The sequence below is a fragment of the Spea bombifrons genome, chromosome 10 (genome assembly GCF_027358695.1).
Source record: "Spea bombifrons isolate aSpeBom1 chromosome 10, aSpeBom1.2.pri, whole genome shotgun sequence".
NCBI lineage: Eukaryota > Metazoa > Chordata > Amphibia > Anura > Pelobatidae > Spea > Spea bombifrons.
The window spans coordinates 25,620,213-25,754,119 of NC_071096.1; the positions used below are offsets into that span (position 1 = coordinate 25,620,213).

Genomic DNA, 133,907 nt, shown 5'->3' on the forward strand with positions numbered 1-133,907 from the left:
GGGTGGGCTTCAGCATCTGTCCATCACACTTTATGTCAAATTCTATTTCTTTTATCCATCCCAGGGTTTATCATGCTTGGTAGGAAAGGTACATTTATTTAATATGATTTCCTTTCCCCATCTTTCTCTACTAACTCCAATCCCTAACACCACTGCTCAAGCCTACATATGTTAAGTCCCAAATGTGCATTTTAATTTACAGTAGAAAAAAAATCCATATTAAAGCATTCCATTGACAGGTTACCCCAACACGGCAAAACTTCCCCTTTACCCCACTCTGTAGATCCATAATAACCTATCAACAATCTAAGGCGAGATTCTTTAGCTGTGCCCTGGTTTGCTTATCTCCAACTTAGAACTATTGCATCCACAATCATTGCCAAATCTACTGATCAAGGCGGAGGGAATGATTTTGCCTTGGCTCATTTCTGCCTACTCGCCATGGACCCCAACTGGTATAGCATATTGACAGTTTCTTATTATACATCACAGAGAAGGCCATATCAAAAGCAACATTGAAAGTTTCCAAATGTATTTCTTCCTCTCTGTACCAGAAGATAGTATAAAAGGATGAAGCTTCATGGAGCTTTTTTCTCACAACAACATTTAATGGGCTTAAGGACAATAGCCACTGCCCTATAGGTCATGCGACCAAAGTAATCTATTGCAGATTCAACATTATTGCCACTCCCTTCATAATTTTGTGATAACTTGAGTTGCTTTCTTTTCCAGCAAACAATTGTGTTATTTGGCATCCTAACCTCTACTACCCATTCCTCTAAATGCAAAATACATATGACTACTGCAGTTTCCTGGAAAGCTATTTATAATGTTGGATCAACAATATCACTTGTACCTCTTGTTCCATATAGACTGGGTAGAGGCCTCTCACACTTGGCACTAAATAATTTTTTTTCAACGTTCCAAGCTTTCTAAGCCCATATTTAAACTGTTGCTTGATGGGACACTCCATATAAAATAGCTGAGAAGTCTCTTTAAAATTATGTGGTGCCCCCTCCCTTTACCCAGTCCCTAGCTACTTTCCACATAAGATATATGTGCCAAGAGGTGTCGGCCAAACACAATTTACTAACCTAGTCAGTTCCACCGCTTCCTCAGCCAACGCTACATGCCAGGGTCTAACAAGACCCTTGTGTGGATGCACAGAAAGGGGTCCCACTGAGTTGTAGCTTGTTCCTAAGGAAAGTATTAGTTTTTTTCAGTATTTACAAAGTACTTTCATATCCATTGAATTTTTAGGAGGGTCCCTGGGACACTGGAGTTCAGAATGAAATTTTATTACACATTTTATTTTTGGCAACCTAACCTTACATTACATATAAGCCTCTGACCATCTAATTTTAGATTATGACTTAATTCTTGTAACACTTCTCTATTTTCTCTTCCTTTGAAATATTCTATTACTTAAAAATAAAAAAAAATCTTATACCCTTCAGGTACATGGCGCATTCTGCCTAATGTAGCTGCTGTGAGATCAGGTGGCCAGCATGTAGAAAAACATTATCCCTGCTAAAATGCAGAGATCAATAATTGTGACTTATAATAGATGCTCATCTTCTTGATTTACAAACTCCCTCCCCATAAAAAAACACTGACACATAGATTCATATAATTTTATTTTATTATTATTACACATTTAATAAAAAAATCTACTAAGCTTTTGTTGACTACAATGATGGTGACAGCATGAGTATAAATGCCATCTGTTTCTTAGCAGGTCTAAAAATTAGGTAAATACAACCTCAGATCAACAACACATGCCATATTAAACTGTGCCATGATTAATTCAACAAAAAGAAAGCCAAAAAGGAGAAGCCATGTGTGAAAAGCACACCCTTGCTGCTTCCATAGGGATTAAGATGCTAAGTAGCAAGACAAGTACTGCAAATCTAATGCCCTTGTTTAATCATCTGCAAGTGTTACCACCTCTATAAAAGTTTTAGCAGTTTGCTGGTCTGAAGCATTCAGGTGTGTGTTAACACATTGTAAAGGATGAAAGACCATCAATCTGGGAAAGGTTCTAAGGCCATTTCTAAACAATTTAAAGTCATCACTTACAGTCAGTAAGATTACTCAAAAGTGGAAAACATTAAAGACAGTTGCCAATTTTCCCAGGAGTGGACGTCCCAGCAAATTCACCCCAAAGTTAGACCATGCAATGCTCAGAGAAATTGCAAAAACCTTAAGAGTTAGATCTCAGACTCTACTGGCATCAGTTAGCATGTTAAATGTTAAAGTTCATCACAGTACAATCAGAAAAAGACTGAACAAGTATAGTTTGTTTGGAAGGGTTGCCAGGAGTCTCTTCTCTCTTAAAAGAACATGGCAGCACAGCTTAGGTTTACAAACATCTGAACAAACCACAAAACTCCTGGAACAATCTTTGGAGAGACAAGACCAAAGTAGAGATGTTTTGCCATAATTTGGTTAAAAACAAACAACGTATCAGCCCAAACTCTTCATACCAACTGTCAAGCAGGGTGGTGGAGGGGTGATGTTTTGGGTTGTTTCGCAGCGACATGACCTGGGAACGTTGTAGTCATTGAGACGACCATGAACTCATTTGTATACCAAAGTATTCAAGAGTCAAATTTGGCCATCTGTGCAACAGCTAAACCTTGGCCAAAATAGGATCATGCAAAAGGACAATGATCCCAAGCCCACCAGAAAATCCACAACAGAATGGCTGAAATCAAGGTGTTGCAATGGCCCAGTCAAAGTCCAGACCTCAACCTGACTGAAATGCTGTGGCGATACTTTAAAAGAGCTGTGCATAAAGAAATGCCTGAAACATCAATGAACTGAAGCAACATTGCAAAGGAGAGTGGGCCAAAATTCATCCATGATGTGAAAGACTAAAAAAGCAAAAAAAAGCAAACAATGACTTCAAGTTATTGTTGCTAATGGTGGTTCTAATATGTCGGATGATTGTTCTTATGTCCTAATATGTAAAACCACATCTATTAAATACCTTTAGTAATGGGATTTGAGTTTAAGGAAAGTAGGTCTTGCCTCTCAGGGAGAAAACTTACACCCCAGGCCTCAAATGGTTTGGGGTCAAAAGCAAAAGCAGATATGGAGTTTTGTTGCCAATCACTCTACAAGAGTTTGATCATGCAAGAAAAAATGCTTTATCTCAATGCAAGAATGTAAATTTCACATCTAACACAGCGATCGCAATGCAACTAAGCAGTGGCTGAGAACACGGATGGCAATGTTTAATAACTCCATCTGGGGGTTTTCTGCTGCAGGGAGAGTTGTGGTTTCTGCTGCATCACTTCACTATTCAGTGTGAAAAGCCAGCACTGACAAGTTTCTCTAGGAAATAGGGCAGCGCTAGCCCTGTATGATTAAATGGGAGAGGAAGAAAAAATAAAATCTCACTAATTTGGTTATACAGGGCCAACCAAGCTCACTGGTATTGGCCTTGTATAGTGCATAGAGGGCTTTCTTCAGCTACCATTTCTTGATCATATAATTTGATTTCCTATAAAAAAAAATGATGAAAAATTCAGAAAAATATTTTACGCATCTAAAAAGCTAATGAAGAAACCTGCTAAATACATTCTACTATTTGTCCTGAGATTAGAAATACCCAATGTTTTATGGTTTTTTTGGAAGCTATAGGGCAATAAGTACAAGCAACGTTTTGCTATTTCAAAACCGTTTCTTTATAAATCTGGTCATTCTGCCCCCATGTGCTATTTCGGGTATTAGCCGGCCAATGCAATTTACCCCATCAAACCATATATTTTTGAAAACAAGATACCGCAAAGTATTTCAGTGCTGGTATTTTAACCCATTCCATGCACTATTTCTACTACCACCCTTTGTCAAACTTTCTGTTAGTAATTTGTGTTTTTGTATGAACAGGTATGCGTGATTGAGGGAATGAATATCTGTGAATGAATGGATATCTGTGAATGAGGGAATTAATAAGTATCTGTAACTGAGTATATGAATGAGTGACTTAATGTTTGAGAATGAGTAAATGAATTAATGTGTGTGATAGCGTGGATGTCTAAGTGGAGGGGGGGCATGGCACAGGGAGGCTGTTTGAGGCTAGGATGCCACAGGCAGGCTGTTTGGGGCAAAGATGGCAAGTCAAATGCTTCCAATCTGTGCTAGGTAGGTCCTGTGGATGCAATCTGCCCTGCAGTATGGGGCAAGTATACACTCATGGAAGGGAACCAATTAGTCAGATACACCATACATCCTCCATACTACAGAGCATCAATACTAAAGCCAGGGGCAGGCTGGGGGCAATACACAAAAAGGGGGGGTCAATGACCTGGTGTGTGTGTTTGGGTGTTGGTGTGGCAGAGCCTGTCTTGGGTGTTGGCCTGGCAGAGCCTATCCTGGTAGGTGTGTGTGTATTTGGGTGTCGGTGCGGCAGAACCTTTCCTGGTGTGTGTGTGTGTGTGTATTTGGGTGTCAGTGTGGCAGAGCCTGTCCTGGTGTGTGTGTATTTTGGTGTCTGTGTGGCAGAGCCTGGTGTGTGTATTTGGGTGTTGCTGTGGCAGAGCCTGTCCTGGTGTGTTTGTATTTGGGTGTCGGTGCGGCAGAACCTTTCCTGGTGTGTGTGTGTGTGTGTGTGTGTGTATTTGGGTGTCAGTGCGGCAGAGCCTGTCCTGGTGTGTGTATTTGTTGTTGGTGTGGTAGAGCCTGGTGTGTGTATTTGGGTGTTGCTGTGTCAGAGCCTGTCCTGGTGTGTGTGTGTGTATTTGTGTGTCAGAGCCTGTCCTGGTGTGTGTGTATGTGGTGTCGGTGTGGCAGAGCCTGTCCTGGTGTGTGTGTATTTTGGTGTCAGTGTGGCAGAGCCTGGTGTGTATTTGGGTGTTGCTGTGGCAGAGCCTGTCCTGGTGTGTGTGTGAGTGTATTTGGATGTCGGTGTGGCAGAGCCTGGTTTGTGTGTATTTGGGTGTCGGTGTGGCAGGGCCTGTCCTGGTGTGTGTGTATTTTGGTGTCGGTGTGGCAGAGCCTGGTGTGTGTATTTGGGTGTTGCTGTGGCAGAGCCTGTCCTGGTGTGTGTGTCGGTGTGGCAGAGCCTATCCTGTAAGTGTGGTTGGGTGTCGGTGTGGCAGAGCCTGTGCTGGTGTGTGTGTATTTGGGTGTTGGTGTGGCAGAGCTTGTCCTGGTGTGTGTGTGTGGGTGTCGGTGTGGCAGAGCCTGTGCTGGTGTGTGTGTATTTGGGTGTCGTTGCGGCAGAGCCTTTCCTGGTGTGTGTGTGTCGGTGTGGCAGAGCCTGTCCTGGTGTGTGTGTGTGGGTGTCGGCGTGGCAGAGCCTGTCCTGGTGTGTGTGTGTGTGTATTTGGGTGTCGGTGTGGCAGCGCCTGTCCTGGTGTGTGTGTATTTGGGTGTCGGTGCGGCAGAACCTTTCCTGGTGTGTGTGTGTATTTGGGTGTCAGTGCGGCAGAGCCTGTCCTTGTGTGTGTGTGTATTTGGGTGTCAGTGCGGCAGAGCCTGTCCTGGTGTGTGTGTATTTTTGTGTCTGTGTGGCAGAGCCTGGTGTGTGTATTTGGGTGTTGCTGTGGCAGAGCCTGTCCTGGTGTGTTTGTATTCGGATTTCAGTGCGGCAGAACCTTTCCTGGTGTATGTGTGTGTGTGTGTGTATTTGGGTGTCAGTGTGGCAGAGCCTGTCCTGGTGTGTGTATTTTGGTGTCGGTGTGGCAGAGCCTGGTGTGTGTATTTAGGTGTTGCTGTGGCAGAGCCTGTCCTGGTGTGTGTGTGTATTTGTGTATAAGAGCCTGTCCTGGTGTGTGTGTATGTGGGTGTCGGTGTGGCAGAGCCTGTCCTGGTGTGTGTGTACTTTGGTGTCGGTGTGGCAGAGCCTGGTGTGTGTATTTGGGTGTTGCTGTGGCAGAGCCTGTCCTGGTGTGTGTGTATATTTGTGTGTCAGAGCCTGTCCTGGTGTGTGTATGTTGGTGTCGGCGTGGCAGAACCTGGTGTGTGTGTTTGGGTGTTGCTGTGGCAGAGCCTTCCTGGTGTGTGTGTGAGTGTATTTGGGTGTCGGTGTGGCAGAGCCTGGTTTGTGTGTATTTGGGTGTCGGTGTAGCAGAGCCTGTCCTGGTGTGTGTGTGTGTACTTGGGTGTCGGTGTGGCAGAGCATGTCCTGGTTTGTGTGTATTTGGATGTCGGTGTGGAAGAGCCTGTCCTGGTTCGTGTGTATTTGGGTGTCGGTGTAGCAGAGCCTGTCTTGGTGTGTGTCTATTTGGGTGTCGGTGTGGCAGAGCCTGTCGTAGTGTGTTTTGGTGTCGCTGTGGCAGAACCTGTCCTGGTGTGTGTATAATTGGGTGTTGGTGTGGCAGAGCCTATCCTGGTAAGTGTGGCATAGCCTGTCCTGGTTTGTGTGTATTTTGGTGTCAGTATGGCAGGGCCTGACCTGGTGTGTGTGTGTGTATTTTGGTGTCGGTGTGGCAGAGCCTTTCCTGGTGTGTGTATTTTGGTGTCAGTATGGCAGAGCCTGCCCTGGTGTGTGTCTATTTGGGTGCCGGTGTGGCAGAGCCTGTCCTGGTAAGTGTATTTGGGTGTTGCTGTGGCAGAGCCTGTCCAGGTGTGTGTGTGTGTGTGTGTGTATTTTGGTGTCAGCGTGGCAGAGCGTGTCCTGGTGTGTGTGTGTATTTTGGTGTTAGTGTGGCAGAGCCTGTCCTGATGTGTGTGTGTTTGGTAATCTGTTTCCTGGAAATTTACTTTCTATAGGAATAAGTTAAACTGTTTCATTTTTACTTATCCAGAGATAAAACGCCCTCCTGAATGTGTAGTCACTTTAGAGGACAAAACTTTTGAAGCCCAGAAATCGGTGAGATGTTTCTTTTTTTTTTAAGTGTACCTTTTAGTCCCATCACATAAGATACTATCCTATATTATGTGCCTCGCATGGATGTCATCTTTATTCAGTAGAGATGGATGCTGACAAGTTAAGACTGTCTATTTTATTTCCATAAAAAGGCCCAAAATCTTCGGCACCAGGCCCATGATGCTCTTTATCTGGCCTTGCCCAAAATATTTAAATTAGTATTTTTTTAGCTTATGTAAAAAATGTGAGAAATAACGTGTATGTATCACACAGTCACTTCATATACACATACCAAATACAATGCATATATAGTTTGAAAAAAAATATGCTTAGAAAAAAGTTTTTCACTATTTGATAATTTTCAAAAAATGTCCCCGTATTTAATTTTAAAAAACTGGTCACCTTAATTTACAGCAAAAACACCAATATGTGTTCAACATCTCCCAGTTGTTGGGTTGTTTGGGAAGGAAAATATTTGGGAAGTGTGCATTTTTTCAACTTTGACATATGGTCCTACTGCCTCCTTGCCCTAAGTGGGTCATATTTGAAGCTGGCTAATTCAATGTATCCCATCAAACCGTACATTTTTGAAAACTAAACACACCAGGGCATTTCAAATGCTGGTATTTTAACCCTTTTCATGAGATTCTTCCACCAGCCTTTGCCAAAGTTTGTGTAATTTTTTTAATATTTTGTTTTACTCAAATTGTACTTCAGATGTGAATTTACAGCTCCTGGTATATATTACTGTCAAACAACATCCCAATGTGTGTCCAGCAACATCTCCCGAGTACAGTGATACCAACCATACATGGGTCTGTCGGTTTGTTTAGGAGGTAAAACGTCACATTTGAGAAATGTGCATTTTTAGACTTGGAACTTCGACATATGGTGCTTCTGTCACCATGTCTTATTTGGGACATCTCTGAAGCCGGTCAGTCCAATTTACCCTATCAAATCATATATTTTTGAAAACTAGATACAGCAGGGTATTTCCAAGGATTCACTAATTTTACCACCTTCCTTTGTCAAAATTTGTGGTGGTATTTTGTGCCCCCCCCCACACACACAGTCTACTTCAGGTATCTGTGCCTGTGTCCTATCTTTCAACCCAGCCCTGCGCACAAAGCAAGTTTGAAAAGTTTGATGTGAAGGAACTCAAGCGAACTGCACACAGCCCCGATCTTAACCTCCGACTGATAACCTTTGGGATAAATTGAAATAATTTGGGAATAATTGGCTGAATAAGCAGAAAATCCCACCCAAAAACTTGTGGAAAGCCTTCCCAAAAGAATGTAGTTTGTTATAACTTCAATGGCTAAAATCAACTGGTATTGGAATACTCATATAGGTGTGATAGGCAGGTGTGCACATACTTTTGGTCATATAGTGTATCTGGATCCTTATTTCTATTGAATTACTTCACAACCTATTTGTAACAGCACTTTGTATAAATAATTTTCTAAGTAATATATAGTTTACTTGCCTTGCCAAGAAAAAAAAATAAAAGAGAAGTTGGTTATTACTAGCAAGGAGCATCTCTGTTATTATAGCATGAGAACGCATACTCCCACGTGAAGCGTGTATAATGTTAAGGGGGTTTTGTTGAACGTATCTCCTGCAAGGCATGCAGCAATTTTGGAAGTATACAAATGAATAGGAGGATCCTCCATAATCCTATCCACTATACATTTGCAAAACTAACACAAGATTTTGAAGAGACCTTGCAGCTATGATATGGATTTAAATACATATCCTGGCTGGACTGTCCCTTTAATGATGACATTGCATTTGCCCACCATGTAAAGATTACACACAAAGGACTCCCCCAATTAAGGTCACCAGATATATATTTTTTTTTTTTTACTGTTTATCATGCATCTTTTTTATCATCACTTTTTATCATGTATCTCTTGTTCTTCGAGAAGGGTTTTTTTTTTGTTTTTTTTTTTTAGCAGAACCCTTAACACAGACCCACGGAAACAAACTTGTTCCCATAGGTATGACATATAGACTCTCAGGAAAAGCAGGAGGAGTTTTAACATCTGCTAGATATTGATGAAAAGTAAGGATTTTACTATGGGGACTGTAGGCTGACAACACCAAGCAGCTGGGTCACTGGGAGCACAGGCATCCTAAAGCTAAGCTTATGGAGGCAAAGAGCATTTGAGGAGCACCATAACACACAGAGAAAATGGCCATCTTGACAAAAATGGGTGATGAAACCTTTTTTTATACAAGTGAAAGGAGAAAATGTAAACAGAATAATTAGACAAAAGACAAATTAATGGAGTTTTACAAATGAGGATAAAACACTAGCCAACTAAAGACTAAGAATAGAAGATTTACAAATAAAGTGCAGCAAGCTTGGATGTAAAAATATTTGACTTGATAAGGCCATGGTTGAGTGACACGAGATGGAAGGCTGTAGTTAATAGGATATATTCAGAGGAAGGACCTGTTACTAAAACGGGCTACATCAGGGATCAGTATTGGGACCCATATATTTTTATCAGTGATATTATAAAAGGACTTAGTAGTAAGGCATGTTTTTATTTTTAAAGATGATACAAATAGAGAAGTAGGCATTCCTGGTAGAATAAGCCAAATAAGTGAAGTTAATCATAAGAATCGCCATTTGGGACATAGTTGAAGCCGATCAGTTCAAGTTTCCCCCACCAAACTACACGTTATCTTAAAAAGACACCCAACGGTATTTCACATGCTAATATGTTAACTACTTCCATGCACTTATTATACCACCAGCCATTATCAAAGTTTGTGGCAGTAATTGTTTTGTGTTTTTTTTCCCACAGGTATGAATGTACTGCTCCTGGTATATGTCATACAACAACCCAATATGTGTTCAGCAACATCTCTTGAGTTTGTTGGCCTGCGTGGGAGCTGAAAGTCCAGATATGGGACATGCATAATTCAGTTTTTTTTACTTTTGTCCCCATGTCCTATTTGGGACATCTTTGAAGACAGTCAAAGTCAGTTTACCCCATCGTGTATTTGAGAAATAGACATCCCAGGGTACTTTGAACACGGGTATTTTAACCCTTTCCATTGACTAATTCTACTACCAGACATGGTCAAAGCTTGTAGTATTTTTGGGGTTTTGTCACAGCTTCTGGTATGTGTCACTCTCAAACACCCAAATACGTATTCAGCAATACCACCCACGCATGTTTTTTTTTTTGTTTTTTTTTTGAAGGGGGGGGATAATAAAAGTTTACATTATTTTATTTAACGCAGTACGTAGTAATTGGTGAATTGAACTCCACCGTTGTGCATCGTTGGCTACAGTACCTGTAAAGTCTAGACCGACTGTCTGGGAATTTCTTTTGAACAGGGGCCACCACCTTGTTAGAAGCAGCGCGTCTCATTCAAGTGGCATTTTAAAACACTCCTAGGAGCGATCAAACAGGGCCCTTGACGCTTTGGTTTTGCTGAATGCCTCTATATTAAGGCAGTACCGCAACACTAGCTAAACGCAGAATGCAAATCGCTGATTGCTTTCTATGCTAGTTTAACCACATAAGGCACCAGGCCCATCTATTATCAGTTACAAAGTACAAGAGGGAAGTTTATTTCTCTAAAACTAGAGAAGCAGACACTTAGATGTAATGTTTGGAAGTTTTTCCTTACCAAGAATGCGGTAGATAAGTGGAACAGCCAATCAGAAATGATAGCGGCTAAGACAGTTAGGGTATTTCAGCAATATGTTTGTGTCTATTTCATTCACAAGGTACACTTGATTCTAACAATGGCCCACTCCAGTGTTGTGGCCGCATTTCAGCTGTAGTTGCCGCCATGAAAAAGAAAAACCTTTAATATGAGATAACACCTGTTGTATACACACACACACTTATTCACTAAAGTTGATGAGAGCTGTGACTTTTAAAGGCCTAACCTCAGTAAGATCCTACTAGTTGAACCCTAATGTATAGTTAAATCACCCCCCCCCCATTCATCCATCCATCGATGCGTGCATTATGCAGACAGCACAGCCCTTACCAATGGATGGATAACTGGCAACTATTGATCCTTTATAATGACTAGTGAAGTGAGGCAGTTACAACCACAACTCTTCTGCCAACTCTCACTTTAGGGAATAAACCCTACTGTAGGGGGACACAAAAAAGTCACCCGAGTCCACAACAACCTTTAGCACCAGTGAACATTCTCCATTGCCCAATTCCACTTATTAAGAGCCAGCATTCAAAGTTCTGAGAAATTAAGAAAAAATGCCATTTCAGAGAAGCAAGCTCAAGCAGATGAGCAAGGGACTAAGGAGGAAGAAAGTTGTGCAGTCACATGAAATGTTTGACCGCAATGGGGGAAAAAATGAATAGTTTTATGTAAGAACAAAATACTGCATTCTTTAATATAAATTTGCTCGAGAAAGCCCTCCAAAATATAATTTCCCCAACTTACAAATCCCAGCTCCAAAGTCATATGCATTATACACCATTTCATCTTAAATTTTAATACATAGCGACAGGCGAGAAAACCACAATCCGGTGGGTAATTAACATTTTTTTGTCTACAAAGTAACATTTTGGTACAGTCTGTATACCTGCAAAGTAGTAAAGAATAGCAAAGTGGTTATTCATGACTGAGCCTGAAGCAGTCTATACTCTGCACGTCATCACGGCAAGTGTGAAGGAATGTATAAAAAGAAAAATATATACATATATATGTAAATCAACCAAGAAACCAAACCAATAAAAAGCATGCTACATTTTTTTAAATTACAAAATCCTGCCTTTCAATGTTTTTACACAAACATTTCAATCAACCAATAACCTCAATTCTACAGTTCCCCTAAAAGCAAACTTTACAAACGACGCTGGTAGCCAGAAGGAAGTTGTGCCGTTCTTAAGTAATCAGAAGAATACTGCGGGTAATTAGTAAAAGAATCCAGTGGGCGTTGATACTCCATCTGAGATTTAGGAGGGGATCGACGATAGGAAGCCTCTGACTCTGCTAAACGGCGGTAATCAGACATTTCAGAAAAATGGCGATCGGAAGCAAACCTGCGATCGAGACATGGAAAACTTTAACGGGGTGTGTGTGTGTGTATGTGTGTGTGAAAAAGGTACATGCAATGAAAATACCAGTAAGTGTGTAGTAAGATTGTATTGTATTGTATGGAGATATAGGTGTGCAGGTGTGACTGCCGATTATCTAAAGCAGTCTGGAACTGTACTATGCAAGCAGTAAGAGGTGTAAAAACACCATTACAAGCCAAAATGATACTCAACAGTGAGCAGGAGGAGTAGAGACTCCAAATTTCCCAGAGGTCAAATCAATAATTCTTAAAATAAACCGTGCAGTACGGATACATTTACTGTACAGACCTCAACTTCAGACACCAGAATATGTTCATAAGCAAGAATGTTGGTATTTTTTGTAAAAAAAAAAAAAAAAAATACACACCCTTATCACCTTGCCTATGCAATGTAGCATGTTCAGCGCGGTTTGAAAGCTTCCTCTCTGTAGCAGTAGTAGTATTTTACAGTCTGATCCCAGCACTCACTGGCAGCGAAAGGGAGCCTTATTACAGAAATCAGAAGACCCACCAGCATAAACATGTCACTCTTGTTATGTACAAGCACTGTGAGATCAAAATCTCTCACAATTAGCCCAGTATTGTCCAGCTGTGTGTACACAGACAGGTTTAAATTTAAAACCCTAATTTTAACTACACATACAAAGCTCACTAAAGCTTCAAAATATCTTACATGTGGTAAAGTTATACAGAATGTATAAATGGTAAGCATTTCAGAATGTATGCCTTCATGGTCTACAATGTAAAGGTTATTAACAAAAGACTTTATTATCACTTGGAACTCAATGAGACTCGTCTACAGACCTTGTTCTTACCCCAGGGGAAATGCCCTTAAAGCCAGCTCCTGCCGCGACAGGTTTCTATAAAACATACCTTTTAAGATTGTCTGGCGTTTTGGTGTAATTGTCGGTAAGAGCACCACTTGGAGGGGAAAGGCGAGTGCGTTCATACACTGTAGCACCAGCCATACCAGGTGGCATATTGGACATTGCAGGTGGTTGACCGAGGTTAGAGAACTGTGCCTCGCAGCCAGAGCTCTGTTGCTGCCGATATGCACTAGCCAGTGCTGCTGACGCCGCAGCATAAGGGGTAGTAGAAGATGGCTGTGAAGCATAAATGTTTGACGAAGTTTGCCCGCTTATGGACGACCCTAGTGATGGCATTTGAGTGCCATAGGCAGACAATGCAGACCCTTGGGCCCCATATGAAGAACCTTGGTTGCCATAAGATGCTTGATCTGACCCATATGGCGTCGATGGTGTTACATATGCAGCGTTCTGGCTCCCATAAGCATTGGACTGGCTCCCATAAGCGGCGGTCTGGCTCCCATAAGCATTGGGCTGGCTTCCATAAGCGGCGGTCTGGCTCCCATAAGCATTGGGCTGGCTCCCATAAGCGGCGGTCTGGCTACCATAAGCGGCGGTCTGGCTACCATAGGCATTGGGTTGGCAACCATAAGCATTGGGCTGGCCCCCATAGGCGGCGGCAGGCTGGCTTCCATAAGCAGAGGCCAATGCTGCAGCGTTTTGGTTCCCATAGGCGGACGCCAGCCCACCTTGGGATCGGTACGCCGATGCTAAGACAGCTGATGCGTCTGCAGCCGTATAGGATTGTCGGGATGGTGATCTCCGCATAGGGCTCCTGTCTCTTGAGTAGTACATTGGGGAAGGGGGGCGGGGGCGGTTTTCATAGGAGCCATAACGAGCCGATTCTGCATGACGCTCGTACGGGGATTTAAGCGCATATGAGGCGTACGCCGCTTCTGTGGCTCTCCTGCGATCGTAAGGATCAGGGCGGCCTTGTGGAGGCTCTCTGGGATCATGCGACCTGCGTGAGCGGTAACCGTGAGAGCTACCATTAGCACTCATAGGCTTCTGGGTTTTGTTGGAAAGTTCCACATTAATCCTTTTGCCTTTAAGCTCTTTCCCATTCAGCTTCTTGATGGCCTCCCTAGCGTCAGTTTCTTTCTCCATGTGAACGAACGCATAGTCTGATGAAGTAACACAGAAGGGAGGAAAGAAAACTGTTATAACGGTTTTTTATGATGACAATAACCATAAACCTTCTCTCCTTATTGTAACAAATCCCTGATGTTTAGATCACAGGGGAAACTACTATAAAATGCGAAGTCTGTTCATATTTGTTGGAAATGTAAATCTGAAGCGGTTTTGCTCAAAATACTAAACGAGCCCTGACCCTTTATTTTTAATATCTACAAACATCAAGCCCCTTCCATTCTTTACATAAATGACGCAGATGCACTTTATTCAGTACAAAGTTTGCATAAATAAATGCAGGCCTAGCCTCCACAGCTCTGTATACAAAGTTTATAATGTTAAATATTGGCTTGTGGGTACTAAGATGATAGATGGTTTTCAGTAAACCACTATGAAAGTCGTTACGAACAGTCCTCGCTGATACACGGACTTAAGTTTACGCAGTTGCTATAGCGACATCGCACACAACAAAGTTAAACCCACGTAAACCGAAAGCCTCCCTTTCGGCCATTTTAATCACTTCAGCGTATGCCTCTAACCCAGGACGGGTAGCCATTTTGTTCACAGCATTATAACCTGACGCACCACATCAACTAATCAAGGCCTCTCACTTGAAGAGCCCAACGATACTCGCAAGTACAAGCCAGCCTCATTACCTTTCACCACGTCGCACTCCACCACCCTCCCGTACGCCTCGAACATTTTGCGGAGCTCGGAAACATCGCAGGCCGTGCTAACGTTTCCCACAAATATCTTGCAAGTGTTGGAAGGCCTGGGTTTGGACAGCTCCACCACCATCTTTTTGCCGTGGAGCTCCCGACCGTTCAGCTCCTCGATAGCCTTCATGGCGTTATCCGTCCCCCGCATGTGGACGAACGCGTATTGCTTCATTACGGCGCAGCTAACCACCGTGCCATATTTCTCGAACAAGGCGCTCAGCTCGTCCTGGGTGGTCCGGTCGTCCACGTTGCCAATGAAAATCTTCATGACTTCCAGGTTGTTCGCGCGCCTTGAGAGGTTAAAATTAAAAGAAGATACGTCACACGAAGCAGAAACATGAACGACCGCAAACAGGCCAAGCCGCTGTAGACGTCGACTAGGCGACTTCGCAAACTCGCGAAACAACTAAAAACGCAAGCGATTCGAAGAAATAAAGCTACCTGGGAAAATGTGGAAACGCCGGAGTGAGTTAGCGCCGCAAGTGACGAAACGCCGTTTAAATCGCGCCTTTTCCCAACAATACCGCTAGAAAAAAATTGACGCTTAGGACGCGAATGAATATATAGTACAATTAACAGTTATTGTAAATATATAAAGCGACGACTATATATCTTCATCCGCCAGCAATGTATACGAGTACTACGAACAGTACGCTTCCAACCCGGGGTATAACGACAATATCCGGCTCTCCTTATTCTTATCTCAACAAAAGACGTTAACGAGGTGTTCGTTACGTCCACACGCCGGAAGTGTGTCATACTACGTACTTTTCCGCATCAGGTTTGACTCCAAGAAAATGGCCGACACGGTGTGTTGTGGATATCAGGAAATTTGGTCTTCGAGGAAATGGCTGCCGTTGCGTCGGATCGGCAATTCTTTTGGCGCGTCATTGGATGAGAGCATTTTTAATATTTTCCCCTTGTGGAACTTTAATGTGTTTCTTAGAATTATGTCGATACTATAAACATATATATTTTGTACATATACACACACACACACACATATTATATATATAATCTTACTTTCAAAATCTATTATTTGGTATGAGAAGTATAAGGAGGGGGTGGTGGTGAGGAAACAAATCTAAAACATACATCTTGTTTTAAATTGGGTGTCATGGAGCGATAAAGGCTCTTCAGCTGTTTTGGGCAATTACATAACAATTATTACTATTATCTTTTATTTATATACACCAACAATTTACGCCGTGCTTCTTACAATACATATATTCAAGGAGTATGACGAGACTAGAGCTGACAGCAGGGGCATAACTAGAAGCCTCAGGGGCCCGGTGCGAGAATCTGTTAAGGCTCCCCACCACCCCCAACCCAATCTACCCGCTTCTCACACCATCTACCCCCTCTCCCTCCCTTCTCACTATCTACCCTCTCCCTACCCCCCCAATTCCGCCACCCGAGACAGACACCTCACGCTCCCACCACTGCAGTCGGGGCAGCGCTGAGGCAGGCGGCAGCAGAGGAGACAGAAGGGCGCCGAGCGGTTGCTGAAAATGACCGCTCGGTACCCCTTGGGCCCCCCTGACTGGCAAAACTCCAGGGCCCGGTCACGGTCGCGACCGCTGCGACCCCGGTAGTCCCGCCACTGGCTGACAGACAAAGCAATACACTAGGTGGAGAGAGCCCTGCTTACAATTTTGAGGGAATGGGGTGACAAACATAAAGCACAGAGAAAGGGTGATAGGTAGTGTGGTGGTTGTATCATGACAGAGAAGTTCTAGCAACTAAGATGGTGCGGCTTCTCTGAAGAAGTGAGTTTTGAGATGTTTCTTGAGGGAGGGTGAATGCTGAAGGTTCGGTATGGAGCAGTCCGAGTGAAGTCTTGTACACGGGGAAATGAAGAGGAAATCCTTAGCCCATGGAAAGAATGTAGAGAACAAGTAGGGGAGTATTTTTATGAGAAATGTATGGAGGAGCAGTGTTATAGCATGGGCCCCAACTGTCCCGATTTGGACAGGACAGTCCCGATTTTGGGACTCTGCCCCGCCTTTCCCTACCTCTGTCCCGCTTTGCAGAGGCAGAGGAAGGGTGAGATGAGAGTGGTACTTACATCGTTTGCAGCTGTGGGGGGGGGGCGCACACCCGATCAGCAGCTGCAGCCTGCAGGACTAGTTGGGAGATCACAATCTCCCTCTAGTCGGCTCAACATTAGGGAGAGCGAGACTCGGCTTTCATGCTCCCTAATTACTACGCGCCAGCAAATGATGCAGAGCGCAGGATATGACGTTGTACCCCGGCACCCTACATCAATAGCCGGCGCATAGTAATGAGGAAGCAGTAAAGCGACAGACCTTGCACTCCCACCACAGGATGGAGGATGAGGTAAGAGATGGGAGAAAGGGGTGTAAGGGCAGTGTACGTGTATATATGTGTGTGTTTGTAAGCTTGTGTGTGTGTGTGTATGGGCAGGTGTGTGTAAATGCAGTATAGGTATTTTTAAGATAGTGTGTAAGGGCAGTGTATGAGTATATGTGTGTGCAAAGGCAGGTGTGTGTAACGGTGTGTGTATATGTGTAAGGGCAGTGAACATGTATGTGTGTAAGGGCAGTGTATGTGTATATGTGTGTGTAAGGGCAGTGTATGTGTATATGTGTGTGTAAAGGCAGTGTATTTGTATATGTGTGTGTAAAGGCAATGCACATGTATACGTGTAAGGGCAGTGTACGTGTATATATGTAAGGGCAGTGCATGAGTGCAGGTGTGTGTAAGGGCAGTGCACGTGTGTATGTGTAAGGGCAGTGTATGTGTATATGTGTGTTTGAGCAGGTGTGTGAGGGCAGTGCACGTGTATATTTGTGTGTGTAAGGGCAGTTTATTTATATGTGTGTGTGTTTATGGGCAGGTGTGTGTAAAGGCAGTGTAAGGGACCTGGGGGGAGGCTAACATACGCATATCTTATACACGGGAACATGCTTAAATCAGTGAGAAAGGAGTCACACATCATTTAATAAGACAACAAAGCACTCTAATGTTATAGATAGAACGGATTAGTCCCAGTTCTTTCAGAAGAGGGGTTAGCAAAGTCAGGATTGTCCAAAACCTTCTGATTTCCATGACCCACCATATTCTAGTTTCCTCTTGTATGCGATAAGGGTTTTCAACATTTAGCAGCATAATGCGTAGTGGGGTTACAAACATGGCTTACTAAGTTAAAATTCTCATATTAAAAAAACAGTATAGGGCTTAGAAGTTGTGCATGCTTTAGTTTTATATAAAGAACCTAGGCCTGCATCCAACAATGATAAAATGTTGGCTACTACTCGATGCCCGTCCTTGCGCAGCTCCTCAGGTGCAACCTACACCCACCTCTTTAGCATCTGTACATTGCCTCCTTATGATGTAATATTCCTCTTAATGACACATGGCTCTGAGTATAGCATGCAATGGCCAGCTCGGCATAGTCCTCCATAGTATAAACGAGAGAGGTCTCCCTTGTAACCGACACATTGAGACAGTATTAGAAGAAAGAAGTGCTTGTGGTGTTTTACAGATCATCAATTGTGTATTTGTGTAATGGCCGACTAGACCTAGAACAGCAAAAACATTTACACACAACCTAGTTCTCTAAAATGACTTCATCCTAAGTGCTGCTCTGGGGATCCAATTCCTGCCCGCATCAATGGGGACAACAAAGGTTATAGAGCCTTCAGAGCTGCACATAACAGAATTTCTCCCTCTGGCTTAAGGCTTGTGAAATCTCATTCATTTGGAGAAATACACTGATCTGGAATATGAACAGTAGAATGTGATCCATATCAAATGCTAACCTATACTAAAAGGAGGATTGTGTGTTGCTGATTTTTTTGCGTGATTGATGATTAGTGAGAAAACCATTAAATCAATCCGGTCTAAAGGATTACAGAGTCTGTGGTATGCAACCCAGGTATATGCGATGACTCTGTTCTTGTGAAGATTACATGTAAATAATCATTGCCATGGTTTTATATTTGTGGTGGTTGTGTAAGGGTATAGTGACCCTTAATTCACAGGAGTTACTATTGCATAGCAAACTGTCACGGAAACCTACATTCCCTGGGCTCCAGGAGGGGCCTGCCATGATTAACTCATGGGATATAGTGTATGCACGGAAGGGTAATCCAGCAGAGGTGATTAGTTCCTTTGTGTTAGCATTCAATGGGTTAATCTAATTTAAATTTAAATTAGTTTCTTTGTACATGCCCTCTGTATCCCTTCTGGCTAGAAGTATCATCTTCCCAGAGGACCCCTGTGGTGATTCATGGCCTAACCTGAGTTATAGGAATTCCATTCCTAGTTTAGGGGGGTTAAGAGGAGTTTTCCATCACCTTTACCCCACCATAACTTATTGGCAGATCAAAGATGGGAATCAATTCTTGGAAAATGTGTCATATAATTGGTCATGTGGCCATAGGGGTGTTTTCTTTGCAAAAGAGTCTGATTTAGGGGCAATACAGGGACCTGGCAAGTAGTCCTGACCATGACTGGGCCTTCCAATAGACCCTGGTCACCGAAGGGGTTCTGTTTTTGGGGAGGTGGGTACAAGGGATCCATTGGGACTACTTCCCCCTGGTACAGAGTGCCAATTATCAGAGACTTTAAAGACTGTGGAGCTCGGACACAGATTTGGGGCACCTACATTTTGGTAGGGGGTTTTTTGCGTGGTGTGTTACTCTCCATCGGGGAGGACTTACAGGGCAGAGACCTCCACGGCCAGTATTTGCACCAAGATCTGATATCCAGCCGGTTTCAGCCAGAAGTCAGGAAACCCCCATGTTTACCAACCTCCCCACAGACTACAATAGTGACCCCCTACTGGGGGGCCAAGTGCAAATACTGAGCCATGTGCAAAGGAGTGCCTGATGGAGAACTATGGGTGGTTTGCTATAGTATGTAAATTACTGTTTGTTTTTTAAAACTGTTTATTGAGAACAGGAAACACAGAGATATGTATACCTCAGATTGCACAAAATAAACAAATCACAGATATACATTGTTTTACAGAAAAGAATAATAAAGAACATAACAGAAAAGATCAACAGTCTCCACCTGGAAGGAACAACAGTGAAGAATACCATCACCACTTTTCAACATTTTCTATTTTCCAATTGCAAAACAATCAACATAAATCGAACAATAACATTAACTTCCCTCCCCATGTATCTCTAAGGTCATAATAAACTACACCACCAGCTCCTAACAGTAATTATAGGTCCAGTAATCGTTCATGTCTCCGATGTCAGGAACTACCAGGCAAACAGTACCAAGCAGTCAATTCAAATGTGCTTTTAAGTTTAGTTTGTATGACAACGTCAAGAGTTGGAATAAAAGGTTTCCACACCTCAAAGAGCCTCTGGGATTTTCCTCTCTTTGTCAAGAGAAGTATCTAACCAGCCCATACGAAAGAAAAAGATAATAACAACGTTGGCCTTGGGCCGAAGTAGCTTGGAGCCTGAGGTGTCTTATTCGAGCACCCAGAGTAGTCCTGGGATGCCTTCACAACCTTGCACTATTGGTGTCGAAGTGCGTGCACGAAGAGCACTAATGGCCCGCTACAGAAGCACCTTTTCACCCCCCGACCCTTACGGGCCTGTGTGTGATAACCAATTTTTTTTAATCGGCCACATGGATATGGCTGGACACTTATTTATCAGACTCACAATTTGCACTATTTTTAGTGCACATGTGACAATTAATTATGCTTGATTTCACAGTTTTACTTGAACACGGCGAGAACACTGGCACCATTTTTTTTGGACACACATTTGAGTTTGACGTTTTGAGCACTGCACCAAAGTGATGCTGAATTACAGTTTTTTGGGGGAGAGGTAGTGAATGCCTTATGGCTCCCTACCTCTTCCTTACAGTGGTCCTCCTCTTCGGCGTTGGACCAAGAAGATCCGGCCCTTCTGCAGGCCTTCTGTCCAAAGAGGGAAGGAAGGCTTGGCACATCCCTTTGGCTAGCCACAGCGCCAACGCAGCTTAGGTGCCCCTTCTCTCTACAACGCTGGTTCTGTCTGGTGCTGGAGGGGTTAACCGCTGGTGTCTCGGCCGAAGGAAGCGCAGCTTGATGGTAGTCCCTAGGCAGGGGTACAGGGAGTCCCATCACACAAACAAAACATGTGAAACTATTTATCAAAGTTATGAAGATACCTGAGGAAAGGTTAGAAATGACTTCAGTTTATTGGGCACCAAAGAATGTTCAAAGGGAGACTATCCCCAGCCCCGCTTTTGTGCTATAAGGGTTATCCTGGGTATATAAACCAGAAAATCTCAATGCACGGAGGATTTTTCTTTCCACCTTCCATATAACCAGTTCAAGTCAATGTTCAAGTACCATGCTTAATAACTACTTTCACTATAAGGTTACAATCTATATACCCAAATAATCACAAATTTAGAATTTAAACACACTTTAATTTATTGTAAAACAACTTTGTACTGAATTATATTATAGATAACAAAATCGTAATAAATTATCGTGACACATTGACATTTCAGCCCCAAAGCATTAATAATCCCATTTTGTACATATATAATTTTACCTTTACTTGTAGAAAATATATTCTTTGGTTACTAAAATGCAGCATGGGGGTCTCGCAGCACTCTTCACACCATTGGAATGTGCCATAGGTGCCAAACGTGCAAGCAATTGAAGCCAACACAGAAAGAAAGATTAGACATGACTAGTGATTATTCTTTCAAAAAAAAAGAAGAGGTGAAAAATCATATTTGGTGGAATTCCAGCTATGGGCACACAATAGCAGCGATTAAAAGCTACAAATACGACCGCTGGCTGGAGCCCTTTCTGCACAGATGAAGACCAGAGGAGACCTGTGTGTATAAATGTAACTCACTATGGAACCCATTGTTGCAGATAGTATAACTTTACATATACATGTTCTAGTTAGCATAATGTATATGGAAGTACATACATACGTGTAGTGGATCATGTCATCAGGGCCAGACTGGGGATCGTGAGGTGGCATTTTAAGGCCATGGGCCACCTAATAACGTTAGTGTCACACTGCAGCAACCCATCTGCTGTGAGTATGGGGTGCTGTTGGCCAGTAGCTCATTGGACCAGGCGTGCCAGATGGCCTGTCTGGACATTCATGTCATCCAAACATTAGAGCAGAGGAAGTCCACTTTAATGTTTCTTTTTTTCCTCTCATCTCTGATTTTCTGCTAGATTACCTGCATTCTCTAAAACGCAATGAATGCATTAAATGGCAGAAAGCTTCGGCACGCAGAGGTCATGTAACGTATCTGAACTTTTCTCAGTTCTAGTTTCTATGAAATGATGTTACACTGATCTCTTTATAGAATAATGTAATGTAATGTAGATGTACATTTCCCGCATGGCATATAGCTGGGGAAAGGGGAAAATGCCTATGGAGGGATTCTGCAGAATCCCTCTATGCACTTGCAAGGGGGACACCATACAAGTGTAAAGGGAACACACATTATAGTGCATATGATGGCACTTTAGCAATGATTTAGGTTGATAAACACACAAAAAATGACCAAATTATTTCTAACTAAAGTAAGAGCACTTATATCGTGTGTGTGTGTGTATGTGTATATATGTATTTTTTTTTTTTGCATGACTGCTCTTCCCCCCATTTCCCTCTTTCCATGTTCTATGTGAAACACTCTGCATGAAGCAAAAGCCCACCGCTTTCATCTTGATGGTCCATTACCCTGGCTAGCATGCCATGAGGGTCAAAGCATTCAATCCTGAGCCCTGCCACTAGCCGATAAAGCATTGGACACAAAGAACGCAGCAGTGCGCAACTAAACAAGCAGTTGCATTGCAAACACATAGATAAAAGGAAAGTCACCGTCCACAGAAGTCGTCTGCAGTAAGTAATTATTAGCTATTTTTTTTTCCGATCGCATTTCTATTAGCAACTGGAATAGTAAAAGGGGATTTCTTTTTGGTTTTCCGCATTGTGTAATTATGCCGTGCTGTGCAGTATTCTGCCTGTTGGAGTCCACAGATAATATAGGCGGAGGAATATTTTCTTAAAGGTTGGCGGAGGGGTTGTGGTGCTTATTTCTGCCGGGTCCAGCTATGGGACAATCTCTCTCCTCCCAGATGGTAACTCCATCACAGGAGCAAATCTGCTTGGCATTTTCAAATAGACCAGCTGATCGGGCAATAATGCCACAGGCCAATCTGGAAAAGATAATTAGCATAGATAGACAAAATAGATGGACACAAAATATATTATTTGAAAGAATTCTGGATAGCTTTGTGCCTATCCCGTGCATGTTTAAACTCCACCACTGTATTAGCCTCTACCATTTCTGATAGGAGGCTGTTCCATGTATCTACCGCTTTCTCAAGTAAAACTAAAACATTACATCCAAACCTCTGGATTCAGATTAAACCTCCCTGATGGTCACACACTGTAGGTGCAATAATCTGTCTCTTGTAAAGAGTTAATATCTTGTTTTCTGTATTCCATTATTAAAGGGTTACTGTATATTGTTTTAGTCATCTACAAGCTTTAGAAAGTTTAACAGTATCCACAATCTGTAGAATGTAGCCGTGTTTAACATGCTTGTTGGCTCCATCCCACAAACCTTATTAAAGATCCAAAGAAGCACCAGACTGAAATGTTGCCCCTGAATAAGCTTCACGGGCTTATGAGAATATGCAGGTTCAGGGCCAGAAGCTGGATCAACAGATCTCTGTTTGTATTATTAGCCTATTTATTACTATTATTTTATTATTATTACCAAGGTTTTCCCATGTTAGTAAACCGAGAAGCACTTCGGTGTTTTAGTCTCAAACCTCTGCTACTGTGTTGCTTACCTTCTGCCAGAGTTTCCGGTTATTTTTGACAGGGGATGATGACCATTTCCCAGGTCATCCTCTCCTTCATCCACCACTAATGAGCGACCGATGATGTCCCATACCTGAAAGTAGACATGTGTGGTCCCTGAGCTGCAGCGATGCACCATGAGGTCGAAAACCTTACGCTTACAGCATTTTATAGAAACTAGTAATATTTATTCGGTCATACCCAGAAACCTATTGTTCCTTAAGATTCCAAGTAAAGACACCACTGATGTCCAGATGCCCATGTGACACCTTTTTTTGTGTGTTGGTCAAATAAAAGGCATTTTCAGTATGCTGGAACGTTGCCTTAATTACGCTCACAGATTCCTAATCTGCCCCATAAAAGCATATTTCTGAAAAGAAGACAAGCTAGGCTATTTCAAAAGGGTCACACTATCGCTTTGCTTGCTGACATTTCCAACCCATGGTGACTAAAACATATTTCCATGTCTACTGGGAGGATATTTTCTCTTTTTCACATTTGTGCTGAAATATGAAAAGAGATCCCCCTCGGGATCTTTCTGGCCACCAAAGATCTCTATTAAATTATATTTTTATTCTCTTTTCACTCTCCCTGACCGATGATCATACACACTGCTTTCCTGATCACACAACATTTAAACGGTCTGCAGAAGGATCTGTAGGGGCCTAATAGGTCCTCATGGGATTAATTGGACACCTTTACAACACAGACAGAAAACAAAGGAATTGTTACCTTCACTCTATCATTCTCCATCCTAAAAGATGCCCGTCCGTTATCAGAGGCCAAGATATTTCCCAGGTCTCCAACATGCTAAAAAAAAACAACAATAAAAAAACAATTAGGGACACAGTTTATATGTTTCTATTCCATGTAGCGAACATAAAATATATAGTAAAAATGCATATCTACAGATGTGATGGTATATTACATTCAATTTATTATGCAGTAATGTGGGCAAAATACTCAGATGTTAAGTAACTCTCAATGTTAAGAAGTCAGGGTCCAGTTGAAGGAGAACTCCCACCATATTTTGACTTCCTTTATCACTTTTATATCCGCTAATTATTGTTCTATGTTTGTAAGAAATATATTATTTAAATTTTGGGCACAATGACCATTCTAAATGTTTTTCTGCACCAGTTATAGGACATTATAGCCATCATTTACACAGCATTTTCATAAGCAGGGACAATAACGTGCAATAAAATTAAACACTTTATGAATAAAAGAATGGCGATCGGATTTAAGGATAAATTGAACTCACCCGGTTAATGTCCCCAGGCCCCCCATGCAAATTCCCATCAGGATTGTAATGCTCTCCACAGCTAAATCAGAATATATTTATATAAGATTAATAGATACATAACACTTACATGCAATGTTATTCCCAAAAACTCAATAACCAATGATTCCCCTCTTTTTTACGAAAATTACTTTGTGCAACCAAAGCATATACTCTTGAATATAATTCCTTAATTATGAAATCCCCAAGTTGGATCTTAATGGAAGAGGAAAAAAGGTGGTCTGAATATAAGATGACATTGGTTCTTCTGGGACTGTCACACTGGCAGTAATAGCACAAACACCGGTGGGACAGGCAAGTGTGGCTACAAATCTGCTCAAGGGCACCTGATGTGAAGGGCTACAAAGGATAGTCATGAGACAGACAAGTAAGGTGTATTTCAGTATGACTGCGCCATCTGATAACCCTTTTAAAGTGCCTATTTACTATAATAAATTTAGGCAGGGCTGGAGAAATTGCGGCACCTGGTGGGTCACTACACAACCACCCTCCCAAAATGATCAGACTAACCTTTGCATGTTACAGCCTTCTAACTAAAAGTGTCTTTAAAAGGATGAGCCATCCAGCTGAGACTGGTTGGCGTTGAGAAGGGACAGCGGTGGCAGCAGCAAAACGAGAAGCAACGACGTGCAACGAGCGACGAGTTTTACCAACTAGGTCTGACTATGTTATAGAGGGAGCAGTAAAGCCAATCAGCTCCAAGAGGAGCTCCAAAAAGATGCGCCATCTACATCTATAGGGACAGTGGTGACGGCAACAAGACCAGAAGCAACAAGTTGATAAGTACTTTCTAGCCATGCCGCATGTTCAGGGGTCTGAATAAAAGATGATAAGGGAAGGTTGCTTTTTTTAGATTAATATTCTGGAAAAAATATGAAACCTGTCATATATTCAAATAGGGTACTTCAGTTTTCTTTAAAGTCTTTCACAACTACCTTCCACAATCCTGAGAAATGTCACCATATTCATGAATGTGAATTCCATGTAGCCCAGGACCCAAGCCATCCAGAGTCCCGTCAATGACACAACTCTTCTCGGATGCCTGTAGGAAGCGTACAATGCCCTGTATGGGACCTTCTCCTGATATCATAGCTACAGCAGCCCCGAGGTTGTCTGGAAAGAAGAACAACTTCAAATTTTACACACTGCGTATAATATATATGCACAAATTATAATTAAATAATTAAAAAATATCAGTACATCTATGTATTCCTAAATTGTTTATAAAATAAAATATTTTTTAAAGGGGCTTTTTGAAGAGCATTTTAGATCATGGCCATAGTAAACGGAATGTACAAATTCTGAACTATTTCAAGATTAATAGTGACGCAATAGAGCCAAAGACATAACACCCATGGCACATTTTTTCACAGCTAATGTCATGGCCAGACTAATGTGTCGTGTACAACAATACAAAATATGTAAGGATAAATACAGCACGGGCCATAAGGATGTTATATATTGGAAGGTGATGATAAGGCACATGATTGAGGCTTACTTGACTGGCTGGTCCCCATACCCTTCAGCACTGCTTTCCGCCCCGTGCTCTCCAGCAGTCTTTGGATATCCTGAGCCGACAGTGCCGTCTCCACCAGAACTGACTCAGATTCCAGGCTGACAATGACACTTTCTACACCTGAAGAAAGAAAAGTCCCAATGAATCAGCGATCATTGTCCTATTTAACTGGAATCAACGTTTACTTGTGGCATTGGCAAAGGTTTCACGATGCAGGGAGGAGTAAATAGGAGGTGTTTTGGATTAGAGCTCAACCATAGTATTTGTTATTTGTGTGATAGCTCTTTGTCCACAAGTGTCATAACTAATATACCGGTAATCCAAAATAACAGATTTGACTTGTTCTTGTTACCTTTTACATCTTTTAAGGATTCCTTCACAGCGTTCACACACTTGCCACATGTCATCTGCACGGCAAACTCCAACTGGGAAAAAGTGAGATTATTATCAGTGATCATGTACCACAGGGACATTCATAGTCAAGAACTAGAGGCTTCATGTATGTAAAAATGACACAGGAGACACACATCTTTTGTTTACTGCGGTACAAATACTGACACATCTTTGGCGACTTTATGATATAATCAGAATCATCAGTTCCTAATGGATGAAAATACTTACCTCCAGCACCATCTTGGCTGAATGCTGCGTGCAGACCCCCATGCGCACGTGTGGAATGTATTTCAGTGGGAGCACTTTCCTGTCACTATTGCTTGCCTCAAGTAGACAAATAGTGACACTGATAGTCGGGTGGAGGAGGTCTGCTGCAGGGCAGTATCTTCAGACATGGGTTTTATTAACTGCATTGAACTGCATTGTCCCAATTATAGGCCGTACCCTTATAGTTTGGTGCAATTGTTAAGAAAATATAATTTTTAAAGAAGAAAATACATGATTATAAGGGTAAAGAGTATTTTCTTACTCAGTCTTACTCACACACTCTCCCTCTCTTCTCCGCTGACCGATTTCATGTCCCTGTCTACTTATCCGCAGCTTGTTGTTCTGTCTTCTTTCTTCGTCCGCTTCTCCCCGGTATCAGCTCCATTGACCAGGCCTCTCGGAGCGCTTCCGCAAAAGGGCGGAGCCTACGTTGAACAGGGAAGAGGCTGTCCCCGTGGTGGGCCACCTGGCTCCACCCTTTAGTGGAGGTACAAGAAGCCAGGATAATGCAGGTGTGAGGAACAACCGCATTTCCAGAAGACTTGGGACCTCTGAGACAGCACTGCTTGCCATCCTGAATATCTAAACCCCCGGGTATCCGTCACACCCCTAATTTAAAGATTAATATTGGGGTAAAAAGGTGCGGCCTATAATCGAGACAATATGGGATTTTTCCATTTTGGAACAATGCATATAAAATACCCACAGAGTACTCCTCTGCATCACACAAGCTGGCCCACGCCTATGGTTCTACACGCAGCTTGTTACAAGCACAACATGCAATGAAAGATACTGCAGACAAACATTAACCAGGTTTTAAAGATAAATAAGATGATCTATCATCCCATTTTTCAATACTGCCGGTCTCCTGTTACTATAAGAGTAATTCTGGGGCAAAGTTCTAGATGAGGAGTAATCACGTGATTACGTTTTTTAAATACTACACATAGAACTACAGGAGTTTATGCTAGATGCTCGGTTTTGGATGTTGCAGTAAATTAACATCTTTTTCACCAAAAATTCTTTTGGGTAACCCAATGTCCAATGTGGCTGTAGGTGAACTAGTATCCGAGTATTGAGGGTTTTCCATGAATCTTTCCTTTGCCCAGCGGGCTATTATGTCCACATCCAACTCATTGGTTACATTGGTTACTCAAGTTGGAGAAACAAAGATTAACACCATTCACTAAAGGGAGAGTTTGGGGTTGTTGTGTTTCAGATCCTAGACTTCACTATATGACAGTCCAACCCCACTAAGATTTTGCTGCAGGGTCCTGTATGATGAGGGATTTCTGCATTCTTTGCAGGAACGCAGTCACGTAATACAATGTTACATGATCCCGCGGCAATAGTGTGACACTCGCACCGTGTGTGAGCAGCTATAATAAAAATAAAAAAAGATAAGGCGGTGATGATGGTGTGATTTGGGTGATAGGATGGGTGTTAGTGTGTATATCTAACATTTATGGGGGGGGGGGGTGCATTCAGCCCTTTCCCCTAGAGGCCAGCCCTCCCCTATTGACAATGCAATATCCTGATTCAAAAAAAGAAAACTTTATTTTGCAGCAACATTTGGATAATGACTTAATTCAGGTATTAAACCGTGAATAACGAGGCGCTTATACATTTAGAAATTTACTTTTTTTCCCTTTTCTGTGACGAATTTCTTATTATTTTCCGTGTGTCCATTGTGCAGCTAAACGAAATGAATACACCGTAAGAATTACGTAACGGCAGCTTTGTAGCATGAATCACACGTAAACGACTACTGCTCCTTAACTAAATCTTCCGATCGCCGTTAAGTTGGGGAGGTAACCTGTTTTAAAGCAGAGATGCGATCACCTTGCACACCGTGCCGCCGACTGAGCCGTCCATGCCGTTTCCGTGAGAAGCTCGCTTTCCCGGCCGTAACCTTTAACCTCACCGAGATCTAAGGCGCGTGGTTGTTTTAGGAAGTCATCTTAAGTCAACAAATCGTAATACTATAGTGTCGTAAATATTTGCTTTCATAGCTTTATTAGTCAGACGCTTCAAAGAGAGCAGCAAATTACTACTACTCTCATTCACTAGCTAGTTTCATTTAGAAAGTCCGGTTCGCACAATTGAACTCATGATCTTTATTACTATAGGTTAAGTTATACATTCATACAACTCAGAGATGCCATAAGCGGAAACTCGTAAATACACCATTTTCCCTAAATGTAGCATGGATAAAACCGATAGAATTTCCATCTTCCAAAAATGGTCAACTCCTGTTTATCTGCATTAAACTAAAACACCATTTTCTTTATTTAAAAAGGCGTGCTAACTCGCGTGTTTAGAACTCAACTACCGCTCTAGCGCCCAAGCACCAATGACGCAGCTTCCATCCAAAAGACTGTAACATGTGATTGACAATGTTGTAGACCAATCGCTAAGGCGCATAGCAACGGCGCCGTCCAATCAGTTACATCCAGAAAGCGAGTTCCTTTTCCTCCGGCAGTAACGTTCGTAGCTGATAACGTTTGGTTGCCATTTTGAGTGTGATTCGTCGGTTTAAAGGTGAGTAATTATAAAATGTAATCAATTAGATAAAACACGTTATTTTACATTCAGTGAAGTGAGAGGGACAAACGGCTGCTTTATTGTTATCACCAATTCGCTTTAACGGAAGGCTTTTCTGTGGGCTTTGTTGAAATGGACTCCCCAACCGTTATTGGTACGTTAATGCATGTGATAGCTGCGTGGTCTCTTGTACGTTTTCTTGGTGTACCCCAGCGAATTCGTGACGGGGTTACTGCAGAAACCCGGCTCAGCTAGTTTCTGTTCCACCGAGCCCCTTTTTATGCGCCAGCTCCCCGTGTGCGCATGCGCGGATTGCGCTGCCATTTCTTTCGTTGTGGAAGAAAGCGCGTTACTCGCTGAGGATGTTAGTATGCATTTTGTGATAATTAGATTAAATGTAATCGCCTTCTGTTTTATTTTAATTTTTCGTGGTGAAGAGGGTACTTTGTTTAATTGATGAAATTGAACGCACTATATTTGAAATCCATTCTAGACGTGCAGATTAGGTTTCTACACCCGGAAAAGGCAATGTTTCTCATTACATTGTCTTATTAATGGATTAGGGGGAACATACTCTTGTTCCAATGGATAGCACTTACCTTTGCATTTTTAACCCAAGTGTTGCCTCTGACATTTAAAATACCTGTAATACTTTAAGACATCTTTTTTGGTTTTAAATGTTGATGCTCATGAATGGGTGATTAAAGCACAATGTTTCCTACACAACCTGTAGTTGTCCACAGATGAATGAATGAACAAAGCGTATAATGAAGTCATTCAATGAGACTTATTACCGCAGTAAAAGTAAATGCTTAGAGATGCCGATCTGCAAAATAAAATTTATTCTCTTTGGTGTGTTCTGCGATTTTTAGCCTTTCCTCCACCTGCTGTGTGGACTTCAACATTGCCGTAACTAGATGCAGCATTAGATACATCTTTCTTGGCTATTGAATGTCTAAAGCAATAATCTCCTAATTGTGGTGCGATTTAGATATGCATTGTGCCAACTAAAAGGTAAGCACCAGAATAACTTAAAAATGGGAAATCAAATAAAACTAACACTGTAGAAGTAAGAGTTCCGTGACGGATTGTTGTAGAGTTTCATTTTGAGTATGGTATTTCTGTTTTCATTTTTTTTTATCTTTTAATCTTTTCTTTATTCATTTCAGATCGTGCAAATATGGTGAAACTCTTTGTAGGTAATTTACCCCCCGAGGCAACCCAGGCCGAGTTGAAAGCACTCTTTGAGCAGTTTGGCCGTGTGACCGAGTGTGACATAATCAAAAATTATGGCTTCGTCCACATGGAAGATAAGAAATCCGCCGACGACGCTGTCCTTAATCTTAACCATTATAAATTGCATGACGTTGCAATCAATGTGGAAAACAGTAGAGGGAGACCAAAAGCCTCCACTAAACTTCACGTAAGCAACCTCGGCGGCAACTGTACCAGTGAAGAACTGCGTGCCAAGTTTGAGGCTTTTGGTTCAGTCTTAGAGTGTGACATCGTGAAAGACTATGCCTTTGTTCACATGGAGAGGGCAGATGAAGCGTTGGAGGCCATCAGGAATTTGGACAACACTGAGTTTAAAGGTGAAATCAGGTTGGGGGGGCACATAACAGGTGGATGTTAGAACATCCGATGGAACACTTGTCCTTTATACGTGTAAGTGTGCCAGCGTGTATTGAACTCTGGGTAATCAGCAGCTGACCTAATACATACCTCGTGTATGTGTGTGATTTTACTTTAAAGGAATCACTGAAAATGTTCTGATGCATGCATACTTGCTTTACTTAAAACTTTTTTAAAAAAGGGATTTTTTTTAAGCAATTTTTACTTACCGTAACAGAATCATGAAAAAAGCGACAAAAAATAGGGAACCTGATCTTAAGAACATAGTTTGCTATATTCTATAGGCATTCCCTATTCCTTGACCTCAGTTAGAGTCCTTCAGGTTGTGACCCAAATGGATATCTTCAGATACAGGCTTACTTGAAATGATGATGTAAACAAGTAGCATTAGGTACTAAGAAGCAGGCATATACGTAAACTCAGTTAGAGAACGGGTTTTGGGATGTTGCTCCTACTCTGAGTTCGTACACCGAGTGCTGTTTTTTTTGTCTTACTCTGTTAGTGACATAACACTTGTTAATGAAACCCTTCCCCCAATAAGTAACGCTTCAGTTTTAGAACTAGTCAACCTCAAAAGAATAAAAAGCGGTCTGCGGTGAAGCAGAGGTAAGGTTCACGTTGGTAAGTATCGTGACCTTAGTCTGTTGTGCTCGGTGTACAAAGACATGTAAGCGGAAATGTATTAAAAACAAATGTATGGTAATCTGCTGATCCATTTAGAACTTTAGCTGTTAACCTGCAAATGTGTTGTGAACATACCCCATATGCCTTCCATCTCTGAAGCATGCAGTGTCTTTCCATCTTCAGCCAAGGTAGCATTATCAATTAGAATATGATCTAAAACTCTTTTGGCAGCCCCAGATTATTCTACAGTACATACTATTGATGCAAATTGAATGGCTTTCTTAAAATACTCCTATCCACTGTGATCGGTGCGTGGATCTCGTGTGCGTTAATCTTGATCATCCTTAATGTTGCATTTGTGAGCCAACCCATCGACCACATTGTTTTTAAGCTAGTGAGAGAAGGTCGTAAATATTTCATTAAAAGGTTTTTTTTTTTTCTGCAAAGTATTTTTGAACAAAAAGTTTAAATGCTATTTCTAAACAGAAAAAATCCCCAAGGTTTTATTTCCATAGTCATTTCATGTGTATGGTTGTTGTTGTAGGGTAGCATTATTCAAGTATGGTTGAATGAAAATGTGCATGTAAAGCTCTGTATGTGCTTAGCCTGTAAATGCCCTGTTGATGCTGAGCACGTTAAGTAGCAAGGTACTCAGTAGTCCTCAAAACCAACCCTTATCGCGTGTGCTCTCTTGAAGGCAAACGGATGCACGTTCAGCTCTCCACGAGCCGCCTGCGCGTCACACCGGGTATGGGAGACCGAAGCCGATGCTACCGTTGCGGGAAGGAGGGCCACTGGTCCAAAGAATGCCCCCTAGACCAAATGTCCCAAGAGCTGGAGCAGCAGCCAGCCTATCCCCAGAATCCATACCCAGACCCTTACGCCCTGCGCAATGTGGCAGCTCCTGCCTACAACACAGCCTATGCAGAGCGTGTTTTCTACGATGAACGGGAGCGGTGCGGTGTCGTTGACTATTACCAGCATTATCGCGTGCGACCCTCGTCTTTTGACCCTTATGTGGATCGTCGGCTGCCTCCTGTCCCCCCTCCATCGGTTTCCAACATGTACAGGGAGAGAATTGAGGGATTCCCATATGAGAGGCATCTACTGCCCCCTCCACCCCCAATTCCTAACCCTTATTTTGCACGGGAGCGGAGCCCGTTACGCCGCTCCAACTCCACCTCCTCAAGCGTTGACGGATTTCGTACCGAGCGGCGGCTATCCCCTGGTTTGCGGAACACAGTCTTCGAAACTCCACGAACCGATCGGGCGCGGTTTTGATAAACTGAGGAGGTGAGAGGGTTATTATGTTAGTGTTTATTTTAAATTGCTTTGTTGGTCTTATTTTCATGATCCTCCCCATTTGCTTTTTTTTTTTTTTTTTTCCGGGCACGTTGTGTCTCGGTTTTTAGAAAAGATCCCTCCCTCTCAGTAACTCGTACAGTTTTCGTTAGCGTGCTTAGTACGTTTTTGTTCGTTCGCAATGTATTCTCCCCGGAATCGACGGGTGACTCGAACACCAGTTCAGTTATTTATTTTAACTTATCGGTGAACCACTGAAGTAGTTGGGCAGCAGCGTCTCATGTTCTCGGGTGCCTCGTAGTTGCTTCTCACGCTTGCCAATCCGAGCGCTGTGCAATCTTTAGTGATCACTATTAGAGGCTTTTACGATCGCTACCCTTGATCACCGATGTGTATTCCAAGTGTCCCTTATGGTCCTTGTATCGCAGGTTATATTTATTACGTCTGCTTCCTTACTGCCTAATTGAGACCCAGTGGAGGGACATCTTTAGCAATTTTTGACCTACAAGGATGATACCATGTTCAACCCATAGATAGTATGCCGGTTATATGCACTAAAGATCACTTTAATCACGAGCTGCTATATGTAGTTCTTGCCCATTCATCACTTTAGTGATGTAACAAAACCTAATCTATGCTTTTTATGGGAGCTTGTCTGAATCGGATGCTGTGTTTTGTGTATCCGGTCTTTGGATTAGATACAATGGAAAGCAGTTACATCTTTTTAATGGCACAATATCAAAGATTTACTTGAGGGCAGACATTCGGTTAGGTGATGCAGTTGGCTTTTATCTGTCAGTATATTTTTCTGGAAATAATGCGGGTAATCATCCAGGTAATCGTAACGGTTATCATCCGCCACTTTTTAAACTGCAAGCTAAACTTCTGCTGGTTAGGGTCTGACCCTTAAAACTATTGTGAACGGTCTGCATTGAAAGTGTATATTCTGTAATATATACAGACTTGTACACTACTATCTGAAAAAAATGTTGGTTACAGAAAATGTTACATGTTGTTTTTTTTCAATTTTGCTGGAAAACACTTCATTACCATGCGTTTCTTCTGTTCCAGGTAAGATATATTCGGGCTCCGGCGCGTTCTCCAGTCGCGTTCGCGATAAAAATGTATCTCCTTTCTTCGAAATCGGTCAACGTCGATTTTCCCCTCCTAGTGAACCATGAATAACAGTCCTAATTATTATTTTAATATGTAGAATATATGTTGCAGTAGCTTGTGTCTTTCGCTTCTCAGCATTGTCTATTTTTTTTTTTTTTATTTCTTTTATACACGTAGTACAGATCTTCCACTCGTTCTTATGTTCTTCTCTTACACACCAAATGATCTCTGAATCTATTTCTACTCTTCATGAACCATTAACAATTAATGTTACATATTACTAAGCCATTGCTTTATTGGGTATTAATATATGTACGTTGAATTCAATCCTTTCAGTAGTGGAAAGATGCGGTGGGCATTGTACAAAATGTTTAAAAAAAAAAAAAAAAAAAATCAACTCCTCGCATTCGAGGGGTAAAACCTAAATATTTTATTTTAGCCATTCTGTAAAACTAGGTTTAGATAATTGCTATGTTTAGATTCATTTTCCTGATCCAGCTTGCTTTCTCAAAACACTTGTTAAACTTCTTGAATGCTTAGTCAATCATTATTTGATTTATGGTTCGTAACTGTGTGGGTGTTTTTTCATATCACCCCCCCCTTTTTTCTTTTTTTTTTAATGTTAGATGGAGAGTTCCAGTATTTGCGTTTTTTTTAATGGTAGCTTGAAAGCTGCCATGTTGTAATGTTAGTCCACAAAACTGTAGGCATGGCAGAAATACACTGTGCTCACATTGTATCCTATAAGATATACATAATGAAAGACTTTCTTTTTTTAAAAAAACAAACAAACAAACAAAAGACGCTAAGTGAAATGTAAAGGCAGACACCAAAAATATGTAGGGAGAAAGACGAACCACAGAGCGCAGGTTACCAAGAGGTAGTTGGAAGTGAAACCTAACCGGTCTTTATTTTAATTCTGCTTTAGGCTGGATTAATGGTTTTGCAACCCAAGTTATTTTCGTCATCAAAACAAAAACGCCTATTTTATTGAGATCTATAACACAGGAATCTAGATTTGTGTTGTGGGATCACTATTAGAAATGCCCTGAACATAATGTGTGAAGAAATAACAGCAAGAAAATTATTTCCGTGCTCTTCCACACAAAGATTCGTATTGAAAAGGGCCCGCTCTTGATCCGATTAATGTATGTGTTCGATTTGTTACCCAGGAGAAAAAAAGGCAGTGCAAATTCCAATAATGCATAGATGAGGGGCAGCTTTGTAGGGAACAAATCGTGGATCTTAATATAGAGAGAAGGAAAAACGTTTTTATTAAAATTCTGCCAAGCCAGTACTTTGAACCAGTCCAAAATTAATTTAATAGTTTTTATTTTTAATTCAGTTTTGGAATGTTGTAAGATCTGAGAGATGTTAATATTACTTTCTTTGTATTGTAAAAAAAAAATGTATAACATCATGCAATGGTTCTTGTTTGGTGAATAAAGAATTGGCTTGAATGGGGGTGTTTGCGTTTTTGTTTAAAAAAAAAAAAAAATTTATATATATATTCGGTTCATTGGACTACAGTGTCTAATCCGCTATTTTGTGGGTTGCATGGAGTTTAGAATTTCTGTGGTGGATATATGTTATGAGGAGAAGAACCAGCTTACATTTCACAAAAATGCAGCCCAGCAGAAGAGGGAAAAAATACATCTTAAAATAGCTACCATTAATGTAACAGTATGACGGCTTACAGAGCTGGGAAAAAAAACTTTTACTAGGCTCACCTTGCACTCGCTTACCTGGAAGAGCAGACTGGTTTCAATGGCTATTAAAGGTGCTGTTCCACCTAGAGTACCACTAAAAAAAAATAACCAAAAGCTATCTGTCATTCCTTTTTTTTCCTCTTTAAAAATCCCTGTCTCAAAAAAAAAAAAAAACTGGGTTGTAAAAGTTGTTTAGAGACAGTCCTGTCTCTTGTGTGTTACATTGCAGCAGTCTGACCACCTCAAGATGTAAGGGAAGTTTCTTTTTATCGATCTTTTTCCCCCATACCTGCCATTTATATTTTATTATATCATTCACTGTCTATGCCCTGTATGGTAAGTATTGGGGCATTCAGGGGTTTCAAGCAGACCTGTTGCCACAGATGTACAAAATCAAGAACCTAGCCATACAGTCTTTACAATCATTTTATTGGGGGGGGGGATTACTAATCTAGGTGTAACTGAGGACAGAAATAATCAGTTAGATGGAGCCCGGCTATAACAAAACTCAAACCTTTTTTCTCTGTAGCCCCCCTAGAGACACATGAATATTGCTCTTAAGTTAGAAGAAAGTTCACTGTATACGTGTTTACGATGTTTGGAGAGGAAAACAAATGTTCCATTCCTCATGAAATAAGGAATAAAATGACATGTTCATTGACAGAGTATACATAATATAGTTATCACGTTTAGCATGTCCCTTACCTATACATGCGTACCTAACTTAAATGCAGCCATTACGCTACTGCCTCTGGCAATCACAAACTTTGCATATAACAGGGAACTACTTGACAAGCAGTGATGGTGTGACATTGATATGGCAGACATCACACTTCATACTAACAATAACTTTTAAGTAGTAGGACAGTTTTGTATTCAAATTGTGCTAACAGTTTTGAGTGTAACAAAGTCAAAAGACTTACAGTCATACAAAGTAAGGACCTAATCAGATGGGTGTATTCACTAAAGGGAGAGTTATGGTTTAAGCTCCTTGACTTTACTATCCATTGTGAAGGTCGAACCTCGGTGAGTCTTTGTTGCAGAACAATCTTGGCTGGCTGTGTGTGATGCATATTTTAATCAGTGAGCATTCTGTAGGCTCAGTTCAGCCAATCTGACTGAAGAAGCCTTAGCGTGCTGGCCCTTCCTAATGGATAATAAAGTGAAGAAGTTGAAACCACAGTTTTCCTCAGACTCCAGAAAGTTTTCAAACAGCTGTTGGATGGGTCGATGTTTTGCGTTCATTTAATGTAGGTTTTCTTTCCAAAGAGATGGTGGTTTTCTCCCAGGGACTCATCAGTTTTTTAAAGCAGCAAATGGTATTTCTTCCAGTTACAAAGAAAATTGTGTTAAAGATGCTATTGCTGATAGCAATGCATTCCACTATATAGTAGAGAGCAATGGCATGTCTTTCCCGTAAAAGAAGACCAGGGAAGAAATCTCTGACAATGGAGTAGCTGTAAAATGGTGACCAGCACAAGATATAAACCAAGAGCACAGCGACTAATATTAAAACAGTTTTTCTCCTTGCCTGCAAGCGACCACGAAGCTGATCTGTCTGCACTCCAGGCAGGTCCTTGAACCAAAGCTCATGGCAGATCCGAATGTAGCAAAGACTCATAATGAAGACTGGAGCCACAAACTCCACAGCCAACAGAAAAAGTGAGTAGGTTTTATAAAAGAACGCCCTTTCAGCTGGCCAGATCTGTCCACAAAAAACCTTGCCTCTGGAGTCCTTTGGTGCATCGAAGATGGTTTCCGTGGCAAAGTAGGCAGTGGGCGCTGCAACCAAAATAGAAGAAAGCCAGACCAGAAGCAGTACTTTGCATGCTGTCTGTAACCGCATGCGTGGCTTCAAAGGGTGTACAATGACAACATACCTTGGAGAAACAAAAATAATAGTTTAGAACAATAATAATGCCTAGTGTGCCTTGTGGTAAATCTAGCTCTGATCACTCTTTCTGATATCAGTCATTTACCTATTGCTTCATTTAGATTTTATATGTTTCACATTCTTTATATATAACAATAGTTCACAAACTATTGTTTATTGATTTTTTTTATAGTGCCATCATGTATATGAAATAACATTGAAATAACGTTTTCTTCGCATTGGTTCACATCTCAATATAAGCCTCTTTTATGCATCACTTCCTCCTCCTTTCTCCTTATGTGATATAATGTTGTTCTTTAAGATTTTTGTTATATGAGCCACAGCTTACCTGTCCACTGCAATTGCAAGAAGAGCATTTGTGGACACGTAGAGCGACAACATCCTCAGATAGCTGACAGAAGAGCAAATGGCATGTCCAAAAGCCCATGACTGTTCGCGCACCACATAGTAGTCCATTTCAAAGGGACAGCAGACTACAGCAACGAGAAAGTCTGACACTGCCAAGTTGACAATCAAAATATTAGTGATGCTACGTAACTTCTTGTTCATGATCAATGTCCAAATAAAAATCAAATTGCCTATTCCACACACCAGCATAACACAAGCCAGTGTGACACCAATGAAGAGCCTAGCCAATAATTTTACTTTACTACCTTGTTCTAGACCTTCCGCTCCAGATAAGAAATAGTCATAGTCCATACTTCTGTTCCATAAATTACCCGTGACAGTAGAACTGTAAGAAAAGGGCCTTTCTTCCATTTCAGCTATGTCCATGTCCTGTAGAAGAAAGCACATCAGGGACATCACTCTTACAACTCAAAGAAGATGAGACAGATTAGAAATATCCGATTCGGCCCCAGCCCTGTAAACTGCCAGGCGTGGCCGCCCCTTTAAGAGGTCTGCCTGGAGTTGAACTCTGCACAGCTTGTTGTCTTGTTTACTTGTGTCTGTATTTTATGTACCATTGACCTCTTTCTCTTATACATCTCAGCTACTCACTCCATCCCCTGTGTTCCTTGCCTTGTTGCCTGTTCTTTGTGGCGTCCTGTACCATGTATATAATCCATGTTCTGTGTATTTATGTGCAGCTGTGTTTGGTTATGTTATATCTATACCTCCCTCACCTGAAGCCTATGCTATTACCACACCTGTCCTAACCAACAGGCTTTATTACCCTGCCTCCCTCACATTGGAGCTTTAGTTCATGTCTGGCTCTGGATCTGTCGCTGGGATTTACCTTTTTGCCAGCCTGTTACCTGTTTGACCTGGACTGCCTCTTGGATTTACCTTTTTGCCAGCCTGTTACCTGTTTGACCTGGACTGCCTCTTGGATTTCCCCCTTTTTGCTTGCTGCCTGTCTCAGACCCTTTTGGATTCTTACCTGGACTGTTCTACCTTCATACTCCCCAGCAGTCTGTATACATGATATGCCTCCTACTCAGCTACTTATGGTGAGATGTATCTGCTTTGTTTAATATACCTATATCCAAACATTCAGTTTTTGTCTCGTATGTGAAGTGTTTCTATCGCTGTGTGCGTTCTTACACTCCTGTGCTCTGGACTCCCAACATCCAGTAAGGGCTGAGATGATGAACCTGACAGAATATCCAAATGTTCTAATCTTAAAAAAATGGCCCCCTTTGTCTCATGTTCACTTATGGTGATGCACCCATTAAAAGGGGCAGTCAAGCAGTTTTTTTTTAGGTAGTAAAGCTCAGCCAAATGCCGAAAGATGTATCGGCCAGCCTCTCTGGATCTCCAAGTAGAACAATCTCTGAATCTGACCGCTTGTGTTTTCAATATACTTTTAGGTTTATTATTTCAAAGAAAACAAGTAGACGCCACTACATGCAAATTAGCTTAAACAGTACAAACTAAATGTACATTCTGCCAGCAATACTATAAAACATATATATATAAATTATGTATAACAAAAAAATTATACAAAATAACAAGGGCTGGCAAAGAGTTGACAATTTATATGAAGTAATGCGACAACAAATACATACATATTTTGGAAAATGAAATACACCACGCTAGCGCTAACTTAATTGTTTGGATCCTGATCCAATAAAATATAGAGATGTTAAGATATAACGTACTGGTAAAATATATGTAATAATAAGGTAAAACAAAATTCTGATAAATATGTGCATATTATACATTTTAATATAGAACAAAACTATTCATATGAATATGTGCTTGTGAGTGTATCTAATGATATAGCATGAAAAATCCATATAACAAATGCATGCAGAATATACAGTCAACTTACCTTGATGTAGTTAGCCTATAGGTTGTTTGCTGATTGTGGTGCATTAAGGATAATAGAACTAAAAATGATTGGTGTGTATAAATATGTAAATTATTACATTTTGATCTCAGATAAATAATGCCAGATTTGGATGTGCAATATTTAGATTGTCAGCCTCTTAGATCATTCTTGCTCAGTGTCTAGTGAGAAGCCGTCGGATCGGTAGTGGAGGTGGACTGAATGTGCAAGAAAAGGAGCGAGGACTTTCATTGGTTGATAACGACAGATTTTTTTTTCAATATTAATGCCTTCAGCTGTGTCAGAGCATATTTAGTCACATCACTCAAGATTGTAAGCTTGCGAGCCGGGCTCTCCATCTAATGTATCGGTTTATCTTAGTCTGTCAATTCTCGTCTCCTCATACCCCTTGAAAATATGCATTGTATTAAGCGCTGTGTAAATTGTTGGCGCCATATAAATTAAAAATAACTACTGCATGCTGTCTGATATTGGTTGATTATTATTTGTGTCCGTTTTGGTGGCATGTGTGCACGCATTTAATTGACCTATGTCCTTTACTTGAAAACTATAGGCATTGTCTTGCATGTGTAGCATTAAATAAGATACGTTACATTTAAACATAGGTATTTGCAAAAGTAATGATTAGATTTTCCTTACATCATATGTAATAAAGCAAAATGTAACAGTTCCTACTGCCAGACAGTTTAGAGATTAGTGTCATTATTATTTCATACAGTAGCAGAATCCAATTGGAAATATAAATCTACAAAAAAATACTTCTTACTTCTTATTATGCATATGGTGAATATAAATGATTAGGTGCCAACTTAAAGAAAGATGCAGCATTAAAGATTTTGTGCGCAAGTACTTAGTGGAACATGACTTCCCGTATAGCCCATAACAGTATGGGGTTATGTATAAATGAGATACAATGTGTTGTATGCCCTTCTGCCCAGGATATGTACCACTGCAGTGTCTGAAGTGCAATAAATCAAGAAAGTAACCTCACTGATTATAGAGAGGTAGATTAATGGCTCTTATTAGATGCGGTAGAGACTAATACACTGGAGGGAAATTTAAATGTGCATGGGGTAGGCATGAACCTATCCCGAATCTACAAAAAGATCAGACTGATTTAAGACCTGGGTCTTACATCGGGGAAAAATGGGCAGACTAGATGGGTGGAATAGTTCTTATCTGCCCTCAGCTTCTATGTTATTAAACTATAATTACTTAGGGTAAGTTCGCCATTTATTTTATAACTCATAATAAAGTCAGTGAATTAAAACCAAACTCTGGTTTCGTTAATAAACCACCTTTTTGTAAAGTGGATTCTATACAGTCCACACTGAAGATAAACGTTAGTCCAACAAGCATGCTTTCTAGAGAGGGATGCACTGACTGCAACTTGGGATTTTAGTAGGCATTCTTTATGAAATGAGTTAAAGAACCCACCCCATCCCTACTTTTATATAATATGCACATTGGATCCATTTGTATGCACAAATCAAAGCAGGCATTCTTTAGTTAGTCATTAGTAAAGGATACTTCTGTCTAATTTTAGTCCCCCTTCCTGGTTGTGTACTTAGAGGGTCCTATGAGATGTATTTCAGTGACAACAGATGGATATATGGGTGCTTTACAATAACTATAAACCATGCAAAAGATGTCAAGCAAATATAGAGACACAACACAGATCGACTATAGTAAAAATGTATATGAAGAAAGGAACACATGCAGAACTGAGAATCATGACGTGACAGTGACCGAGATGGAAGCACAGTGACAGATAATTACTAAGGTAATATTCTCATATAAAGGTCCCTGTTGTTTCTGTGATATGTATGCTTCAAGGCATACAGCACCTGAGCCCAGACAAGACCTTATTAAAGATTTCCATACAGTGATTAATAATCAGAATGCATAGCCAGGAAATACAGTCTGTCCCCAAAAGCACATAACTGTCCGGTTATTATTTACACAATTATGACTATCACATCATATTTTAACTGTGTGTGTTTCATCCTGTGGAGGTACAAGCTAGTCATAGCAATACTGGGTCATAACAATCATATAGCAACCTTTAAAATGAGAGTTTTATAGAGATAAACTACAGAGATCTACTCGATCCCTACGTTCTTCCCATGGGCTAAGGCTCGCCTCCTCGCTTATCACCTCTTCCTTTTCCCGTCTACAAGATTTCACTCGAGCTGCCCCATATCTCTGGAATCTACTCCCAAGGAACCTTCAGCATTCACCCTCCCTCCCAACATCCAAGAAACATCTCAAAACCCACTTCTTCTGAGAAGCCGCACGATCTTAGCTGCTAGAACTCCCTTGTCATTGATACAACCGCCACACTACCTCTCACCCTTTCTCTGTGCCTTATGTTTGTCACCCCATTTCCCTCTAGATTGTAAGCTTGCGAGCCGGGCTTTCTCCACCAAATGTATCGGTTTGTCTTAGTCTGTCAATTCTCGTCTTGTCATATCCCTTGAATTTATGTATTGTATTAAGCGCTGCATAAACTGTTGGCACTATATAAATAAAAGATAATAATAATAAGAAAAAAAAAGTCTTTAGTCCAAGAATCCCACTTAGCCATAATGGACCTAAACGTGTGAACCCAAGCTAAGTCTGCTACTGAGCACACTAAGAGCACATTCCTCTCCCACACATACAACCTGCTTGTGTAGCACTGCTTAAGGTTTCATTTTTAAAAGAGAAGCTACTTTTCTTAGTTTTAAGTTAGTATCTTCCCAGTACCCAAAACCAAAAGTACATCTACATATATGAAGGAAAGTTACATGTCCATTGTATGGCAAGAAGGGGTCATGGCCAGAAGAAGTCAATACTCCTGTAGCTATATATATATAAGGGCCTGAATATAAATTACACTAACTTTATAATTTTGTCTTTGCAATATATGTGCAGGTTCTTTCTTTAACTCACACGGCCAACCTTGGTACTTTTGCACAAGCTAAGCTAGTCACAGGCTCAAATAATACAAATGTGTAATACGAGGCCTACCAAACAGGTGTAAGCATGCTGCAAGAAACAAAAACTGTCTGCGCTTCTTACCCTAATAAAGTTGGCAACAAATATATAAACATAATATAAATGAGAGGTTTTGGTTATATGAATTGGCCAAAGCATAATTAAGCTCACCCGTCACGTCAAGGCACACTCTCAATAGGGTGAGAACCTACTCTCACCTCCTACATAGTGGGCACACAAAGCAGTTTATACTGCTACCAAAACCTTATTAATGTGTTGGGGGAGGTGCAATTAAACCTCCTCCCTATTAACCCCTGGACAGCAAGCTGCAACCAGACTGATGAGGAGCCAAAACCTCTCATTTATATTATGTTTATATATTTGTTGCCAACTTTATTAGGGTAAGAAGCGCAGACAGTTTTTGTTTCTTGTATACTTTTGCACAGTTGCCAACAATCTTTAATGGTAAAACCTTGTGCCATCTTTTAGACAACTTGTACATTAGACCTGACGCATAAGGGGTTAATAAATCAAGTTCACCTTCTTTCCTTATCCCCAGTATTGCTATTTTCTTATGTCCCCAACAGAGAACTTAATTCAACTCTTGAATGAGGAAGACTGGGAGGATATTTGGGAGAGGACATCTAAGGTATTCTGTCTGTTACCCTCAATGACCCCTCTATGTTATATGATATGCACAAGGTTGTTACTGGCCTGTGATGGAAGAGATGCAGGGCTAAATGTACATGTTTGGCATTCCTCTTCAAAAGGTCTTAGGCAAGAGGCTACCGAAGGACCCTTGGCCTTTTCTCCTCTCTAGATCTTGCTCTGCGTTGACATGCCATGCTTTAGGAAATAGCTTTTGCTGCCTGGAGGGCCATAGTGACCTTTTGGACTCAGCTGATGGCTCACACATTGACACTGAACAAAATCAGTGTGGTTTTATTAATGGATTAGCTCACCAATGTAGTTCTTGACGTTACACAGCCCTTCTGCAGAAGGTTGAAGAATCCACAGCTCAATATAAAAGGAAGTGTGCTTACTGTCTTTATTGTGATATAGCTGAAACCTCAACAGTAACGGGGTTCAGCACAGTGCATCCACGCTAATCCTTCTTGTTCTTTTCAGTATAATGAGCGCTAGTTCAGCAAGGTTTTTGTTCTTAGAAAAGTTCTCCCACAACAACGTAACCTGTTAAGTTTTAATTGAGCTTTCTAGAGTGTTCATATAAACCTTTATTCCTGGTATGGAACCTAGTGTTGTGGGCTTAGCTAGCTAGTGTTGGGTGAGTCGGTATGTTCGGAAACATACTTGACATCCTTGCTTCCTGATTCCTTCCATGTTGTCTTCACAATGCTTCTCCGAACCAAACCGTGGACCAAACTGGGGCGAGATCCTCCAAAGAAGTCAGACACCCTTTGTGTGAAGCCGCATATTGCTAAAAATAAGGCTTTCAAACACCCCCTTGCTTGGAGCTGTATATTGCCAAAAAGTGGCTTTTTTGTTAATATGCAGCTTCCTTACTTACACAATGACATCAAAAACAGCAAAATTGTGGTTAAGAACAGTATTTTTGCCAAGCATTTGAGTGATTGACCAAGAAATATATTTCTAATGCTGCATCTGGTTATAAAGGTGTTATTTTCAGCAGAGGAGATACAATATCCTGTAAATAATAAAAAAAATCTTGGTTGTTATACCTTCTGTTGCGTGTATTGCCAAGTTGGGGAACTGATCACATGACTATAAACTTATTGTAATCTGGCACCATACAAATATAATTGTAAGTCTAGTAATGCTGGGACATTATGATCCTAGGGGAAATATGGTTAAAGATGATCATGGCCCACAATAATCCTATTTCCTTAGCGCATCCCCAAGTCGAGACAAGCAGGATTTCATATTTCATATTGATACAGAAACATTAATCACTTTGTCTTACCGAAAATTATTATCAGTAGCTGATGTTATCATTTTTTTTGAAGTGAAATGTAATTAAAGTTGTGATGTTAGGAGGCATTGTATATGCCCATAAACTAAGAATTCAAGTAGAAATAATATTTATTTGAAAGCTTCTGTTGCCAATAAAGTTTGTTTTAAAATGAAATCTTCGGCTTACGGGATGTATACTTTTGGCCCAGATGTGATTTATATACCCGAGTGTCTCTTGATGGATTGGTTTAATCATGGTTAATTATTACTATGATGGGTTGCTTTCATTTTAACAGAAGCACACGTATGCAATCCTATACCTGCAATCTGTGATTTTATATGCTATTACAGATATATCAGCATGGCAGTCTACTACGCATATAATGGTAACAGCTACTTACTCATAGGTATGAGGGTTGATACTTAGTGGACTTTCTACAACCTATGTTACAATGTAACAGAGCTACGAAATCTGCTGGCGCTATATGAATAAATGTCATGTATATAATAGGGTGAGCTGATGCTTAAGATTCTGTTAATAATAATAATAATGTTGTTGTTGTTTATTATTATTATGTATATAGCGCCTTTCTCCCAGTGGGACTCAAAACATTTTTAGCGCACGCTCTCGGAATTAACTAAATCAAAAATGTAGCTGGTCTGCAGAAAGTTTCCTAGGAACCAGGTCACAAAGATGGACACAACACTCCTGGTCAGGATGCAGAACAGGAACATACTTTATTGGGAAATATTGGTGGTGGTAGTGGGGGGTATATTCATAGTGAAAACAATGTTATGAGTGAAGCAAACACAGAAAACATAGTGGCATTGCCTCCAGGTATCCTGGGACATGGAGACCAATCAAATTGCAGAGGGTCTCTGCTGTGACATGGAGGAGCAATGGAATTGGTTCAATCAAATCTTTGGATTTAATGAATTTATGGATCACCCTAGGGGACTACAGGCCTGGTTGCTTCCTATTGGTGTTCCCTCACACACTTGATACCATCCAGCTAAAACTATGGTATATTCCAAGAAAGAATATACATATACTTGATTATGAATATTCTCGTTCTTTCCAGGCACACAAAAGAGCTCTCGGCAAAGTTGGTGTGGTGGGAACATGACTGCACGTGTTTAGGAGACCCAGACGAAGTAGAAACCTGGTGGTAGCTCAACAATGGGGGCAACAACTCTAATTGTTCTGAACCAGAATGATTCAATGGTAAGGTCTCTGATTTTCAAAGATTTCCCCAGAAATTCCTTCTCTTTCAATCTCCCCCTACCTTCCGACCGCTTCCATGTCCCTATTGCCTTTCTCACAGCCCCCCTTTTTATCTTGCCTCTGTCTTCTTTCTTTGTCCGCTTCCCCATGTCTGCAATCTGGGTGCTAGGCAAGTCCTATGTGGGCAATACGGGTGGTGAAGCTGGCCTTTTGGGGAGGCGACCTGTGATCTATGCCAGTTACATGGATCAGTGAATACTAGTGTGCATTTTTAAGTAGAAATAAAAAGTAGAAAGTAGTATTTTGGTAGTTTTCTGTCTTGTTGATATCATACAATTGAATGTGTTTGGTCTGTGATGAATCAATGTTTATATTATTGTGCATTCTTATGGGCCAACCTTTTATAGTTCTGCATTCATGGTTTACCTAGTCATTTTGTATATTTAAATTGGTCCCTCACAATGTATAATTATTGTACACTTTTTACCTACGGCTACTTTGTGTGAAAACTAGGAAAGCAAATGGCCCAGCACATAAAACTAAAAAGTGACGTTAATATACTGATGTGATACTGGGAGTTATGTTGTATGTCTGGATGAGTATATAGTGATGGGAGTTATAATATTGCAGTTGTGGTTTTGGAAGTTATGATATACCACTCAGTATATACCAGGCTCAGTATACATATATTAATGTGAGTTATGTTGTACCACCTGCAGTGTCAAAATCAGAATAAATCACTGGGTTTGGGGAAACTTGTACCAAATATGTATTTTGGGGAGATTTCATTTTTGGCCAAATGTTGGTATTTACCTATTGAAATGTCTCCTCCCCCTCTGACCTCATACAAGCCATAACTCTGCCCCTTTTTAGCTAAAACATTCCAAAATCAAGCACCAACCCATAAACCGCTCGGTTAGTTTAACCCTCAGTAAAGTTTATTTGCCTTGAGCATACACTATAGTGCTGTATACCGGAGAACTTACCAGGATGGGCTACTTAGGAGCTCTTCCTCTTCTGGTGCAGAGGTTTCACACGTAGCAGGGCTTTCTGTTTTTTTTTTTTTATTGATGTTTACCTACATTGCAGTCACCTGGGAACCCTGGGTTTGACCAGGAGCCTCAGGGTGATTCACTGCTTCTCTGGTTCACCCTCTCTTTCCCCAAGAAGGGGTAACATTACCCATGTGTGTCCACCATTGAGATGATCACTAATGACAGTGCTAATGAAGTCCATTCCTCCATAGAATTTAATTAGTCAGTGTCTGGTTGGGTCATAAAGACTGAGCCATTCTACTATTTATCAAGGGGAGTAATAGGATAAGGAGTCAGGGTGTCTGGTAGATTGGGATAACAGAGCAAGAGCACATACAAATTGCCAATATGGAGCTGCCTAAAAATATTGTGCAAAAACTTGTTTAAATACGAATTTAAAAAAAAAAGCACACATTTAAATCTTATAGTCGTAAAACTTTTTCATGGAGGTTTCTGCCTTTCTTGCTGTTGTGGTGGCTAAATCTAGCAATGTAACTGTGGGCAGCTGAAGCTGCAAGATGTTGCCATCCAGTTGAATTAGTATGTACATCTAGTGCTCAAGGGTAAGAGGAGCATTCTACATATTAAACCATGAGGTTTGTATTGTTCGCAGTATGACTTGTGTTGGTACACCAAATAAACTTAATTTCTGATCTCTTCTTTTTCTAGCTGACCCTGGGGGCTGTTTTCTGGCTTGATACAGCCAACAGGATGACAACAATTAAGCAAAGACAAGGAACTGGCAGAAGTCATGATGAAATTTGCAGTGGCGCATTTTAATTTGGAGGACGCAATTAGAAAATACATATCTAAAACTCAACTTGTAAAAAAACACATGCAAGTTTCCGTACATATGGTCTAATAGTTTATTTAACGTAAATTTCAAAATTCAGCAGGCTTTGTCACAACAAGAATAATGACAAGAGTTTAACCATAACCTCCTATGTAAAAGGTTACAGTTGCCTTCAATACTGCATGTATTTGCTTTATGAGACTCCCTCTTCTTGTTAATAAATGCTATAACCCTCCCAGGGTTATGTGTTGGAGGCAATGAGAAGAAGAAGAAGAAGAAGAACCATTTTATGGATCCTCTACGTTAAAAAAAAAAAAAAATCACTTCAAAGCTTCTTAATGGCACGCTTTCTCCGTAGGACAAATAAAGGTCTTCTGCAGCAGGGTCAGACCGGAACAAAAATATCCCCAAGCAGTTAAAGCACAAACAGCCCACACAGTACGAAGTTATAAGAATTTTGCAATTGAAAATAGGCCCAGTGGCTCACTTAAACTTTGTCCTACATGCCGTATGGCCACCCCAGTTCTGATCTGGCAAACACCCCAGTGGGCCGATACTTAATGTTCAAAGTACAGTAGTTTTGTTGTCTTCTGCAAATACCTCTAAAGGCACAAAATAAAATACTCTTTCGCCATGTTGTGTAGTATTAAGTTAAACATTTTAACACTCTAAATTTCATGCACGCAAGGACTACTTTTGCCTCTAGGTGAGATGGCACCCTTTTTCAATTGTGCCCATATTTCTTCTTCCAGACACTAAGAAAAATACATTCATAATTGCATTACCTATCTAGAGGTGTCATAAAAGATTCAACAAAGTACCTTTTATCCATTTCTGTTGAAAGAGGCTTGGTGAGGCAAACACAGGCTTCTGTGCAATAACGAAATTCTGATAGATAACTTCTAAGAACTCCAAGTGTTGTATATAATGTCCTTATAAACATGGGTAAAAACACTTTCATGCATAGTTTACCCAAAAATAGCATTTCAATGTATGTTCTTGCTTCACTGTGATATTGCGTGTCTTTGTAATTTTGTTATGTCTACTATAAACCATTTTTTTTCTATAACAAGTCTAAACACAAAACAGAAGCAACTATTTGCATTCCTAAATGGCTGGTAGGAGGCAGGTTTTAACCCTTTAAGCATCAGAAGCACGCACAAAGGAATTTTCTGGTAGGATTATGACATGTTGGCCAAATTTGAAACCACCTGGTTTAAATGTCTAGTGCAAAACGTGTTTAGGGTGCACTGCTTAAAACCTGCATTGCTGTGGTTATTTTCCAATGCAGGTTGATAAGGTGACCGCATCAGCCATTTTTTTCTGCTAGTCATACATTTTTACATGCAGTATGTGGGATCGGTTAACCACGTGTATATCCCATATATGATCAGTACTCAAGTCAGAGAGAACCTTTATTTGAATTCATTTTTTCTTATTTTTGCTTTTTGAAAAAGTATATAGTACTCTGTGCAACATAAAGATAAAATAATGGGAAATAATCAGGATATTTGAAAGCATCAGTGAGAGAAGTCATATAGCCGAGTTCTTTCAGTTTATTGCATCTCCATTATATGCTTCTAATGTTGAATAGGTCTCTGACGCCAGATGTCATGTTAGAGACTATGACTGGACATGCGCATAACAATGAAAGACCCCACTTAGAAGAAAAGAGAATGACGTAATAAACAACCCCCTCATGAATGGCTTATATGCCTCATTACAAGGGCCCCAGAAGCCAACTCCAGCTCAACTTTTCAGTGCAAGAGGAGCTTGCCCCGACAATACACCAGCTACGTTGCACTCATAGGGTCTCAATGTCTGTTTGTCACTGGAGGTGCACATTATGTATAATTATATATAAAATGCCATACAACCACTCTAGTCCCCTCCTCCCTTTCCCACAGGTCCCATTCTGTTGGATTCACAGGGTCTGATCAGCAGTGAAGATCTGAAACACAATGTTTTCTTGATGACCATCAAGCAATTTACTTCTTCTTAAAGAAACTAAACCTCTTTTCTCTGTCTTTCTCTTTTCCTTCCTTGCTGCGTAGCGTGACTTGTCCTTCCATGGCACTGTTGGGCGACACCGGTGGCATTGTCATAGAGCGTATCATGCTCTTAGGAAGCCCTGGGGAGCGATCTGAGGGATCTCCAGGAGATGAAGGCAGCGAAGCATTGATCACTCGCATCCAACTGCTCATCTCGGCCTAAGAGATTAATGAAAAGAAGACAATACATTAGCATATTACATGACCGTCATAAAGGAAATGTAGCGTGCTGTCCTATTTTCATAACAAGAATTATTGAACTAAATGACTGCAAGGGGATTTCGCTCACCAAAACAGAGCGTTAATATGTTGCAAAGCACCTTAACATTTACTATGTGGCTTTAGATTTAGAAAACAAATTCAGTGTTAGGTGTCTAGATAAATAGTTGAAAAGGTATTTTTTTTTTTGTACAATTGCAGGTTAGTTACTCATTACCCATTGATCCTTCTTTTCATTGAAAATATTTAATCCCTCCGTATATTGTATATGGACACATTTGAAGGCATAAACTGCTTTATTTTGTCTTCAACTTGAAGTGTTTTTATATCAAATCATCAGGTTTCATGTAACAGTAATTCAATCTTACCTCATCCTTTGCTTGGAAAAGGTATTCCTTGCCATCAGATAGGCTGGGGAAAAAAATACGAAAACTTAAAAAATACTTAACACCCAACAATTGTTATATTTTCATTGAATAATATTGCCGTACTGCTAAGATTATGCTAGACTTTGATTTTCCCAAACCGTATTAGAAAACTATTAAAGGTTCACATCTGTACAACACCGCAGGATATGATGCGGGACATAAATCAGTACATAACACACCTCATGTATTCCTTTTAAAGCCAAGATATAACTGAATAAGGAAGAGTAGTCATGCAGTTGATATTAACACATAGGGTTTCTATTACTTGTGTATGAGTGCATGAATGCATGTATGTTTGTATTTTATTTATAACACAATTGTGGAAAATGACTGTTTCATTACATTACAGAATATTTTAAGGTTTACATGATACAGTGTAGGAATGGACAATTCAGCCTCAGAGACTGTCAAGACTGTGAATTACCCCCAGCTCACACTGTGCACCTCCCATTATCTTTAATCACCTGAGCTTGAAGACATTCTTGCGCTTCTTGTAGTCATGGGCCACGCTGCACTGAGCACCAGCCAGTGGGATAGGAACCTCGCTGTGATACGGAATCCCACTGCCTGCACTCTTAGCGTCTTTGTAGAAACCAAGGCTGCCTTTCTTCAAAACACAATAGACATTCTGCCAAGATCTGCAAGTAGAGAGTGAAAGGAAGTGACAATGTGGGGGAGATATAAAAACACTTCAGTTGAAGACAACAAGTAATCATATTGAGTTTATTCAAGTAAGCCTAAATACATTATAAACCCAACCAACTCTCCTAGTAAGAGACCAAGGGAGTGGTAACCAAATTATCCAAATATAAATGGCTTCTTATTTGAACATTTACCTGTTTGCAGCTTTTTTGTTGTGGGACTCCATTTCCTGCTTACGATGCAACATCCCCTCCATTTGCTCTGAAGCGAGAGGTTCTGGTATGCTGATTGGCAAAGTGGACGACTGGATGTTGATTGGGGAGAAAGTTGGCCTCTCCTGAAGCTGCGGTGAGGGTGGTGGGCTCCCATCCTTGCCCGTAACATCTGCTTTGGCCCCATTGGTAATATCTGCTTGGTCAAAACCCTGAATAAAAGAAGGCAAGCTATAGTAATGACAATGCAAAGTGCAGCTTTTATGCAGTAATATTTGTCAGGGCTTCTGCAACTATTTTAACCCCTTAATGACAAAGCCCGTGCATGAACGGGCTCAAAATGCATTGTTTTCAATGGGTTTAGGGACCGCCCATTGTCCTTAAGAGGTTAATTAGATACAATACCAGGGGCACTGCAACCATAATATAGAGATGTCATTCTGAGTACACATTATTTACACAGTGCAATGTGAGACCTGCTGTACAGACTCTAGCCCCTACCTGGTATTCAGATAAGCTGTCGTCAAACTTCCGTGTATCAGTTGACGGCTTTAAAAACAAAAACGCACATTGTCACTTTAGTACTGGATGGGCTGAAGTATTAAAGAAAAAGCATGTTCTGCTGTAAAAGACGCTCAGAAGGTGGCTGTAGCCCGGTACAGATGCAAAAAAAATAAAAGTTTGGTTTCCAGCAAAGAAAAACAGAAGTAATTAGTTTATAAAGTGGACAGGCAGGATAAAAAGGGCAAGCAGCTCTTCTATGTTTTATCATATGCAGATTTAAATACAAATGAGAACAACCAGGCATACCTGTGGCGATTCTGAAACTGAATCCATATACAGGCCATTTACCGACACCTGTTCCTGGGAAGGATTCTGAAGCCTGAACGAAAATAAAATGAAAAAAAACAATTTTAATCAAAATAAGATAACTCAGAAGCAAAGGTCTTGATTTTTCAATCATGCAGGTACAGATAGTACCATCAGGAAATAGACACGCTGTCACAAGCAAGACTCTCTCTAGAAGGTGTTGCAACTAAGTAGTTCACACCATGGAAAGGACATTTTTCAAACGGCTGTCACCATTTGGTACAAAAGATGTCAATAAACAGGACCAATATTTTTGGATTTTCTTATGCTGGTACTTATTCGGTACACCTGCTTGCCAAAATTGTGCAGCGTCTCTTACAGCGTTGCTTGCTAAACATTTCAAATTAGGCCAGTTTCGGAACCATATGGAAGGAAATCGGCTTGTCCGGAGCAGTGTAATTTACCAAAGGTATAATGTGAAAATAAATTTCTACACCGGTCATGTATGCCGCAATGGCATTAGAATTTTTTTTTTTGAAATATGTATATATGAAATAAAGCACAAATGACTGGTATATTAACTAAGCAAAGTGCAAGTAAGTGGAGGCAAAATTAAAGTTCCACCCCACTTGTTTATCTATGCATTATGAACGATCAACTCTATTAAGTTTCTCTAGCAATAAAAGTGAAAGTGGCTCTGTGTAATGTATAAAGCAAGCTTGTAGATTTAACAATTTGGTATTCACAGCCATGTTGGTCTTTCTTACAGGGTAAGCCCCATACAGCCCCACCAAAGAAGGAGCCAATCAATGGAAGGAGCGCACTCGTAGAAATGGGAGAGCTTTCTGCACATGGATGTGGGGAGTACCATTAGACCCCTAGAACTATTACAGAGCCAGTGCTGGAGCTGGTTGGCAGCATGAAATATTTCATCTTTTCTCAACATATTTGTAAATTAACAATCCCCACCACTTCAGGCTACTGGTAGTCTAACATACACACTTAATTAAGTGCATTGCGATTATTAGCCTTTACAACACTGCAGTCTTCTGCCCCATACAGTCAGACGTATAAGCTTGGCTGGAGTATTCGCTTATCGTACATATGTTCACTGGGAAATAAAAACTAACCTTTCATTTAGAATGTTAGCAAGAATGGTTTGGTCTTCAGTAGACTGTTTGATTTGAGTTTGTAAATTATCCTCATCCTCTTCAGGCTGAGGTGGGGTTGGCGGTCTTCTTTTCCTCTCTTCTTCTTCGCGGCGCCGTCGCATTTCCTTTTCTTCCAACTAAAAGTAGAGGACAAACAGAATAGAACAAAATAAATCTAACGCACAGACTGTGTAATAAATATTCAGGTTGTTAAATGAAAGTCTCCAATGGTCAGCACAATTTTCCAACTAATTAAATGATCAAGAGTTCTCTTCATTGAGATTGTAATAAATGTGTGAAAAATACACTACCCTTAAATATTCATACAAATCTTTTCTATGCATTGAGTGGTACACATATTTCTCATAAAATATTATGCCAATTTTCCGACTTCTCACCATGGTGAGCTTTTCCAGAAGCAAGATTCTCTCATCCCAAGTTGCCACAGACTTCTGGAAGGCTTCATGCCTCTTGATCAGGCTCTCCACCTCATCTACATTCCCCCCAAGTTCTGAAGATCGGACGATGGGTTCCTGACTGGAGAGCCAAGCTTCGGCCACATTAGCATCTCTTCCAAACATCAACACTTCTAGGACTAAAAAAATGGAGGTATGCATTAAAAAGTGTAAGAAACACCACTTGCAAACACTTTCTTCTTTAAGAATATATTACCACTTACCAATCTGCAACCATTCCATTTTATCCTTCCATTTATTCTCAGTCTCCTGCCTTCTTTCCTGCAGCTGTTCTAGTTTCTCTGATATCTGAAAACAAGAAAATGATTAGGGGGAAAGAGAAAAGATTTGTGGAAAAAAAACGGGAAATACCCAACTCTGGTTATATGTGCTGTGAAGGCTTATGATAAAGCTAGTTTGCTGTATCAAAAAGGCCAGGGGAGAGCTTTGAGCGGCATAGTTCAATTCCAAAGCTTTAAATTTGAAACCCAACAACTATGATATTAGATGCCTAGTGTTGATTGTACATTTAACTAAGCAGATATAACATACATACATACATATACATACATATATACATACACATATATATATATATATGTATATATATATATGATGCAAAAATAAAAAATCCAATTTGCAAACATTCATAGCATATAGACCAATATACAGAATAAAAGCCTATTTTAATGTTTAGCACTCTAACCTACAATTCCTATGATGCTTTGCCTGCAACAGACAACTTTTGTTTTAGGATGATAGTTTAGTGCCATGAAACTGCTGCTTCTGTTTAAAATCCCCTACTTTTTATGTTGTAAATATACAAAAATATTCAATGTATTCATTGACAACTGAACACTGAGCATCCTTCATATTGAGAAGTGCCACTCCAAATCTAAGCTACTAGACATGAAGTTTAGACAAAAGGAGCTTCAACCAACAAGAAAATGGAGACAGGGTTGTACCTTATCTGAGGCATAGTGATTTTTCTCTAGGAGAGAGTTGCCAAGATCTATACATGTAGTAAAACTGTCTGCTCGGGCATCAACTTCTGCCTTGATGCCTTGGTGATTCTTGATGACCAGATCAGCTGACGATACATCACTGGTAAATAGACACAGAATATATATTGACATAACAGGTGGGGCATACATATGGTAAGTAAGATAGTAATTTTCATGTAGGGCTTATAACCAGTGACCCGTTTAATATACTTCACCCAAAAAAGATACAAAGTAGAAAGGGGGATATCTCACCGTGGCTTTTCTTGAGCATCAATCTGAAGGTTGATATCATCCATCCAGAGCATAAGATCTCGAACCATCCTGAAAAAACGGAATTTCTCCACTGTGTCGAGAAGAAGCTGCCGCCTGGCGCTGCTAGCATTCTGCAGTTCCCCCCATGCCTCTGTCACTGCCTGCTCATGACGATGGATATCTGCAGCTTTTTCACCTGCGTACGCTTTCTGCAGACGAGAGGCATCTTCCTGGACCTGCTTCACCTGATGCAGTGCAAAAGAGAGAAAAATGAAGTCATGTCTTTTGATGGAAACATAGAAACCCAAGAAAAAGAAAGAAAAAAAAAAAAAAGATTGTAGCTTGATAAAAAGCTTTGGGTACAATGCAGAGCATACAGGATTACCACATGTACCATGTGTTGCCTATACTAACATTATGGTTCTATATCAAAAAGCAGGTGCAGAACCCATCTTCTGCTGTGTTGATTGCTCTTCATTGCAAAATTTAGTTCTCACCACACTCTACTGGTTACTTTATCTCAAAAATTACTGTTATAACAGCTGTTGTCTACCTAGACCACCCACATTTAAGACCAGTAGCCGTGTACTATACACATTTTCTTAGTTCTGCTTACTTGTGCACTAAGTGCTTGAATGTCATGTTCAAAAGTAGTGTGCATGCGCTGCATTGCTTCCGCAGTATTAAGGTCTCTGCCAGTCTCATCTGGCATCAGCTTCTGCTTGTCCTGGATCTGGCCCAGGGTCTCACGGGCATCCTGGTAGAAACGGTGGAGCTCATAGGAAGCTGCCAGCATCTGGCTTCTTGTGTCGATCATCTCTAAAAGGTCAGCCCAGGCTTCATTAAGAGCATCCTTCCATTCTGCAACAGTGGCATTCTCCGAGTGGCCAGAGGAAATAAGCTCATCTGCCATGAGGTTCACACCATCAACGCGCTCCTGACCAATATTACTGGTATCACGGGAGAATTCTCGGAATTTGTCTCTCAACATCTAAAGATATAAAAAGGAGTCATTCTTAATAAACAAATATGTTAAGTAGTATATGTATTCAGTTTCAATAGCATTGTAGCTAATGTTTTGGACTGTAAAGAAGAGGAAAAAAGACTCACTTATGCTGCTCAGTTTAAAACTATTATTAGTATTAGGAACATCATCGAATGCCCAAACCCTTCTCAGTCATGTCTCATTTATTATTTTGCAGAGCACGCTTGTCATTGAACACAAAATCAGACCCCAAATCTAATGCTCTCCATGTTGGACAGCCCTGACAATCAACACAAATTTACTGAGTTTACAAACACAATTATCCTCGTGTTTGAAAGGCATTGGAAATATATATCCACTATGGAGTATAGTATGTAATTGTATGGATAAACAAGGAACAGATTGCAGATCTCTATGAGAACCCCCCCACACACACTTTTGAGCAAACTTCAAGTGAAGGTTCTAAATTGACCCTCCGCCAGTAAATTGTATTGTTCCCACATTCTTTACGTGAACATAATAGTGTAAATGTATATATGTATCACATACCGTTACATGCTCATAGTCCTGTCCCAATTCATGGGAAGCTGCCACCACCTCACGCTCAGAGATCCAGTGCTCGAGGTCCTCCACATCCCTCTTAAGCTGACAGAGTCTCTGGTGCTCTTGCAGCTTTCCTTGCCTCTCCTCTGCCAGGTCCTTCAAGCTGGCATACAGCTTGTCCACCTGCCCTTGACGCATGGTGATACGATCGCTGTTATAACAAGAATAAGTACGTTCATAAGGAAGAATTAAAATGAACCATGTGTATTTTGTATACGAGTTTTAAACAAAGGTAGCCAATGCTTTTAACAGCTGTTTTCATAGGACAATTCATAGGTCCTGCATTGGTGAAGTGTATACTAGATTTGCTATTACTTTGCTCTACTCACCTCTCCGGATGACCCCTAGAAACCATATCCCGACTAGAATTGGCGAGTTGATGGATAGTTTCTGCATAGTCATCAAGTGCCTGCTCCATCACTAGATGTTTCTTAAGCATAGCCTGCGCACCTATCTCATCCTAAAAGTATAAACAAAAACACATTTATACAAGACTGAAGATGGTATTGTAGACATCCATTAGAGGCAAAGTCACAAAATATTATTTAATTAAGATGTGCTTTTTGCGTTTAACAAACCTTGGCCTTTTCTTCAGACATCATGTGAAGCTCCTGTTCACCCATCCAAGCTTCAGCTTCAGCAGCATCTGCATAAAACTGTTGAGCAGCCTGAGAGTCTTCAAGACGAGCATGGCGCTTTGCAGCCTCTGCTCCCAACTCGTCCCATGTGCTCTTTAACAAGTCTAACCTCTCTCTTATCTCCTGTGCATCTAGCACATTGTTCTTAACCGTCGTCTTTCCCCGTTCTAAGATGTCATCGATTCGAGGCTGGTGTCCTTGGAGCTCCTTCTGTAATGTCTGGTGGGAAAGAATCAAAACTTCATGAACAAAAGGCGCTACAGGATGATTTTTCAATTCTTAAATAGAAAAAAAGCCTACCCATGAGGATGTTCTCAAAATAGAGTAAAAACTTTCCTATTAATTAGGAAATGGGAACCTACCTGATTCTTTTTTATAAGAAGCTGCACTGTAGGAAGGTCTTTTCCATGCTCAGTTGAAACAGCCATTGGCATCCTTTCCTTGACCCAAAGCTGGAAAAGAAATAAGCCTCAATACAACACAACTGCACACAGTGTATATGTCTTATTTTACATGATGGGAAACAGAAACACTCCAAAGTCTTGTGGAAAGTCGTCATCGAAATTCGGTAGTGTATGTACGTACGTGTGTGTGTGTGTGTGTGTGTGTGTGAGACAGGTTTAGGGTAGGGCATACTTGAATGGCACAGTATAATGAAATGTAATCATAAAGCTGGGCCTTGGCACATTGTTTCTTACTATTTCATCCTCAAGGTCCCTGTTAAACTGATGTCCTTCCTTGGATGCTAGAAGCAAATTCCTCCTGTCGTTGAGAGGTGCACGTAAGGTGGAGAATTTATCCGCAACAGTCTTGTGCTTGGAATCAACCTCCACGATGTTGGCATCTTCCTGTCCCAAGGCCTGTGCTTGAGTCTGAATAGCCTCTAGCTCCTTCTCTCTTATTTCCATCTGGTTCTCCAGCATCTGTATATAAAAATATTTTTAATTAGGTAACTGTAAAATATATGCTTGGCCTGTAAACATGTTACCAAGGAGTTAAACGTGTGCCATATTTACCTGCTGTTTGTTCAGTAGAATGTTAACACTAGTGAGATCTTTCCCATAATCATCGGATTGTAGCTGCTCATCTAGATTTTGCAACCAACTTTCCAGAGCAGAACAGCTCTGAGTGAAAAGTTCTGCCCTATTGGCATCAAACAGACATTGTGCTTTACTTTGGGTGGTGGATTCCAGATCGTCCCACAGGCAATGAAGAGAGTCCAACTTCTCTCTCACCACAGGTTCAAGCTCTGGCTTTTCGGCCATGAGCTGATGCCCTTCCTGAATGGGAGAAAATTATGTGTTAAAAAAGTAAGCGGGAAAATTGAGAAAAAAGTCCAGGGCTAAGATCTGTTTGGTGAAAGAGACAATTAGACATATTGTCGTTCCGCTTTTGTTAATTGGCTACAATATCACAACCCTTACCTTGTCAATCTTGTCTAGCCAATCTTTATTTGATGCTAGCTCAGCCATGAAAGCCTGATGCTTCTGCCATTTGCTATGCAGATTTCGAGCTTCATCATATGAGACATCCTGAGCTGTGAGCATCTTTTCATTGATCCACAGAGTTAGCTAGAAGAAAAACAACTTAATATATACATCATACACTTGAATGAGGTCTACCTCATCTGTACAGGCCTTTTATCCTTACATATGTAAATGTCTTACCATTCTAATACTAAACAGTGGCAGTTATGTCAAACACATGCTCACACAACTATATAATATTTTACACCAACACGGTACGAGCCCGATATTGCTGAACAACAAGTACCTCTTGGCAGTCCTGCATAAAGTGCTGAAGATCACGATTGTCCTTCAAGCGATTCAAAACATCATTGGCAGCTTCTCTGTTCTTTTTATGTCTAAGAAATAAAAATTATTGTATTTGTTATTGCTTGCTGTGTACCTGGTAATTACAAGAGTAAAGCTTACTCTTGTAAGGGAACTACCAGTTTTATGATTTCCCACAAAAAAGAATGTCTGACAGTGCCACTCCAGATGCTAATGGGCTAAAACTCCATCTTCATTGGCCATAACTATTCTCTCACCTGTCATCAATTGAAGTGACCTTCTCTTGAATCTTCTCAGAATTGATATTCTGTTCTTGTATCAGCTTCCTTCCAGAGTCCACTAGGTTCTGGATCTTCTCTTCATTAGCATCCATGGTGGTCATAAAGTCTTCATGACGTTTGATTGCAGCTTCGGCTGCCTGGAGAGTGCTAGGCATTTCCGTATGGGATAGGACATACTCCTGAAAAAATAATGCTTAGAATGTATTGTTGGTACAGATGCAATTGTAATGTAGAGTTACTCATAAGGTAGAAGAAAAAAGGAAAAGGGGGGGCAATGCCAAAGGAATGCCATATAGGTTTTTTTTTACTTTTATACCTTTTTTTTTTAGTTTAAATCTTTAGGCAAGTTTTCCTGCAGCTTGGCACACAATGCTCACCTGGTTATTGAGAAAGCCTTCTACTTGTTTTGCATCCCTCAGGAACACCTGGAAGCTGTAGCCTTGGGAGAGAAGCTGATGTCTGTTCTCCCACATCTGCCCAAGCTCATTCCAACCAGTGTCGAGTGCCTTAAGCCTCTGTTGAAGGAACATGTACTGTGCATCTGTTTGCCCATGTGTCACTTCTTCACCAACTTCCCTTACTCTTCGATAATCAGCTCCATAATTCTCAATCTCATTCCTTATGCCTTCATGTTGTGCCAGAAGGCGTTCTGCTTCTACTAAGTCAGCTGGAACATCCTCAGAGGCAACTGCTGTCTGTGCCCGTGAAAGCCAGCTTTGGAAATCATCCAAGTCACGCAGAAAGCCTTGCAGCTTGCTTGCTTCCCCCAAAGTTTCCTCTCGTCTTTTCATGGTATCCTTCAGTTCCCCCCAGGTCTCATCAATCTCTGACAACCGGCTTTTAATGGCAGATGCTCTGTGAGGATGCTCAGATGCTAGCTTCTCTGCCTCTTCTTGAAGGTCTCCAACCTTACCCTGAATAGCCTTCAAGTCACGCTCCATGCCAGTAAGCTTGCGCTGGAGGGCAGTAACACCTGCTAAGTCATTTCCCAGGCTCTGAGTGGACTCAATGACCTTAGTCTTTTCCCTCATCCAACATACTGTTTCATTGCATTCAAGATGGTAATTCTGAATATCCAGGGCAGAATCAAGAGCATTCTTCTTTTGACCAACAAGCTGACGAAACTGATTCCAACTGTAAAGATACAATTTTGTTCATTGTAATCGTGAGATAATAGAAAAGCACACGTTCTAAATTACTCATCAGGGAAGCAGAAAAAGGGAAATAGGGAGTGCATGACATAATTAGGTAGAGCATGTGGTTAACAATAGAGTTTTCCATTTGCAACAAAGAATGGGATTGGCTTTAGAATAATTATAGCTATGTAACAGTCTATGCTACTTATGCAGAAATACTCCAAAAACAAATGTTGATATGAATTCACACACGAAGCAAAGCATTAAATGAGAGTACTTAGTAGTGCACAGTATTATTTGTTTCATAATATGTTAAGCATTAGCAGTAACCAAAAAAAAAGATAGGTTTGCTGAAATTTCTGAACTATACTGGTTAGTTAACCTGTTGCATTCTCAAGACTAAGGTCATTCTGATGTGTAAAAAAAAAATATATATATATTTAGAGTTGAAATCATACCAAGGGGAAAATAATAATAATAATTATTATTATTTTAGGAACCAGCCACTTACCGAGCATTTAGCTGATCCTGTGTTTTCCGAATACTATCTTCATTTCTCTGATCTATACTCAATAACTGTCCAGCCACTTCATTTACAGACGCCACTCTGGATGCCAAGTTATTCATTTCTGCTTCCAGTGTCTCAAATCTACAAAATATAACAGCACAGCATAAACATAGGGAAATTAATGGTCAAGTAAAAATTTTATAAAACTAGTGAACCATGAACCGATTAGTCAAAGGAGTGTTTCTCCAACCACCCATAATTATATACTAACAAAATGGCATATATCCGTTAAAAGAGGAGATCATTGACCAAACCTAAATTATAAAATGTACCTTTGCTGAACCACTTCTAGATCTTCAAGCTTGTCTGGAATTTCCATACCATTTAACCACTGCTCCTTCTCATCAATCCACAATATACAAGCATCAGCCTCACTGAACATTTTATGAAGTGCCAGGGAATCTAAAAGAGCTTGTTTACGGTGGGAAGCCAGAGCTACCAGTTCGTCAAAACGCTGCTCCAATGCTGGAAGACGTCCATCAACTTCTGGTGAGTGAGCATAAGATGGTGGTAGGCTGCGGGCTTGTTCGTGCAGGGCATCAATTGCTGGACGATGATTCAGAATCTCTTCTTCAACATCCTTATGCTTTTTAATCAGTGTTTGTGTTGAGTATTCATCATGGCCCACATCACTGGTTGAAACCAGACGTAATGTATCAAGAAGCCAGGCCTCTGCATCATTGGCATCCGCTTGAAACTGGTAGTAACTGTAAGCCTCTCTTAATCTCTTTTCTCTATCTTCGGCTAAAGCTTCTAGTTCCTTCCACTGACCACTCACATCAGCAATCTTTTCCTTAATTTCTCCAGCTCCAAAGTGGCCCTGAGAGACCAGTTCCTCGCCTTCTGCCACTGTCTGTTGCAATGGCCCGTGGCGTCCACTCATTTCATCACGGAAAGCATTATGTTTACTTATCAGCCTCAAGGAACTGGTGAGATCTTTGCCATAATCATCTGACAGCAGAATTCGAGACTGTTCACGGATCCAAGCTTCTTCCTCTCCCATATCCCAGAAGAATTTCCAGAGACGAAGAGATTTCTCCAGCTTGGCCCGTCTGGCAGCACAGAGATCGCACAGCTCTGCATATCGTTGCTCCAAGAGAAGGACACGGGTTTTCACCATCTCTGGATCACATGGTTTGTAACCTGACATGGACAAATTATAAACATTAATCTTTTACATACCTTTATAAAATGTATTCTTGAAGGCCGTGTCATTCTTTGTGGATACTGTATTATTTATTAAGCCACAAATTTTCTCTGGCCAGTATTGCCCTCCCAGTCTTGCTTTCTTCCCTGTTATTCATTTAGATTTGTGTTCCTTAAAGGGCTAAAGTAGGTCCTAATACACAATATAACTTACCTTCACCATCAGTCATAAATTTCTGTGCCACACTTGCAACCGACTTAACACGTTCTGCCTGAACAGTGACGTCTGCCTCCACCAAGTTGTGTGTTTGTAGTAGGTCTTCAACCCCATGAAGATGTTTGCCATAGTCTTCAGACTGTAGACGGGCCTGTGAAGTAAAAATCTTAATTAATCTAGTGTTTCTACCTCCTCTGACATGCATTCCCCTGCAAATTGAAAAAATAAACAGACTAAAACATGTTTTAAATCCTTAAATACCTTCATATCATCAGTCCAGTCCATAAGATACAGCAGATCTTGGAACATTCTCTGAAGTTCCAGGTTCATTAGAAGTCTCTGTCTTCTGGCAGCCACAAGCTCCCTTAGATAATCCCATAATCGGGTCACATTACTTTTGCGAGCCAGCACCCTTCGAATGTCATGGTAATTCTCTGCCTCGAGTTCATCTGCAACAGCATTCACTGCTTGTACGCGCTCGCTGTATGCCACAATGTCTGTTTCAATGGCTTCATGCTTCCTCACCGCAGCCTCCACAGCAGCTAGGTCCACACCAAAGTTATCCTGCTCAAGAACAGAAAAATGGTGAACGATAATTTATGGAGGATGTTTACCCAACAGGAGTTACCTTAAAAAATATAATTATGTTGCTACCCTTCTCAGCATACATTTAATTCACTAAAGCATAAATACAAAATATCCAAATCCATTTTCCAGCGATTGTTTCCAAATAAGAGTAAGCGTTACCTGGGAGACAAGGCGTTGGTTCTCACTCAGCCAAGTCTCTCTCATTGCAGCTTTACGGTCAAACCTAGCAGCCAACTGCTCCAGTTTTTCCTGGCGAATCAGCTCGTTGCGGAGTGCAAGTTCCCTCTCATGTTCTGCTTTTTCCAAACGTTCCCAAGCCTGTTAATAATACAGAAGTGTGCAAATATATACATAAGAAACATCAAAAACGAGTTTTCAAAAGTACATGACATAACATGTAAGCAATATAGGCAGTCCTTTATGTTAGCCCTGGAGCTATGGGAACATTTTTATCACAGGAACATAGAATGTGACAGCAGATAACAACCACTCATTTTTCTTGATGTAAAGACTTGGGTCTTAGTCAGTCTTGTGTCAATGATAGCTTTATGCCTATACCATACACGTGTACATTTCCCTCATTATATAAGCCTCTACTAATTCTGGGAGGATGTTCCATTTATCTACCATCTATCAATCAAGTAAAAAAAAAAATACGAGATGTATTTTCTCTTACTACACAAATACTGCAGTCATGCCCTACAAAATGTTTCTTTAACACACAAAACTTAAAGTACATCAAGCCATATACACAAAATAAAAGTACACACTACTTGATTGGCACATACAGTTGTAGATGAGAACCTGTCTATGGGGCCGTCTTTAATTACATACTATTGCATCGGTTCCTTGCTTAACTCACCAAACCAGCAGAACGATAAGGAGAATCAACCCTTGCTTTAAATAACATACATGTAAACACTTTATAGTTTGATTCCAAAAAGAGGGTGATCCATAAACATATTTCAAAAGCTTAACAGGTTCAGATGGTGTGATTCACAGTGATTTCATTCAGTTGTGGTCAACCATGCTATGGTAACACACTATGAAATTGTATATGTGTCTTATGTCATGCATCAGGTATATCGGTATTTTCTATGCAGGCTGCCCAGTGGACAAAAGAGAATGTCCCACATTATTTATCCATGTACCTTGTTTATATCAGATATAAGTTTTCCCTCTCTGGGAGTATAAACTTTTTGATTGTTTGCTCTCATTTTACTCTGGATGGTGAACAGGAGAACTTCCAAATTTCCCTTTTCCGTGAATCTACAAGACAAAAGAAAGGGTAAAACATTAAAAATTATTAAAATAATTATACTGAAATATTAAGCATTACACTCTCCAATTCATTGCAGTACAAAATGTGAGGTTTGTTCTATTAGGTAGTATCTGGGATCTTTCACACGGTTTTTTCACCCTCACTAAAAATGAGATATTAAAAGGAAGCACAAGGTTTCACTAAAGACAAAATACCAGGTATATGTAACAGTCCTGGTAAAAAAAATGGCAGACATGGCAACCCAATGACATTAACAGTATTTTTATTTATAAACCGTGAAATGACCTTAATACTGCATGTAGTAACCCCTTGAATGATCAAATCCTTCAAGTGAAATGTTCATCCAATTAACACAATCAGAAAGCTTTCTACGTCATAGTTCATGGAAAAAAACCTTGGGGTTTATGTAATTTAGTTTCGAAGAGAATTAAAAATTGTCAGACATCAAACGCACGGACTGGACATTAACATAGCATGCCCCGAATGGCAGTGACCAATAACCACTCCAACCCACTGTCAAGTCCGCTCTGGCAGACAAGGTAATAAATAGTGTGTGGTTGCAATCTACACTGAAAGTGTGGCACATGCCCACATGTACCCAACAGGCGGTTGCATGACTGTGATATGATCTTCTGGCCTTAAACCCCTGGGGGTTCCCTTTCTTTCCAAGTTCAGTCCTCACAATGACCAGTGAGGTTCACTATTCCAAGCACTCTTAAAATAGCCTGTCCAGTCTCACAGGCTAGTTGGTCAATGACATGAAGCCTGCAGCTGGGTTCAATCCAGAAGACACTTTGATCATCCCTGTATATGCACATGCTGATGAACCGCTGTGCTGCTTCACCGATATCCAGAAGAAACCAACAGAAGTATAAACACTAAGAATTTCCAAGTAAAATGCCACTGAAGCCAACAGTTTAAATGGGCAGTTTTACCCATTATTATTGGGATTAAAAGGGAAACCCATTTTTTTTATTAATAATGTACTAATTTGGCTTCTTCTTGCAATACTTTTGCTTTTTAAAAATGTGAGTTTTCAAAATAATGATCTAGAATGTTTAAAGGGTTTAGGTGTTTAAAGGGTCCCTAATAATAATAATAATAATTGCTTAGTTTTGCTCCCTTTAGATCACATTTTAGATATTTTTCACTTTTGCTTATTGGATTTATATGTTGGATAGTACAGATTTAACTTCGACAATCGACATAAAGTAATAAGGAGGGACCAGAACAAGGAAACTCACTTGGGAGGCTTCTCGACAGTTCGATAGGTGTTGAACGCTTGAAGCTGATTCTGAACCCCACTCAAAGAATTTGCCAGTTTGCGATCATTAAGAGTAATTATTGTCTGCTCAATCCACTGCAAGAGTTCAGTCGCCAGTCGCTCATAATTCTCAACAAGCTGATCGGCTTCGATGGCCTGGTCGAGTACCTGCGGGGATGAAATTAAGATTTCCTTTATGAGTAATCAACGTTGGAGATCAGTGAAATGACGACTATTTGCAACCAGACAGGAGATACTTTTTTGTTTTAAGGTTTCAAACTTTAAATGTTCTTATGTAGCAACAATATGATCCTCCTATGCCCAGGATAGTTTTTATAAGCAGCCATTTTCATCATCCTTAAGAATGCTTATTGTACAATCTTAACATATTGTCATGATAAAACATATCGGTATATTACGTCAACCACATAGATTTATGAGCGCAGAACAATTTTACTGGAATGAGAAATCAAGGCATGCTATTTTGATATCATAAATTCCTGGTAACTGATTACACAACTTAGTCATTCAGTTTGGAAGGGGCAATAGGTTGGAAACACTTATAATGGGAGTGTTCAGCAATCCTAGTAATGGCATACGACAATCAAATGGAGACACCCTTTTTATTACAGGTTATTAATAGTTTAGAATTTCAATGTCAGCATTCTGACTGTAATCTACCTACTTGTTTTTTCCCAATTATGACATTAAACTGCATCTCAAGCCCCACAATCTTAATCTCCATCAAGGTATACTTATATAGACCTTGCGGAAGCTGGCAAGCTTTGCTCCAGCGTGGGAGCATCAGACACATTAGGAGTCAGGGAATAATACAACGAAGAAAAACACAAACCTTGCCAATTCGCTTCCCCTCCACAGCCAAGGCCTTCATCTTGGAGAAATAGTGATAAAATGTGGCCACGTACGTAATGATCGATTTCTCATCTGGCTGGTCCACATTTACATCTGCAGAGAAAAAACGGGAAAGATGCGTCGGCCCCAATATTTTGCAGTCAAATTGTACAGATATCTTTTGTGTCCTTTCCTTCACAAGGATTAGCATGTTGGTTTGAAATATATAACTTGTTGGGTTAGCCTGGCCATATGTTTATGTTGTGCGTGCTGCCACATTCACCAATATTAGTTTCTGTATTTACCAATATATTTCCATAAATCATTTAATTAAAAGCATTTGAGATATGCCCTAGATTACAAACATTAATGCTGATGTTTAACATATCCTATACATTCTGTGACAATAACAGCTTGTGACCGAATATTTACCTTCAGGATCCAGAAGTTTAGTGAGACCCAACTCCCTCTCCGCAACATTGAACGCATTCTGGAGGTTGTGGTGAGCATTGGACTTCTTTAGTGTGTCAAATTCAATGATGTCTGGCCTAAGATGAGAAAGGATACATGATGAAGAACATTGATTCATTTTTAAGAAAAATTGAAAGCCAGGGGTTTGGGTTACTTGTCCATGTTTAGCTTTCAAGGACTAAACAGAGACACAATAGATATGGAGAAGAAGTGGTGCCATCATTGAAACTCCTTCTCATGTTCTCCATCCAACGGCTGCATATAATCACATGTAAACAGGCCAACTGTCTCGCTTTCAGCAGGGCTGATTTACTAACTTCCAAATATATTAATAAATAAGACAGTGGTGCCTCAAACTGGCTGAAATGCCAGGCAACTAACCAGTCCACATTCACTAAAACGAGCATGAGAGTACGCCATCAGTAACTTTTAGTTCCCATGTCTGTAAATAAGAGCTGACCTGTGCTTGTGTACGATAGCATTGAATGCAAGTCCATCTCGCCAGCTTGTAGTAAAGTTGTGAACATTGACATTTGGATACCTGAGAAGTAAAGGAGAGGGCTTTAGAGATTCACTCTTACAATTCATTTTGGTAAACTGGTAAATTGTAGTCTAGGTGTAAATAACTCGGCAAAGAAAAAAAATGATTTAACTTTGAGATTTAAATGGTAAAGTAAAGTATAACTGAACAGTGTTTTGTTGTGCATTGGTCTAAATATCTGCAGACTCGCCTATGGTAATCAAGCCATTTTCCTCAGACCTAGAGGGGTCCCTTGGGTGATTAACATTGAAACATTTTATTGTTTATCCCAAGGTAATGTAAATGTGGGTCTTAGTCTAGTAAACTTAGCCAAGATAACAGACCTAAACACACAGAAAACGCCACTGCATACAGTGCGCTTACAATGGGGCGTAAGGATAAGTATTACGATTTTTTTTTTTATATAAAGATGTATATGTTTGCCATTTTTTGACTAGCAAGGTGTATATATTTGTTGTTGAATATTTTCAGAAGGGATAGCCTTTAAAACACAGTGTAATATATATCTATATATTTATCTTTTTCCTTACCCTGCAGTCTTCATTTGACACCAGAGCAATAAGGCATCCTTAGCAGACTTCTTTTCCTTGTTATCTTCGGTCTCCACACTGATATCTTGAATCTGATATGGAAATATAGTTTTATCAACTTGCCAGCTTTTTGTCCCCCCTCTAGAAGCAACTGATCTTTCAGTGGGCCAACATATTCATATAGAAATATGGAGTTTCACATACGAGTTTAAGCCATCAGTAGACTTCTTTTATGTAAAGATCATTGCCCGTGTTTGTTGATTTCATCAAACGCAAGAAAGATCAGAAATCGTAGGTGAGAAGTAAGGCAAGTAATTGCTTGCGTGCATTAAAAGGGTAACAAATTGATACTATCAATTCAAGATCAATACTGAGAATGGGGAATTTTATCTGAGCATATATATTTTATCTAAGCAAATGTTATATTATATATATATATATATATATTTAAACTGGATTGACTCTATTAAAGAGGAGATTGAATCACAATGTTCAAATGCATTTCCACCTTACAGGAAGCGAGCTCTGAAATACACTCACTATACACGCAGGTGGCTGCTTTAATCGGAAACCGCATCATTTTTTGAAAAGAAAGGGAATTTAGGTTTAAAACTTGTTGATCGATGGATTATTCTGGCTGCCCGTGGAGTTATGAAGGACTTTGCTCTCTCCTGAGCAAACTTGGAATGTGCTTAAAATGTTTGGGTTTTTTTTGCCTGTATTTAGGTCAGTACAATTAGGAACACAGTTGATGGACTTAGGTCTTTAATTCAACCTTATGTAACACAATTTAAGCACCAACATGAGACAAAGGGGCATCTTGATTACTAAAATTAGATCTGTACAATATACTGACCGACACAATAACATCAAAAACAAGGCCTGCCCTCCCATGGTACTGAGTGTTTTGTTTGAATCTATTAAAACTAATAATGGGACTCTTTGTCTAAATTAATGTATATTATGCATAATTTCCAGTGTATTTTACAGCAGCCTTATATTTTTGTTTAAATAGGAGACAAAGGTACTCTATCACTCTCTCCTGCTCCATCTGAAGCAGGTACAGTCCTTTAAAACACATGGACAGTACAGCACATTTACTTGATTCAGAATTATTCACTCACTCGAAGGAAGTCTCATTCACTTTAAGTTTTGCAGCTGCCACTTGCAGTTAATTCAAGCAAAACTTGCAATTGTATGAAGTATGTCACCCATTGAAGACTACTGTATCCCCTAAATGTTACAAATATGATTATTGTTCTCACCTGGAACCTGAGGATTATTGTCCAGATCAATCCTAAAGTCAGTCTGTGGTTGCCATCCACAATGTCATGTGACCCCATGTTCTCCAGGTGGACCTTCTGCTCCTTCAAGAATTGCAGGGCTTTGTCTACATTTTCCAGGCAGTGGATGCGCATGCGGCCCTTAGTGGGTTTGGGCTGTAAGGTTTAAAGAAAATAGAAATAAAGTAATAATAAGGATTCAGATCCAATAATATAACCGAAAGCAGTTGGGACACACAACTTTGCTCCTCTATGGTTCACCTCGCTTATATGTTCTATGAATCAGTAACAGAAGGTATAAAAAATTGTTTGATATTTAACAAAATAATAACTTCTTCTTGAGCAGCATTCTTTAAGAAAACATTTTACTTCAATACGAACACCGTCTTCTCCCTCAACCCTCGCCACTAATTCAGGGACCTCAAATTAGAAGAGCAGTGAAAGGAAACGGTATAAAAGGCGATTCGTAAACCTCCAAAGATCCAAAACACTGACAATAAATCCCTGTTTGGTATTTTCACTTTTATACTTACCAGCTGCTCGCCAGACAGCACCTCCAACAGTCGGATCAGCATCCGTCCATCCCGTAAGTCATTATAAAGATCAGAAATCCGACATGTCACCCTTGCCAGGTGAGAATTGACCCATTTTGTAAAGGTTTTCTTTTGAACAGCCTCACGTTCATCTAAAACGGGAAAAAAAGAAGAAAAATCAGGTTCCTGCACTGCAAAAACTAAATACATGGTAAGGGTCCATCAGAGGTTTGACCAGAGTACTGTTTAACAGTAGACATCTTTGTTATTAAAATAATGGCAAAATGAATGGTGAAAATCTAGTATTCGTAAACAAAACAAAAAAAAAATAAAAAAAAAATCAAAAAAAAAAAAAAAAAAAAAAAAAATCGCAGGTTTAGAGATCAAACTGCTGAGCACTAGGGTAACTCTACATTATGGACAACTGGCCACCTTTGAGCCAAATCCCCACAAGGACACGCTGGTTCCATACTCGCACAGAACATGCGCCACCCTGGTACAATGTGTCCATTAGATAATCCTGCACACACAGAAATCACTTTTATAAAACAGTAACTCTTTGCTTTTTGTGTATTTGCAGAATCTTTTTCCAATGCGACCAAAGATCAAAATCAAACAGGTAATTTCAGAGTATGATTTAGATCCGAGATGCCTACAAGCACAAAAATTATAACGAACCCCACACGTTACTAAACAGGCCAGCTAGAAAAGCAGTAACTGCGAGGCACACAGCATTCATGAGGGCAAAATACCTTAGCAATATATTTATACGGATAGTTGAATGTCCATTTGGGTTTGAATATATAGTACCCCATGGTACAAACTACAGAAACAGAGACTGACAGCAGATAGGACCTTTTGGCCCATCTCTCCATCTTCCTGCTGTAAAACCCTTGGCATCGTCTTCAACATGCCTTATGCCTATCCTACACATATTTAAACCCCCTCACTGAATTAATCTCCGATTGTTCTGTGATGTACTACTTGTCATGTGCGGTTTGCCAATTGTACAGCACTGCTGCATTATGGTCTAATGGAAGCCAAAGAAGGAAACTAAAGAGAAGAAGATGGCTACCATCTAAGCAGATTCTACAGACCATGCTGTGGAGACATCATCACTCTTAATCAAAACACAACCAAATCAAAGGAAATCACTCATAGAATAGACTACTAATCAGAATAAAATCAAATGTATTTTCTTCTAGAGCAGGCTTCAGTTTTAAAGAACTGCCTACTTCACACCTTTAGGCATAACCAAATTAATTTACTCATAAGATTTTTTCCATGACAGGATAGTTTCTTTAGCTTATCAGTCTCCATCTCGTAATGCTCTGCAGAGTGTTTCCACGTGTAACCATAAGTAAGGAATCAGAAATGCTTTCTGTCTATACATCTTAGAAAACATACCTAAATTGGCATAAATTATTTTATTTTGCTCCAGGTGAGGTGAACTTAGAAACACTTTTTTTTTTTTTTAATTATAGAAAAACCAACTAGCATCCCTCTGTAAAGTGCCTAAGGAAGAATGTTTCTGAAGCCTATTATGCCTATGCATGTACAGCACCTGCACGCTCATGATTATAACACCTGGTGGTGCTGCCTGTCGGGATATTGAATTATCCAGAAGGAAGAAGGGACGTGATGTCCCAGTTAATGCGGACATTATATTTATTACAAAAACGTAGGTACTTCACTGGGGCACTAAACATAACTTTTCCGTGAAAAATAAATAAATAAATAAATAATTATATATATATAAATAAAGTGTGTGTGTGTGTATGGTACTAATAATGATGATATTACTAAGTATCCAAAATACTTGTTAATCTCTGTTGCAGTACAAACTATACAAACTCAGTGTTATTTTAACTACAGCACATTGTAAAAAGTTGTGTTTTATGTGGAATTTCAAGTGCACTTACGTGATGCCGATATGAATAATAATCTATAGTAATAATAATACACAGATATCAATCAAGCATTAAAAGCTACTCGATCCATGTACCACATGAGCAACGTATAATGTTATTCGACAAGATTTTTCTCTTATCAGTTCATACGTTCCTGTCTGCGTTACACAAATACATAGAGAAGACATTGTTACGTTGTGATGCTCTTAGGCTATACAGGCACTACACAGCTGTACTCGAGTGACTGGATACCCAGACTACAACTCCCATTATCCAAACGTGCTGTAACATGGGGTATGTACAACAGTAGTTTGCAAACATAATGTTAACAATTCAGATTATTTCGATATTAAACCTTTAACATGTTTTTATTATTTCCTTTTTCATCATTGATATAAGGAGAGGAAAAAGAACATTTGATCTTGATTTCATATGAAATGTGTTTCCAACAGGTTTAATGTCGGCTTCTGCATTGCTGGCATTATCTACAGAAAGTTCTTCACCCTCCCAAATAAAGATAGATACACTGACAGATGCATAATCAACGTGAAGATCAACACACAGTATGTTCATGATACAGCCAAATACATACAGTGACATTCATTCATATACACAAATGCAATTACGGTACACCATCCTCTAAAATCCATACGTCCTAACAGTCCCTCTCGCCTCCCCCGATATCCCCTCTTTTCTAGGATCTCAGAATGTTTCAGTGTTCTACAAATGTTACAATAATGTGCATAAAAACATCAAGAAACAGTTTTTAGAAGAATTATGTTTTTTCATAAAGTCTTACTATGTTACATAATTATAGATCAAAGCCATATAAAAAAAAGAAAAAAAGAAAACAAAAATTAAAGTGTTGACCCAACAATAAAACTCAAGATTTACTTTGCTTTTGTCCAGTATAGTCATCTATTGATTCGTGTTCGATCCAGTACGGGTCTGGTTTTAACCACTTAATGACAAAGCCCGTACATGTACGGGCTCAAAATACATTGTTTTCAATGGGTTTAGGGACCGCCCATTGTCCTTAAAGGGTTAAGAAAAACAGATGCAATGCCATCTCCATATCAGATTACTAACAATACGTGACATATAGTGGATGCATTATGGTTTTACTGTAAGCTCTTTTTCTCTCTCTCAGATTCTAGAACAAATGGACTGTGTAAACATAGCTAACTCTCGATCAAACAGACGATGTATTCATGTGCTGGATAATTTAAAACTAATACAAAGACATTTTAATGGATCCATGGCATCAGGAAACTTGATTTATCAGTTAAAAAAAAAAAAAAAAAAAAAAAATAATTTATATATATATATTAGCCAGTGCTAAGAATTGCCACAGAGGAGGTAGGAAGCTGCAGCTTCAGAGCTCCAGTTTCTGAATCCTGTTTAAGTAAACCTTCCCTTAACCACTTAAATAAATGAGATTTGATGTTAACATTCTTGTAGTTATTGCTTATGTAGTTTATGCTTCCATTTTTCTTCAATTGCTTTTTGCCACATGTAGAATATCGAAGAGCTGGTTCTGGGGAGACCCACGATTAATTTAAAAACAAACAAACAAAAAAAAAAACAAGCACACACACAAATACATACACACGTCGATGATGTTCTGTTAAACTTACTTCATATTACACAATTTGAAGTCCTGTGTGCTTGCTTAATATGGATATATAATACATAAAAACCACACACACCCAGAAAACAAGGTATGCTAAAACAAAGTTTCAGGGCAACCTGTAACATTGAACCGGACATGCAAGTACCTGTGGCAATAAATAGTAGGATGACAGATACTGCCCTCTTTTTCCTGCCTACACTAAACCGAGGATTAGGACAGCCTTTAGGTGCATTACTTAACAAATCCATCAACTGTAATTAAAATATATAAAAACAAAACTAAAATATTCCATGTGATCATATTGATCAAAATAGCAGGGGCAGCTCATTTCAATAGATCACATAAAGAAGCACATTCCTTCTTCTTTCAGGGACTGCGTATGCCAACACTGCATCAGCCCTCACTTCGAAACCAGAAATACAGGTTTCATTCGTCTGAGAAACTCACACGTCTCATTTCACACAAGGAGTGGCATGTATGATGAGGAAAGACAAGAACACATTACTCATGTCAACTCGCTAAGTAACGCTGCTAACAGAAAGAAGTAGGTATTATTTACAGGGTGGTATAAATATGATGTCATCATTTGTTACTGCATCACAAGTTACGAAGATAGAGCCCATCCAATATACGCTTCAAAAAATAATATGTATGAATGAATGAATGAATGGACTGTATGAATAAAGATATTATAGATAGGTATATGGCTGGGTTTAGATGGCAGACAAGTAATTTGGACACTAATAATATACAATATAGTATATGGAAAAGGGAGAGATTGATGAGAGAATTGGTAAATACAATCAACAATACTCTAAATTACTTCATGTAGATATATATCCATATATGAAGTGAAAAAATGAGGATTGATACAACATTTACGCCATTACATATAAATGCACTTATACCGTAATTCAAACAGCTACAGTCAGAAGCCATGCTTACTATGTACATCGATAGAGATTTATTATAACCTTGAAACGTGTTAATGGTTTTTCACCATTTGCGCACACACACACCACATGCATACACATTAATCAACATATACACTAAACAAATAAAGCAAAGAATAAAGGCCCACGTGAAGCGCTCATACTGGATTGTTCGTACCCTTCACTCATCCAGAAAAGGACATGTAGGATACACAAACACAGTTAAAAGGCACCTTGCTTAAAATACAAACAGCATACACCCTTTGAAGAAATCCTTACAACACAAGGTTGCATCATCAACTGGTTGTAACCTGTAGAGATATAGTTATTAAGGTGGTAATTACCAGTAGGCCACAACATGCCATTTAACGTAGCATACCTAGGCAAACAAAACAGTACGCAAACCATATATCTGTTGAATAGTCTATTAAAAAATGGATGTGCCTACGTATTGAAAAAAAAAGTGTTCCTAGTGACCCTAAAGTGTTGTATGAGAAAAAAGTTGAATTATGGGTTATACATAACTTGTTAAAAATAAATATCAAACTATGTAGACACATGTTGCATATATCCAAAGAGACAATGGAACTTAAAATTGTATATGGTTTTAATTTCAATAACAGTTTTTTTTAAATTAATTTATTTTACTCATAATCACATCAGGAATGTTCCTAAAGTCTTCATGCCTCTTTAAGAGCCCTCTTTTAGTCAGCTTATTAAAGCTTAACATTTTGTTCTTTCTGAAGACCATACACCTTACCTTTCAAATATTTTAGATGTATATAAATACAAAACGTTAAAATAAATGTATACATTATACCGCACTACGTAAAATATATGGCATCATATAGCATATGTTTTTGGAGTGCCCCTTTACGTAGTCAGGGAGATTTATTTATCTTTGACGGGGCTGATTGCCCCCCTTCCCAACAAAAAAAAGAAATTGGACAAAACATCCATCAACCTTTATAGTGATCACTTATTACACAGAAGTTCAGTAGCATACACAATAACCGTTACATTTACTAACCAGGCTGAAGTGGGGATTATCTCAGTAATAAGTGGAAATAGAAAAAAAAGCATTGTATTAATATTCTATAAATGGGAAATTCTTATAACTGATCTTTTTAAAGAACACAATGGATGTCTTCTAATGTTAAAAATTAAACTCACATTGCAGAGTGTGCCCTAAAATAAACTGTGATTCTTAGACCATGAAAACAACCAAGATAATGGAGGGTTACACACACATTTTGCACAGCAAGAATGCTATGCGACAGGCTGGTTTACACTGGAACAACATATTGATTTTTTTATTTTAAGTTAGAGCCAACCTGGTTGACTTCTTTCCAGCAACCTGATCTTTAACTAAATGTGTCAAAGATTGTGGCAACGATTTATGCAGCTCTACAAAACAGCCCTAGACCACAGATACCCTTAACGGTAAATACGCAACCGTAAAAAGCAAGATTTACATGCATTAGTACATAAAAGGTGTAGAATGGAAAGTGTAAATTGAAGTCCATGGTCATCGGGATCGCACGAAACCCATCGATATGGGAGCTGCAGGTTAATGGCATGATGTGGTCTGAGAAATATCCACCATATCCTGGAGGACAGCAGTAGGGCCTCCACACATAATGCGTGAACAATGGGTAAACAGGACAATATGTAACATAATAATTAGACTCGATTGTAAGCAGGAGGGCCCTGCTTACAATCTAGAGATAAGATTAACTTGGTAGATGTAGGTTTTTGTTTTGTTTTATATAAAGACCTATAAGCGGGGCTGGGCATTTAACACTGAGCAGATGACGGAACATAGGATTAAATGCTCTTTGTAGTTAGAAAATAGTCAACTGCAGAATTTGCCTTTGGGCATTTGTCTTGTGCGAACTTTGACCAATGCAAGCCTGGTGTGAAAGCATAGCTCAAAAAACTAGTATTTGCTTAATTTTCTAAGAAATCCTTGAAGGATTAACACGGTCGTTCTGTTCAAAAGTCATTAGCGAACAATTCACACACACAAATACCCAATAAAAATATGCATTTGTTGCCTGTTGATGCAGTTCAAAACACTTTAGGCATACTTCGGGGAACCATAAACAAAAAGCCAGACTATTACCCAGACAGCACTTAAGTTGCCCGTCTGCCAGAGAGTCCCAGCTTAGTGGAGTCTCATATTTTAGCTCACTTTAAAAAAAAAAGAAAAAAAATCTCTATTCCCGCTCACAATGGCCGTCTAGAACTGAAACGCGAGGCTAATTTCCTCTGGGCAAGGGAACCGGGCTAACAGAGCTGGAACATGTGCAAATGGCTAAACCAGAACGGTTTTGATATGAAAAATTGGACGGATTTTTTAATGGTTTTGTGATCTACAACCCTCAAGTTATACCCCACCAGTTAGGAAGATGAATCAAATATGTATAGTGTAAAAAGAATGGAATGACATAGGGCGTTTCTTCTTCCAGAAACGATAAGGGCTTGCCATAAGCCAACACCCAATTTCGATAAACTCCTAGATAACAGCTTTCAAGGTCACAAAGCTTGCTCAGCCTGTTCATCTACAAGTATCTCTCCAATTAAGCGTGGTAAAGACAACTGACACGTAGTACTACCAAAGTATGAACGTCACCCTCTCAATCCGAAGAAGTATCACTTGCTTATATTATTGGTGGCTGGACGGAATCCCTTCTCCTTTTTTGCCATCGGCACGCTAGCTGCAGCCATCAAGGCATGAAATGCTCTAGAATGTTTTGTGGGCTATGTTTGTCTTTATTCGTTTAAAACATCATAAGTCCTGTAACTTATTACTAAAACACACATGTATCGCTCACCCTTCCTATCCCATATCCACTGATAAAATTGACAGAGTAAGCCAATAAAGGGGGAATGTTTTTTACAAGTTTTCCTGGCACATTTTGGAACAAAGTGTACAGTTTAGTAAACTAATTTAATCTATGTGTACTTCTAAATTCAAATAAAGAGGATTTAAGGCAGCTGCCCAGGACCTTCACATCCCTCAGGGGGCCACAGTGTGGCATCTATATGTCCAACAGCCATTGCATTGTTGTTTGACTCCCCTAGGACAGATAGGGAAGGAGGCTGTCATTGTGAAATTAAGGCAACCTCCAGCTACACGTTACCAGAAGACCCTAGAAGGGCATACAGAGGCTTTCCTAGTATCCCTTTAACTATAGAGATGGCCTTATATGCTGTAACATGTGAATTGCCATTGACGGAGATAATTTTGGTTTTCAAAATATCCATGGATTATTCCCCCTCCCACCATTAAATTATTTTCGTCCCCTAGTTAAATTGCAGATACTTTATTTATTTTTTTTTAAATAAAAAAAACTAAAATAAAAGCAAAAATGGCACAAGTGATGGGTAGCTTAATTAATGTAGTTATACAAAAAGTTGTAAAAAGTGACAGTTCACATTTTAAAAAGGTCCGGTTCTGGCTTTTTAGAGGATGAAATATAAAGGAGAATGCTCTAGGAAAGCTTCACATCGTGATAACATGCAACATGTAAATATAGGGAGATGAAGGTGACTCAAGGTGGCAATTGTTAAAGCTACTTTTTTGCTCCCAAAATAGGCAACTATATGGTCATACCATATAATAATGCTAGCAAAACTTAGACTATGTTGCTCCATAATTCAGTGTGGTACTAAGTGTTTAAAACAAAGCAAGAATTCAGCGCATACCCAGTGAATACCATAAAACACTCCTAAGGCACAAATATCGGGGTTCCGGCACACTACACGGCCATATATTGCTTAGCCCGTTACTACGTCAATGCACCCCAAGATAGTTTACCAACTAATTGTTCATGGCTGTATTGCTTACCAAGAAGCTGAATCAGTGGGACTGCACTGCATTTTAACCCAATGAGACTCTCATGCAATGTAAAGCCTTCGTTGGTACTAAGTGCTGACGATACATTGTTGGCTTGAGGTTTTAGCTGTTAAGACATCATTACACACATTGTATACACCATGCTTTTATCTGTATGTGATATTGGTAGCAGAACTCGCTACAAAGTACAGACTGCTCTACAAAGTATAAGATTGTATTTGTTTCTTCTACCAAAAAGGCATGGCCAGTTATGTCTGCAGCTTTTAGTAGTTGTAGCGAGACTACAGAGAACATAACAGCCAAAATCAGTTGTTACGTTGTCTCTACGGGATGCATGTGCCAAGATGCAGTTTCTAGGTAGCCAACACGGTAGCGAAAACCTTGTTTGGCTATCTCAGCTGCAACCGTTGCATGAAGATGTCATATAGGTAGCTGCTATCACCTCATTACATGCCCATACCATCTACATAGTTGTTTTTTCTGTATGTGATAATTTACTGAAATGTCTACAAAAAGTGACAAAAGTTCCCGTTTCTCCAAGGTACCAGCAGGACTTTTATAACCGTGCACCCTGTTGATACTACTATGCTTTGAACACATTTTAAAGCCGAAAGAAACTTACACGTAGGCCCTTTTCAGTCACCGTGTTTGGTCGACCCTCACATGTATAAACAGACCTCCTATTAATCTCGAGCATCCATCTGTCTTCCTCAGAGACATGCTGGGATTTGTACAGACAGGTAGAAGGCATTCACACTCCTACAAGACAGACCAGGGCCTAAAACAAAATTACATTTCCCCCGTTTAAGCTCACTATCCGTACCCACCAATTTACTACATTTTGAAGGTGCATGTCGGGACAATACCGATTTCTTTGTGCCCACGAGATACGTTACACCCACACTATACAAAGCTTTAATTAGAGTAGAACAACATTTGAGATCAGAAAACATTTTGTCCTTTAAAACCAGCTTCACAAAAAAAAAAAAAGTTTTTTACTCATCGCTGGTATTGAAATCGTTAAATTGCATCAAAAAAACACTTAATGTATGAGCAGAAAGTAATTATAGAATATTCGCCTTCAGAAGAGAGGTTATTGCCAGTTATGGACAGCACAGCAATATCTGACACGCTCTTTAAGCTTTTACGATAAAGAATTTCACCAGGCTGACATTTCTTGTATTCGTTTCCATATAGGCCAGGGGTGTCCAACCTGCGGCCCTCCAGCTGCTGCAGGACTACATCTCCCATAATGCTCTTTCAGCTAAGTGGCTGGCAGAGGAGTATGGGAGATGTAGTCCTGCAGCAGCTGGAGGGCCGCAGGTTGGACACCCTTGATATAGGCCATTGTCACTTTTTTAACCCCTCCAGGACCGGCGTTTGTGTACTGCGTCTTCAGTTGAAGACCGCAGTTTTTTTAAAAAAAATATTTTAATTCCGTGCTCGTGATTTGCTTCAAAGCGATCACGTGCACGGAACTGAGGGGGAGTGGCTGCTACGGATCGCTGGGGACACCTAGCTGTCAGTAGCAGCCGCCCCTCGCGATCCCAGCGTTCATAGCGACGATCATCGATGACATACCTGGTACGTTCCGGTCTGGCGGTGACCTTTGACCAGGAAGTACCAGGTACGTCCCGGTCTTGAAGGGGTTAAACCAACAGTATCCCAACAAATAAGCGTATTAGTGAGGTATTAAAATGAACCATTTTATTACAACAGGCCACCACACGCCTGAAGATCTCTTGCCTGACACCTCCAGAAGAGTTGATTTAAAAGGGAATTAACAGAATGTAATTATAACAATATTACATTCAGATGAAGCTAAAGACAAGTCAGTCTTATGAGGCATCTTCACAACACATTTAATTATAGTTCTAGAATAAGCCATGCCACATTATGTCTGAGTCACAGCTTCAAGAAAACCATTTGGATCATCTTTTTATGTGGAACAACAAATTATTCCAGATTCTCTTTTTTCCACTTAAAATTAAGTGCAATACCTTTGGAAACATTTAGATCTGGGTCTAAAGAATAGGCTCAGTGTTAAAACAATGATATAAATACACAACTATTAGATTGGTCATCAAAAGAAACTCAGAAAAGCGTTCATATGCATGAACACATGATCCTAACCCTTCATATTTTGAAACATGAGTGACATTTAATTTGTGTTTCGAATTCTTAGCACCTTCTAATACAAGGAGATGTCTGTCAGTCAGCAGTGGCCAAGTACACACTGACCATACCCAGGGTACTCCCTGCAGACTGCCAGGTGCAGCACACCAGGGCCTGACATCATTCATGGGGGAAAATTGGCCTTCAGACCAATATGGCCACCATGTGTTCTACCGCAATAAACCTTTCAGGGATTATAAATCTCACACTAAAAACAAGCACAAAAAAAGTAATGACCAATACTCTTCAAACATCTGCACAATCGTAACAGACAGAAGACCTTTTTTATGTTACACTTAACATAATCACATTTAGTAGATGTGACATTTATAATACACGCAATTACAAAAACACGCACAAAATGAGCAGTAGCATTGGGATATGGGGGGGGGGTGTCAGTTACATATGTGATGGAAGAAAGCCTTTATGCAAAAAGGGGTTATGGATCGGGGGTTCTTCCAACCTCCTTCATTTCCATTCATCACAGATTAGGTTATGGGGAGGGTAGTTCAACTTTGTTTGCATTCTGGGTTTCCAAAGGGAGGGAAAAAAGAAAAAAAGAAAAGGAGAAGAAGAATTTTCTGGCTACATTCTCACAGATGCATCTCCGACTAATAGACTTGTAGGCAATATTATGAAACGTTACATTAAACATTAATAAAGCTTTTTTGGTAACTGTTGTTCATTTCCTTTAAAACATTAAACGCATGCAGTTTAGCTCATCTCACTGGATTCATTTCACTAGGCACCATGGGGAGTGTTTTCATGCAGACTTCAAAGGACTGGGTCTTATCTTCACCATTTGTTGATAGATCTTTCTGGCTATCACATGTGCCAACGGGATTATACTTATGTCCCTGTTTACCAGCCAGCAGAAAAATAAAAAGATGCTAATAGAAAAAAAAACAACAAAATTTCATGTACGTGTATATATAATTTTCATGTTAGTACATGTTATGGACATATGGAAACTGCTGGCTTAACAGATATGAACACTTACTAAACATTTTTTTCTCCCTAAAGCAACACTTAAAATAAAAAAGGTACATAACGCAACACAGAAACGCTATTAAACAAGACATGAAAAAGAAGAAAAAAAAAATGATCAAGTATGATTTCCTAACAGCATTATTGTTTGCCGTCCCAGATCCATAAACTAAAGGAATTGTGTGTCCTCTAGGGCAAATCCCTATAAACTTGTATAAGTACTCAGAAACAAAAATCACTATGCAGAATGACATCAGCATGAAACAGAAGAGAAGTAATCACTTTAGTTCTGCTTATTAAAAGTTGCTGGCATGACATAAGTTAGACTAACATAGGTACGGCGTGTTTCTTGCTCAATCACGAATAGTCACGGCTAGTTAATGTCGGCTGCTTTTAGTAGCTGTAGCGAGACTACAAAGACCATAATGGCCCAATTCCATGATCTTCATGGGATGTATTTGTTAAATGGTGGCCAAAACTTTGGCTCATGTGCCACCATCTCAGATGTAATGTCTGTTCATGTCTTCCCTTTGGACTTGATTGGGGCTTTGGACCCAGGTACATTATCACAACCAAGCAAGCGTCAAGTTTATAAACCATCTTTACATAGCTAGATATGGATTAATAAAACTGTCTGCAACCTACCACCACCAATTGCCAGTCTTAATGATTTTAATTAAAAAGGTAAGCAGAAAACAGATCTATAAATCAGGTTACTTTGATTGCGTCTGGATATCACTGGCCATATAGATGGGAGGCCGAGGACAAGTTGCCCAGGCTGCCCGGCATTCCTGAAAAAAACCCGACAGAGCGATGTGATCCGCAAAGCTATTTATTATTATTATTTTTTTTTAACTGTTTAATTTAATCTCTCACGTCAACAGTTTTATAACATCCACTAAAGGCAAAGTTGCGGTTTCCACTTCCTCACTTTATTATTCATTATAAAGGGCTAGCTCTGGAAGGTTTCTCCCGTTAGAATGGGTGAGCTGGTCCCACGTAGTGCATAATTTAAATAGATGAGGCGAATTAAGAACTCTTGTTGATTTAACCATTTAATATACAGGGTCAGCCAAGTTCTTCCTGCAGCAGAAGCTCCCTGGGGTTAGCATTTCATTAGGTATAGTGAAGACAAGAACGTAAAACCAACTCTTCCTTTAGTGAATGAACCCCAAAATGTTTAAACAGAGAAAAGCAAGCAAACAGACAATATTTATTTTTATGCAACAACTTACAATGAAATGTACTGAAAAGTGAACTTTACCCTTGTTACAGAAAACATTTTTGCATGAAGAAGTCTAACAATTCTGTACAAAAGTCAGACTTCATCTTGAGTCAAAGAAAAAACACAGAATCTCTTTAGATCAACTGAAATTAAGAACAAGCACAAGTATAGCCTAGAGTCGGCAAGTCTTGTTGTACTTAATCTTAACTCTGCCATGGTCCAAACTGCCTACCCAAGTGGTCATTGGGCATCAAGGAACTTGTACTTCCACGTCAGCTGCAAAGCTACCAGTTGGCTGCCCCATATTGTTAACCTATGATGTCATCGAGGCATGACATCATGTCAGGATCCAGAGATTACGCCAATCTGTTCCAATAGGGAGGCGATCCATAAAACCAGAGCAATAAAAAAACTGCAATAAAGCCTAGACTGTGCACGGATCCAAGTAGATATAAACCTAAACCGGCTTTAGATATGAAACAAGGACTTGCTATTATTTTGCCTTATAACATAATCACTTTCAATGCCCAGGCAAACAGCAGGTGTTCAGGCGTGTTTTATATACCTATTGTTGTTTTGTTTGCATATAAAACAAAAGACAGGCTTACATCTATTACAAGACCAAGACTCTATTACTTCATTCCTCGTCCATTGTTTAACATTCAATACACAAAAATGAAAAAACAAAATTCAAAACAAAAAATATTAAGTAGCAAAATATTTCAGTGTTAAAAGAGAAGTAAAACAGAAAAAAATAAATGTGCCTCTGAGCGCTGAATAAAGCATGAGAATAATAAATAGTCTTCGTTCTTTTTATGTAGCATAGAAACAGAATTTGACGGCAGTTAAGCCCACTCTACTCTGTCCTGATTAAAAGACTCGGACCTTAATCAGTCCTTGGTCTTAGATTCAGTTTAGCTTTATGCCCGTCTCATGCTTGTTAAAATCCCCTCACTGTATTAGCCTTTACCACTTTTGCTGGGAGGCTGTTCTGTTTAACAACCGCACTCTATGCAAAGTAAAACTATGTCCTAGCAGCAGGAGAAAAGTGTATTTTGTGCTTTTTTTCCAAAGTAATTATACACCTAGAGACACACCTTGCTCTCAGTACTCATGTTTGTTTAGAGCGTATAAGGTCTCGTTTGATCCCTTTCTCCTTAGATGCTCACAGATTACGTGGTTTTCCAGGGGAGTTAAGACCAAGGCATTCTATGGTTATTACCCTCTTATAAGGACTTCAGAGCTTGATCAAAGAGGCCAAGATAAGACTTGCATTCTCAAATAAATAAAGCAAGTGGATGGCGGCCAAGTCAATGCGTGTATATATTATAGACAAGCTCTATCTTTAATTGGAATACCCAACTTACGTAATAGTGCTACAGACTGTATATAAAATGGGGAGGGATAAGAGCTACACAATCATTCATTTATACAAACAAGCTTTAAAAAACACACATATATGTGCCCGGTTATATAAATACATGCATTTTATGAGTTAATTTAAAGGCAAGCAAAATCTCCAAGCTTTAAATTAAGGTCATTTAGAAGTAATGGCATGTTTTGGTTAGCCTGGGTTAAAAAAGTGAATCCTGCGAGACACCATTGACCCCAACTCGTTCATCAGTAGAGCCAACCTCTATGACCCCCAGAAGGGTCCAGGAACTATATGTATATACGTTGGTATAAACGTCACTGTGGGTAACCAACAAAATGTATGCTTGCAAAAATTCATTGTTGGGATCCAAAATAAGTACGCAGAAGAATCACGCAATGATTACCGTGGCCCAGAAATCGCATCACTTGGCCCGGATCCCTATGCAGTAGCCTAGGTTGCCTTGTTGATAATTTGAACACATGCAGATCAGAGGCCTGGTCACTTGGGAAACAACACAACGATTCCACGGACACCATTAAGGTCAAAAAAAGCCAAGGACATAAACCTTGTCCTTGTCCAGGGAAGGTGCAGAGAATCCAGGATGCGTACAGCCCATAGCCGGGCGAGATGATTAAGTAGTGTTATCTGCAGATGTTCATTTATACACCTTCAGAATCATAATTTGGAGAGATAGACCCTGTTAAATATGTTTTATAAGAACACAACTGATCCAAAGTATGTTGATGGCCATAACAAGAACCACCTTAATGGTCGTATCAGGAGAGGTTGGTCACCAACTAAGTCCCAGCTGTTACTGAAGTACAACTTTCATGATCTTCAGCCAGTCTACACCCAACTAGACGCTGGCTGAGGATCACTGGAATTGTTGTCCACCAATGTTGAAATAGCTACCTTTGACAGATACATGCAGACGTTAACGCAACGTATAATCAATAAAAAATGAAAATCAAGGACAACAAAGTCTGGCGAACACTTGGATATTGTATATATTTTTTTTTGTGTATTTTTGACCTGCAGACTTTAGTACGTAAATCTTAAAAGGGGTGTATGTCAGTTAGTAGACATATGCTAGCTGCGCTTGCATTAAAAGCAAGCATTTGCAATAAATCATGCGCCTGTCTCTCCCTACAGCACACCTATCTTACTTAACTCAAAAAGCACAAAGAATGTGAAAGGCCACATATTCCACATTTTCTTCTTTGATTCATATTTTCGGACCATGTTTAATTCACCTCTTTTCATATGATTACATTCATGATTAACTCCTTAAGGGAAAGTGGGTCTCACTATCCAATCCAGCACTCTAGGGGTGCAATAGATATATATATATATATATATATATATGCCAGACCATTTATATACCTACCGCTCAACAGACTGCATATGCCATAAAAAATTCTGAATGAACTAATAAAGAGTTTTTTTTTTTGGTTTGTTTTTTTAACTCTAATTTAATAGATTTGTACAGGATCAGAAATCTCCATTACACTTAATAGGTTCTAGTAAAAATATATATTTTTTAAATATTAAAATGATCTAAAAATAGTTGCACACAGATTGTACACAGATAATACACTGATTAAATACTTCTGGGCCAGGTTTATATCTCACCTTGCAATTGTTTGAATCTTCCTTCCAAGACATTAGAATACTGGGCATTATTGACAAACGCTGCAGGAGAGAGGAGGGGTGGGGAGGTAGCCCTTGGGACATCGACGTATCCCGACTCAAACTGGAACATTGTATCTGTCTTCTGCATCTCCAAATATTTATATTAATTCACTTCCACCAGAAAAATATCATCAAAAACAAAATCAATCAGCAAGAAAAAAATCCATTAAAAAAAAAAAAAATAGCACACCATCAGCTAAAATACAGCCCGATTACAAAAGGTATATAATCCAGGTATTTTCCCCCAAATATGGAAAATAATTAATGAAAAAATTACTGAAAAAAAAAAATCAAGGTTAAAAAAAGAAATAAGAGGCAGCTGCCTCTTACTTGAAAAGATTTGTTAAATCCAGCAAGTCCACAAAATCTGTTTTTTTTTTTCTCCTTTAAAAATGTCCCAAAAGGATTACTATTTTTTTCTCCTTTCAAAAAGTCCTCCAAAAAAGTTAATTTCTCCAGTTCCGGTAATGCTGGTGTGTTGCAGTCGAGATCAGTCAGAAATAAAGTTTCTGGAGCTCAAAATGCAAAAATGCACCTTTTTTTCCCCCAGTTTGGAGTCAAAAAAAAAAAAAAAAAGATCGGATTTCAGGAATTCTTGGGATTCCTGGCAAGGGGGAGATATATTTTCCCGCTGCTGCTCTTCCTGTACCTTGATCCTATTAAAAGCCCCAGCCAGGTTACAATGACGGGTTCCAGGGTGGAGATTAACATTAGAAAGGGGCAGGTTGGGTGTAACCACTTGGAAAGGTGTGACGGGGGGAGGAGGAAAGGTGGTACGGTCCTTGCCAGACTTGTATTTTTTTTTGAATGAGCTTTGCAATAAAAGAGACAGACACTTCTTACAGAGTATCTCTGCTCCATCCTGTGTTGCTGGTACTAACACATGGATATTGGTGCAAAAAGTGAAAGAAAAGATCAACTAACAAAACCTGTACTTTTATTCTTTGTAGTATTAGTTAAGTATGCAAAAAAACTACTTTTTTTCTTTATATTTTCTACCTTATGATAAATAAAGTATAAATCTGTAAATCTGTAAGCAATTAGAAAAAAATGAAACTGAACTCATAAATGAACTGATACAAAGATGTTCAAATATTAACACCTTTAATAGTGTGCTTATTGCTCCTGTATTGATTATTATTATTATTATCTTTTATTTATATAGTGCCAACAATATATGCCGTACACACATTCATTAAAAAGCACACATTGTGCTTTTTAGTAATTTTACACCTAGAGACACACCTTGACTGTGTTTGTTTAGCGCATATAAGTCTTGTTTGATCCCTTTCTCCTTAGATGTTCACAGATTGCGTGGTTCTCCAGGGGAGTTAAGACCAAGGCGTTCTATGGCTGTTACTCTTGGTAACGTAAATCTTCATTACATTACATCTGAACCACTGATCATGTAGTTTTAGATTCTAACCTCTTGTTCTACCATTTCTCCTCTACATAAGTAAAAAGGGCCATATTCAAAAGCTTGCATTCCAATCAATCCGTATTACCATTATTGGTAAGCTGGCAAAGCTATTCTCAACTAAGTCAACCATATTTAATTTAGTGGGTATACCTATATCATACTACTCCACAGCTAGAAAAGTTACAATACCATGTTTCAGGTATTTATCCCAATATTCATACTGTAGGCACACTTATGCATTGATAAATACAGAACATAAGAGGCTTAGACTCTACAATGTACTGAGTATATAACTAAATACTACAAAAAGGGCTTTTTTAGGGAATGCCATTGATATTTTGTTGCCGATATATTGTTGACCATACATACACTTTTTACACACTTGCATTAATGTATGATGTAGGGACTTTGCCTGCCGCTTACAGAATGTATGAACCTTTTTAACTAGCTGTTGGTGACTATACTGCTTATTTATTATTTGTTGTGCTTTGTATGCACTTTATTTTCTCATATGTATTACCTGTTTGCTGCAGACGTGTCTGCACATTTCTGATGACTGTAGGTTACGCAGTTAAGGCTGCCTCACCCTCTGGAAAATACAGTATAATTAGTATTAGCCCTAAGATTACTAGCCTTTTGGCCAAGTGGCAACCCTCTATTATGGCATTTAAATGCATCCTACTTATTTTCACTATGTATATACATATGCATGCTCCAAAGATAGGCATCTTAAATACGTAATGTCAGAAAACTATAAACAATGTTCTTTTATGTGAAGTTTATACATGTAATATGTCCCTTCCCCCTTTAACCAAATTTGACATCGGACCCTAACACTGGCTGACCTCACACCTCATCTGGGATCCCAGTGCAAACAGACCTTTTGTCCAGCAATTGTTGAGCAATTTAGCATGTCTCAGACTTTTCACAAACATGAAGGGTGAGGGGCGTACTGACCACTGTGAGCTATTGGCTAATCTAGCTGCAGAGATAATCTCATTATTCAGCCATTGTGGCAGTAAATTTCTAAAAGATAAACCCACCCCTCCAGACTGGGGTAATAGAAATTCAACATTTGTGCTGTAATGAAAATGCCATTGTCATATTACATATACCGTCTCAACAACTATGTCCCAATATCTGGAGATCCCATTTCATTTATGAACAAGTGGTGTTGCAATAAGTTTTATATACAGTAAAAGTAGAAGTGGGAATTGGCCAGATAAGTTTTGTTAGCAGAAAGTGTTTATTTAAGATGAACAGGTAAAGACTAATGCTGAGTTACCGTTTGGCATAGTTGCACATGAACACCACATTGTCAGTGCATGTTCCAGAATTTCCTAACTCATTGCACAGTGATTTTCAGGCACTGTCCCATGGATCAGTGGAACTCGTGGACCACTTGAGGGAATCAGGATCTTCCCTGGCTGCTCACTGTAATTCTGATCAACTGTAAATGCTGTAGCACAGGCCTCAGTCACAGATGTCACATGGCCACCTCACTATATGATGTCAAATGCTGTCATTCTGCTTGAATACATCACAAGGTGGCTGGATGGTTAAAGGTAGGTCAATTATCCTTCCTCTAACCTAGCCCGCAATCTAAATATAGCGCACCCCCCAAAAAAGGTGTCCCTCTTTGAGCACCTGAAATGTTTAGAGCTAGAGTGGGGTATGCCACAGTATTCATTCAGTGACCCTTTTATTTACAAGTGGGCTGAAAGGTAAGAAATCCAAGGCAGGGACGCCATCAGAAATTAAAAAAATCGTCTGGCCCCCTCAAATAACCCCTGTCCCTAAATAACCACCCCTCCACATGACCAGGATTTTCTCTTTTGCTTATCTGTTTTAGTGGCAAAGATGGTACAGAAGGGCCATTTGGGGGCAAAGATGGTATAGGCAGGCTGTTTGGTGCCAAAGATGGCACAGACAATCTGGGGCACTGATAAGCTGGGGACAACAATGTCACAGACAGGCTGTTTGGGGACATATATGGCACTAACAAGTGCCACTAACTTTGGGGGCAAAGATGGTTTAGGCAGGCTGTTTGGTGGCAAAAGTGTTTTGGTGCCTTTGTTTTTTTTCCTAGCAGCCCCCCCCCCAGTACAGCCATACCCCTTACAACTGTAATGCTTACTATCTAAATCTTGCTAGCAGTGGGAATCATGGTCAAATTGGGAGGATCCTCTGATCTCTCTGTAAGCTTCATGAAGGTCTGTGGTGTTACAGCACATACCTCCAATGTAGCTCAGAAGCTTTCAATGCTCTGAAGCTAAGATCTGCAAGGTGGTTCTTCAGGTAAGATGGGCAGTTTTGCCCCAGCCTGTCTCCAGCCCTCACACCTGTGACCTTGCCCGTGCCTGCTGCCACACCCTTCATAAAAGGTGTCGTGATTTGGATGCCTGAAATGTTTGGGGGGGGGGGGTTGCAGACAGAGACTTCATTAACATAAACAGAATTCAGAGAATCAGCTAATTGTTGCATTTGTATTTGGAATGTAGACAAAGTAGCACATGATTGCCTACAAGGGTGACCTCCAGATCTGCAGATAAAGTTTATAGGAACAAGAGATGTAAAACCTGTTTCTCTTCAGTACTTGTTTAACACAAATAAAATATATTTTTAAAATACTTCCCCCTTACCAGAGCTTTTACAATAAAATCTAAGAACATTTTTAATTATTACTTTCACACATTTTAAGGAAAGGTGCAGGACATATAGACTACGCTTGGTCAAATCAAAAAGACACATATCGATACTAAAGGATGTGTAATCTGAAATAAATGTACTTTATTTGAGACAAATGAATAATTTTTTTTTTTTTTTTTTTGGGGGGAAGATTCATACCCTGCACATTTAATGAAAAAAATCCTTGAAACCATTTTTTCATCAATTGATTATAATACTTTTTGATATTCTTTATGAGGAGAGAAGAAAAGTTATCATAGACCCACTTTGGATTTAACATATCACAGTACCATATACAACATATAACATAAATTATACAATACATAACATATCTATATTTATCTCTATTGTGTAAGGTAAATATACCCCTTTGCCTCATCACAATTAGATAGTTGGTTAAGGCGATGCCAACAGAAAGGGGAGAAAGAAAAAAAAAAAAAAAAAAAAAAAAAAGAATTATTATTCTCTATAAAATAATATAATTAAATAATTGTGTCGTATGTGTGTATAGTTGTAAAATTCCTTCTAATTAATAATATTAATGTGTATATAATTATATTAACACCTTCTGCAGTATTGCAGAGTGTATTTAAAATGTGTTTAAAAAAATCTCAAAAAACACTTGTGTATGGTTGTGAAATTTCTTCTTTTCTTCTTCTTTTTTATTTAAATACACCCTGCATTATTGCAGAAGATGTTAACTTTTACATCTTTCTACATAGACAAATGAATAATTTTTTTATCGCATTTAATACCATCAATTTATGGTACACTCCAGCCATAATTTGTAAAACACATTTACCCCTTGCAAATGCCCCTTTTGGAAAGTGCATTTGCCCTTTTTACCAACCATCAGTTATTTGTTGTGCACATAATTCAGCCAAATACATCATCTGACGCATTTGACCTATTATGGGTCAGAAGACAGACAATGATCATTAGATGGGTGGAGGAACCAAGTAGGTGTGTCCTTGGAAATAAGCCAGGAGATATAGTTAGGAGAAGACCTATAAAGACCTTTGTAGCTAAGAGTAAAGAATTTAAATTAAATCTTAAAGTGAATTGAATTGAAGAGATTAATAGAGAGGTGTTAGAGCAAGACGAGAGATGAAAAGTGCATGACCAAGAATTTTAGTTGCATCTACTTTTTAGAAGAGGTGATTGCAAGCAATGATTTTTAAGGTGTAGGCAACAAAAATTACAAAAAGCCATAAGAGACTTTGGTTGAATTTGGGCCAAAGTAGAAAAAGAGGTAAAGTTATATAAGTTTCTTTAGATGGATATGGTTGGCAGTATTTGGAGTTAAACTGAATGTGAGCTTAAATGAGAGGCCTGAGACAATAGTGACCTAGAGGCAGCAATTTTCAGTGTTAGTGTTATTAACAACGAGTTTTAGTAGCAATCAGTGACATAATCAAAGAGAGGAGGAGAGATATTAGGGGAAGAAAGTATGTCACCAGCAACTGCCCCTTGGGGTACGTGAACTGAAACAGAAGAGGGCAGGATTAGATTCTAGAAAAGTAGACAATAAAGGTGAGATTAGAGAAGTAAAACAAGAACCAGGAAAGAAGAGCATCAAAGAAGACCAAGATTATTATGTGTTTGAAAAAGAAGGGGGTTGTCCACGATGTCAAAAGCTACAAAAAGGTCCAGAAGGTTTAGCAAAGAGTAGTTACTTTTGGACTTACTTTAGTAGGAACTATATCAGTAGAGTGTCAAAAGCAGGTTTCAAATTGAATAAAAAGCAAGAAAATAAGTCAGCCATTCAAAAAGCTTGGAGGCCACATGAAGTAGAGCAGGGTGATAATTTTGAGTAATATAACTTGGTATGTTTCAATTTTTTTTATGTTTTGGAACTTGTTCCACAGCAAGTGTTATCTCTGTGGAAGAATCTAATAAAATGTGGGTTAATGATTTTCAGAAGAATCACTGATATTGCTCGTGTTCACGGAATGTTTGACATACCTCACAACATTTCAAAAGGGACACATATTTAAAGTATTTATATTGTGTGTAGTTCTGCTTATTTTTAGTATTATTTCAAACACTGTTGCTTAAGGGGGGTTTGTTAATAGTGTGGGGGCAGGGCTTTCCTGATTGTGTTTATATGATTTTGTGACCTATTGATGGCTCCTTATGACATGTAGGCATTTAACAGAAAATAGAATACATTTAATTTATACAATTTAATCTAGAAATAATATTTATGATGTCTCATTGTGTCTTTCAGGGCTGTAGAACACTGTAGTACACTATGCCACCACACATCAACTGTAGGAAAGAGGGTGAGAAGGATTTGGGTCCCAAAGGGCACTGTCCATCCTAAATATGAACATTTCTTTGAACTGATCTCTTGTACCCTCAAATGAATACAGTATTTTGAACGCTCAATGTATTGCTTGTCCTGGGTCTCTCTGAAGCCATAAGCTTTGGTAAAGAGTTTGCAAATCCCATTAACCTGACACAACTGGCTTCTTCTTTATCATTACCAGCCCAGTGGAGTACTGGTTATGGGTAGTTGCAATATTTCACATACCACTCATATTTTTCAACAGGCTTTTCAAGCTTTGTTTCCTTTTAATGTGTATTTTAGTGGATGGGTCAATGAAGAACTTGTTGTGGAATTCTACATATTTTGTTGACAGTTAAAACAATGCTGTAATACCCCGCACATATACCTTTTTAGGAAGGCTTGCCCTCTTTCTTCTTTACTTTAACAGTTTACCACAGAGAATCTGTGATATACATACCTGGGAGCTTTTGGACTCTGGCTACCTGCCTACCCTTGCGGGAGGTAGCCAGGACTACCCGCTAACATAAGTGAGTGTTCTCGCTGACAGCTGATGATGGTGGGCGGTCCCGCTGATGTCAGTGAGTGCTCCTTCTGACATCGGTGGGCGGTCCTGCTGATGTCCTGGGACACACCCCCATTTAAGGAGAAATGAGCAGGGAGTTGGCGTGTCAGGACCCCGCTCCCTCGACTCGAGGGATTCGGGTGTTGACCCGGAGAAGCGGCGCTTCTACCGGACTCTCTGGGCGAAACCCAAATTGTTCCCAAGTAAAGTGATACATGATTGATGGAACCTTACGATCCAAGGAGAAATCCGATTGCCTTTTTGAGTCAAGAAGGAATTTTCCCCCCTGATGGCAGAATTCGAAGAAGCTTAATTAGGGTTTTTTTGCCTTCTTTTGGATCAAGAGTTAGGTTAGGTAAAAGGATTTAACTTGATGAACTTAGGTCTTTTTTCAACCTTATGTACTATATAACTATGTACTATAAGAAAGATAACTTAATAAGAAAGAATCAGGACTATGCTAGGGCTGAAAATTGAACCTGAAATTTAAGATGAGCAGCCAATTAATGTAAGACTGATAGATACATGCCTGCATACAGCAGATGGCTGCACACTAAAATATTAGTTTAGCCGTCAGAACGAAGAAAGTAGTTAGTGGTGGTACTATCAGACATTGGACCATGAGGCACATTCCTGGTGAACTCAAAGGACAGTCCGGGCCCAAAAGAATAATCATGCAGACCCTAAGAAACAGGAAGTCAATATATTTTAAATATCATTGCATAGGATTAAAAGGACACTCTGGCCATCACATGTACTTTAATGCATAGGATGGTTGTGTGGTCCCTTTACAATGGGATAATCTGCCTTTTCCCAGCTATTACCCGTGCAGGAGAAGGTTTTGGCTGAACACAGCTCCAAACACATGATATACTTACTGCCAGTTTGCTCCAGCCCTGGCTCAGCAAACGCTGCAAGCGGGAGTCTATTCAGACCCTAGTGAGCATGCACAACGGTCAACGAGTGCTTCCTTTGAATTGGGAGCGTTTCCTATTTCTGATTGAATGCTTTAAGCAGCCAATCATCAGCAAGAAATGTTGGAGCACAGAGGAGGGCAGCTGCAGCAACATGGCTGCAGCCGCTAATTCATGTCAGTGCTTTATTTTTATTATTATTTGTTTTCTTTTTGAAGAATGCATTTTATTATTTTATTATTATTTGTTTTCTTTTTGAAGAATGCATTTTACAGCGTACTTTACTATACAATCTTCTCTAAAGTTAGGGACATTGTAAGTCATGCTACAGTACTTATACTAATACAGTGCTATAATAATGCGCTATGAGACTTTAACTTTGTTAGATTTAAATTTTATAAATAAAAAGCAAAATGTTGACTCGCCATAACATTAATTCTCTCCGCCCTATATGCATGTGGCGGACATTGTCATATATGTTTCAAAGCATAAACTAAGATATGCCCCAGGACAAAGAAACGGCCCCACACACTGCACAGATTGGCCCCAGTTGATATTTAAACAGCTGCAAGCAATCCTGATCACTAGCTGGGTTATGATGTGGTCATTAACCCATTGAGTGCTGGGTGCTTCTAGGCCTCTACAAATCGGTGTTACAATTAATAGAATATAGAATATATAAAAGAAAAGTTTATTGAGGGTTAATGCCTGAAGGTTTTAAAAAAAGGTTTTTGAAAAATGTAATGCTGTAATCTGAAAAGGGAAATATTTTAGGTATTTGGGGCATTAATTAGCTTCATAAGAAGATTTGCAAGGGAATGCGCTGTGCTTGTTACATTACAGCGATGGTGACTTAAGCAACTCAGTATGGTCGATTTTACATGTAATATGTGTTTTTTACATGTATAAGTTATAACACATAGGAAGTTGCTTTTGCATCGTTGCGTATTGACTGAATATAAGTTAACGTAATGGGTAAAGTTGACCTTCATAGATGCAGATCTGCTCATTTTATATAATTTTTTCCTGTATTATCCTAAAACCCTTATTGCAAAACATCCACTGAAACAGAACATGTTGCTATGCATATCAATATGAAATGTCCTTAACCACAGCAAACTTTGCAATTCAAATACCAGCTTCCTACAGTAATTTGCATCTGACTGCTTCGTTAGTCAATACCTTTGATGGTGGGAAGTGTGTACTCTTCAGAAAACTAATGTAAGTTTTGACCTATACATCAGGGAACAGCTGAAAGAGACACTCAAGTGTCCCAGGCAGGCTTCTAAACAAAGAATACATAATAAATGACTTTATAAGGACTTTAATATGCATTATTTCAACCTGCCAAAAAAAAAACTAAAGCAACATTTACTTATCTTCAAGAGATGCTAATGCTCCAGGGCTTCACTGTTATGCATCCTCTTTGGTCCAATATTTTGCACCACACAGTGGCAGTTAAGTCATGGCATGCAATTTTTTCGCTCCAGGTCCAAAAATCCTTTAAAGGGCCATTTTACTTACAGTCCTTCTTAAGAAGGATTCATATTAAAATACTCTGTTAGGCGAGCCAGTGCTGGAACTGACTGGTGCATTAAAGTGCATCTGATGGCTGGAGTGTCCCATACAGCATAATACTCATCAGTGCCATAATATAGCAGCGGGTACAGTACCCTGCAAAACAGGCTAATGTGCCATCAACATGAAAATGTTTTCTTGGAGTGTTTAAATTAAAACAATGATTGAATAATCTTATTGAATTAATAGGGGAGATATATAAAAAATAGCATTTATGAGCCAAACATATCCAAAAAGCAGATATAAGATTACTATTATTGATTCAAATACCTTTTCAGCATTCTATGACCCTGCTAGGACTTTGCTGGTAAAGTGGATTTGTGTCAGTAAAGAGATCTTATGTTAAGGAGTTAAATGCTTATTTAGCTAATGTTTGTTAAAATGTAGGATTGCGAGTTCAATGGGTATCCATGGAAACAATGTAGGATATTGTCAAAGAAAATTTCTATTATTGGAATTCTTTGCTAACACATCTAATTAAACTGTAAAATCAGCAAGCACACGTGCAGTTTAGTCCAACAGGGTGGGCTTAACTATTTATTGTTTACTTCAGTTCATTATTCCATTCATTTTATCTCCTAAACAAATAAGCTGGCCTGGGCCAGTGCACTCTTGCACATATAGTCTTAATCAACAGTATTCCACAACCTTATCTGTGTCCTTTCCTATATACTTGCCAAATTCAAAAAGGAAAATTGTGGCCTCAACCCAGCATATTAGTATCATGTGTTTGCTTTGGTTATGTAGTCTAAATGTAAAGGAATTATAAGATATGTAGTGATTTCTTTTGGAGTCTTTACTTTTTCCACATTGTCTGTCAGGGTACTGATATGTTTATCCCTCATCTGAATGAATGCTTACCTTATTGGATGCCAATCCATGTTCTTCAGGTTTTTTCATCTGGTATTAGGAGAACCGCTGATGCCAAAAAACCCATGGGTCAGCACAGCTAGCAGTTTCCTTAATTGGCCACTTGGAGTGCTCTCGGGATACAGGGGGACAGACTGATATAGAGATGAATACCAGTCATCCATCTATCTATCTATCTATCTATCTATCTATCTATCTATCTATCTATCTATCTATCTATCTATCTATCTAATCTATCTAGTGGCATAGCTACAGGGTTCCCAGTGGTCACAACTGCAACGGGACCCGTGCCTCTAGGGGTTCCAGGGTGACCCCTACAACAACTTGTTTTTGTCTCCTTGCACAGGTTCAAAATAGTTTTGAAAGGGCCCTTCCAACCTGGACATGGATGTCTGTAAAGTGTGTGTGAGCATAGATGTCTATGTATAAGAGTGTGTGAGCATTGATGTCTATGCATAAGTATGTGTGATCATGTATGTCTAAGTGGTGTGAGATGGAGTGTGTGTTAGCATGAGTTGTATGAGAGGGAGTGTGTGTGTTAATGAAAATGAATAAGTGTGTGTGTTAATATGTGTAATTTGTGTTTAGGAAAAGTGTGTTAAAATATGTGTGCCAGAATTGGGGGAGTGCAAAGAAGGCACAGACAAGTTGTTTTGGGGCAATGATGGCACAGACAAGCTGTTTGAAGGCAATGATGGCAAAGACCAGCTATTTGATTCAAAGATGGCATCAAGCTGTTTGGGGGCACTGACAAGCTGAGGGCAAAGATGGTACAGGCAGGCTGCTTGTTATGATGGCATTGATAAGCTGCTTGGGGAAAAGTCAGTCAAGCTGTTTGGGGCAAAGGTGGCACTCTCAGGCTGTTTGGGACAAAAGTGGCACTGTGGGACATGTTGGTTGGTGAAGTTGGGGCCCTCCATCTATCATCTATCTTTTTGATGTTGTTGGCTAGAACATTTGGTGATGATAGTGTGGCCTCTACCACATTTCACACATACTGCTTTATGACATAACCCCCAAATAAATTGCCAGGTAGTCCACTATGATTAGATTAGACTCTAGTTGATTTTTGGTTTGCTGCATGAGGAACCTTGATCCATCAACAGCATTCAGTCTGCTGCTCGCACACCGCAGCCTCGTTTTTACCACAGGGTCACGTGGTGTAACATGACCCTGCTTGCTGCCTCTCTCTCTCTGTGCCGGTACAAAAATGTTTGGAAAAGGCCCTTCCTACCTTGACCAGTCCAGGTCAGAAGGGCCCTTTTCTCAAGATTTTGAAGGCGTACTGAGAGAGACAGGAACAAGTGGTACCCGCGCACATATCCGTTATTACAGCAGCATTGTATTTCAAACTTGGTTTGTCTCACCTGCTAACGCCTTGATCCGAGATCTTTCAAAAAGGCGCGCAGAACTGTTTTCGTTGTCCCAATCATCATCAGTCAAATCCCACCGGTTATTAATATCATTGTACTGCTGCTGAATTTCGAGACTGTCATAATCCGTTGGTGATAAAGGGCTACTCATGGTTGCAGTTATTCAGCTGATGGGAATAGTGTGCAAAATGGAAGCCGTCCACACAAAATGGAGGCCTTTATTGGAGGAAATGTCTCATCAACCTAAAGGAGAAAAAAAAATATATGAATACATAAGAAAGGAACATTGCATGCAGGCACCCATATATAGTGTTTTTGAATAATAGCTATTCATGTTGTCTCCTTTTTGATTAACCTTCATAAACATATATATTTGTTAGGAAGCATTGGGAGATAGTGGACCCCGTGTCCCAATCATGCCATCCTATTTTCTCTTTATCTGTTCTTGTTTCTCCTGTTTACTCATATTCGGTGAAAACCTTTATGGTATAATATGGCACAACTTGAGGTATTGATTACTGGCTTTATTTCCTATTTTGGTTAACAGGCATCCAAGTGTCAAGAGTTAGTATTTACTACACTGTATCCCAGATTGACAGTGTTTATTTAAGCATGGGATGACCAGATTCCTTCTGTCTTTGGCATCCAAAGGGATATGTTTAGGGGAGTAAATATTTCCCAATAGCCGACCTACATGCTGTGTCAAGGTTTGTTCTCCACATCATCCAACTGTAGAGTCAAAATTTGCGGTAAGTAAATTATCAAAATTAGCAAAAGAACAGATCTTGCCAAATAAACTGATATTTTATGATGCCTTTATATCTGATGTTGGTTGAATACATATAAGGTGATGAATCATGTGTCACTGCCAGTGTTTCAGTGGGTAGAATGAGTTACACTTTGTGATACTGGTGTAGCAGAAGAGGAGGATGGGAGATAGGTCCCTTGCGTCTCTGTATGACCTCAGCTGTCACAAGCTGTTCATTTCCACCCTAATTAACATCCTATATTTATCTATCCTAATTAGATTTTCCTGCCATGTGACCCAATTAGCAACTCTTTCATTTTGTCATCTGTAAAACACAGAAAAGACTACAGGATGTGGTGTTGGCTATGATGTTATGAATTTCACCTGATTGTGTAGTCACCATGTCTTCTCTGTCAACCAGAATCTCCCTGCCAGTGTGGAATAGCAAGAGTCAAGAATTCTAACCAAGAGAGCCATATGGTGATGTAGCTGTCAAAATGGTTCCCAAAGGACAGGACTGGTTTGCCCGTCCATATGGTGTATTCAGAGGATAGCTGGTACTATTCCTCCCAGTGGGCAAGTCAAGCCAACTGGCCTTTTAATACAGTGTCCCAAACAATATTAGGTAGACAATATGCTGAATGGGGACTATTGAGCAATTTCTATACAGCCATATACTCAACCTACTGATATGCTGACATTTGGTCACAGATTCTCTCAAATATTACTTGCTTCCAAGGGATGAGTGCAAAGTGTGTTGTTAAATAAATACAATTAAAAACATTTTGGGGTACCGTGCCTACCAAACAATGGTGAGCTTTCTCCCAATTTTTAACTTGAAACATTTTTTTACACTTACTCTTATCAAAGCAGGTCAAATCAGATTTAAACTACACATGTTTACATAGAGTAATACGCAGTTCTACAGTTATATGCATAATCGTATTATCTACACATATCTATCTTATATCGAGGTTTTTTTTTTTACTGACCATTAAAATACTATGAAGATGAGATCAAGCTGTTAGAGATAAATCTTGCAGATACAACTCTCACCTCCCTTTATTATGTAAATAGAAGGTTACAGTATATAATATTATTCAACATATAAATGCACAGCTGATTGTGTAGCAGTTCCAAACTGCTGCAGAAAAAAAATCAGAAGAAGCACTTTGTATTGAGAGCTTCATGAAATGAGTTTCCATAGCTGGGCATCTGCACACAAGCAGAAGATCACTATGTCCAATGCCAAGCGTTGATTGGAGTGGTGTAAAGCCACCGCCACCGCAGTGGAAGCATGTTGTGGAGTGTTAAATCACGCATCACTATCTGGAAGTCTGATGAATGAACCTGGATTTGGTAGATGCCAGGAGAATGATATCTACCAGAATGCATAGTGCTTACTGTAAAGTTTGATGGAGGGATAATGGTCGGGGGCTGTTTTTTCAAGGTTTGGGTTAGGCTCGTTAGTTCCAGTCAATGCTACAACATACAAAACATTATATGATACAACATGATATGCTACCAACTAGTATTTGGATAGCTCTTTCCCGTTTCCTTTCAAGTCATGCATGACGATGCCCTTGTACACAAATCAAGGTCCATAAAGAGTTTGATGGGGAGGAAAGCGAACAACATACACAGAGCCTTGCCCTTAACCATACTGAACACCTTTGAGATGAATCGGAACGCCCATGGTTTTAAAATGGAATGTCCAACAAGCTCATATAGGCGTGATGATCAAGTGTCCACATACTTTTGGTCACAGATCCTTAGCTGTCATTAGAATGTGAACATAGCATATTTTTGTGGCATGTTTTTGAAATATAATTTCACAGGACATGTCTGGGAAGAAAAGTAAACCAGAAGGGTTTCTCGATCGGGGGACGTTTCCTCTGAAAACAGAGACATATGATCACCAAGCTCTAATACTACAATACTTGTGAAAAGCTGCCTTGACAACACAGGCAGCTGCAGAGGATCTTAGCAAAAGCAGCTGCGTGAGAAATTGCACAATTTAGTTGCCTTGAGATTAGACTGAAATATCTGTGGTATGCATGGTCACCATAAAATATTGCATTATACTTTCAGAAAACACCTTATGAGGGAAATGACTTCTCAGTTACCATTCTCTTCCACCATGATTCATTTTGACCATGCTTTAAGAAGATGACAATGAGCAGTCCCTTATGACTGCTGTGGGAGGTTTTGGCAAAAGCTGAATTCTCCTGGGATTTATTTTTGAAACCCAGGCGAGGTACAGTGGTCTTACTGCAATAGCAAGCAAGTACACATATGCACAGGGCCCACGACATTTGTTCACAGTAATCATCTCATACGTTCTTTAGATCCTCCTATTGCTTGTTCTGAAGATCTCCAGATGCAGAGAACAGACTTTCTTTCCCATAGCCAGGAACATTTCTGTCTGAAACTAGCATGGATAATTACACAAACATACTCAAGCATTTTCTTACGCATATTCACAGTCCAAACCTGTCCCTATAAATTGTAGGGATAGGTTCTGGCAATTCTAGTTTGTGAATTAAACATGTTCCTGTAAATTACAAGCATATTTTTATATGTATTATTTATATTAGTTTTACTAGTGAAATGTCACTGCCTGAACTCGTTCTTACTAAATGCTCAATCATATTTTACTAGTTCTAAGTAAAAAAAAAAATACATGAAATGTATTATAATACAGAAAAGGCAGAGCGGTCTCCCTAAGTGTGTGGATATTTAATTGTGTAGAGATTATATTGCATTTGACAATTGCATGGGGGTTCTGCTGCACTATTACAATAGAGTAGAATAGAAAATTAACAATTTAACAATTCATAACCATAAAAGTAACAAAATTAACAATAACATGAACACATGTTAAGACATTACTGGTACACAAGGAGAAGAGGGCCCTGCTCTTATGAGGTTACAGTCCTTTCGGAGTTGAGGAGGAAATGAGAGGGACCACTTGCGTGAAGATGATTTGATATAGCAATAATTAGTGAGATCAAAATGACCTGTCAATCAAAACACTACAATACTGTACACAAATACTGTACCTTGAAAAAAATATAAAAGAAAAATAAACGTGCAAATACAGTGTATCTTTAATTACTGCAACATAGCACAATTTATGTTTATTGAGGGTCTCAATGACTGTATGAGCCAGGTTCCATATATAGAAACCTTTGGGGAATGTGGGTAGGAGGTCTTGCTGATGTTATGGGCGGTCCCTCTGACGTCAGTGGACGTCCCGCTGATGTTGCAGGCGGTTCCGCCAATGTCAGTGGGTGGTCCCACATACAATTGTTGGAGGTGAAGGGGGCGGGGAGTGGGGATTATCGTGATGATGCTCCTGCGACCCAGAGATTACCTGCAGTGACCCGGAGACCAGAAGAAGCAGAGCTTCACCCAGAGTCTCCGGGCAAAATATGGAGAGTTTGAAGATATGCTTATATATCTTCCTATACATTGTAGAGGAGAGATGTAGTAGAACTTTTTTTTTTGCCTAAAGCAAAATGCCTGATACAAAAATGACATTATTTCCTGTAATAAGGAAAGAATTAAAATTATCCCAAAGGGACTATTCATAAATACCTCCAAATGACCCATTTAATTTTTCTCCCATTTATTAATCATTAAGTTTGTCTACTTACTTGGCTTTCTCTGTGAAGAGCTGAAAATCAAATATAGATAATACACTTCAATTATAATTTATTTATAACTTCTTCAACCACTGTAACCAAGAATGTTCAAGATATTTTTTCTTATCTGAATATATATTCACCACTCATCCAGCACCATGGCACCCTGACAGATAGGAATAACATAATTTTGCAATTTGATATGATTTTATTTCCTGTTACTCTTTTAAGTTGGTAAGATGAGATAATTGCCTTCCAGTAAATTAATAAATAAAATTAAATATAGAGGCATCTAGTAAATATCTGATATAATATGCAATGGTATATAATATTCAAGCATATTTTTAAGAGAAAATGTACTTTTGTACTGTTCTATTAAGTACCGCTTGCACACAGCATCTGAATATACAGTAGCATCACCATCACACCTAATTATTTTCTTATTTTCTCTTTAAAAAGTTAGCTAATGTTAAGCAGCCAGTAGAAGCTGAAACGTTTTCATTTGGAATAGTAAAGCTTGCATATACATCAAGGGATCTCTAGTTTACTAGAGGCAATAGACACTTGTTGAAGCAAAAATTACTTAAAAAAAACAATTATAATAATATACTTTTGCCAGCCATTATTTCTTGAGCTAGTCTCAGATGTATTTGCAATTTTGAAGTATTTTTGGGCCTTTCCCTGCAAGTAAAACAGGTAATCATGGTATGGAAACTTTGTTGCTCATCATGCTTAGATCCATTACATATCAATGGAGAGAGGGACCCCAGAAGGACAACTTATACCCCCAACATTTCAGGTGTCTATATCAGGGTACCTATTGGTGGGTCGTAGCAAGAGGCATTGGGGCCAATGCCAGAAATGGGTTGAGCTTAAGGTATGGTTACACATTCACCTTACCTGAAGAGCAAGACACTTTGCTCTGCTTAGCTTTAAAGCACAGCAAAGAGGCCACTGGGGAACTGCAATGGAGGTCTGTGCTGCAATAGCTGCTTTTATTTTACAGCTCCCTGGACCAGCCAGAAGACATGAAAGGATCTCCCCAACTGACCCCTGATCCCCACTGTCTTCAAAATAGACAGTGGAGCGGCTGCCTAGGATAGCATTGCCCAAATGTCTGTGTTGTCCAATAAACACTGGGACTTTTGGGGGTTATGAGAAAACTCTGAGATGCTCTTGAGTATAGACTTAACACAGGGCAAAGTATTAAGCTTTGTTCATTTTTAGTTGGGCTTGTCTGAGACATTTTGCACCCACTATAAATAACCTCCTGATCTGTTAATTATTGTTTTTATTATTTATTGTTTTTTATACCACCATTATATTCCACAGCATTGAACTATAGCATAATATGTGTGAATCCCTAAAATCAACTCCTAGGCACAAAAAAAGATACTCAGAACCAAAATATACAAGGGTGGTGGCATCCTGTCCCAGGGCACATCCAGTCATGTATTTATTAGGGTTACTGCCCTATGGACTGCTTGACCCAGATATACCTTATCTTCATTGAATTGTGCTCAGTGTCAGTACATGATGTCAAGGGAACAAACTTTAAGGGTGCGATACTATGGATACCTAAGCCTGCAAAACACAGATATCTGCAGTACAAATTTGTCATTAGTAGGTTCTCTAAATGGTCCATTGAGCTGTAGCTTGTCATGAAGATGGTAAATTGTGACAGGGACTGTCTCCCTCCTGACCTACCACCCTAAACCAGAATACTCCAATACCATGTTCGCAGATAATTAAGCGCTGTCTTCTTTTCTCTTTATATTCATCCTCACAGTGACTCCCTTTCCATCTCCTGCATCATTTTATTCTACCTCTACCTCACTCCACTAACTACATATCTAGAAATTGTAGAGAACTGCAGCTTATGTTGGCTCTTTGCAAATAAGTGATGGTATCAACTAAATACGTGCACTGTGACCAGTCCCATTTCTAATACTTTTGAGATTAGCATAATCTCCCTCTCCTCCCTTAAACTGAACCCTACAGTAGGTCCACATTCTTTCCTTGCAAAGGATGACATATGCATGTTTAAACATTTTGGCCAACACCTTGACCCCACATCACCTTATAGCTATTGTATTTAACCATCTCATTGAAAACTCTCTCCATCTGCAAAGACAACCACATAGGAATGCGATGCACAGTTTTCACTATGAAAGATATAGGATATATTAACTAGGTTCATTCCACCATTGTGGAGGAGAAAAGAGTATAACCGCAGTAAGAAAGCTCCCAAGGTATGCTCAAGGAACACATAAACTCCACCTTTTTAATTGCATGTTAGTTAGTATACCAGAGCATTGATGGTTATTGGCTAGATGGAGCTCTCAACACAGATACATTAAGAATGTCCCTACACCTGTTTCCTCACGCAGTGCTGCTCCATGAGTTGTGTAAGTTTACATCTGCTGGGTAAGTGTGTTAGCTGCACCCCAAGACTGTTTGGACAATCCTTCTACTCTTGCTGGTCTTCTGCTGAGTATGATGGAAGTTGGAGTTCATCAAGACAGAAGAATGATATCATACTAATCTCAACCATACATTTCAACCTTTCTTTGTCAATGAGCGTAGCAAGTACATCTTTAAGCCCATTAAACTAAGACCCCATGACCAAATAACCCTACAGAATAAGAAGCAAATAAAACTTAAAATGGCAATCATAAAGATATTACGTACAAAATAGCATGACCTGTATATAAAGATTACCAGCAACTTTAGTTGTAAATTATCTGTACTATACATACACGAGACACAAATTTTTTGGTGCTTTTTATTTCTACTTATCTACTTAGTAATCACTTGATCTACAGCTACCTTTCCGTTGCTTACAGCTCAGTAAATAGATAGGATTCATATAAGGCAATGCATGTATATAGGTAAGATCATTTGTTTGCTGTATTGTTCAGCTAGCAGTCTGCAGGTCAGAAGTGAACTGCAATATATTTGTTTTCATGGTCCCCAGTGTGAATGATAGATCCATAACTTCTGTACTATGATGTAATTGACCTAACAGGGTCCCATCAAACACTACAGGTGACTGAAAAGGGGAGCAATTAAACCGCTATCTTTTCTAGTCTTCTAGGCCAAGCCAGATATGGGGCTTGAGTCCAAGCCAGTTCTAGCTCTACTGTATAGAAGACCCGGTCAAGTGAAAGGCTGTATCATGGCATATGGAAAATAATCTCTTACTTATACATAAATCGCTGAAAATATGAAAAAAATATTATAAGTACATATAGTATAAGGTAATGTATTTAACGCATACTTAAATATTTCAAAATGAAACCAAATAAAAGAACATTATAAAGTGATTACTCTACATTATGCTGAATTGCAACTGAGTTTATGAAAGGATTTGCCTATTGTGTTTGTAGGTTCAGAAAGGCAGCTCATATAAATCAGACCCCATTGTTCAATGTGTCTATCTGTTTATTACAGCTCACTGCTCAAAAGGTTATAGAAAGGTGATTGTCACATTAGGCTGAGATAAATAAACTGTGTTATAGAGCAGAGTCTCTAATCAGAGATAACAAACATGTCGTAGAGACAGAGTACCTGTAGACAACTAGGGGGTATAACACATGCACCTCCAGTGGTGCAGGGTGTTGGGGGAAGGTCTGGAGCCTCCTGTTAATGTTTAAGCAAAATCACTTAGATTTTCCCCATAATATTGAGATCCACATAAAGCCAAAACAAGATACATACATGCAAAGGAACTCATCAACATAGCTTACAGTGGGGCTACGGATGTTGTGCAAAGCCACCCAGAGAAGCTACCGAAATTTAGCTTTGCAGTTGTGATTCAACAACGCATACATATTTTTATACACTTATTTAGTGTCCAACTAAGAATTCTGTTTAGGAACTCTTGCACCAAAAAAACGTATGGCTCCTGGGGTTCATACGTTCTTAACAGCCAGAATGCCCAATCTCTAAACCTTGTACGAGGCAACCAAGGCCATTGCTAAGGTTAGAAAGTCTACAGGGTAATCGAGTTTTCAGGGGACAGAACCATAATCAGGCCAAGTATTAGGCCCAGTGATAATTTAAGTGTTTTCTTCAATGATGCCTAAAAAGGGTCATTTCTGTAATGCGGAGAAGCTGTCTTCATTTTATTTTCTCAGGCTGTGCATGATTAGTCCTCCCTGCTGTAAATTGTATGAATCTTTGGTGGCTAGATGCGGACAGTCCCTCTTTTGTCATGCTTTTAACTGTAACTCCAGGAAGAATTACATAGTGTCATTGTCCAGTGGTGTAAAGTGTTTAACAGTATTTAGTTAAAGAGATTTTAGAAACAAACAGTATAAAACTTAACGTAAACTTCCTGAATGGTTATTGTCCAGAATTCTGTGTATACTCAATGGTATATTACTGGGAAAAAAATGTTTCAAACTATTTTGGAAGTGTGCCCAGAAAACTATAATTGTGACATTCCGGTTTCATTTTTGTATTTTCCATTATGGGTGTCTGGTGATCAAGGACAAACTGGCTTATGTTGAGTGATGTTTTGCAGGTTAATTGAACTGGAGCGAATTATTTTTTTATGTTTGCTGACACTATGTTTTGTTTTACTTTTACTTGAAAATTGTGTTCACAGTTTTCACAAATATGTCCCATGTGTATCCCCAACCTCACTGGAGGGACTGGAATCTATTTCTGAATGCATGTGTTATTTTATCAATAGCTGCATTTATAGTTATGAGTTTATAGTCTTTTTTAGACTGTTATTTTACATCTTTATTTTATTTACTTTTCTATATGCATCACTTTTCCGCTTAAACAGAACAGGTATAAACACTATAGGAAACAAATGACTGATAACCCAACCATTATCATTTATGTATTTGTAAAGCAAGGACATATTTCCAGACTGTACAGTAGGCGAACACGATATACAAATGGTTTATGATATTACAAGGTTAGACATGCTGGAGAGGAGATTCCTAAACAAATTTACAATCAAAAGATAAAAGAACAGGGAATACACTGCAGATAACATAATAATGTGGATAGTGAAGGGTTAACACCTTAGCAGACAAGGGTCCTTAATTAAGTTGTGGCTTGAGATTTAGGGTTTGTGGATGTACACACTGCTGGAACTCACAGTACTGTTGCTTATAATGCAATGGAACAGTGGGAATTCTTCAGCACATCCAAAGCACTTGCTGATTTATACATCCTAGATGGATTATTTACATGTATTCCTCTCCTAGATAGTGTAAATAAACCCAGATGCAGACTTTCTGTATAGTCATTGAAATATGGATTGTATGCCCTTACCATTTGTGGACATAAGTGGCCTCGTGCATCCAATGGCCATTTGGAATCTGCTGCCATTGGATGTAGAAAAGTTTATTGTTTAGTTTTTGATGCCCCTTTGCATTGGTTGAAGGTGAAAGCTTGATGGCATTATGTGACAGCTCTGGATGGGCCCCCAACAGTTGGAGTAAATCATCTCTTTTAAGGGCTGTACTTGTGCCAATGGATGGACAATAATTTTCACTGCCCACTTTTTCTAGCACCTCAATATCTCATGTCAATTAAATCCAGATGCTTAGTTTGTTTGCCCGCCCGGGTCTCCGCGCCTTTCTTGGTGACCTTCTGGGTTTGCTTTATTTTTATTGGTTTTAACCCCAGCGATTCTGGTTAATTAGGCCTGCTTTCAGCTTGGCCTGACAAATTGACCTGTTTGCTGACTTCAAGTTTGTCCTTGAGTTTCATTTGCTTTCTTGCAGTCACAGTATCTAGAGGCTGAACCAAAGGGAAACATGTTATAGATAGAAAACCTTCTAGGTTATACCTAGTTGTCTCAGTCCAAGGGCCATCCTCTGACATTGTTTCAACCTATTGGAAGGTGTGCAGATTATGGTGCAGGTTTAATATAACTAGCTTTTATAGCTCATTGTGTTTTTTTGTGTATATTTATTTACATTGATTTCTAAGGATACTTTCCCTTCTGAATCTACATACCTGTAGATTCTTTCTATCCTGAAGAAAACGTGTGCTCACTCAACTAAAGTTGACTGACTACTTTATTCTCATACAGTTCTTTGTGAAACCCACATATGATACCATGCAAACCTATACCGTTGGTGAGTTCCATAACTGAGTTATAAGAAACAAGCTTTCATTGATGTTATCAATGTATCTTTCATTGCTGAAGTTAAGCATGACTTAAAATGCTCTTATCTTGAATCTGCTGTGAGGCTAACCTTAAAAGCCTTCAACATACTATTGTGCATAGGTCACTGTTCTTGACCACTCAAAAAGCTCATCCAAATATTTGCTTTGTTTTATACAGCCTAGTAGATATTTTGTTAACAGCTCCCCCATGTTTATGTTATAAATCTACCTACTGCTGCAATTAACTCTCTTGTGAACATTGTTTCTTTTTAAACAACCCTGTGAACATATATCCTTGCTTTGAATTTATGGGAACATCGTGCAAAATTTTCCACCACCAAATAAGGCTTGCTGGTTACAGGGTCTTGCGGAAAGTCTTGTCACCTTACTCCATCTGGATTTTATCTCCCTCAGGGCTAAAACCCTCGGTAGTGCAGTGAAACATCAGAACGGACAGCAATAAAACAGTCAAGGAAACCAAAAAATGTTTTTGAGAAACATTAATCAACACGCAAATGGGGGTATGCACAAATTTCTCTTATTAGCTGCCTATTTTGTTTTTGTCAAGAAAGTCAGTGTAGTGGGATGTCATCTTATGTGGAACGTGTAAGGCGGGATTTTAGCTACTTAGTTTAAGGAGCAATCATGTTCTTTTCAAAAATTAAAACTTTGGTTAACTGTCAGTCTACAGGTAAGCATTGTTGCCATGACAAGTATTATTTTCTGATGTTACATGTTCCAGGAACGGACCTGGTCAGTCAAATATGTCTATATGGCCACCCACTAGTGCCATCAATATGGAAGCCTTTTAGCTTAGTATGACGACATTATCAAAGAAGGGGAAATGGTTTAAAAAAGCTATATTAAAATAATAAAAGTTGGTACAGTAACTTAATGCAGATCTCTATGTTATTAAAGGCATTAAATATCTAATGGCTTGAAAATATATATATTTTTGATTAGAATAAAAGAATGTGTTGTGCAAAGAGTAATGCTTGATATTTTCATTCTAGATGGTTTACACTCATATCTAATTTGGATTTGATTTAAAAGAAGCAGGACATTTTTTTTCACAATTTAAGAATTTAGAAAATTAGAGAAAATAGTGCAATAATAGGTGCAAATTGAGTAGAATTCTGATATATGGCATATAATCATTAAGAGAAAATAAAAGAATTACTTCAAATCTACCTGATCAAAGATCTAACTCGATTTATCCAGAAAAGCATTCATGAATGTGCCACATTAAGGTAAATTAAAGTCTTATTTATGATTATTTTTTTTACAGTTTTACTAGTTCATAGCTTCAGATCGTCACTGATCTGCCACTGAGTCACTCAATGAAAATCCAAGTATCTCTATGAACCTGTCACATTAATTAATCCAATTAGGTAAAGCCTAAGATAGACAGAGGTTGGCAGGTCACATATAGCTGAAGGGCCTTCATCAGCCTGAGTTACTGTGAGTTACTACAAAGTGACAGAGAAGAAGGAGTGCGTCTGTCTAACTGCCAGCTGACATACATTAAAGGAAGCTATTCGACTGTTCTTCCATTGTTATGAGATAGAGTAAAGCAGCTCAGGCTTAGCCTTCCAGGGTTAAATAATGCTATAAATATAAACTAGTTATTAGTCTGTCCCTCCTGCTCTGAGGTGAGAGTGATACAAACAGATGGGTGCCCTGATTCCACTTGCCGTAGTTTGACAAATGTGAATATATAGGTCTGCCATTATTCAGGATTAAACAGAGCACAGAGTTATAGGTCAAAACTATGATTCTTTTATTGCAGAGTATTACAGAGAGAACCAAAAGGAAGTATTAACCAGTCTTATTACCAAGGTGACATTGAAACATGTAAAAGAGAGTATTCCATAGTATAAAAGTAATATAGGAGTGTGGAGAGAACACTCAAGAGTCTTATATGTTTGTGTGCCAAACACAGAAGAGATTTTTTTTTATTCTATACAACTCACTAAGTGAAGATATAAATAAAGAAAATATATGATAGTTTTTCAGGATTGTTGGCAACTATGAATACACAATGCCAAAACTGGTCGCTGTCTGTATCCGAAAGGGGCAGAGGTGAGGCAATCTCTGGGTGTCACAAAGCCGCCGATATAATACGAGTGGATCCAGTGACTTATTCTGGCTTAGGCTTACTGGGCCAAGAGTGGTAGGTCCAGGGAGCCCTTGGCCACATAACATGGAGCCTCAGACTCCCTGTAATGCCACTACTCAGTGGAAAATAGCCAAGAATCATTCACAGAGGGCGAGGCAAAGGGAAGATACAGATATGTTAGTCTAAGAGCAGGGTATCATGAATGGGAAGGGCAGAAATATAGACTCTGACAATACATACATGATTGTCTGACCCAGTGTACCCCTCACTGAAATACTGCTTTTACACATTGCAGGTTGAGTATCCCTTATCTGAAATACTTTTCAGATAACAGATCTTTCTTCTCACCTGTGTACTCCTAAACCTCATAGAGCGATTGTACATTCTAGGGTATGACTGTACAGAGTAACACTGAAGCAATGGAAAACTCAGTCCTTAAAGATTCAATAAGCTGTGAAGCATGTTTGAGCATTTAAAATGGATACATTATGCCTGTACATTTTGAGACCATCAAATCATCGTCTAACCTCCTCTAGACCGGACTAAACTATATGTAGACAACGTACAAGAACCAATGAAACACAGTTCACATACATAGTCAAGCAAAAATAAATCTTACCAAGGATAGTTCACCATTTTTGAATGCTAACAAATGTTATGTACCATAAGATATAAATCATACCGCTACTCCTGCTCTACTAATACATTATTAGGCTTGCTCAAACCTCACTTACAAGTCCCACGACTGTCAATTGAACCAAACACGCTGTTTGTTTATGGATGCAGTGTTTGTGATATGTTCGAAGATGTATTATGTGTTATATACCGTGGAACGGCACTCTCCAACGTCGTTTGGTGTTTTGCCTTTGCTCTAATTGGTGGTTCGGCCATTCTTATGACCCAAACTGTGATGCGAGTAAGTAATATGGCCGCTTATTGCGTAATGGATTAGTATGTCCATATCGTGCATAGAATGGCTGTTCTGTATTTTCTGACTATGACTTGTTTTCATCAGGTAAGAGAATTGAGCCCTAATGTATCTGTGTAGGCAAGGCTGTTCTAGTTGCAATTAAATGAGTCAGTAAATGAAAAGGTGTGGAGCTGGGTTGCAAGGAATGTTGTCTATTACTAAACATGACCTCAGGACCAAGTTTGCATAAAGTAAAAAAGCACAAGATGCAAGTTAAATCATGTGTGCATAGTTATTCCCATTATATTTATCTTCATTGGCAACCATTTAGTATGGCAACCATTTAGATTTAATTCAGAATACTTATTCAAAAATAGAAGAAGAAGAAGAAGAAAAAGAAGAAGAAGAAGAAGAAGAAGAAGAAACCAATTTGGTGCTTATGGGTCCAAAGATCAATTGCTGTTTTGAAGCACAGACTAATTGTAACAAGATGCATTTTGAGTGTCCTATGCAGCTAGTCTCTGGTCATCTACCGTTTTGTCCCTTACCACCCAACAAATAAAGTACTAATTACAAAGTTAAAAACCAAATAGCCAGACCAATATCACTATATTGAAATTCAGAATGTTTTATATCGCTGTTATTTTTTTAGTATTCTTTACAGATGAATGGGGTATACCTGCCTCCTAACATCTCATGGCAGGGCCCCATACTAGCCTAGGCTCCTAGGCAGCCTCTTACACTCCTACTCTCACACACTACCCATGTCATAGGATTGTTCTTCTTATTTAAGCCTAATCATTGCGAGGCGTGAGACACCTAATGTGCATACCATGGGGAAAAGGTATCTCAACTTTTTTTATAGGCTCCAAATGATTATTATTATCTTGCACTTATTATTTAGTTGCTGATTGTTGTTGATTGGTTCAGACAGCCTTAATAGTGGAATGAGGAAAATGGAAATAACAAAACAGGAAGTTAATTGTATAATGCTGGCCCTGCGCTCAACAATGAAGAGTATTTTCTTTAAATAGTTAAAAAATAAATAAAAATGTAAAAAAATAATAAATATAAAAATGTAAAATAGGTCTTTTTTGCCTACTGCAATCTCTTTTTTTTTTACCTGCTAGGGTAATTTTCCTTTAAACCTAATGAATAAAGGTACCAAAGGGTAGATAACTGCAGCACGAGTGTTCCTTTGTTCAAGCTACTGTATTGTTTTGATATAGTAGCTTGCACTACTATATGCAAGAACCACATAGGGTGAAAAACCCCTATAATAATTGAAAATATCCTGAGGTGTCTAGTTTTCAAACATATATGGTTTGATGGCAAATTGAAGTGGATGGCTTTAAAGATGTCCCAAATAGGACATTGACACAGGATGGTTGGATTTGAAAAAAAAGTTTTTAAATTGTGATGTGCTACTTGTACCTTTAAATTGAAAAACATAAAAACACAGCCGAAGTGTCATTGTCGAAGGGTACACAAATGAAAAAGCAGTCCAACTTAATGGGGTAACACTAGACTTTGCCAAAACAATAGTACCAAATGACAAAAAGCTACATTTAAGTAGTGAATTTTGCTATGCTATCAATTCCACAGTTTTGTTAACCCAAGACATGGAAACAGCTTGGTTTTATGTCAGTTTTACAACACATAATTAAATTGATAGCATTGGTAGGTTGCAGGGAAGAAACTATTATTATTAATATTACTACAACTTGTAACTACAGAATACAATTTATGATTTATTTTTATAATATAGAATTTATAATGACTTCCTGTTCAGGAACAATAATTTTTCATATTCTTAAATTCTTTAATTCACATGCTGTATCTCTTATGAATTTTAGAATATTCCACATATGAGAAAACATCATGAGAAAAAGGAGTGACAACTCCCTTTTTAGGTATAATATTAAATCAATTATAAAGTAATTCTATTTCTTTCCTTTTAGATATATTGAATTAAACATTTTTAAAATTCCTTTCTAATAAAATAATTTTCCAATACTTTTGATTAGGATTAAGGGAAATTACTGTAATCACCAAGAATGGTGGAAGAATAAAAAGCCAAACTATTTGAGTCAGAGAGATAATTCTGTTAGCATTAAGAGTTACAAACCTTAGAAGGGTTTATAATTTGAAAGCCATCTGAACAGAATTAACTAAACGAGATTATATGCAAAAACTGAAACTCTTTTGATGCTTGTGGGGCCCGAGATTAATGCATGTGTTCAGCCACAGACTAATTGGATAAATCTTTTAAACACATTGGTTATCCTACATATTTCAGTTTAAGAACGAAACCAGGATATTCCATACTCTCTACATATATACATCAGTGCATTTGCATATTTTGTTTATATCCATCATAGCCACAAAACTATATGTTTTTCTTTGTGCTTTCATCAAATCTTGATCTAGTCCCAACTAACCTGATGATAATTCTTATCTAAATATCAAGAATCCCCTTTGTACAGCTGAGCAAGCTGACTGCTGTGCCTGAGCCACTGACAACGTCTGTTCTTTAGGATTTTAGTTCTTTGTGAGTGAAGAACTGTTGAGGCCTTGACCCCAAACTTTAGCAAGCTTGCCAGCTTTGCAGCATGCTTCCCAAAAAGTGAGCTTCAGGGTCAAGTGAAATCAAGTTTTGGTTGTCTTAATAGTGCTTTCTAATGAGTGGGTGCAAATTTCTCTCAAGATATACTAGGAATTTGAACAACTGATTCAGTGATCAACTGAGCTTAATGATTGACATGTTTTTAACATTCTGTAGGCCACTTTAGGAAGTGGTTGTACTTCTCCATCATAGATGACATTTTATAAAAAGCTTAACTAGCTAATATTCATGAATACAATTTAAAACAAACACAATAATTACATATAAAGTAAGACAACAAATATTGATATAACTATGGGCTACTCAAAGATTAACAATCATTTCAATGAACAAAACAAAAAGTTCATGTTACATTAAATGCCAAATACTAAGTGAATACATTCCATACATTTACTCCACATCGGCCTAAAGTAAAATTTTCTGCTGTGGTAACCCTACTAGAAGTTCTTAGGTATCCATGCTGGGTAATGAAGAGGGCCAGTCCTATCATACAAGGGTATATATAAGTCCAGGCGGGTACCAGCATGGAGCACGGCCGGTTGGAGGATCTATGATCCAGGCAGTTAAAAGAGGCCTGTGGCATCACAGACCTTCAGCCTAGTGCTCTCTCACACAATGTGCAGGCTAGTGATGCTGAGTGCTGGGATGTCACGTTATATGCTGGTGCTAAGCATCACCAGCCTGCACGTTGAATGATGGAGGCAGGTGTGGAGGTCTGTGCTGGCACATACATACATTCACTCCCTTGTCTTTTTCCTTGAAATGCTGCAGGGCGAGTTAACTGGGAGATCACAGATTTCCCCAATTGGCCATGCTCCATGCAAGCACCTGGCATAAACATCACTTGCCACTTGGCGACTAGGGCAACAGAAGCCCTGGGGCCAGCCCAGCCAGTAAACACCAAACCAGTATAGCAGAACGAGCATTATCACACTGATAGACAATATAGCAAGATTGTTTTTTTTAAACAAACAATATTTAACATGTTGGGAAAGTGCCAGCTATAAATGAATAAAAAGTGCCCTCCGTTCTGTCGAACAGCTATTTGCGGTCACTGTACTGTAAGACAATCTGAACAATAATTGAAACAGATGGCCAGCAGGACAGACGTCCTAACCAAGGCATACCAGGTGCTAACTAAGGGTGGTGGACCACATTAAAATAATAATGTAATAAAGCAAACTGAAGTTTTTTCAGGCAGGCTCATGGCAATGCCGGATCTTGGACCACAAGAAGGGCAACACTGGCCCATGGCATAACAAAGCCATTTAAAATAACGTGGCCTACAATATGACGATTACTTAGAATGCAAATTGTGGTATGCAGGCCCCTATACCTTTGTAGTTCCTTAGGAAATACACATATACAGATGCTATAGGTACCTTAAGTATACATGTAAACTCTTTTGAAAGAACACAACGGAGCTCACCAGCAATACCAACATACTGGTTTAGGTCTTGGGGCTGTTATTATTGTACGTACAATAAGAAAAAAACTATAATGATCCCTTAATGCAGTGAACTTGTGATAATTCAGAAGATATTGCCATGTGAGACATTATAAAGCAAAAACATTTCTAAAACAGTAGCCTAAAAAGGCTTGTACAAAATGAGGATGGATACAAAAGTAATGAATGAAAAGTTAGTAATACAACCAACAGACAACCAAAAATATGTTGTATTTTCATTTATTTCTCTTTTTTATATAATACCATTTTTAAATTATGCATAGAAAAATGATGCAATGTTACTAATCACTTTAAGCGCAATTACACTTATATATAAAACTTGGCAAACACTATAACAAATGTATCATATGCAAGTCATAAAGCAACATAACAACAGAATAGTACATCGATCTAAAAACTGATCGCTGAAATTAAATTAATTGTTGCTATAAAAAAAAAAACATTCCGGTATAGCAAATGTATTGGTCCCTCCAGCCCCCTATTGTTTTTTCATTGATAATACATGACTGAACACACACGCAATCCAAACGCAGTATTGTATTATTGTATTATAATATTAGGCATAAAAATAAATTAAATCACATAGACAAATACCCAGGTTTGACAATTACAGCCGAGGCAAGAAAACCTATGAAGAGAATAAGCTATATTTAGTTATATTTAATCAACAGGACAAAAAAATTTACCATATTCAACAAGGCCACTGGCTTTCTATCAAAGGATGGTTGAAAGAATAAGACGAAACATACCTTGTTAATGTTCAGACAGTGGGATCTTGGTTATGAAGCACAAGGCAGGCATAGAGAGTGATGCATCCTATATCTTAGGTCTCTGAGCTTTAGGATTTAGATTTTTCCTTTAAATAACAAAGAATGGGATTCTAAATGGTACAAGCAGAGCTGTTTATGAACCGGTACAGAAGCAAGGGAGAGGGAGGGATTGAATGAATCAGATGTCATAGCTTCTGTAGAGAAAGGATAGAGGGGGAGGGCTGCTGTGTGGATGGAGGGGGAGAGGGAAATGGAGGGAGGGAGAGAGGGAGAGAGTGGGAGGTGGAAAGAGATGCAAGAGAAAACAGGGATAAAGGAAGAAAGAGGAAAAGCGAGGGAGAGGATGTGAAACAAGCATGTGTGATACTAATGATGCAGGAGTGATACAAAGAATAAGTAAATATGAGAAAATTTGGATAGTGCTAGGGATAGCAGTGTAATTAATGATGGTGCATGGAAACAAAGCATATGAGGAAACCACGAAGGAGAAAACCAAAGATGAATAAGCAATATTTGGTTATCAATATTATTAAAATGTGATTTTTAAAGCTGCTCTGTTTTGCAATTCTGTGTAACGGGTAGAGAAAAATGGTTTACAGCACACCTTGAAGAGGGAAGAGGCCCCACATCACTAGAACAATAAATGTAGTATATGAAGCAAAATAAATGTAATGTTGCTGAGGACAGCAACCTGAAAGAAAAAGTAAGATTGTCAAACTGCACAGAAACAAATTCCAATAAATAAAAGGATCTCCATATCGCATTGTAAAGTCTTAACAAGTCTTTATGATACCGTCAGTTTTAATGTTATTGTTAGTTTTTACTGACTTTTGTCAGGCCTGGAATGATCATCTGGCAAGGCGGGCAAATGTCTGGTGGGTTACTGGCTCAATACTCATGGGATCTGGCTCTGGATTAACAGATGAGTTTCTACGGTGTGTGTGTGGCCAGTGGATGCAGCGAGTGAGCATAAAAATGAGAATCTCCTTAACCCCTTAATGACAAAGCCTGTACATGTACAGGCTCAAAATGCATTGTTTTCAATGGGTTTAGGGACCGCCCATTGTCCTTAAGGGGTTAAAGTACAAGAGCTACCTCGTCATTCCCAGTCCAACCTGCCTGTATTAGTGTTATGGAATCCACTGTTGGTAAATAAAATGTAGCGTGATATAATGACATTATACTGGTATGGTACCTAACATTCAGATAGTAATCTAATTCGGCCTATTTTTAGTGTGTCACACACTAGAGCTACATGGGAACGATGTAGAGAGTGGCCACTAAGGTAGGCCCTATAGTTGGCTATGAGCTGTACCTAATATTTACTCAATGATTCATGGTTTATGACAAAGCTATCAGTGCAGCAACTGCGATCAAACCCACAATGGCTTTGAAATTAATAGCATTTCACATACATTTTAAAACACATAATATTCACATCATCACTATAATACCTAGATAACTAAATACTGAAACCCCAAACCAATCAGTCCAATATCACATTATAGTATGCAGAAAGGTTTGGAAATGATTTACACAGATCACACCATTTTCATCATAGCGTCTTTCAGAATGAAATGTTGAAACCCATCCAATTGGCTAGTAATTGCTGTTGCCATCATAGGATGCAGGACTTTTAGAACCCATATTGACTTTGGAACCCGCCAGAGAGAAGACTTCTCAGTGTCTTAAAATAGTAGAAAGGATATCAATAAATGCATTGGTTCACATGAAATTGATGGTTCTTCATTGCTGTAATCTTTACAAATTGCATTTTGCTTAAAACAGGTATCTCTTTCACTCTAAAAGGAAAGTCTGCTCAAATTGTATCTTGCATAATTTAATATGCTTAAACCATAATGTAAAACTGTGGGCCATGCAAAACTGCTGTGATTAGCAACGGAAAAAAGATGTACCTATGTATTGTAAATTAAAATAGTATTGTCAGTGATTTTGCTAAACCTCTGTGTTACCAGTGGACCATGGGCTGAAGCATTTAGTATCATAGGGGCTGAAATAGGTTATATAATAATATGGTGTCTAAAATTATTATTTTTTTTACGTGAAAATTAGGTTGTCATGACAATTTATGGGAAACAATCCCAGCTTGTTAAGATAGATTCATAAAACTGTATACTTTTGATCAAATTGTATTTGGAAATAAAGTGAGATAATCTTATTATAATAACAAATAAAAAATGTTCTATAGATACACAAAAGCAAGTAAGAATGTTAATGCAAATAGTGCAACAAGTTCGGTTTGTTACACCGAACAGAAAAAGTAATTAGTAAATCGATTAATAAAAATGTAAACATGATTTTTTTAATTCACATTTACAAAGAAAATGATTGTTTGTGTTAGATATATAGATAATTTTCTCAATACCTGTGTTTAAAGTAGATTAAAACAACCTTTTATCTGGGTCTCCAGATTGCCCCTTCTTCCCGTACCTCCACACAAACATATAAATACATACACACATGTATATGCTGACCTCCATAAACATAGTTCCAAGCACCTACCTGCTGAATATCTCTTTCCCTGAAGCTGCAGCTTCCTGGCTGGGAAACCTAACACAGTAACCCTGATCGTTTCCTTTACTTTTTCAGCAAAAAGCCATGTGGGGCATGGTCATGGGTGTGAGCCTAATGGTGAAAACTAAAAGGTTTGGTTTAGGGAAGTAGATGGAGGAGAGACCAAATCCTGCACACAGTTCTGGGGCTCTAGACAGTGTGAGTCGCCATCTTCTTTTCACAGAATCTACACTGGCAAGGCTGTGGGTCAATCCATAGTTTACAGATAGGTTTAGAAATATCAGGCACATGAATACCTCAATATACAATGTGCGTCCGGCATCAATGACACATCAACTCTCTCCCCCACTCAAGCTCAACATTTTCTCTTCCTCCACATGTGTTCCATGCTTATTTCAGGGCTTTGTTGACAACAGCTGGTTTCAATTATCCAAAGGCTGCCCAGTGCCCCCCATTGTGAAATCTGGACTTACATGTCCAAAAGCTGAGGCATTTTCCTGGGCATATGTCTGGACGGTAAAGCGGTAAACCCTGGACAAATGTCTGGACTGTCCACGTGGCAACCCTAGTTAGTTAGTGTTGAGATTGTTAGGATGGTTAAGCATAAATCCCCAAAAAATGTGATCACTCCTTTCCTTGATTACAACAGACTAACCCGATGGTGCAAGGTGCTGTGACCCAAGCAAATGGAAGGCGAGAGTAATAAATTGAAATGTGTAGAAAATGAAATACCGTATTTGCTCGATTATAAGACGACCCTGATTCTAAGACGACCCCCCAAATCTTAATATTAATTTAGGAAAAAAGAAAAAGCCTGAATATAAGACGACCCTATAGGAAAAAAGTTTTACCAATACTTGTTAATTCATTTAAACTATTTTTTTAATAAAAGCTATGATTGTGAAAAATATTTTGGTCTTATTTCCTTCTATTTTCCAACCTGCCCCCCAGTTATGCACATCTGCCCCAGAAATGCCTTATACCCCCTATATGCCACTGTGCCCCATGATATGCCTTTTAACCCTCTAAATGCCACTGTGCCCCATGATATGCTTTTTAACCCTATATGCCACTCTGGCATTTAGAGGGTTAAAAGGCATAGTATGGGGAAGAGTGGCATATAGGGAGGTTTAGGCATTTCAGGAGGCAGAGTGGCATATAGAGGGTTAAAAAGGCATTTCTGGAGGCAGAGTGGCATTAAGGGGGTTAAAAGGCATTTCACAGAGCACCCTGCCTCCAGAAATGCCTTATGCCCCCATTTAACACTCCCCCCCGCCCCACTTACTGGTACTTCTGAGTCTCTTGTCTTGTAGCTGGGGCAGCGTGTAGACTCAAATTCGACTCAATTCACGTAGACAACTTCCGCTGCAGCCGGAAGAAGGCGTGGCTAGCAGCAGGGGTTGTCTGCGTGCATCGTGCGAATCGCGTAGACATCTACACGCTGAACCAGCTGCACACCGGGGACTCTGAAGTACCGGTAAGTGGGGCGGGGGGTTGGGACAGAAGGATCCAAATCCCCTGCAGCTGCGGGGGATCTGGATCTTAGTCGTCTCATAGTCAGACTTTGAGGTCTGATTATAAGACGACCCCGATTATAAGATGAGGGGTATTTTTCAGAGCATTTGCTCTGAAAAAACCTTGTCTTATAATCGAGCAAATACAGTAATAAAATGCCTTGTAAGCAGGACAGACTCATATGGAAGCAGTTTAAGGGTCCTTTTTGCAACATTATATCTGGTGCTGCATTGAGTAGAACTACACTGCAAACTTCCCAATATGCACATGTACAAACAAACGTCCAGATGAAGCTTTATCCAATGAGATGCTTTATTGGACAACACCTGGCTACGATTTTATGTTGTGCTTTCTACTTTGACCACAGCAATCCATAATTTCACTAGATAAAGCTAGTCTTCTCTTTTATATGTGCTCTTTGTTGGCAGGGCTTTAGCATCAATTGGACACAATACAAGAAAAGTGAATGGACCATGCTAAAAAAAGGCCAACAATGTGGACACCAATGAAAACATGGCATGCTTTGTACTTACAGTACCTGCACTTCAAAATGGGGAGTCTGGCCCTCATTCCAAGGAGTCTTTTGGATCTGGAAATAGGGATCACTAGTTCTTAACTAGTTCCTAACAGAGGTTCGATATTATACTAAGCCTCTCAGGCACAACTTTGGATTATAAAGTGAGTAGGCTTCTCACAGGGAAAACTGTACAGATTGCCAAATTATTTGGCAGGCTTGCAACTTATCTAGCCATTAAAAGCAGCACCATTTATTATTTATTTATTGGCAGCTGTTAAGACACTTAGTGGTAGCCTCTGCACATTAAGGCATAAGTGGTAGGGTTGTTGCAAATGAATAATAATATACTTGGCAGAAGCTATGTACTCAATATTGTACTCAAGGAGATAAAGAATTGTCATACCTTCTAAACGCCTTCCATGGCTGTTTAGCACTCATACTGGTCATAGCGCATGCTAAAGATGTAACCTTCCCTTTGCTTATAGTTGTGTTAAATGTTCAAATGTTGCCTCTTGCCCCAGCATAGACTTCAACTGTCTCTTCCAATGCAGAGCTAACCACTAATTAGAACATCTAAAGAAACTTTTGTAGGACTCAACATATGATTTGGATCATCAACATTAATGTATTTTATTATAATGTAAGATATTCATTGCTTTCTTTATTTACCTTTTTGTTTAATATAATCTTTTGATTGTGTTGGAGAAGAGCCCACTTGTAGGATTTGTTTAGAAACCGTTAAAAACTCAACCTGTCTCTGTTAAAATACTTCCTCATTGGGCTCCTTGCCAAGCTCCTACCAAGATGAATGGGATACTATGTGGAATTTATTTTGGTGGTATTTGGGGTCGGGGTTTCACTAGAAATTCACAAATCACACTATAGTCCTGTAATTGGAGATATATACCCAAAGAACCGAGATAAGCTGCTTTCAGTGCTTAGTAAAGGAACTTAGTAGACAATTTCTTAAGTCTTTATGTCAAATCACGTTTACTTTGCCACGTGGAATGGGATTTCAAAACATACTTGATATACGAGTATTAAAACGTATACATTTCTTTATGATTCCTGTAAATGCCTTTTTTTATTTAGACTGCTTGGAGCGTTTTCCAAGCAGTCTAAATAATAACTTTTGAGTTTATGACTTTTCCTACTGCTTCATGTCCCATACATAAACATATATAAATTTTATCATATATTCATGTTATAGTGATCTTTCTCTATGTGTTTTATTAGTATCGTATAATTATGTCTAACTTTATGTCTATATCCTGACAGGCCATCAGAACCTCATGCCCATCTTATTTGCTACTCCAGTGCTGCAGTATGTGGCTGATGGCTGGTGTGCTCGACTTCATGCTGCGTTAGCATAAAAATTTAATGTGCAGCCGTGTATATTCAGCTGTCGGCCGGACTTACGTCATTAGGGGGCTAGCGGCCTTAAACTGCCAGGGCATCCTTGTCATCGCCAGTCTGGCCCTGCTCACATTGCACATTTGAATAAATACTACAGCCTATTCAAATCCACTTGAGCCTCCTATGTGGTCTAGTTGTATGCAGCCTTATGGGCATCAGAATTTTAATACTTTTGCATAAAAGTATACATTATGTAAATCTCATGGGGAATTCTCCCGTGAGCTTTATTAATTGATATTTGTTTACTTCCTCATGTCGGTTCTACATAATAAAATGTTAAATCTGTTACCCAAAAATATATCAATTCGCTCCAAAAAATGTCTACTATTTAAACCTTTTTCATGCCATGTAGACTGTTAAAGTGTCATAATCATATTTAAACTACTGTTTTACTTTACTGTTTACTCTATTACATAATATGGCTGGCCATGGACCTTGTTTATTTGGGACTGATTCACAAAGGTACCTGCAAAAATGCAGCTACTTGAGCAACTGAAGTGCAAACAGGTAAGCAACAGAATTTTTGGATGGCTAAGTGGTCTAAGGTCTCAGTCTTTCTGGGAGGTGTGGGCTAGAATCTCACCTGACAAAAAAGCTATCATGGAGAGAAGGGGGTATGATAGAAATATTTAAATATGTAAGGGGATTCACCAAAGAACAACGGGAAATGTCAGAAGTAGTCTAGTAGTCTAAAAACTAAGGGGCCAGAGGCTTAGATGTCATTTCATTGAGAGGGTGGATAAATGGAGCATCCTTCCAGCAGATGTGTCAAAGGTCAATACAATGAAGGAATATAAACATGCGTGGGATCGGTATAAGTCAGTGGCATAACAACCATGGTTGCAGGGGTCACAATGGCCCTGGGACCACTTATCTGCCCCTTTAAAGGCACCAGATGCGGGTAATACCTGCAGCTAGCAGCACGGAGAGTGTAAAGATCAAATCTCACACTCTCTCTCCCTGCACGCTGTGTCTGACTGACCCAGCGTGCAGGAAGTTACATCACGTCCACTTTTTGCATGCTTAATCAGTCTGCACACAGTGTAGAGGAAGAGTGGCACACCGCTCCTGCAGGTAAGTGGTGTGGGATGGTGCACACACAGGCTGTTTGGGTGCAGTGACAAGCTGTTTGGGGACAAAGTAGCACAGACAAGATGTTTGGGGCAAAGATGGCAAATGCAAGCTGTTTGTGGATGTTGACAAGCTGTTTGGGCACGAAGATTGCACAGACAAGCTGTTTATGGAAAAAGCTGACACAGACAAGCAGTTTGGGGCAAATATGCCACATACAAGCTCTTTGTGGATGCTGACAAGTTGTTTGGGCACAAAGATTCCACAGACAAGCTGGTTGTGGTCAAAGGTGGCACAGACATGCTATTTGGGGATGGAGATTGCACTAGCAAGCTATATGAGGATAAGATGGCACTCACAAGCTGTTTGGAGGCAGAGCTGGCACTGTGGGACATGTGGCTTGGTGAAGTCATAACCCTGTAGTTTCTCATTATGCCCCTAGCATGAGTGCATCCCGAATGAGTGCATCCCGAATGGCAGAACAAAGGCATACTACATGGGATATGTGTTTGACCATTGCCATGCCGGCCTGGGGGCAATGGGACAAGGTCTAAATTCTTCAATCCAGTCAAAGTCAGAACTGCCCACAGTGTTTGAACAGCCATAAACAGAGGTTCAAAGGAAGGAAATGATGTGAGGTGTAAGAAAGTGAGGTGTGAAAGAGTTAGTAAGTATTAGTATGAGTGTGTGTGTGTTAGTGTGAATGTTTGTGTATGAGACTGAGTGTATAAGTGTGTGTGTGGTGGATTTGGTAGTTGTGGTGTAAGAGTCAATGTTTTTGTGGTTTTCTTAAATGAAAGAAGAATTTATTTGCTTAAAATAATAAAGTAAATCCAAAGACTGAAACACTGCTCAGAGCTCTATTTAATAATGTAATATTTAATAATGTGCATCACTTTTAGATAGAGTGGTAGGTGGCCACGTTAATTACACAACCAGATCACAATATAATCTGTGGCCGCTGCAGTAGTGCCTAGCGTCTACATTATAATTATTATATAAGTGCAACTATATAACTATTAATACCTTAAATTCTAATAAAACCTTAATATGCTATAATGAGAGACAGGAGAGCATTTTCTGGACTTTATGCATTTGTTCAGATTTAATAACAATCCCCCAGGAATTTAATTTTAAATCTACCTTGACATCTTTTTTTTTTTTTCAAACGATGAACAGATGGTAAGAATTCCTGGAATGTGTAAATCATCTTTCCTGTAATTCCTTTTTAGAGTATGCAGTCCTATAAAGGAAATTCACATTGTGGATCATATACTACAAGCAACAGTTAGCTGAATTAGAAGCACCATTATTTACAGAAATGTAAACTGAGTTATTAAAGAATCCACTTCAAATATTTTGTAATGCATTCTGTTTCTCATGCAATTTCTAGTTGCACAGCACGTTGGAATTTTGATATTGAGAAGGGCTGTTTTGCTCAACAAAAGGAACTTTTTTGTACAAATATATATATATATTATTGCCAACATTCAGTCCAGGTCTGTCATGAGTTATTTTTCATGAATTACTTTACATTTATGGGAACATTTGGCAACTATGGCAACTCAAATTCTGTAGTACTGATGTTGTCTTGATACATTATTTGGTAACGAATTAATTATTTTTACAATGGTTTTCACTATCACAAATCCATCTCATAGCATTTGAAGCAAAACATTATTGGTCACTTCAATGCAGCTTGTGATTTTAGAGGTGTAAAGGGCAACGCAGCAGCCAGATAAATGGGTCCACTACAGGCTAGAGATGGGCAAGCCAGCTGTGGTCTGGCCCACTGAGGCTGTGGGCAAGCAGAGCCAGATTTGCCCACCAGATGAACAGGTTTCTTGCTAGTGTCCTTCTGAATCTATGTGGGGAACCACAGATGAGTCTGTCAAGCCAACTAGGCGCTGGGCTTCAGCGCAAATTGGTTTGCGCAGTTCAACATGAACTGTTTAAAACAAATCAATATGTTCTTCTCCATACCTGGCAGTGTCCTTCTTTGTGAGGGTTAGTTCTTTTTTTTTCTTACATGACCATGGCACTCTAGGATATTACCATTGGGCGTTTATGGGACGAGGGAGTCTCAAATTTAATCCGTGGTCTCTATAAATACTCAAGAGCCAAATCCATACCTCTTGGATTGAATAGGATTTGTTGTCACTATTGGAGAGATAAACCAGCGGAACTTGTAATGTCCTTTAAAAAGAGGACAAATGGAATTGCCCTGAGGTCTATACCTTATTGATTTTAGTGTAGTGTTTCTGGTGGCCTATATATTGTACACCCATAAATAAATTAGCACGGTTAGTGTATATGTTACTGTGAAAGACCGAAATTGGTGAATGTCGACTTTCACCGGTGAATGTCAACACATACCAAATACGTTGGTGAAAGATCGAATATTTCATTTCATGATATGATATTCGGACACTCACCGGTGAATGTCGACAATCACAGATATGCTCTGGTGGAGGTCGAAAAGAGTACATTCGGACCCTCACCGGTGTATGTCGGAGACAAATAGGCGACTGGCTTTCTCCCGCTGCTGTCAGTCCGTATGCCAAATCCTCTGTTCTGCTGTCAGTCCGTATGCAACTCCCGCCAAATCCTTTGCTCTGCTGTCAGTCCGTATGCCAAATCGTTTGTTCTGCTGTCAGTCCGTATGCAACTCCCGCCAAATCGTTTGTTCTGCTGTCAGTCCGTATGCCAAATCCTTTGTTCTGCTGTCAGTCCGTATGCAACGTTTGATGGTGCGAGTAACGTTTTCTACATTTTTTACGACACCCTTATTTATAATCAATGGATACCGCAGTGAATCGTGATCTTTTTCTTGAAAAGTTAAATGCATTAATTGCGGAAAAACGAGAAGACAATTGTTTTTATTTTTCTCAAGAAAAGTACTCTAAAATACTTTCTGAAGTGGTTTCTGCTAAAACTAAGTGCAATACACCTTTGGATTACAGACGATTAAAACGTTTTGATGTTTTAAAAATTAATGATGAAGAGAAGTTAATTGTACCATTAAAACAAGGAGACACGAATATCCAGTATTATGTTACCAATGAGGAATTGTTCAGTATACTATATGAAACTCACACCAGAATAGGCCACGGAGGAAGAACACGTATGCTGAAAGAATTGCAAGTTAAATACAAAAATATTACGTATGAAGTTGTCATGTTGTATTTAAATTTATGCAAACAGTGTCAAATGAAACACAGTGCACCTAGGAAAGGTATTGTTGTGAAACCAATGGTCAGTTCTGAGTTAAACTCAAGATGTCAAGTTGATCTGATAGATCTACAGTCAAACAGCGATGGCGAATATAAATTCATAATGGTTTACCAAGATCATTTAACTAAGTTTGTCCAGCTACGACCTTTGAAAACTAAGAGAGCTGAAGAAGTAGCGCATCACGTTCTTTCAATATTTTTAACATTTGGTGCTCCAGCAATATTGCAATCAGATAATGGTAGAGAATTCAGTAATCAAGTCATATCCGAACTATGCGCTATGTGGAAAGATGTTAAGATAGTCCATGGAAAGCCTCGTCACAGTCAAACACAAGGCTCAGTTGAAAGGGCCAATCAAGATATACAGAATATGCTATCCGCATGGATGAACGATAACGATACAAATAAATGGTCAGATGGTTTACCCTTTGTACAATTTGCCAAGAACACTACATACCACGAAGGAATACGCCAAAGTCCTTATGAAGCCATGTTTGGCGTTAAGGCTAAAAGAGGCATAGCATCGTCTTTTTTGCCTAGCGAACTAATCGCAAATATTGAAACCGAAGAACAACTCAAAGAAATTGCCAATACTTGTGAAACCGAAAAACAGCATGAAGAAACTGTTGATACTTCTGAAAAAAATTTGTGCGGTGGTCTTTCGGAAAACCATATTTCAAGGAAAAATATTGAAGAGGACCTGCATTCTACTACGTTTCCACATCAAGCTCTAACTGGAAAACACGAGTTAATTTCAAGAAAAAGAGCGGCCGCGAAAGAGAATCTTGTACTGCAAGCAAACAAAATGTTACGCACCTCACAAAAACAATTTCCTCCTGCTCAAATTGGCGATAGTGTACGAATACAAGTGCCTGATGTCGACCGTGGTCGTACAGATAGCCGAAATGTGTTAGCGGTTGTTGTTGGGATAGAAGACTCCGACTTCTATAAACTGGCAAATAAAAATGGTACCCTCAAGCAGCTTTACACACGTAACCAGTTCGTAATTTGTAAAGAAAAGTTACTTTCCATAAATGAGATTTCGGCTCAAGAAATTTCGCTGAGAGAAGCAGCTGCAGCTAATTCGAGAAGCGGCGGGCAAGGCTATACACGCTGTCATTGCAAAAGGAAGTGTTCCACAAATAAATGCAGTTGCAAAAGCAAGGGACTTCTGTGTAATTCAAAATGTCATAATAGTTTCAGTTGTTGCAATAAATAAGTTAATGTAGTTGCAAAAGCAAGGGACTTCTGTGTAATTCAAGATGTCATAATAGTTTCAGTTGTTGCAATAAATAAGTTAATGTAGTTGCAAAAGCAAGGGACTTCTGTGTAATTCAAAATGTCATAATTGTTTCAGTTGTTGCAATAAATAAGTTTCTAATCACATAATTGAATCCTTTTATTATCACCCTTGTGATATTTTATCGCCGCTGAAATACGGAGAAGAAAATAGAAATCTCCGACATTCACCATTAGTACTTGGTGAATGTCGACATTGGCCGGTGTAAGTAAGAAATAAGGGTATTTAGCAATTATTTTGGACATACACCAAGCGACTATGTGAATGTTGTGACTTGATTACTGGACATACTGGACATACTGGACATACTGGACATACTGGACATACTGGATTACTGGACATACACCAAGCGACTATGTGAATGTTGTGACTTGATTACTGGACATACTGGACATACTGGACATACTGGACATACTGGATTACTGGACATACACCAAGCGACTATGTGAATGTTGTGACTTGATTACTGAATTAGATCTATCAGATCAACTTGACATCTTGAGTTTAACTCAGAACTGACCATTGGTTTCACAACAATACCTTTCTTAGGTGCACTGTGTTTCATTTGACACTGTTTGCATAAATTTAAATACAACATGACAACTTCATACGTAATATTTTTGTATTTAACTTGCAATTCTTTCAGCATACGTGTTCTTCCTCCGTGGCCTATTCTGGTGTGAGTTTCATATAGTATACTGAACAATTCCTCATTGGTAACATAATACTGGATATTCGTGTCTCCTTGTTTTAATGGTACAATTAACTTCTCTTCATCATTAATTTTTAAAACATCAAAACGTTTTAATCGTCTGTAATCCAAAGGTGTATTGCACTTAGTTTTAGCAGAAACCACTTCAGAAAGTATTTTAGAGTACTTTTCTTGAGAAAAATAAAAACAATTGTCTTCTCGTTTTTCCGCAATTAATGCATTTAACTTTTCAAGAAAAAGATCACGATTCACTGCGGTATCCATTGATTATAAATAAGGGTGTCGTAAAAAATGTAGAAAACGTTACTCGCACCATCAAACGTTGCATACGGACTGACAGCAGAACAAAGGATTTGGCATACGGACTGACAGCAGAACAAACGATTTGGCGGGAGTTGCATACGGACTGACAGCAGAACAAACGATTTGGCATACGGACTGACAGCAGAGCAAAGGATTTGGCGGGAGTTGCATACGGACTGACAGCAGAACAGAGGATTTGGCATACGGACTGACAGCAGCGGGAGAAAGCCAGTCGCCTATTTGTCTCCGACATACACCGGTGAGGGTCCGAATGTACTCTTTTCGACCTCCACCAGAGCATATCTGTGATTGTCGACATTCACCGGTGAGTGTCCGAATATCATATCATGAAATGAAATATTCGATCTTTCACCAACGTATTTGGTATGTGTTGACATTCACCGGTGAAAGTCGACATTCACCAATTTCGGTCTTTCACAGTAACATATATAGATAATCAGATTTATTCACATAATTAAGAATGAGTATATGCCCAGTGTTGTTCTATATTGTGACTTGTTCATTATCATTGCACAGACACAGTAATCTTTGTTATCTATTACTTATTTACAATAACCCATTTCGATATAAAATGCAAATATTTTGCATTTTAAAAAGTAAATTAATTATGTACAAAATGGAAATATTTTTGGCTGAGCAAATACACTTCCCATTAATATGATGTGAATGCTCAATACTATTATACAGTGTTATCTAGATCAGTGGTTCTCAACCCGTGTATCCTCAGGACCCACGTTTGTCTTTGGTCATTAAGTCGTGACCCAAAAATAATTTCATTTCCGAAATATTATATTTTATTCCATAAAACAACTTGTGCAGTATTCTCTCTCTCTCTCTTTATATATATAAATTTATATATATTTATATATATACACACACTTTTTAAACAGTAAACAAACAGATACTTTGCACAATTGCTAGTGGAAATTAATGGGGGTGGGGGGACAGGGGTTGTGGTGTCTGGGTAACTGGGTCTGAGATGGTGCATAGGGGCTGTGGTGGGGGGACAGGGGTTGTGGTGTGGGGGTAACTGGGGCTGTGTGGGAGTAACTGGGTCTGAGATGGTGCATAGGGGCTGTGTTGGGGGCAGGGACTGTGATGGTGGTAACTGGGGCTGTAGTGGGGGTAATAGGGGATTTGCTGGGGTAACAGGGGCTGTGTCCTAGTGGGGGACAGAGGCAATAAGGACAGCAGAGCAGATATATATATATATATATATATATATATATATATACATAATTAGTACACTAAAAAAATATATACTTACCTCAGAAAAGATGAGGGAGTGGAAAGGCTGTCCGCGGGCTGCAGCAGGAAGAGGGGAGGAGCAATCAGAGAAAAACTTTATTCAGCTCCCACTAGGAGCAGACAGCAACCGCAAAGCAATCAAGCAACTTGCTTTGCGGTGGGGGAGTAATGCTAAAGTACATGCCGGACGGGAGGCTGCCTGATGGCCCTGATTGTTGCAGCCGTGGTCCTGACAGCCTGCGGCTCGCGGATTGCCGCTACAATGTGTAGAATTTTCCTAGTATGCCTCCAGTCCGGCCCTGACCCTCCGCGACCCACTGAAGACAGGGTCACGACCCATGAGTTGAGAACCACTGATCTAGATCACATTCTTTATTGTGATTATTAAGACATTTGTGGAGTAATGGTTGGTTTTGTCTACTGTATTGTTAATTTATTTGAACATTATGGAAGAATTATATGTATTCCAATGCCTTAGTCAACCTGTTTACACTTCTTTTAAGGTATCCCTATTTCTTTATTTTCGAGGTTATGAATTTCCGATATGTGGTTAATCAGATTCACTCCAGAAATAAGAGCCCCACAAATGTTTAGAAATTCTTAGCCCTAGTTAAAACATGAAGCGTTCTTCAGATGCCACCTACGATATGAGTTGTTGTATAGAATGATAGAATGAGATCCAGCTGCAGAGTAGTAAGATGTAACACAGATGAGTTATGAGGTTCGGTAGGAAAGTTTATGTACTACAGTAACATATAGTTATTATTAGGATTTACAGATTGAGTTAGGGGAATTTATATTAAGACCGTGAAGACATTAACAAAGAAACTCACCGAGCAATACAGTAAGAGATTAAAATTCTTGGTGACTGTCGTATTTGGTGTTAGATGTTTTGTGTTTCTTGAACATTTCATTTATTCACACTGGGTTAATAAATGCGCTAAGTAATTTTATTAATTACATTATTAAAAAATTAGCATTTTTTTCTTAATAAGGAATTCATCCTTTCTGATTAACAAGCAGGATCACCTAGAGGGTGCCAGAATAAATCTCTGCTATGATTTATACCTACTATTGTTTATTGATCATATTCCACATCACTGATTTAAATGACTATAGAGGATTGTACTTTTAATAACCTTTTATCATATGTACGTATTTGTTTTTTTCTTCAAACATTGACAACTACTTAAGTGATTATATTCTTATCTTGTATGCCTAACGTCATGTTTTTTTTAAAAAAAACACATGTTTTAAAAGACACTGCTGTTTTCTGTAATTTGCTAATATTTTCCTATGGGAAGTCAAATCCACAATAAAGCCAATGCTATGCTCTTCTTAGCCCGCCTACATTTGACATGACAGAAGTGTTTTTATGCTTGTGATTGGTTCCAGCATAGCTCCTTTATGCAATGTAACATTGAGGGCAGGACTCGGTTGCTAAGCAACACTGGTAAACTCATTTACCTTCCAATTCTGTTTTAATGGGGATTGTGGAGAAAAAAAAATAAAATCACATTTCTAATTATTTTCCTTCTCTCTATATCTAGTAATATAAGACTTGTGCATTATTATTCGTACAAACTTTATTTTGATCAAAAATTGCCTTTTTAAAGAAAATTGTGCATTTGTACGAATCAATGAAAATGAGGGCGATCTCCGACGAAGCAAATGAATACGAATTGCAAAAGTGCCAAAAATGTGTTAGGATTTGTCCATTTGTTGCCACGTGTAGCCTCCATTACAAGCCATTTTGGCACCATTACAAGCCACCTCAACTCACCTTTTAGTGAATAGCCCCCAGTTGTTTTACATCCTTTTGTTGGCTTTTGTCAAGGGTCTAATACCTACCTTGGTTCCATCAAACCACAAGCACAGACATTTTTATTGTGATTGTCACTGCAAGAAAACCACCGCATTTTTATGGTGGCGTTGTCAGGAGCAGTTCCTTGAAACAATATAAAGAATAATACGAAAGAATGCAAATGAATGGCATGTTTTGTTTTATCCTGTTTCTACTCTTGCAAAATCTGATAAATTACCTAGATTAGAGTAGAATCTGAAATAGTCCAGATGGCTGCACCGTCATAACAAAAACCTGTATCCTACAACGGGGAATGCAGCCAGTGACTGCTCACTAAACAGGAGCACTGAAGTGTGAAGGCTTCTATCCTGTTTTCTATCATAACGTCTGCCCTACTGCCAAAGAGTTGATTCTATAGTAATGCTTTTAGGGCTTACACTAGATCTTTTTAATCTATTTGTGTAAGGTCTGATTAAACACTGGGATCAGCAGAATATGTAAAAAAGCAACAGTCCCAAAGAATGCTTTCAACTATACAAACTACATGCTGAGTATATGTGTATATTTGTAATTAATGTGCCACTCAAAATTACTTTATACATCAGCTCCAATGACCTTTAATGTCATCTTATGTCATATGCTTAGAGGTAAGAAGACTGAAAAGAAGAGCATGAAAAAAAAATGAAAAACAATAACTCAAGGATTATCATGCATTTACACAAATCAAGTGTAGGAAATGGATGTTACCATTGAGAAGAAACAATCAGCATTATTGTGATGAGACCTCACAGAAGTGCAGATCAGTAACCATGTATGTCAGGTAGAAGATGTGGTAGATCTATGTACATTATCAAGTTGCTTATTTTTGGAAATTGCTCAGTGTGATATATCTGTTAATGGACTGTCCAGACACCAGTGCCTCTTGAATACCGCTTCTATACAATCTACCCCTCTTTCATAAGTCCTTGTAATAAAATGTATTCCTGGTCGCTCATTACGTTGTCCAGACACTGTCCACCTGCTTTGGACCTTTTTTTCTGTAGTATTTTAAACTCTGAATTAACAATTTACATCAGGGTTAAGGCCTGTATATGTTTGTATAGCTCCCGAATGACGTTTGCGCTACATTCAAATTGTGTTCCAAATCAGTACAAAAACTAAGCAGGGCAGATAATAAGTTTAATTAGTGTACTTATGATATAGGGTATGAGGCACAATGAGTGCATAAATAACAGAGTACAGGTGTGAGACGCTTGAAAAATAGAATAAAAAGTCAGTAGTAATAAAGAATGGAGCAAGCCTCATCACATATAAAGACATACATACATGCTAAAGTCCAAAAATAAACAGGACTAGCAAACACTGAAAGAGGAAACAAAATCAACTCAGACAAACTACATCGTATATTGTAGCAGAACATGGAATTTACAAAGTACACCTCTTCATGTATCGATCAACGCAAGGGGGAGCCAGGGACAGAGCTGGGTTTGAATGCTAGCGAGGTGGTAGTATTACCTTGGCTCTGTAAGCTGAAAGGTATTAGGCAAACGGGGTAAAACCAACATACAGGCAGATCAATTCAGAAAGATACAGAAGAATCCATTTTGTTTGGGGTGTAGTCTGGTGGACATGTGGATATGTATTCAGTTCCTCTATGAACTGCAGAAAATCCCACTGAATTTATTGTAGCAATTTGTTTTATGTGTAATACCCTTTTCCATTCATTCTATTTGTATGAGTAGAAACATCGTTCCCTATATACATAACAGAAATGCATAATTTAATTCAGCCACAAGGAAGTATCTAACAGGTGCAAAACATCTGTCTCTGTGTTTGTCCAGAGGCTATTAGGTGCTGTTTTTTATTGCTCTTTTTGTGTTTTTATTATCTTTTGCTTCACCAGTAGCACTCTTTGTATGCAAGGTTAGGCTGCAGGCATAGTCATGATTAATTCATTTACAAAGTTGTTTCTCCATCACACTGACACAGCAAGAAGTTCATTTAAATTGAAATCATATTTTAGCCCCTTCTGGATCAAGGGATTTTTACAATTGTGGACAACATAATTTTCTTCATTTCTGTTATGTCCTTTTAAAGCCATAATTTCCCTCGTTCTCAGTTAGTGCACCCACACAACTTATATATTGGTTTTTTTTCAGGACAAATAATACATGCTTTTTAACTATATTCATCTTTATAATTTATCGTGTATTGTGAAAAAAATAAGTGAAACGTTTTTATATAGAGCAAATATAAAAGGTTGCATATTTTTTTAAAAACTTTAATATTTTTAAAATGGTATTCTGAGGCCCTAACTTCAATTCTTCACTTAATTTAATTTTGAGTGCTGTCAAATTAAATAGCTGGGCTTGGGGACATACATTTGAA

At 39.2% G+C, this 133,907-nt stretch overlaps 5 protein-coding genes across 10 annotated transcripts; 1 reads left to right on the forward strand and 4 right to left on the reverse strand.

Moving 5' to 3' along the window:
* Positions 1-11,175: 11,175 nt before the first annotated feature.
* LOC128467138 (RNA-binding protein 14-like) lies at positions 11,176-15,340 on the reverse strand. Its single transcript, XM_053448666.1, has 4 exons — positions 15,052-15,340; positions 14,548-14,900; positions 12,768-13,884; positions 11,176-11,859 (listed from the first exon to the last, which is right to left on the reverse strand). Exons 2-4 carry the CDS (start codon positions 14,876-14,878, stop codon positions 11,661-11,663), a joined length of 1,647 nt encoding a protein of 548 aa, XP_053304641.1. The 5' UTR covers positions 14,879-14,900; positions 15,052-15,340; the 3' UTR covers positions 11,176-11,660.
* Positions 15,341-22,243: 6,903 nt separating this feature from the next.
* CCS (copper chaperone for superoxide dismutase) lies at positions 22,244-29,221 on the reverse strand. Of its 2 annotated transcripts, none has more exons than XM_053449409.1 (8): positions 28,760-29,221; positions 26,610-26,682; positions 26,240-26,377; positions 25,677-25,854; positions 24,703-24,763; positions 24,171-24,248; positions 23,429-23,532; positions 22,244-22,786 (listed from the first exon to the last, which is right to left on the reverse strand). In XM_053449409.1, exons 1-8 carry the CDS (start codon positions 28,790-28,792, stop codon positions 22,633-22,635), a joined length of 819 nt encoding a protein of 272 aa, XP_053305384.1. In that variant the 5' UTR covers positions 28,793-29,221; the 3' UTR covers positions 22,244-22,632. The 2 variants fall into 2 exon arrangements, with proteins under 2 accessions (XP_053305384.1, XP_053305385.1); XM_053449410.1 differs by having other exon boundaries at positions 28,734-29,221.
* A 32-nt stretch (positions 29,222-29,253) lies between these two features.
* On the forward strand, positions 29,254-73,112 carry LOC128467717 (RNA-binding protein 4B-like). Of its 2 annotated transcripts, XM_053449407.1 has the most exons (4): positions 29,340-29,458; positions 30,631-31,053; positions 32,415-33,010; positions 34,091-34,505. In XM_053449407.1, exons 2-3 carry the CDS (start codon positions 30,642-30,644, stop codon positions 32,996-32,998), a joined length of 996 nt encoding a protein of 331 aa, XP_053305382.1. In that variant the 5' UTR covers positions 29,340-29,458; positions 30,631-30,641; the 3' UTR covers positions 32,999-33,010; positions 34,091-34,505. The 2 variants fall into 2 exon arrangements, with proteins under 2 accessions (XP_053305383.1, XP_053305382.1); XM_053449408.1 differs by lacking the exons at positions 32,415-33,010; positions 34,091-34,505 and adding an exon at positions 72,990-73,112 and having other exon boundaries at positions 29,254-29,458.
* Positions 36,957-38,287, reverse strand: LOC128467009 (prokineticin receptor 2-like). Its single transcript, XM_053448508.1, has 2 exons — positions 38,067-38,287; positions 36,957-37,724 (listed from the first exon to the last, which is right to left on the reverse strand). The coding sequence occupies exons 1-2, from the start codon at positions 38,285-38,287 to the stop codon at positions 37,052-37,054; spliced, it is 894 nt and encodes a 297-aa protein (XP_053304483.1). The 3' UTR covers positions 36,957-37,051.
* SPTBN2 (spectrin beta, non-erythrocytic 2) lies at positions 49,392-116,032 on the reverse strand. 4 transcript variants are annotated; one of them, XM_053449404.1, is made up of 37 exons: positions 115,824-116,032; positions 97,413-97,661; positions 69,930-70,081; positions 69,379-69,552; positions 68,114-68,205; positions 67,503-67,583; positions 67,004-67,119; positions 66,573-66,685; positions 65,700-65,887; positions 64,325-64,442; positions 63,333-63,491; positions 62,847-63,149; positions 62,583-62,736; positions 61,495-62,365; positions 61,166-61,303; positions 59,896-60,652; positions 59,495-59,697; positions 59,218-59,308; positions 58,869-59,015; positions 58,461-58,724; positions 58,143-58,367; positions 57,807-57,896; positions 57,385-57,663; positions 57,136-57,266; positions 56,753-56,957; positions 55,835-56,209; positions 55,219-55,463; positions 54,928-55,066; positions 54,187-54,271; positions 53,906-54,102; positions 53,487-53,644; positions 52,357-52,429; positions 52,048-52,095; positions 51,529-51,758; positions 51,157-51,330; positions 50,633-50,675; positions 49,392-50,204 (listed from the first exon to the last, which is right to left on the reverse strand). In XM_053449404.1, the coding sequence occupies exons 2-37, from the start codon at positions 97,567-97,569 to the stop codon at positions 49,983-49,985; spliced, it is 7,197 nt and encodes a 2,398-aa protein (XP_053305379.1). In that variant the 5' UTR covers positions 97,570-97,661; positions 115,824-116,032; the 3' UTR covers positions 49,392-49,982. The 4 variants fall into 4 exon arrangements, with proteins under 4 accessions (XP_053305379.1, XP_053305377.1, XP_053305380.1 ...); XM_053449402.1 differs by having other exon boundaries at positions 52,036-52,095; XM_053449405.1 differs by lacking the exons at positions 97,413-97,661; positions 115,824-116,032 and adding an exon at positions 85,661-85,980.
* Positions 116,033-133,907: the final 17,875 nt, after the last annotated feature.

Excerpts from the sequence above, each read along its gene's own strand:
- LOC128467138 (XM_053448666.1), bottom strand. The coding sequence starts at position 14,878 with ATGAAGATTTTCATTGGCAACGTGGACGACCGGACCACCCAGGACGAG. Across the intron at positions 13,885-14,547 it reads GGAGTGCGACGTGGTGAAAG|ACTATGCGTTCGTTCACATG; the intron begins GTAATGAGGCTG and ends TTACTTCATCAG. Across the intron at positions 11,860-12,767 it reads ACGCCAGACAATCTTAAAAG|GTTTGCTTCCGATCGCCATT; the intron begins GTATGTTTTATA and ends TCTCGATCGCAG.
- CCS (XM_053449409.1), bottom strand. The coding sequence starts at position 28,792 with ATGGACGGCTCAGTCGGCGGCACGGTGTGCAAG. Across the intron at positions 26,683-28,759 it reads TCGGCGGCACGGTGTGCAAG|TTGGAGTTTGCCGTGCAGAT; the intron begins GTGATCGCATCT and ends ACTTTTTCCCAG. Across the intron at positions 23,533-24,170 it reads TGGAGAATGATAGAGTGAAG|GTATGGGACATCATCGGTCG; the intron begins GTAACAATTCCT and ends GTCTACTTTCAG.
- LOC128467717 (XM_053449407.1), top strand. The coding sequence starts at position 30,642 with ATGGTGAAACTCTTTGTAGGTAATTTACCCCCCGAGGCAACCCAGGCC. Across the intron at positions 31,054-32,414 it reads GGACAACACTGAGTTTAAAG|GCAAACGGATGCACGTTCAG; the intron begins GTGAAATCAGGT and ends GCTCTCTTGAAG.
- LOC128467009 (XM_053448508.1), bottom strand. The coding sequence starts at position 38,287 with ATGAACAAGAAGTTACGTAGCATCACTAATATTTTGATTGTCAACTTG. Across the intron at positions 37,725-38,066 it reads CTTGCAATTGCAGTGGACAG|GTATGTTGTCATTGTACACC; the intron begins GTAAGCTGTGGC and ends TGTTTCTCCAAG.
- SPTBN2 (XM_053449402.1), bottom strand. The coding sequence starts at position 97,569 with ATGAGTAGCCCTTTATCACCAACGGATTATGACAGTCTCGAAATTCAG. Across the intron at positions 59,698-59,895 it reads AAGGCTTTCTCAATAACCAG|GAGTATGTCCTATCCCATAC; the intron begins GTGAGCATTGTG and ends TTATTTTTTCAG. Across the intron at positions 56,210-56,752 it reads AGGACTATGAGCATGTAACG|ATGTTGAGAGACAAATTCCG; the intron begins GTATGTGATACA and ends TTATATCTTTAG.